This window comes from Salminus brasiliensis, chromosome 5 (assembly GCF_030463535.1).
Source record: "Salminus brasiliensis chromosome 5, fSalBra1.hap2, whole genome shotgun sequence".
Classification (NCBI taxonomy): domain Eukaryota; kingdom Metazoa; phylum Chordata; class Actinopteri; order Characiformes; family Bryconidae; genus Salminus; species Salminus brasiliensis.
Genome location: NC_132882.1, coordinates 15,977,798 through 16,097,358, shown reverse-complemented (window position 1 = coordinate 16,097,358; position 119,561 = coordinate 15,977,798). Strand labels below are relative to the sequence as shown.

The window sequence follows — 119,561 nt, the reverse complement described above, 5'->3', positions numbered from 1 at the left end:
TCCTATTTTTTACATAGTGGTTTGAGGCCAGGCTCCTCATTATGCTTTAATAACTTTATAAAGTTGTGTTTCATTCTGGTTTTGGTGACGTCAGGTCTAAGCTGTTTTGTTTCTATAAGTGGTAAATATCCGTCTTTTTCATCACTGGATCTTCTGAAATACAGGCTCGTAAATGTGTAGCGTTGCTTAAACACACATAAGGTTCGTCCCAATTGCGTATTATTTACTAATACTAACTAGTTTTTGAGTGATATACGTAAAAGTGTCAAACTTCAATATCCTGAAACGCATCAGCAGCGCACACTCAGAGTCAGACGGGTTTTGAGGGCGGTTACTGTGGACACTATTATCCCACTATTATTCAATGCAAAGCGAAACGTAAAGGGAAGAACTCCTCACATCTCAACCTGCATAATGAAACAGCAGGTGGTGAACGTGCAGTGGTGTGTGTTGCAACACATACTCACTTCTTGTTAGTTCTTAACAGATTAGTGTGTTAATATTTTGTGCACTAACCTACAGGTCTAACCTGTATACTACACTGTACCTTATAGTGGTAGTGTGTAGTGCGCAATTGGGATGCAGCCACGATCTTCATGGAAGAATCACAACTCAGTGTGTGAAGTATGTTATTAAACATCTAGAGAAGCCAAATGATTTTAGTAAACACGTGCTGTGGACTAAGGAAGTCTACAATTAGCAAAATTGGAACCCTTTCAGGAACATCTAGCTAACTGTGAAGAATGGGGAGGGGCCCATTCTTTGGGATTGTGTTACTGGCAGTGGTATTGTGTCTGTCATTCTCTCTCTCTCTCTCTCTCTCTCTCTCTTTCTCTCTCTCTTTCTCTCTCTCTCTCTCTCTCTCTTTCTCTCTCTCTCTCTCTCTTTCTCTCTCTCTCTCTCTTTCTCTCTCTCTCTCTCTCTCTCTCTCTTTCTCTCTCTCTCTCTCTTTCTCTCTCTCTCTCTCTTTCTCTCTCTCTCTCTCTCTCTCTCTCTCTCTCTCTTTCTCTCTCTCTTTCTCTCTCTCTCTCTCTCTCTCTTTCTCTCTCTCTCTCTCTCTTTCTCTCTCTCTCTCTCTTTCTCTCTCTCTCTCTCTCTCTCTCTCTCTCTCTCTCTCTCTCTCTCTCTGTGTGTTACGTGAATGTGTTGAGTTAAACCGTTTGAAACATTATTTTTTTCTTATCCTTTATGTGACATTTTCAAGTAAATTGTAATATTTTGAAAAAAAAAGGGTCTTGGTCACGTTGTTGTTATATTTAGGATTTTTTGTCATTATGATTAAATTATGATTAGGCGTTTTTACCATAGTTTTAAATGTCTGATGTCTACGGTAAAATGATATGACATTTCAGCACTTTAAACCAATCACAGGACGTCTCGAGGCGTTTTCTCCACCCTGAGCGCAGCTGTTGGTCATGAATGAGTTAACGCGTGGTGCGCTGAACCGTCGGGAGCTGGAAAGGCCGTCGCTGCAGACTAGAGCGACCGCAAAATGGCGCTCTCCGTCCACAGGCTAGAAACAGCGGAACAGCTGATTACCAGAGCTACCGGCGTCCTCCGTGCACTAGACGTTTAAGATAAATATAGTGTTGGTAAGGGATTTTTTCCGGAGCTTTTGTCCTGTGCGCTCTCGGCGCAGCGGTGGTGACGCCTTCCTGTCATTGAGTGTAACTGCAGTTCGGCGCTGCTCTGCTGCTCGGATCAATGATGCTCAGCTCCAAATGGATGATCTTCACCTCTGCAGAGAGGATGAGCTGAGGATGATAGGGATCCAGTGATGTTCCACGGTTAGATTTCAGCGTCTGTTTAATTTTTCCTAAGACAAAATGTTTCCCTCCTGCTATTCTAAGCAGAAGAATGGCTCCCAGTTTAAGATGTCTTACACGAAAGTGATTTTTGGGGTGTTGGTCGTCTATGTGCTCCATACGTGTTGGGCCATCTATGGCTTTGTGCACACAAAACCGTGCGATCCTGCAAGGGGAGATGACTGCGTTACATCTTATCTCAGTGGCAAACCTCGACTCCAGGTAATGGCATAGATCAACACACCCACATCATGTCCTGGTAAGCGATGACATGTGCTGTAATGTGATTCGCCTTGTTCCGAATCTCAAAGCTCAGCATGTATTCGAGCCTGGACCCCAATGACGAGGCTGGACATAAGCTCCTGCTCAGAGTGGACAAATTTGAAATTCATGCCAAGCTTGAAAGGCAAGTTGCTTCTTGTAAGTAAATGCATGAACACTCAAGTGTTTTAGGTTTCCATAGGCTGGACATTCAAGTCATTAATTTATAGCAATTCATGCTAATATTCGACAATTCTATATGTTTATTAATATGACTATAAAGATTATTATTATTATGATTTTATTGTTATTGTTGTAATATTGATAATGTGTAGAGTACAATTACGCAACAGTAAAACTACAATTTGATGCTGAATAAGATCAGAGATGGCATGATTCCAGTTTTTCTTTTCTTTACAAAATAAACTTTAAACCAATATCATTTTTATGTTTATATAATATACTCAAACACCTCACATGTCCGCTCTACCCCTACTGTCATCATGTGACATTATCATGTGACCTACTTTACAGTGACATGCTTTACACTAATGCAACAGTCCATTCTGTGCTATTTCAGGCTAAGTTCAGACAGAATCAGATCAGATCCATTATTTTTCTTTTTGAATGTCCGATTCAGCATTTGTTCAGGATTGTCCAGATATCCACTGTCATGCAATGTATTTATTATGTATTCTAAGTTGCTTTTTTATGTATAAATAGTAATTATGTGAGTTTGGTCAGATGCGGTTTTACAAGCGTATTTACAACCCTGTTATGTTGCCTCGTGCTTTTCACATCACATTTCAGTGGCATTTAGAAATGACTTGAGGGAATTCACTACTGCATACACTGAATGGTCCTCCTCTCTATATACCTTCTCTTGGAAACAGGAAGGTGAGCATTTTGCTGCCTGAACTGACCCATAAGAATAGCACCCTCCACGCAGTGGTGTTTGTACACAAGAGTGGAGTATCACCTTGGAAGGACAGCAAACATGTGCGTCTGGTGGCTCGCCTCACCGCTCAAATGCTTCCTCCTCCTCCTGCGGGCAGCCCTGGCTCCACCAGAGACCCTCAGAAGGTAATACTGCAGACTCTTCTGTAGTGTAGTTCTGATGTTATTTAAAACGTCCATCATGTTTGACCTAGATTTGAAACAAGAGGCCTACAAATGTATAATTTGTTTATCTTTATCGCTGGTAATTCTAATACTAATGAATGAAGGTCTCTGTATGCAAATGAGCCCACTAACAAACATCTTTGTGTGTGCTGTAGATTATGATATGCATATTAATATTCATTTTCTCCTAACTTTTATTATGGGGGTCGCAAAGAAAATCTGGGCTGTTAATGCGATTCAGATTATGCTATAAAAATATATGCCAAGAAATGGAATGGTCTGCCATCTTGTTTTAGCGGTTAAATCTTGACCAAAAAGAAATAAACTTCAAATATGTAATATGGTATCACTTTACTTGGATGGTCCATTGTAGATACCCCATGGATGCTCAACTAACATTCAACTGAATTTCTATTAAATGCAACAAAACTGGAAATTACTTTCTATGGGATCTAACCCTACACCTAACCTTAACCTTAATTCAACCCTAAAACCTAAGCCTAGCCCTTACCTTAACCTAACCCTAAACTGGTCATTTACATTCAACTTGGAGTTCAGTTGTCTTTAATAGACATTCAGTTGATTGTTAGTTGAACATTAGGTGACCATCTAAATAAAGTCTTACCTGTTCTATATTTGGGGATAAACTGATATTGAAATTCTGATATATTACGTTACAGCAAAGACTTGTGGCGTACTGGAAATCCCGTCTTGCTCTAAACATGATGACAGAGGACTTCACTTTTAATAATGCAGCAGTGCCCAGTGACCTGCGCAGATACATGAAAATGTGAGTTCCATAATTTAACCAGTAAAACGGACTGTAAACCGTGGTAAAGTTTCTGATACAATACAATTATTTTTATCATTTCCATTGTTTTTACTCAGAGTTGAAGATGGAAAGAAGGAAAAAAGGAAACTGTATCTGCCCCTTTTACTTGTTGATGAAATGAGAAGCAGGATAAAGGACTTAATCGTATGTAAACTGGGTTTCTTCTATTGAAAATGGTCACAGAATTGTTTTAAGACTTTATTCTAATGTCATGTTTTTACTATGATTCTTACTAAGGAGATAAATAGCACTACAAAGGCAGTCCCATTCACCATATCATACGATACAATTACTCTGCGGAAATTCAGAATATGGATTCACGTCCAAGCTGTCATATATTCACTTAAACATTTTGGTAAGTCCCTTACAATGTGCTTAAGTTATTTTGCAGCTGGAGTTTATTTCACAATCAATTTGAATTAAGTTAACGTTTTAGCACATAGTGATGCTTTGGTTTAGTGACTCGTTTATTGCAAATACACTACATGTTGTTGAAGCATGTGTCTCTACTGTCCATGGAAGGCCTACTAGATTTTGGATTTTCCATGAGGATTTGACTGCATTCAGCAACGAGAGCATTAGTGAAGTCTGGATGTTGAATAATGTCCACCCCACCTCATCCCAAAAGTATTGGATGGAGCCCACTAGCCCACTGCTCCAGAATCTTATTCTATTGTCAGTACTTATCTACACGGACTAGACAAGCTGTGTGGGCACAATTTAAAAGCAGCTGTATGCATTCATTAGAAGGGGTGTCCACAAACATTTGGACATATAGTTTATGTATGGAGATTGATTATTTGTTTCTTTTTTCTCAGGATTTTCTGATCAGAACCTTGATGAAATTAAAGCCATGTTTGTTGAGACTGGTCTTCATGTATTGGCTTTGTACATCCTGGTGCCTGCATTCCATGTGAGATTGTCTCTATTAGTCTCTGACAGTGTAGATGTAAATATTATAAATGTGATCATATTATATTTACCTTTAAAAGTATTTGGACTTTATTAACAAGGAAGGGTGTATTAACCATGTCTTGCAATATTTTGCAGCTCTCATTTGAAGTGTTTGCTTTTAAAAATGATGTGAGCTTCTGGCGAGGGAAGAAAAATTTAGCTGGTATTTCCAGGCGATCAGGTGAGATGGATTTGCATTAAATACTGTAGCTGGAGCGAGTGAGGAGTTCTAGTAGTGGTAGAAACTAGCCGTTGTTCTTAAGACTGCTAATTTGGGTATAGCAAAACTACACCCAACTACACTGTTGTTAACTGACGTTTCTTATTCTCAACCAAAAGTAGTCCAGCTGAAACTAATATACAATTCTGATCAAAGGTTTGTGAACAAAACATGTCCTTAACAGAACTTGATATTGACAAGAAAATGACTGAAGATTGATTTGAATAAATAAATACATACATACATGTCACACTTTTGACAGGCAGTCTTGATGGCTTGCAAATATGTGAAATAGCAAACCTGCTCCATTTTACTAATGCAGGTTTGTTTCTACAGTAATCTGGAGGTGTTTCAGCACTGTTGTGATATTCCTCCATCTGCTAGAAGAGCAAACCAGCTTGCTCACCCTCATTCCCATGGGCATTGCAGCTTTTATCGAGGTATCAAAACAGATTTGTCTTTTAAATGCAAAACACCTTGATTAAATAACCTTTTATGCTAAGCCTGTCTCTCTCTCTCTCAAGATTTGGAAAGTCAGCAGAGTCTTTGCAGTCCAGCCCAATTTTAAAGTAAGTTCTATTCACCAGTGTGCTTGTAAACTTTTAATACAGCTACAGGTCATTTGAATAATTATCATCCTTATAGACTAGCGGATGGTAAATGCTCTTGTTAAAAGTTCTGATTTCTTAGGGGGAGGGATGTTTTTGCTGCTTACTGTAGTGTGTTGTCTTTAGGAAGACAGGTTAGATGACATCGAGCATGCAACAGAAGAACATGATGCTAAGGTACTGAAATTGTTTTACAGTAAACATGGGGGGGGGGGGGGTATGTTTACAACTTTGCAAAGTAACATTTCTGTTTCCTCTCTCAGGCTATGACGTTTTTGTCATATTTACTGTATCCACTGTGTATCAGTGGGGCCATGTACTCCTTCTTATATCTGAAGAATAAAAGGTAAGGATTTTGCTGTTGTAAAGGCATGTCTAGATTTCTGTTGTTTTTATTTTGTATTAACATTGTGTTTATAATGCTTTGACTAGTTGGTACTTTTGGATCATCAACAGTCTTGTCAGTGGTAAGTTTAAAAAACTCATGAAACAGCTTTATCTACTTTGTTTTCCCAGTTATTTTTACATTACATATATGACTCCTTTTTTCTTTGTAATTTAGGAGTTTATGCATTTGGATTTCTATCTATGGTTCCTCAGTTATATGTTAACTACAAGGTTTGTTCTGTGAGCACTTCAATATCAATTTCATAGAGCCCATGAGCTACACTGACTGTTTGTCAAGGACCTGTTTTGCATTTCTTTGCAGCTGAAATCAGTCGCCCACCTTCCAATGTCAGTACTACTCTACAAAGTGAGTATAACTTTTGACGGACTCTGCTTTGTAAAGGTAATACCTCAAAACAGTAGAGGTTTATGCAGTATTAAACACTGTTAATATGTTGGCGTTACCCATATGCTCAGGGGCTGAACACGTTCATAAGTGATGTATTCAGTGGAATTATAACTACTCCCGGCCCCCACCAGTTGGCCTGTTTCCGAGATGATGTGGTCTTCCTCATCTACCTCTACCAGCGCAGGTGTGGACTTTTTTTTTTTTTTTTTAATTAGAACAGAGCAGAACATGGAAACAAGTACAGAGAATCTACAGCAGTATTTATACTTTTATTTGGAAGATTCTGATGATAATCACTGATTGTGCAAAGTGACCATATTACTAAATTATTAAACATCAGCTGATAATTGAATCCACAGCAACCATGTCAGTCTTATTTAACTTTAAATAGAAACATTTTTATATTACTTTTATCTTTTCCAGGATTTACCCAGTAAACAAATCAAGATGTCGAGAGTACGGCGCATCTCACAGAAAGAGATGTAAAGGAAAACCACATGAGGACTGACAGTGAATCACAAGAAGTACAACGAGCTGAAGCTGCATGCATGCTATACTAAGGAGCTGGTCACACGCACGCCCACACCCCGAGTGTGAACATGGAAGATGACTAAACATCTGTCCCAACTGCTCCTGCGTCTCAAAGACTGCTGAGCCTGAACCTTTCTACAGTCCGTTAAGAGTATGTCCTGCATTCGAAAGCTTGGATGACCACAGCTGCTCAAATCTTACTGCAGCTCTACTGCATGAAAGTCGTCTTCTCAGCTGAACAAAACTGGAGTTCAGCCTTACTTTACACCTCCTTCAGCCTGCAGGACATTCTACAAGTAAACAGGAAGTAAACCTCATCTGTTAATAATATCTACATTAAATCACATTATGATCAACTTCTCTAAAGATGAAAGTATAAGGCCTCGCCTGCTACTGTATGCAACGACTGAAAGATTTCCTACACTACAACGATGAACATGACCTACAGAATTAACATAACAGTGCAAAACTGTGAACCTGGCCACACTCCGCTCAAACACCTTCAGCTCAGTGCTTTTTAGTCAATTTACCGTCTACAGCAGCACTATAATGCGGAGTCTTCTGGTCTATACAGTAGCATGGGAACTGAACTGCAAGAGGCTCTTAGTTTACAGCTCAATGGACAGATGCTGCCTTTGTCTGCAGTTCCCCCCCCTGTGACTTACATACTGCTGCAGTGTCCAACAGGAGACAGCTTTGTCACTGAGGTTCATGACAATATATGTTCTGTACAGTACTGGGCTTAACAAAATAAAAAAAAATAAAAAGAAAGATGTGTTTTAGCTTTATCTATAAGACAAAGCATACTTCAGTATTATACTTGAACAAGGTTTTAAAAGGTTTTTATATTTTTCAGCATTACAAATCATCACTGATCTGTATGACTGATTGCATCTCTGCAACTGTTTCCCAATACAGGACAATGAAACTTGTGCTAACTGACTTTACATGAATGTTATGTTTTGTTGCCAGATATCCTAAATTAAACAGAAAAAGGTGGTTAATTTAACACCAAGATTAAGCACACTTAACTCCCACTGCACAGCAGTAGAACAGAATTCAGTGTTTGTTGGCAATCACCACACACATGGGCAGCGCACAAGGAGCAATCTGGGCTTAGATGCCTTAGTCCTGGGGAATGAACCAGCAACCTTCTGGTCCCAAAGCCCACATCTTAGGGATGTGGGAAGATGTCGAACAGTGAAAAACCAGTGAAAGCAACATACCATATTCCAGCTCTGCTGACCGACACTATTTAATCTATAGCGGATCAAACTCTTCTATCCGGTCCAGTTCTTTCCAGTCAGTGTTTATCAATTAAAACGACTGCCTGCAAGTAAATACAAATGTTAAATCAGCCCTGGTGATTGTTCTTACTGAATAGCTTAGTCATAGAGAAGGGAGTCCACAAGTCTGCACTGATGTCTGTACGCACAATGAACTGCGTGTGTGCCATGACGGTCAGCGACAGTTGCCCTGAGAGAATGCAATTGTCTTCTTGTGATAACAGGCCAAAAGCATGAGGGAATGGCAGCTGGGCTGGGTTATACCATTCAGGAAATGTGAAGGAACGTCTACTGGGTGGTTATCCAAAGAGATCGTCCGTTTCTGTACAACAGCCACACAAACACAGGTTACTAGGAAAGCATGGACACCGTTACAGGACTGCTGTTTTTCCTAATTACTGTGCACTCAGGTAATGGATTTTCATTTGCCTACAGACTTCTATCCTTTAATCAGATCAGTTTTCTGCTCAGTGTTTGATGTTTATCAATTAAAATAGAAAATGACAGTTGAAAAATACCTTTTTTGTATTAGTAGCAAAATCTCAAACCTGGCCGATTTAGATAGGATAGGGATAGGTTTTGATAGAAAATGAGAAATCTACCACTTAGATTCAAATTAAGCTAGATAGCTAATCAGTTTACTGCAAGTCAGCATTATATACAGAACACAGTTCATCTGTATTTTACTGGCATATTTCAGTAATTAATTGCACCAAGTACAATAATAGTAAGTAAAACCAAGTATGAACTGAAAAAGATTCCAAGGAGACACAAAACATAAGATTCCACTAACATCAAATCTATTTGTGCCTACTGCAGCAAATTCTCTTAAGTGTTACGTATGCAGTTCCACTGCTTCTAATGAGTACTGCAACAGCAACAATGAGGACTGCCAGGCTCCTCTGGATACCTGCATGACCACTATAAGCATATCAGGTAAGAGTGGCTTTCCAAAAAAAATATTTTGTGCAAAGTAATAGCTAGAAACAACTAGAGCATCTCGAGAACAGCTTCTCACTCTTGTTTACTGAAGAGAAACTGAAAGAATTATATCAGTCATTCCCACAGTTGTATAAGATCTTTGGTTTGTAAGGACTAGATTGTATAAAGGCATTTCCCACTTGTTTCTACATAAAAGTATCACATTAACTATTCTGTCGTACATTCGAACATAACTGGCTGCATGTTGCCTGTTTTAATGGCTCATGAAGATAAGCAAATCTAGGTCAAAATTCCTCAGGAAATGAGTGTGAGGAAGAAAAACAAAAAAACAACCATGTTCTGTAGGTGCGGAGATGGATTGCAAAAAGGAAGCTACATTATATGCGTGTGATAAAGCTTCTGAACACATTGGATATTATAAAAAGAGAAATGCTAACTACAAATTTAATAAAAAATAAAAAATATCAAATCAAGTACTTTTTGCTCTCTTCAGGGGATGAGAAAGCCATTGTGAAGCAGTGCTCCGATTCTAGAGTGTGCGCTGCAGCTGCAAGCAGCACCTCGCTGGATGAAAATGGAGACGGTACTGCGGTCGCATGCTGTAGTGGTCGCCTCTGCAACTTCAGTGCGGCAACGGCCATTCAGCTGTGTACTTGGCTACTGAGTCTACCTGTATGCCTCTTGGCCATGTTCATAAAACAAGGTGCCTAGAAGTTACACACTCCATGTATTATACTAAAGATTAAGGGCCAAAAGATGCACAGGGCAAGGGATACAGGAATTCTTGTCAAGTCTCAGTCAAACATTTGTCTGGACACCGGTATAGTCTGTGGCTTCTCCATTCAACATCATTTTAAAAATCACCAAAGGATCACAGGGGAGGCACAGCAGTAAACTGTACCATTTTCTCTGTTCAACACACCTGATTCAACTTGAGATGAAACTATTCAATTGATCAAGGACTGCTGCTTGAGAACCCTGCATAAGACAGCTCAAATGAGTTAAGAGATTAAACATCCACTGTAGAAAGAGGAAAAAGTAAATACATTACCTCATGTGGTAGCAAGCAATTAAACTGGGTTTGTTCAACTCTCAATACTCTGAATTAAACAACATTTAATTTTAAGTATTTGAGTTGAATAAACGCAGTTAAATTGCTAGGAACCACATGGATTTTTGATGTTTTTCTTTTTGAATGGACAAACTACTTTGTATGAACACTAGCAAACCTGTTCTCAGTTAAAAGGTGCTTTAGACTCAAAGGAATGTGATTTATTCCTCTTATTAATGCATGTACAGGTATTGTGTGGTATGGTCTGCTTTTCCTGACAGACATTTATGTTAACACTAAAGCTGTTCAGCTGATTATTTTGTTGCAGACTGAATACATTATAATAATGAACTAATGTGTTTTTGTGTTGCCATACATTACAAAAAAAAAATAATAATAAAAGATTTATTTATTAACATGTTACTCACCCAAGGAAATGAACATAGAGTTCTGTCTCATAACGGTCAGCTAGCCTCTCTATTCTTTCCCATGTTAAAATGTCTACTGTGAAATTCAAGTTCTTTTAAAATAAAATACAACTAAATGTGTGTACTTGACTGGTGTCAAATTTATTTTTTGAACTTTACTAAAAAGAACACTTTAAAATGGGATAGCTGTTTAGGTCGCATACCAAATAGGTATAATTGTCCTATGAAAAAGGAAACAAAATATAATAAAAATAAAACAAACGATTCTTATGAATGAATCTTAATTTTATTAAGAAGTGACTTTAAAATAAATAACACAAAAAAAAAAACAAAAAAAAAAAAACACACTTACAGTGTTGTACAAAATGCGCAATCTTCAACAGATGAAGTTCGGAGTCTCAAATTAAAGACAAATGCTCTGCATAAGTGTTTAAGGTTCTTCAAAATCCATACAAAAGTGGCCAAACTATTTAGATTTACGAATGACTGTCCTAAATATAAAATAGCTTTACTGTTTGGTGTTTCTTAACAAGGTCACTTGTGGGTTTACATCAGAGAATGGACAGATCAAAGGGACCTACTTAATGCTATTGTTAGAAGAGGGGCTTTCCCATCAGGCACAGTGGGTGATACGAGTCAATGGCATATGAAAGCTTATGATATACTTAGCGTCTATCCTGAACTCTGCTTGAAAAAACAAAGCAAGTACAGCATTACCATACATTAATTTACCGCATCTCCTTCATATCACGCTATGCCTCACACTAACCTCCCATAAAAATGAACTGTATGTAGCACTGAAAGTCAGCCTCAAAGGAAAATGCCTCAAGGTAAAGCTTCTCCCGTGAGCTCAACGGAGAGTTTAACGTCGGTGTCTGTCTGAACCAGAAGCATACCGGAGAACTGGCCTACAGCAGTTGGCTTGAACTGCACAGGCAGGTTGATGTAATGCTGTGTCCTAGAAGAGAGATGAGTAGATATTCAGGGGCACTGTTATGACAGTGAAACACACATTTTTTAACCTTTTTCATACATGTGCTTTTTCTTCTGAGATAACACACAGATGAAGAAAAGCATGAAATGGGAGGAAAAAAAAAAAAAAAAAAAGTTTAGAAAATTATACTACACATCCACATATCACAGCAAATAATTACACTGTAATATGTTTGATTTGACCAATTCCATGTCCCCAATAGCATTTAACAACACCGAAACTAGAAGTCAACATAGAAGAGCCAGGCTAAAAAGACAGTTCCCACCAAGAAATAAATTAATCATGAGTTTTAAAAGTAGGCATGCATGAAAAGTCCCATGCAACCAAAAGCACTAATGCACAAACAACCTGCACTAAATACCTGCAGTTGACCTGAAGGTCCACTTAAGTGTTACGAGCCCTCACACCAGACATTGGCAGCAGGAGGTGACAGGACACATCAAATCACAACTGCTTAAATAAACACTGTACTAATAAACTAACCAACCTACCAACATCAAAATGTAACAAAAAGCAACAGTGTAGAAGCATACGCAAGAATAAAAATAGAAAAACAAAACCCTGCAAATACAAGAGAAAATAGTAAACAAAGCACATGAGACTAAACTAACTCACCTTAGGGAATATTTGGAATGCTTGATGTAGAAAGGCTCTGTAGGACTTAAGAATCTCAGCTGCAAGTCAATTAGAGAAGCTTAACATCAGTGACATGCAGCACTCAGTAGCACATACAATTTTCACTCAGATCACAATAAATAAATTATTCAGCTTTGGGTTTAAATGAATGATGGGGCAAATTATTTTGAAATTGAGGTCAACATCTAAACCTAGCCAAATAACACCTCAGTAAAAAAAAAAAAAAAGGTGATCTGCACATTCAATGTTAGAAAGGGACTCAAGATGCAGGATTACTCATTTCCAAAGTTTAAGATCTGCTGCATTTCTTCATGCGTTTACCACTGTTTACAAAAAAAACAAAACAAAGCCTGCTACACACCTCATGCGTATTGGAAGAGTTGTTGCGGAAGTTGACCTTCAGTGTGCTGACCTCGCCCACACGTGTAGCAGGGAATGTGTAAAGGCTCTGAGGGGCATACACTCCTCTCCTGGAGGGCTCCGCACTTAGGTGGATAAGTTGAGAATTAAACAGGTGTGGCTTCAAACCTTGCTTAAGCTCATTACCTTGGTATCATACTACACCCTATACAGCACTATTAAGCCAAAGGGAAATTACATGCACATCTCTCACCCAGTCTTAGAGCCAGCAGACTCCACTCTCTTCTTGCTCTTCATGTTGGTTTCTGTGCGCACTAATGTACGGTCTTCTTCATGGCTGAGCCCTGCACCTGCTCTTATACCCTGTGCAAAAAACCCCACACCATTTCCTTTCAGTATGAAACACATACTGCAACATGGTCACAACTGCATCTTACTCAAAACAAACCATAAAACCCCACACACTATTACTATTAAACTTTTTTTTACTTATTCAGTGTGGTTCTGGCCTCAGTACTTATTACACTTCTGTTGTAGATTTTTATACAAGAACAGTTTAACCTTAAATGGTGTATGGAGAGGTCCCTAAATAACATCTCAAACCTCACCGTTCCGCACAGCTGGAACCGGATGCAGCTCTTGTGCTGTGGTCTGGACACTGGGTGACACTCCAGATCCCAAAACTGAGCATAGTCCCCTCCATCTCGTGGGAGGAATGTGAATGGCACCTGAAGGGAAGGAAAAACAAACAAACAAAGTTGTAAAATGGTTGGCATTGACACAAAAGACAAATGCGGTAACTAGACTCATATGGTTTACTAAACATATGTGGAAGTAGTGTAAAAGAATGAGCAATAAGTCTCAGTATGCAGATCAGGTAAAATGCTACATAAGCACAAATTGTTGAATAGAATATACAGTGCCATATGCATTACAACCCCCCCCTTACCTGCATCTTTTCTTTGACCCCCAGCATCCCAGACACTTTCTCACATCTGAATGCTGAATATGTGGCTCGATAAACATCTCCACTGCCATCTACACCCTAAAGCAGGTAAATAAAAGAGGCCAATCTCAAACAAATAACACCACAATAGAAGGGACAAAATATTCACATGCTGAAAGGGCATGGGGGTGTTTACCTTGACATATGGAGGAGCAAAAGATGAAAGGTACCACCTTACTTCCTCCCCACTGTTCTCCATTTCTAGAAAACATTCTGGGGAAAAAAACAAATATTTTTTTTACATTTTTAACAGCCTGTGTGATTCAGGGAAACCCTGAACTGGTGATTAATCAAATTACTTTTAGGGTACCCACGTTTATACAAACATCCAATATACTAGGTTTGTTAGTGCAGATACTGGTTACCTGAAGATTCTCCAGAAAGGGTGGAGGGAAAGACAAGAGTGCGGTTCTTTATGGACACTTGGTGTTGAGGACTACTGATCTGGGCTTTGAGTCCAGGACCTGTGGGGGTCTCAGCCTGGGGAGGCAGGGGGCACAGCGACTGTTCTGAAGATGGGCCAGCAGCGGAGACATCCAAAGCCAGATCCTGACGTATCTGCACTCTGATGAACTGCAGCGATAAAAAGAGTGGAAAATAAAGGTCAAGAAAATTGTTGTTTTTGTTTTTCATTTAAATTCATGACCGTACATTTAATAGGTTACTAGTAATGCTACACAATCAGGTCATAAACATCAGTTACCATGCAAATGCTGTCAATGTTCTGTTGCAATAAAAAAAAAGATGGATAAACAGATAAGTAAATAAAGTGTACTGGAACCTTTTGCTGATTGTCACACTGGACATAGATCTGGCCAGTCCAAGGAAGCATGGAGGTTTTGGTAGCCAAAGAGGGATTTGGACTGATGAGAATTTGGATGTGACTCCTGTAGCCATGGATGAAAATTAATATTTATACATTATCAATTGATTCTGAGCATATTCAAGCGTGAATAGATTTGTGAGCGAATACCACATACTGGGGCTCGATGACTCCATGTTGAGGCGTAATGGTCAAGCAATGGGCAGGCCATGATAACTCAAAGCTCAGCTCACGATTTGAACGGTTCATGATCTGCACATGTCTGGTATCAGCTGTGCCGCCTGCAGTTATTCAAACAAAGACCACAAGTTCCTTGAGTGGGAATTATACCAAAAACAGTAACTGCACACTGTGCATCACGAGGAAATGTAAAATGCAATAATAATAATAATAATAAAAAAAAAGTAATTCTAAGTGCAATCTTTGTAATATGCAACACTCACTAATGGTGGGTGCAGTGAGGACTAGTTGTTCAGGCTGGATACTCCAAGTGTTGCCCACAGGTGGCTCATGCCGCTTGAGCACAGGTTCGGAGATGCACAGGGGCGGTCCTTTCACAGGTAGCACATCCAGGGAGACGTTACTGAATTGACGTTCTGATGTTCCCAAACCACTATTTAAAGCAAAGCAATCAATTACTTGTCAAACAAAATGAGAATCACCTCCCGATAATAAGAATATTTATATTTTCACACTAGAGCCTTTTACCAGACCCTCAGAAACAAACAAGAAAAGAAGCTTAAAGGTGACTTGTCACATTCACAAATAACCTCAATCTGAGAAATGGAAATAGAGCTGGTACCTGTCAGAGTCCGGACCATGGTGCTGGGAGGGTCTGACAGCCTCAACATGGTCACTCTCTCCAGAATCAGACATTTCCATCGTTCCAAACAGTGACAGGATAACCTTACTCATGTTACCATAGAAAATCTGACCTTCATTTGGCCTCTGGGGAAGGTCATAGGCTAAACAAAGACCAAAGAATATTTAACATGTATATTAACATTAACTTTGTGAATTACACATTTTCTTAATTAGCACGTTAACAACGCAGCTCTGAACATTATTTCATTAGACAATAAAAACAAAGATGCAGGACGACTTACATTCCTGAACCAGCTCCTCTCCAAGGAAAGGCTCATCAAAAGATATGTTCTTGAGCAAGCTGTTTTCAGATAACACCTTTTTTGCTGCCTCAGGTTTGATACTCAACAATCTAGAAAGGACAAAAACAGGACAAGAACAAAATATCATCCTGTATTACCATCATGGCAGACCAAAAAAAAAAAAAAAAAAAAAGGAACAGAACTGTTACGGACTTCCTAAACTGCTGTCGAGAGACCTCGTCCCCACAGAAGAGACAGACAGTGGCAAGAAGAGCAGTGTTTGACTGGCAGAGAGCCTGCTCTCTACGGGAGGCCTTCATCACCACCGTAATCACCTGCAATCACAATAGAACAAATACTGCAAATCCGCATCTGCATAAATGCTGATCAAACCAAGACAACAGTAGTGTGGAAGAAAAAAAAACCTGACACTGCAATATTTTGTCGTTCTGCAATATATATTGTGATATTAAAAGATATGAAAAGAGATTTCACCAGCACTATGTGGTCCAATGTCATAATGCCCTCAGTTTATCAAAGATGGTAGTGAAATGTTAAGACATAATCTGCATCATGTCAAATGTCATGGAAAATGAGAACAATTTTCCTGTTGTATCAAGCAAGTTGAGGCATGACGTATGATTTATCCTAATATGACCTTGCATATCCTGCAATGTGACTACTGAACATGTGCACATTGCGATGAGGATGCTGAAACAATGCATTATGCAGCCCTAGACAGAAGCATCATACACACCAAAACACCATATTTTCAACACAGTTTACAGCACTTAAGTTAGGGTGAGTGGATCTGGGTAGGCAATCTCAATATAATGGTTCAGCATTGTTACTCACTATTCTGATTTTCCATGACACATATACCACAGGCATATTACGTAAACTCACCTCTTGAGTCCTCTCCTTTAGTACAAATTGTGACGGTGATAGGCTGATGACCGTAGGCTCCATGACTGCACGCTTCTCTAGGTCACTGTAGGATACTGCTCTGACAAACGCAGCCCGAGAGCCAGTGTTCCGCACACAAATGCACAGCTTACTGACATGGCCGGCCTGAATACCACTTAGCGTTGCCACATAGCCATCAGACCTCTTCCTTAAATCCTCCAGAATCACATTACTCGTCCCTCCGTAGCCAGACAAAGGGATCTCAAAAGGGGAGGACATTTTCACATAAGAATGTATATTTGACATCTCTGTTGCACTGAATCAAAATGTGGAACACTTGACTGGGTATTAAGTCATTTAGCAAGACAAAAAAATTCTTACTCTGTAAAGAATCCTTACTTAATTTTCTAAAAATCACTTAATGGTCTTCAATCATTTATCAATTCACTTATTTTGAGATCTAAAACACATGATTTGAGTATTACTAGAATTCCAAACATCCAGTTCTCTCAATTACAAAAATATTGCAACGTTAAACAAATCTTTCACAAGGTGTACCTACAGTGAATTTGACACCAGGCTGAGAGGGTCGCAAGGCAGACTGTTTGATCTCAAGCTTGGCCAGCATAGAGGCAACACGAGTAGGTGCAAAGAGGAGATGAACGGTCACATCCTCTTTGGGTTTGATCAACAGCTCTCTATTCCGAGTTAACCGCTCATCAGGGCCAAAAGAACTCTGCAGCTGAGAGAGGAGGTAGGTAAAAGCAAAATTTCAGAAATCTATAACACCTTACTGCACTAATTGAATACATACACTCCACTAACTTAAATCACACTTAACATTAACATAGATTTTCAATTCAACTGACCTGGAAGCAATCCTGGTCCTGACCCCGGATGAGAAGTCGCAGCTGCTGTGATGAACTGGGAGAGTTGTTCCTCAACACCAACTTCTGTTGCCTGTAACAAACATTTTAAACCGTTTCCGACATTTCTGTGTAGATCCATGGGAAATTTAAACAAACCTTTATGGGTGTAAATGTATGTTTATGTTAAGCTGGTATACTTACACAGCCCTGCCCAAAGTAACCCCTCCCCAGGCCATGAACTGCTTGTTGGAGAGGATGGGCGGCACCTCAGAGTGGGGCACTGAGCCCAGAGAAGATGACACATTCCCAGACTTTCCGTGGATCACCTCTCCCTTCAGAACAACCTCATACTGCGGCCCAGCAGGCAGTACTAGGATTGTTAGCACACTGAAGGAAAGAAAATATTTAAAAACGCAGAACAAAAACTGCAGAACATCCAGAAAAAAAAAAGACAATCAGAGGCAGAAAATCAAAACACTGACTAACCTTTCCATATACTTGTGGCCAGATTGTGCTGTGAAAGTGACGGCAACACTCTTTTCCTCTCCAGTTTGTAAAAAGAGCTCCTCTGGCTTCACTATGAAGCAGTTGTCCCCATCATTACACTATAAAAAGAGAATTTGACAGGACTCACTGACTACTGCTGACATACACCTTTCCTCATCAAAACGTATCTTCAGATGTAAACTTAAATGAATTAGATCTGTGTCATAACACTAGTAAAGAAACAGTACCTTGAGTCGGAGTTGAACATCAATGTTGCCTGCGTTCTTCAGAGGCAAAGTCTGCCTTGCTGACTGACCCATAGGAGACTGAAGACAAACTGTCTGTAAACAAGCAGTTAAAAAGAAAGTAATAAAAAAATCAAAAGTTATGATGTTTAAGTAGAGTCCTTACTGTAGCTTAATGTACGGACGCTACTTAAAAGGTGCCAGAACAGTCTGCAATACATTCCATCATTACCTACTGCACCATTAGCCATGGACCAATGACCACATAATCAAGTCTATTATATAATTTCTAATGTATCCTAATGTTTCAAGGTAGCTGAAACTGGCACTTCCACTTAAGCCAATCTTTCCTCTAAAATCAATGGCATTTTCAAAAGAGCACACCAGACTAAATGCAAGTAGGTGCATCCCATGTAAGCAGTAATTTCTTACCTGCAAGTCCTTGGGCGCATGTACTCTGGCTATTCCTGACCTTGCCTTGAGGGCAACACTTTGGATGACATGACTGGGTCCAGGGCTGTCCACCTCAATATCAACACGAGCACTGTACTCATCTGGTAGACCCAATTCACCTGCATCACATGATATAGCTGTATAAAGCAATGTCAACATAAATATTTAAATCACGCAATGAAACCTATTACTAGATTAATGCAATGCTGGTTGGGGGAAACATTAGGAGATATGGTTTTCACCCAAAGAAATTATAGCAGTACCAGAGTTGGTGCTGAACCTCTGAGGTGCATTAAAATGAACCCACACCATGAAGCTGTCTGGATTCTGTTAACAGAAACAAAAAGCTTTAATACAACTCCATGTTTATGACAGGTGCTTATACAAATCATACCACAAACGCGTGCAGCTTTTGTACACACTTGGTTGATTGCTGTATACACACACACACTTACATCTCCATAACTGGAATGCATCACATGGTTTATGACTGATTGGGCAGAAACAGGCGTTAAGTTGCCACCCGATAGGTGAGTGCCATCTGGAGTCATAGCAACAGGACTCTTGGAGAAGCTGAAGCAATGCCAGGCTGAAGCGTTCTGTAATAAACAAAGTGTTTCAGGATTCTGAACAAATATCAGTTCATGTTGATACTGTTACTACAAGGAGTAGAATTAAAGACAGCTCATTTACCGCACTGATGACAAGACGAATGGGTACAGTGGCACGAGTTCTGTTCACCAGTTTAAGCGGCAGGGCCTTGACACTGCCTCCTGCTAGGTCTCCAAACTCCAGACAGCCTGTCTTGCCAACATCCACCTTTTAACAAAAGAGGTGATTTCTTCAATAACAAGACTTGTATTAATCAAATGCTAATTTCGGTCACATGTTAAAACTTCAGTGCTGGTAAAATATCCTGGTAAACAACACACAACAATGCAGAGCCTATTGTGGATATTGTCAGTGCTTTAAAAACACAAAATAATTGTTGCATTACATTCAGAACATTTGATGTGCACTCATTAAAATCTGTTAATACTACTGCATTTTGTCTATGCATAACAATATTTTGATATTCTCATACATTTTCACAGGACCTTATTTTCAGTATTGCCCACCACTACTTCAGTATACTTTTAGGCTAGTCTACACATTTAGCAGTTTTATCCAGAGTAATTTCCAGTAGTTTTTGTTGTCTTCTTGAAACGGATACCATGCATTAGCATAACTCTAAAGATATACCAGAGCTAGAAGCATCCTTACTTCTATTGCAGGGTTCTCAGCCACTGCGATGAGCACCACTTTCTTTGCAAACACTTCAGCCTGTGCCACAGTCTCACTCTCAGCAGAGGCAGGCCAGGACGACACACTGAGGGTGCACTGGTACAGGCCAGCTCTGGGAGCTATCAGCAACACTTTCTGCTCCTCTGTGCTCTTGGGTCCAATAATCGTCTTATTCTTAACAATCAGCCACTGGTATGGGAGAGAGTCAACCTGGACAGCATACAAGTTAATGACATTAGGATTACTTTACTTACACTTGCAAGCTGAAATCAAAGTGAAGGCATTTATTTTTTCTCAATACATTCTTAGCATAACTTTGTGTGTGAAATGAATGAACACAATCTTGACATAAAAATGCTCCTGGACCAGTGTGTTTATATCAATGCTGTAGAACTGCTTAAAAACAGATATTTTAGTGATGTAGACCAGAAAATGGTCACATCAAACATTAGTCTGAAAAAGCGATCAAATCTGAGCACCTCTCCACGGTCAATATTTTTGCAAATACAAAAAAAAAAGAACAAAAATCACAATTACAAATAATTCAAAAGCCGTGCAAGAGCTTCAATTTAAGAGAACAGCGAGTTCTAACCTTCTGTCCATCGATGGACAGGTTTACTATGGATATGGCCACCTGCTGCCAGCGCTCTGAAGGGTTAAATATGCTGAGGGATGTCTGGCAAGCAATGCCCACACAACAGGCATGGGGGAACTTCAGTTCATCTGGCACAATCACTTGGGCTGAAAAAAAGGACGGAAATACTTTTTTTATATTACAGTTTACTAAATACAAGAGTGCAAATACACAAAGAACAAATTCACTCAAATAACAAAGCCAGCACTTACTTCTGAGATCATTTAAGTCCCTGGCAGCCCATGTGCCTAAACTAGGTTGTCCATAAGGTTTACCAAGGGGGTACTGATGAGGATGCTGGCCAGCTTTCATATAGCCAGATGACATGCTTGTTTGTCCAGGCACATACGCAGGTCCGATCTGTGGATTTGCACCAGCCATCAAAGCTGGCACACTGTACGGTCCCGCCAGAGTTCCCAAATGGTACGATGAAGCCTGCAAAGACCCCTCCGAGTTCAGATACTGTTGTGCCATCTGGGTGCTGAAGAGTGATCGTCCAGTTAGAAGTGTTGGCACACCAGTGGTTATGTCCGGCAAAGTACCTTGGGAGTTGTAACCAGGGCCCAAGCCATATCTCAAGTCTTCCGATTTGTAATGGGAAGAGGAAGGAATTCCATACCGTGACCCAAGGAAGGCCTCACTTCCTGTTCCGGAGAGGTTTGGTACCTGCTGGGTGTTCTGTTCCATTCCCACCCCAGGTTGGTGCTGGATGTTGACATGGCTGGAATAGCCAGAGTCACCATGTGTATACAGTTTAGGCTCACACTCACTTTGGACATGATCTGAGGTTTTTTCAGTAAAGTCAGGAGCTCCAGCATGATGAGGGAGTTGTGGACTCTTCGAGAAACCAACCATATCTCCACTATAGTTTGCCTGAACAGAGTCATTTACATCAAAAGGTTCCATTGGCGGAGTTGGACTTGCTCGGATGATGGTGGTGCTCAGAGACATAGACTTATTTTTCTGAAATATAGAAATATCTTTTTGAGGATATAAATTTTTGCATAATGAAAAACAGTTATGTTTTTGACAGTATGTATTTCCAAAACAAGAAAAGAGTAATATTGTAATATTTGATTAACTTAATTTTGTTCAAAATGTGTGAAGTTAAAATAATTATGATTACACAAAACAAGTACACATCCCTCTCTCTTAGTAACATGTGAGACACTACTGCAATCACGTTTGTAGTTTGCCCACAAATGCTTATTAACTTTCCAGTTTGTGACCTTACTGATTTCACACCCACCTTATGGTGATCAGGAGTTGGCAGGGCAGTGTTTTCATTGATCGAGAGGTAGGTAAGCCTGCTGAGAGATGGACTACAACACTGTGACTGAGGGGAGAGGGGATCAGCCCCAGGACTCCTCTCCCCAACACCACCACAGGAAGACGGAGAAGACATCTCCCTACGGAAATATAAGAAATATAAATGCAATAACTTGCAGCTACATGTGTGAAATAAAGCTTAAAACAGAGTAACTCAGTAGTTTACCCATATCCACTGGGCAGTGAGGTCTGGCTTGGGCTTGAATGGGTGAGTGGAGAGGTGGATGGTCTAAAGGAGCACTGGCTAGGGTCCACAACACGACCGGCACTGCGCTCAGGTGAGGCTTTAAAAATAACAAAACACAAGTCTCCTTTATTTATAGGTAATTTGTAAATGTGTAACTTGTTTCAAATAATAACGATCTAATGAAATGCCTAAAAATAAAGACAAAAAAGTAAACCAAAAAGTTATTGGTCCTCATTCTCCGACGCATTACTAAGGGCATTTTCACACCTGCACTTTTTAAGTCTGATTAAACCGGACTCTGGTTCGCTTGATGCAATTTGTTTGAATATGTATGAATACAGTAATTCAACAGTAACCAAAACAAACTGCAGATGTGGTGGTCTCGTTCAAGCCAGGTGTGACTTTCACTGAACCAATTATATTGCCCAGATAATTACTACAGCTATGAACAAACGCGTTCTGAGATTTCTCTCCATGTTTAATTGTACAGAAATATGCACTGTCCAGAACACAAGAGATCCAGACAGATCTGAGCAATAAGTAGACAAAAATGTCCTCACATGTTTTAGGACTATGCATTTTGGTGTGCTTGAATGTTTTCCTGAGAAAAAACGAATGAAAGGGGAAAAAAAAAACCCTCCACCCTCCACGTTTACAAACTCGTTAACAGAGTTGGACTAAAATGAGCTACAGGTGCGAAACATCCCAAGTTATGGGTCCTGCATCCTGCCTTATGTTGTTACTTAATATTAAAATCAATTCAAGCATACAAAAGAGGGACTTGCCAAATTTGTCCTGAGTTTTTTCAGCTCGTTTCTCTTTCCCAACAGGCTGAGGTGCTTGTGGACTCTTCTGTGCTAGCACTTCCTCTGTGTCTGTTTGCCTGAGACAGCTTTGTCTTCGGGGTGCGTGGGAGGAGCTCTTTATTGAAGGCAATTCTGAATTACCACAACTTCGAAAGCTGGGAGAGGTTTTTGTGGCAGCAGAAGTGTGTGATGAGGAATCATTACTTTTCAGAGAATGGCGTGTACCACACACTTGTGGTTGAGCTGTGCCCATTTTGACCTTGGGCTCCGGGCAACGTCTATTTCCTGCTGTTGCCGCTGTGTGGCATTCACTTTTGCTTCTTCCAGCACCAGAACTGCTCTGCAAAGACTTTGGTTTGAAAGATGAAGATGTCAACAACTGCCCAGCACCTGTCGATCTCCTGGCTGGGTGAGCTGTGGCAGTTGGTATACTGCTAGTCCTGGGTCGTGGAATGGCACTTCTTTTCACATCTGACCTTTTAACTTCCGTCATGTTGTTGGTGCCATTAGATTGTTTGGGTGACATTTCTGAAAGAACTTGATCTTGTGATTGTTCAGAAATTGAATATTGTTCAGTATGAACACTAATTCCAGTTTGCAAACTGGGAGACTGCTTATGTGTCAGCTTGTGAGAACCTGCCAAACTCTCAGCCAAGCTAAGAATGTCAAGACAGGACTGGGAGCTGGAAGCATCACTATCGCTGCTAGATAACTCAGCTTTTTTCAGATATTTCTCCATATCAAGACTTAGGTCAACCAAGGATGAGGTTTTCTGCAGGGCATCCTGAAAGTTACTCTGCCCAGGAACTGTTTTAGGACCAGAGGAATGAACGGGTTGCCCAAGTTGTTGGCGGCTTTTAGAACGACTCTTTTTGGACAACTCCATGATCATGGCTGCAAGCTGGGCTGGGTCAGAGCTGATTGAGGCATCTGCAATGGCTGAGGCAATTGTGCTAATGCTCAATGAGAGACTGCTACCAGAGTTGGATGATGATTCAGAACTGCAGGCTGAATTCTCTTTATTATCCAGTGGCAATACATGTAGAACCTAATGAAAAAATAGACAAGACACTTTTATAAATATATTTTGTATGAACATAATGGTAAAATATACAAACTACCAATTGCATTATAGACCCTTACTTTGACATCATTCCCACTTGTCTTAGGGTATGCTTGACTGTCTGGTGGGAGCCCAGCTGTTAAAGGTTCAAGGGTCTTCTCCAAATCTTCTACAATTGTTTAAACAGGGAGGGGGAAAGGAGGAAAAAAACAAAACAAAAGGTCAGTATACGTCTTCCATGATACCCTGTTTTTACAAACTTCCATGACTGGATTCATTGTGTATACCTGGATTCATTGTGTCATCTGCATCACTGAGCTGAACTGTCTCACTATGAACAGAACTTCCCCTGGAAGAGAAATCAGAGGGCCGAATGAGAGCAAAAGGCTCTCTCTTCTCTGGAGAATTGATGACATAACCAAATGAGGGCTAAAAGAAAAGAAAAATATGGAAGGAAATGAAGGCTCAAAATTGAGACTATATGACAATCCTGTGCTACAGAAAAAGTGTAGCACTTCACAGTAAATGGCTCAATTATTTATAATCACGCTGTTATAATGGAAATGTTTACCCTTACCCTTTTAACAAAATCCTCTTCACTGCTCCCTAAACAGCCCAAAGCCTCAGATCGCTGCTGAAAAAACTCTCCTAGCGAAATGCGCAAATAACTTTGGTTTGCTTTCTCAAACTCATTTGAGACTTGGGAGGCCCTCATTAGAATGTGGCTACTAGTAGGAACTTTCCAAGAAGTGTCTTTAAGGGCCATACTGGCATTAGCTGCTTCAATCTTCTCCTCCTATAATACAAATAGAAAATAGAAAGATTATGTCTTACTACTCAATCTCACCATACTTGATAATTTATATTTAAAAAAATAAATAAATAAATAAAAGGGAACAGAAAAGGCAAATTTCTTACCTGCATGAATTGATGCTCTTCCTCAAACTGCTTTTGATCTTCAATAATTTTTTCCATGGCCTGATCTAAAGGATGTTTTTTTTATTATAATTATTATTATATTTAGTAGCAAAAACAACCAAAAAAAAACTGACACAAACACCTTGTACTTACTGCCACCAACAAAGTCCTCGGTTTGGATGGAGATATTTTCTTGCACATTTGTCCCCATTTCCTTTTGAAAAGACGAGTAGTAGGCAAGATCAGTCACCCACTTTCCCTCCTCATTCTGATAGACAACACTATTTGCACCTACAACAAAAGCAAAAATTCAAATGAGAGCCTCCGACAGTCTTTTAGGATTGCCATAAAGGCAGTCCAGTTAGCATCTCAAGTTAAAATAATAATCTTACTTTGAAACTCTATCCCCATGTCACTTGGTCGGTGATTCCAAATGTCACTATACTCATCCGGTTTCTGATTGTTTTGAGAGAGATACTTCGCCTCCAGAAATTCTACAGGAGGCTCCCCGCTGCTGGTGGGTTGTTTGGCAGAACTGAGCAAGTCCCCACAAAGGCTTCCATGAAGCCCAGATGTCTGCCCTGTTTCAAATGCCTCCTCACATTCTCCATGAGGGTCTTTTACAAAGGAAAATTGGAAACTGTTTGTGCCTTGAAGGACAGAGGCAGAATCCTGGGAGTGGCAGCCAGCACCAGCCCTGAGATATATGGAGTTGAAATGATCTTCTGGAGATACTGCACCAGTGTGTGAACTATCCATGGCATCCTGTTAAATAAAGAGTGGTAGTATGTGAAGTGAAACCATAGTAGGTCTCTCTGCTATCACACAACAGCATGACAACTTTCTACACACCAATAACCAATCAGCAACTCAACAGCTATACAAAAATAAAAACTGTCAATCTATCGATTTTCAAACAGGCACAATACATCCTCCACCCAAATGTGCAAAACTGGCTAGATTAAAACACTTTAAAATACAAACATGAATTGTCCAGGACTCACCAAAGCCCCTTGTCTGTCCTGATTCATACTCCAGTTGCCTAGGCAAAGTTTTGCAGGTCCAGAACTCTGAGCAGAAGGCTCAGTTTCACCTGTACCAACTGGGCCCAAACGGTCTCCCATCTGCAAAGAGAGCACATACCTGCTAATTGTTGAACTGTACCATGCCATGAAGTTTATAAAAAGTGGTAAATATTCTCTTGTTCTTTTCCAACAAATTCTTTATAAAAATGAATCACACACAAATTACTATTTAATAAGAACATGATGGACTCACCAAACAACAAACAAAACCACAACAAAACACAAACAGCATCATATCAGTAACCCCCACAGAAACAATTTTGTTGGGTCACTCAGAATGTGGTCTACCTGGCTAAGCCCTGTGATGCCAGGTCTTCCTATTCCAGGTAATTGAGAAAGCAGCTGATCGACATCCTCGCCCGTTCCACTTCCTCCAACAATACCCAATCCCCGTAGGACGTCATAGGTAGTCTGGATACCAGCAGTTGGTAGGATTGTTGACACACCACCGTCATTTCCATCCTCCTCACTACCACTACTCCCATCACCCCCTCCACCATCCCCTGAAACAATTATTAGTAACTTGTTTAACAATTTACAGTATACTACTGACATAAATAGTGTAGCACTAGTACTCTGCCATACCTCTAAACACGAGTTTACTACTGCAGAATAAATATCAAAATCACATTTATTGTGCAGACAAGGTGCATTCTAGTCACCTGTGATCGGTGTGTCGATAACTTGTCCCTCTGCGGAGCGCCGATGCTCAATGCCCGTTCTGGAGTCCGGAAACTGTGTACCTACCTGAGGCTCATCATCAGAGCTGCCACCTTCAAGGCCTGGCCTGAAATGAGGCCGATGGCTTTCCCCAACCTATACATACATTAGCACAACAAGTAATGAAGTACTACATTTCACCATTCTACTTCAAGCCTGTCTCAAATAAGTAGTGTCACAACATGGAAGGAGTGATGATAAAATAAGGATTCTTGTGAAAAAGCAGAACATCACAGCAGGATCAAGGGTGGAACATTTAGTAACAAAGCTACTAATTTTAGACCAACAAAACTAATTTTAGACCAAACTTTACTGTGTATTTACTGCTATTTAAGTTTCAGGAATCATGCTTTCTTGTAGAGGATGTGTTTTTCTTATTTTCACTTTTCAGAAAATCAACAAAATGTGTAATATATTAGCCTAGGGGCGTTCAAGCATTTGCATAAGAATATGCATAATGTGTATTTTTGTTAGGCTGCTACACAAGTAAAATCAAACTTAACATTGATGAGAACAAAACAGACAAGATCCACAACTTACCAATTGTCTGGAAGTGCTGGGCAACAGAAATCTGGCTCTACTGCGGGTCTGCGAGGCTTCCAGTTCATCCTCTGTGTCCTCCTCATCACTGGCAGGACATGAGTCCATACCAGTAGCTGCCAATCGTACATCTGGCATGCAAAAGTCCCCCTGAGAAGAAGGGCGGGTGATTTAACAGAAGATTGATTATGAATCAATTTAGGAAGCTTGCAAAGCCGCTAACGTACAAAAAAAAAACACAACTTTGCAATATATGGTCCTTTAATTCTCCAACTGAGAAGCATTTTTCCTTACAAAAAGAGAAGTTAAAGACCTTGGGGTAAAGCCAAGGCTCTCACCTGATCATAGTTGTCAAGGAAGTAGTTTCTGTTTTTGGAAGATGTATCTGGTTCAGTAAAACAGGGCTGTGATGGACCAGTCTGAGCACCAGGAAGCTCCTAAATGAAGGGATTTTTTCACATTTGCATTTTAAATACATACACAGAGCTCCAAAGGCTATATATTTACAGTCAGTGCCTGTGCACTCCAGCACAAACATTACAACTTATGGCATGACTGGAGGGCACAACAATCGACTTTTCATAAATATACTATAACTTACAGCAGCAGGAATTTCTTGGCCCTCAACCTGACCTCTCTGCATGGAAGGGGGCACCAGCTTGTTGAAGTACAGCTTTAGCTCCTCATCAGGCAGGTGGCTGATGTCAATGTCATCATCTGAAATTTGGATGCATCCAGACAGTATAGTACTACTAGATAACATACGATACGATACGTTTATTGTCATTGCACAATGTACAACGAAATTGAGCAGCAATCCTTAAGGTGCTTAAACATACAATAAATAACACCTAAAAAAACAAAAATATACACACAAATATACACAGTGGATGACATACCAAAAGCTATTACACTGCAATCCAAGTTAGCACTGATAAGACATCGGTGGGTAGATTTTTAAAGTCAGTGAACCACTTTTAAATTATATTTTAAGTTACCCGTGACATCACTGCTTATGCCGTCAAGCGACATGAGCTTCTCATTTGCCAGGAAGCTGGCAACACTGCCACTCAAGCCATCGCTGTCCGCAGTCTCACTCCCTGGATTCTCTTCCTCTATTGTTACGGGGAGCAACGTAGCCTACAATGAACGAGTTTTTTTTTTTTTTTAAACAAAAAAACTATGGATTAAAATAAAAAAATAAAAATTACTGTGGCAATACATGTAGAAAATGACAATCGTACCTGAGCAGCCACAGCTTCTTTAGTTCCAATGTGAGAAAATGTCAAGAGGCCAGTAGAAATATCTGAAAAATATATATGTTTTGAGTTCAGGCTGGTTCAATTAAACCATTGCAGATCTTCTTGTGAAGCATGGGGTGAACCTTTCGTTTGCAGTTATGTTGCCATCAGTGGCATTAGCAATACTGGAAAAAAGCTGAACTGAAAAGAGGACAAGAAAATGAAACAAAACATCTCAAATTCCACCATGGACTACCTGAAGAAACACAAACAAAAGGTTCTGGAATGGCTGACCTAATCTTAGACAAACTAGTGGACAACCCTTAAACAAGCTGCTCATGTAAGACAACCCAAGTATATTTTAGAAAGAAAGAGGCCTTCTGCAAAGAAAAAAAATTACTACAAAGATCTAAGTGTTTTAGATGGCATAAAAATGCATGAAAGACAATGTGGCTGCACATTAGGATTCAAAAGAACATTGATTTACTAGAGAGGCCTTCAATAAACATTTTACCAAAAACTTTTTTTTTTTTTTTTTACTCAACATTGTTTCTTTCCTGCAATCCTCATAGTTGTGGATAACCACTGCACTCTTACAATATGGTGCTCTTAACATCACTGAATACTCCAAAATCTCAATTTACATGCAGACTCTACACTGCACAGCTGAATGCAACCATCTGGCATGGCTGAGTAGCAACAGCTGAATTAGTCACAAGTCACAGTCACCCTTATATCACATACTATATGTATTTATGCTACAGTGTAAATCTCTCATATATAGGATAAATTAATGCATTTAAAGTAATGTTCGCATTTCATTTTAAGTAAGGTTGCGAAAAAAAAATGCCATTGCAATATTTTGTTGTTCTGCTATACATATTGCGATATTAAAAAGTACAGAAAGTGTCCCGACATGACATTAACAATGCACTCAGTGTATCGAAGACTGAAAAAAAAATCTATAGATCTATACTGTAGTAAGAAGAGTACCATCAGGGTAGTCAGAAGGCCGTGCAGAAGGAGGTGTGACTCCCACTTTTGCTGCAGAAGCTTTAGACCTGGACACACATTCCGACTCGTCCAAATTAACATTCACCAACAGTTCTGAGAAACGATTAGCAGCGATGAAGTCACCTGCGTCGTCCCTGAAATCATGCACATTTCAGCACTGATTAATGCCTTTGATTAAACATTATTTAATGGCTATGCTTTATGAGTTATCACACTTATTTTCTTCATAACAGCAGGTTCATTGTTTAAAGACAAAAGAAATACATTCTTGCAAACAACAAATACTGCTACTATTATGGAAAGACTGATGCAGTGTTCAAACTCACAGGTCATCTTTGAAGCTGAGTGCAAACTTTCCCCTTTCACAGTTCGAGCCTTGAGAACCCAGAGAAAGAGGCCCGTCATCCAAATAAGATGCTTGAACATCAGTTAACCTAAAAGAGTGAAATGTGTAATGTGTAAAACAAAAAAGGGTAAGACACTACAAAGGAACACTGGTTACATTCACGGCTAACAAGAACTGATAACTAACTCTTGCTCTGCTTGAAGATTGGTTGAAATCAAGACTTATACAATGTTAAATAAAGGGTTCACAAAAATATTCTTTCCAAATTTCAAAAGTAGATAATCCCAACATGGCACACTTTATGTAAACGTATGCAACAATTCCTTTACAGCAAAGCATGATTAACTAAAACATTGAAGAGTACAAGACCATGAACATTCAGCTATGTGAACATGCCAGTTACACTGGGTTATAATGCAGTTAACCCACAAATGGGAGTCTCCCACCTGTTGTCTGCAGTAGCTCTAATTTTAGCTACAGTGGAAGCAGCCACGGGCACCCCAAGAGTGGACCCCAGGGTTACATTAGCCAGAGCAGCACAGCCACTACTGCCCATCGACGTGTTGTAAAGGAAGCTGGGAAATGTCTCATCTTCCAGGTTTCGGAAGCTATCCATGTCTGCGTGACTCACTGACACAAGGGCTCAGCACATGAGCTGCAAAAAATAAATAATCCACAGACATGAGAAGAGACAACAATGCGTAGACAAGAACCCATTATGGTTTAAAGCAACTAGATAGCTAAATGCTCTTTTGTAGCTACAGACTCCCTAAGAAAATAAGGATAACGTTAGGAAAGCATCGAGACATAAACCGTTAAACCCCTTAATTTAATAAACTGTTCCCTCAATATAATAACTCGCATTAATGTAGCTAGCTGAGTGAACGAGGTTTTCAATCGAGGATATATTTTAATAAACTGAGGGACTGTTGTAGACATTGATAGCTAGCTAGGCTACCTACTTTAGGGGCTTTTAAGAGAGTCAAAACACCATAGCAGTAACGTTACGTTAGACATTGGGTCAAACAGCGCTTTTGTGAACGTGAAAATGCAATTTACTGACATTTTTTCCCAGACAGATAGCCAACTCATTGTACAATAACAGCAGCAAACAGGCTAGTGTCAGCTTGGCAAGCTAAAGCCATTATTCCACACTTTTTATTAATGGTAATCGTTCAGTTTGTTGACAAGCGGTTTACGCTAGCTATAGCTAACTAGCGCTAGCTAACACGCTGAGAAAACGGCTGAAGTAGTCCAAAATATAGCTAGCTAACTAGCAAGACTATAAAAAAGTATATTACCTAATCTAAAATTAATCAGCTGAATATTGTCAAAGCTGGAAAGATTTCACTTAGCAGTTAACGGTAACTAACGCTAGCCAACAGCTAGCACTATCTATCTACATAGCGTAAGTTAGCCTAAAAAAAACTCGGTCAAAAAAGCAAGTCACGGACTGCGCTTTCATAGTAGCCGCCGATAACTAGAGAGACAGCTCAGCTTGTTTCACCACTACATTTATTAATTAAAAACTCACCTTATTCACAACTACCCTCAATAACTTCCCATTTCCCACAGTGAGTGAGCAGCAGCAGCAGCAGGACGCCAACGACCATGAAACCACTGCTAGCTACGAAAAACGTCTACAAATGATCTCCTTCTCGTCTTCGCCACTTCAGCAGAGCAGCTCTCAGAAAGAACCGGTTGCAAATGCAAGCTGCACCGATTTGTTTCTTATCGCTGACCTAAATGAAACGTCTCAGTTTCTGCTGCGGTGCTCCGACCACCAAACATTTAACTTTACGAATAGGAGGAAACCCCCAAAACAAAGTTGATCCATAACCGAAGGAGCCCGCCTCTACGTTTCTGCTAGTGGGTGGGGCTTACGGAGAAATCTCCGCTCTCATTGGACGACCGCGCTTAATTCATTTCAAACAATAAACCAATCGCGTTTACTGTCCGCTTTTTTGAAACGCATTCGGGGCAATAATCCAAAATCTGACTGTAATTAAACAGAGTAAATCAGTGTACCTGTCTAACCTCCAAATCTGACTATAACTGTAGTAATGTAATACACAATCTGACTGTAATTAGACAGAGTAAATCAGTGTACCTGTCTAACCTCCAAATCTGACTATAACTGTAGTAATGTAATACACAATCTGACTGTAATTAGACAGAGTAAATCAGTGTACCTGTCTAACCTCCAAATCTGACTATAACTGTAGTAATGTAATACACAATCTGACTGTAATTAGACAGAGTAAATCAGTGTACCTGTCTAACCTCCAAATCTGACTATAACTGTAGTAATGTAATACACAATCTGACTGTAATTAGACAGAGTAAATCAGTGTACCTGTCTAACCTCCAAATCTGACTATAACTGTAGTAATGTAATACACAATCTGACTGTAATTAGACAGAGTAAATCAGTGTACCTGTCTAACCTCCAAATCTGACTATAACTGTAGTAATGTAATACACAATCTGACTGTAATTAGACAGAGTAAATCAGTGTACCTGTCTAACCTCCAAATCTGACTATAATTATAGTAATGTAATACACAATCTGACTGTAATTAGACAGAGTAAATCAGTGTACCTGTCTAACCTCCAAATCTGACTATAACTGTAGTAATGTAATACACAATCTGACTGTAATTAGACAGAGTAAATCAGTCAACCTGTCTAACCTCCAAATCTGACTATAATTGTAGTAATGTAATACACAATCTGACTGTAATTAGACAGTTAAGCAGTCTACCTGTCTAACCTCCAAATCTGACTATAATTGTAGTAATGTAATACACAATCTGACTGTAATTAGACAGAGTAAATCATTCTACCTGTCTAACCTCCAAATCTGACTATAATTATAGTAATGTAATACACAATCTGACTGTAATTAGACAGAGTAAATCAGTGTACCTGTCTAACCTCCAAATCTGACTATAATTATAGTAATGTAATACACAATCTGACTGTAATTAGACAGAGTAAATCAGTCTACCTGTCTAACCTCCAAATCTGACTATAACTGTAGTAATGTAATACACAATCTGACTTTGGCTATTCAGAGTAAAATGTAACTGAACCGGAAACCTAATCTGAATCTGAAACATTGCTGCAGTTAGACAGTCCAAAATAAATTACTCTGAATCCTGACTATGGTCTGACAATGTTATGTAATTTAATCCTAACTCTGACAATTAATGACTCTATTATGGATCAGACAATGTTGTTATGTAATCTGAATCCTCACTACAGGTGGACAATGTTATGAATTGTAATCTTAATTCTGACTATAGTCAGACAAAGGCATATAATTAAATCTGAATCCTCACAACAGTTGTACAATATTATGTAATTTAATCTGAATTCTAAATATAGTCAGACAAAAATATGTAATTTAATCTAAATCTTGACTATAGTCAGAAAATGTAATGTAATTTATCTCTGGACCTCAAACTTAATGTTTTGATAATGGTATTGTTTACACACACAGTGCACACAGTATATTTAATGGCAAATGTCAAGCCAAAGCAAATTAGCCTCTTATTCTAAAGGTTTTGTAGTGGTGGCTCCCAGGTAGCACAACAGTCCTATCGCTGGGAGATTACAACTTCAACCCCCAGTGACGCCATGGCCTTGAAAAAACATAATAAAGCTAATGGCTAAATTGTGGCTCTATTGATAAAAAAAGAAAGATGACATCCAACAGAATGCAAATAAACTTTTGCTGCATGTCTGAAGGCACTTCATATTAAAAGGCTGCTCTAATTTTAAAAATGAATATTGCTGTGGTAAATTACCCAGCAATCAAATAACATCAAACTTTAGTCAAGCTTTAGAGATCACTGGATGTAATTATGCATGCACTATGTTGTTTCTGTGCTGCTTTAAATGCTTCAACTTACTTGAAAGAAAGTGTAGTAGTCATGATTCAGAATGAAGGGGGTGGAGTGAGACAAATGTTCACTGACAACAAACACCCCAGCTGCCACACACAGCTCAGGCTCCTCATAACAGCGCCCCTCAAATTCTCACACTATATAGAGCCCTAACAGCTGTTATAGTACTGCATACGACAGCAAAGATACATAGATTTCACTTGAAAATCCATCAGTCATGGTGTAAATGGTTAAATCTTAGAATTATTAGGAATGCACTTAAATAAATCCCTTCTAATGTGATGAGTAAAATTCCAATTTGAATTCTGGCTAGTAAAAATGTAATCGTAGATGACAGGTGTGATAGTTTGCTTAGTGTGCAGAGTGGCATAGAAAGTAATTTCTATATATCTTTATCTTGAGCTATCTTTCTCTCTCAAATGTGGGCTCATAATTTGTTTCTGAAAGCAATGCTTTAAAAGATACTCATGTATCAATCTGGGATCGGACCAATCCTGGGTTAATTTAGTGGATCAGGAATTGACTACTTTAAATCTTACTTTAAATGGCTGTTTTTTAGCATAGTGTCCTCTGGGTTCCTCTAGGTACCAACAATGACATTATTCACAGCCTGCAGAAGTGAGATCTCAGGAGGTAACAAAGCAGCTTAGAGTCTGCAATGTGGAACTATTTTACAGTAAAATATGGAAACTTAACAGAATAACAACATAATATCCAAGGTTCTAGTGTTCTTACTGAATTTGAGCCACTTTGTCTCAAGGCATGGGTGGGCAAAATGTGTGTGTGTACAATGAGAAACCGAGAAAGGGCAATTAATTGAAATTTAAAAACAAAAGACATTTCAGGACAGCAAGCTAATAGTAGTGCCGTTCTTATTAATGTGGGCAAATATGAACTTGATATTATTAAATTATATTTTGATATAGTGCTGCATACTCGAGTAGAGCCACAACCAGTATATCAGAACCTGTTGAATTATTTCTTAACTGATTTATCAACCAACTGCTAGACCAAAGGTTTAGAAGACAAAAAAAGAATTCTGCTTAGTACTAATTAGACAGATGTTCAGTCCCACATAATCCTACAGAATCAGAGAGGATTTCACTAAAGAAGTGGAGGAGGACAATGATGATGATGCTAGAATGTAGGTGATAATTACATCTTGCACAAAAAGATAAAGATCTATATCTATATAGTAGATAGACTTAAAAACATCAAGTCTGCACTAAATCTTTTCCTACCCACCCAGAGAGACTAAGGCCAATTATGCTGGTATGGACTCCACCAACGAGGCCAGTGCTTAGATCTTTGCACCACTCCAGGTTCCCATAATGTCAAAAGTAAATGATGAGGTGAAGCAAACAATTACATTTAGCATTTCTGTTACAGTTGTGTCAACAAACACTGGTTTTCTGTCTCAGTTTACCTAAAATAAAAATACAAGAGAAATGTCTTTCTTTTACACGTTGCCTTGATCTTTTGTTTAGTTCAAGTGGTGATGGTACTCAGGCCAAGACGGTTACTTCATGAGTTTGTACAGCAACCTACCAAACACACACAAGTACAACCATGAAGAGTTCAAGATTGTAAGCTTTTGTGTGATGTTTATAGGATATTCATAAAATGTTTAGCATCAACATACAGTTCATCCTAGTCTAGAGAGAGAAAGAGAGACAGGGTGGGGGAACTCCTTTTTCCTTTACTTGTGAAAAAGAGCCATAGATTCTTCACTCCTATTGGGGTAGGTTCTCACCCATTACATGGAGGGAGAAGGACATCCTAAGAGGATGGTCTCAGACACAGAGACTGATTCTCATACCAACCACTTCACACTCAGATGCAAACCACTCAAGTGTGCACTGGAGGTCTCCGAACATAGAAGCCTTGAGCAGAACAAGTAATCAAGCTGTGAGCGTGCATGCTGCCGTTCTTCCTTTCACTCCACTGCTGCAGTGAGAGCACTAACGCTAGAGCTTTGTTAGTTTACTTCCAGATGGAAGAAACACCATCTTCACCACCTTCAAATACTATGTGGCCTAAAGGGCCCAATATCTTTTAGCTGTAGTTTTGTTTACAGAGAGTTATGCTCAGTGTTCTAAACTGCTCTCCTCACTTGTTTTTACATGTGAAACACTTGTATGTAGGAGGTTGCTGTCAGTTCTGTTCTGGTTGAGTTTGTTTAGAGAGTTAATTGAAGACTGTACAAAGTCGAAGGCAGCGGCCCCAGTGCCTCTCACTTCTCCTTCATGTCCTGTTAAAATTATCGTTCTCCCTGATTAGGAAAATCACAAGTTAGCAAATCCTGTGTCGACCAATTTACAGTCATGGCTTCTGTCCAAGTCTGCACCCACTTGTAAATTGGCATTGTCCAAGAGCAAGCAAGAGCAAAGTAGTAATATATCTATCCATCTCCCCCCCGCACCCTTTGGTCATACTGATCATGCTTAGTCATACTGGTGGTTGATACAGGTTGATCATGCTTGTAAACCAACAAACTTAAAAAATAAATTTAAAATGAACACACACCCTATACCAGCTTAACTTGGCCTTTTTTGCTCCTTCATGAGAACAGTACTGATGTGTTTAGTGCAGTTCCGGCTCCAGAAAACATTAATATATTAAAAATGTTTTATTTATTAAAATATATCAGTGAGTACCTCTAATCCATGCAGCCATGTTAATGAATTTAAACATTAATTCATTACCAACATTGCTAATCTATATAGCCAAATAATTTCATTTAAACTCCCATCTAAAGAAAAATATATTTCTCAAAGAAAGTTTTAATAATAATTTTCATTTTTTGAAAAATATCTGGCTCTACTCAGACAAAAACATTTTTTCCCCCCCATGATGCGTTTAGGCATTTTTATGGTGGGAACCAGTTTGAACAGCGATTGCATGTAGAAGCAGGTAGATATAGAGCAGTTGTGGCGGTAAGAAGGTGGGACTTCAAGACTTGTTTAAAAGCTTTGAACATTGGTGCACAGAAAGTGTAGAAACTGTTGGCCTGCAAGATCTCACTTGCAGGCAAACATTTATCACCAGTTCCACATACAAGTCTTTTCAGACTTCCCCTGCTTACCACAGACCATGGATCCCCACATCTACATGATTTAGTTTAATGCAGTTCAATCACAGCTATATTAGAGACAGTGCTGAATAAAGGCACTTGCGGATTTACAGCATATCCATCATGTCTTTTTGCAGGCTTCCAAAAGAAACAGAGGGAAGTCGTCAGTATCCTGCCACCTACTGGTAGCTTTGAGTATTAGTTCTATACATCCATGAGTGACACATTTTCTCATCTGAGGGCCCTTCACATGTGCATTTTCTACACTGCCATTTTAAGTCCCTCTAGCCCCTAGAATGAAATCAGCCGTTTTAATGACTGACCTTTGTCTTTGGTGGCACCCCTGTATTGCACTGTAGAATAAAGTTAGGCCACACATTGTGGAAGTGTCAGAGGGATCAGATTGGCAGCTATGAAAGTTTTGGGCCATCCAAAAACAGGTATAGGATATATGCACCTGAAACATGGGATAATGGGAATATTCAATACACCAATTTATTCAACATAAATAAGAATGTTCTGCAATGTTAAAGTCACAACTTTTCACAAACACTTAAAACATTTTCTACATACTCACAAATGTCCCCCACAGAGCTAGTTTTCAAAATGGAACCATGTTGCCCTTCACCGTAAATCCTAAATCTCAATTTAAGGGCCCATATGAAAGTGGCAAAACATCCCAAATTACCACCCAAGTGTGTAAGACAGACTTAATCAACATATTAATCCTAAAGATTTAACCAACCCCCCCTACTCTTAAACAGTCAACATGCACCTGTCTGAGCAACAGTATGGGCAGCAGTAAGCACAATCAGTGTGAAGGATGCCATAAGTGCACCAGGGCACTTCCATTACAGTAGCTTTCATCACAGCAGTTCTTGGTCATGGTGTAGAGAGTTTTATTGGAAGGGAACTCCAAAGCGGTCGTCTTGTTGCAGTCCCTTACAGGAAGGCAGCCCATCACCTTTATGTCCAGGACAGAGGCTACAATGCAATACAGACCATTCAGCACCAACATCTGGACACCACATCTAACAATGGTCTATACAGTCCATCAGTTAGAGCTGACATTACTCACCTGCCTTGCCAATTCCAACAAAACACTGCTCCTCATCACTGCAGTTGGTTTTGGTAGTGTAGCACACATCCCAGAACCCAAGATCACATCGAAAGCACTCAAGAGTCTGTCCTATTAAACAGAACAGTTAGAGATAGGACTGTTAACTCGGGGTAGGTTACTGGTCTTTATGCTAAAAAGATTTCACTGCAATGTTCCAGAAACACACACACACACACACACACACACACACACACACACACACACGTTCTGCTGTTACTTCTGCACACAGGTCAATCACTGCTCGGCAGACTTGGCTCAGCTACACTTACAACCAAGAGCACTTCATTCTTGTACAGTTATAAATAAAAGTGCTACAAGAGAAAAGCAGCATTTGTTAATGGATGTAAACTTGTCAAGTTCACCAGTTTAAAAAAAAAAAAAAAAAAAAAAACCTTTACAAAGATAAGTTGGGGGCAGTGGGTCCCAGACCTGGTCCTGGAAGACCTCCTGCCCTGCTCACTTTACCGTTTACCCTGATCAACACCTGATCCAGCTTTTCAAACCCTTCCTGAGTTGGTGGTTTAGGCCAGGACCCCCCCCAAAATGTGTAGAAATTAGGGTCTTCCAGGACCAGGGTGGGGAACCACTATTCTAGGTAGGGAAAAATGAGTCACAGAACTCTTTATATCACCTTTATTTAAGGAGTGTAAGCAACCCCAAAGAAAGCAAGCTATACCGTTGCACGAGTTTAGAGGATTATGGAAAGCAAAACGTGCTTCGTCCATTCCCCTGTCCAGCTACACAAGCTGACCTCTTGGTTTATTTCTATTCATCTTAAAAACAATACAACCATCTTACGTCCATACTGAAAAGGTAGCATGGGCGAATTTGTTATAAATAAATAAATAAATAAAGTAAAATAAAGGCCTACTCTAACGTTTACAAGTAAACAGCTTACCTGAGCACGACACCGCAACCAGCAACCCCAGAACCAGAGCCGCTGTGATCCCGCTCATATTTAACGAGGACTTGCTGTTATAACGAGGGTGGTGAAGCGCTGCTCGAGGAGCACTGCTGCTTTCCCTTATGTGGATTTCCTACACATGGTGCACCCAATCGTGCGTGTCGCGGCTCGAGGGATTGACAGGCATAATTGCACAGTAGGCCAAACAGATAACCGTATTATCTTATTAGGCTTTCATCACGGGCAGCTGTGAAAGAGGGACGTCTGAGACTTCCGCGCGGACTTCCGAGTGAAAAATTTTGCTTGACATATGTTTGTATTACTTTGAGATTTTACCCACTGGTGTTATGTTGCACACTTTTGTCATGTTGTCATATATTCTTGACTTATTGTAGTAAATGAGATATTTGTAGGTTGCGGTATTATTAATTTATAGTGAATATTTTACAACTTATATTTTATTTTATTTTTAAACTTCTAGTTAATAGTTGATTCATGCGTCATTGTAATAAGGGGGTATATATTGATGGTATCATCTATAGTTAGCATGTTTTGTTGTGCCTGGATGGCTTCTTTTTTTATACTGTACCACCCTTATTAGTATATTGTATTACTGTGCTGTATTGTGCAACTGCTATCATCCTTCCATCTTTCCATCTATCTATCTATCTATCTATCTATCTATCATCCTTACATCTATCTATCTATCTATCTATCTATCTATCTATCTATCTATCTATCTATCATCCTTACATCTATCTATCTATCTATCTATCTATCTATCATCCTTACATCTATCTATCTATCTATCTATCTATCTATCTATCTATCTATCTATCTATCATCCTTACATCTATCTATCATCCTTACATCTATCTATCTATCTATCTATCTATCTATCTATCTATCTATCATCCTTACATCTATCTATCTATCTATCTATCTATCTATCTATCATCCTTACATCTATCTATCATCCTTACATCTATCTATCTATCTATCTATCTATCTATCTATCTATCTATCTATCTATCTATCATCCTTACATCTATCTATCATCCTTACATCTATCTATCTATCTATCTATCTATCATCCTTACATCTATCTATCTATCTATCTATCTATCTATCTATCATCCTTACATCTATCTATCTATCTATCTATCTATCTATCTATCTATCATCCTTACATCTATCTATCTATCTATCTATCTATCATCTATCTATCTATCTATCATCCTTACATCTATCTATCTATCTATCTATCTATCTATCTATCTATCTATCTATCTATCATCTATCTATCTATCTATCATCCTTACATCTATCTATCTATCTATCTATCTATCTATCTATCTTTTCTTTTCTTTTCAAGTTAATTACTATGTCATCTCCAACAGAATAATTTTCTAGTCTATAATCTTAAGAAAATGAAACTTTCAAAATAATAATAATAATAAAAAAAAGTTTTCTCTTTACAACTATTGCGTTCAGAAAATTGGTTGGGAAGTTAAATAACACAATCTTAATATCTCAAAAGACCAGAGGAAATATGTGTGTACTAGAACGCCATACTTGATTACTGTGCCTGATTTATCCCAAGAAGATTAGCAATAAGCACAGCTGGGGAGGCTGTACTACCCTAAGAAAGAGACAGCAGAAGAGCTTGCTGCTGTCAGAGTCTGCTGCTCACATTACGTCACATGGTGGTACACTGGTGGTACACTGGTGGTATTACAGCCAACACCACTAACCCAAAATCTTGGTAAAGGTATATCAGCCTCCAAAAAAGACTCAACTCAGCTTTATCACATGCAGGATGTTTTAGTGTGTACTAATAGCGCCCCTTTGGGAAAAAGAAAGATCACTTCTCCTACTGACTTTTCACTGAAACAGAAATCTGATTTGAGACAGGTCAAGTGAAAAACATTATTCTTTTCCAAGACAACAGGATCAGAGCATCTCTAAAACATCAGGCAGCTTTGTGGAGTTTTTTTTTGGCATGCAGTGGTCAGTACCTACCAAATGTGGGACAACCGGTGAACTGGCGACAGGGTCATGGGCATTTTACCCAAATCAATTGTCTCTCAAGTTCAGAAACCTCAGTGTAAAACCCTGAATAATCAAATCACTTCATGCCACATCACATTAACACAGGCATGTAGTCCCTATGTTAACAATATTTAATGAAAGTTGGCTCTCATTTAGGGCATCATGGTAAGACCACAAGTTGTGCATGTGTTGCACAACATTAGGGGCCTGGTGTTGTGGGTTCTTCATGGGGGTTTTCTCCAGGTACCCACCTGCCAAAAATATAATTGGTAGATGAGTTGGCCATGCTAAATAGCCCCTAGGTGTGAGTGAATGGTTATGTGTGGTACTGTGGTGGACTGGGGCACTGTCTATGGAGGTATTTCTGCCTTGCACCCCTTGCTCCGACCAGTAAGATGTGCATAAGAAGGTGAATGAACGAATGATCATTTTATGTGTTGGTTTATTTAATTAGAATTTATAGGCTTTTTTTTCTTATATCATTTAATACGTAAGTTTACTGTTGGTCACTGTGATCAAATCCAATCAAATCAGACCAAAACAATTCACACACATAGTCATACACGGTACATCTAGCAGTGAAATGCTTTGACAACTGCTTATTCACATGAAACAACACATATGGAAGAAAGATTTCTATTGGCAGCGCAATACTTCCTTTAATATTACTGTATTGGTAACGCAAAGATAATCAGTGTCATCGCTCAGCCCTCAGACCCCTTTTTGCTGAACGCTTTGTAAACCGTGCCGGACGTTTGGTGCGCTGAAGGGTCCCCGCTGAAAGGGGGCGGGGCTTCGAGCTGAAGCTACGGAAGCAGCTCCGGTGGACAGGAGCTCAGGCGCGTTTTATCCCTTTTGACCAGGACGAGTTAAACGCAGCAATGCGCGGTCTCTACGGCCACTTTAACATTACACATAGCTCCAAAGACATGATCAAACCGAGCTTCTGTGTGCTGAGTGGAATTTGATACCGGCTGTTCTTTGTAAATTACTGATTAATCTGACTAAAAATGGATCAGGATGAGTTCGAGGGCATAGATTCACCTGGGCAGTGGCAAAATCTCTACAACGTAAGTTAATCGAGAGTTCCTTTTTAAGTTGTGGGTTTGTGGGTTGTGTTATGTTTGATTAGTTTCACCTACGTAAAGGATTGTAAGGAAGAATCGGCTCTAAACGGAGCTAGCTGTTAGCCTGCTTGTTAGTTCCAGAGATTAGGTGTGCGCATGCGCGGGGTACCTAGAAACGGTGATGAGCTCGACAAGCTTAGATATGTTACTAAATGTAGGTTTATTCCTTTTCACACCGCGTTACTTTCACAAATCATTTGTGGGGAAGTGATGTCTAATTTTGTTCTCCACAGGCACCACGTGTGTCCATTCCCCACCCCTAGATATATCAAATAAACCGAATTAGAGTCGTCTTTTTTCACCGCTTCACGTTAAAAGCTGTGTGTGTGTGAGTGTGTGTGTGAGTGAGTGTGTGTGTGAGTGTGTGTAAGCGAGAGAGATCTTGGCACATGTTGTCTACTAACGTTACATGTTTACTTTGAGGAATTGCAGCGGCGTGAACAGCAAGTAGGGTTTAATTTCAAGAGCACGTTGGTGCACTGGCCACCAAACAGGGCTGAGCTGCACTCACACTTCCTGTGAAACGTACATTGATATGTTTTCTAAGAACTGAGGGGGGATTTCTTCAGAATTCTGTGTGTGTGTGTGTGTGTGTGTGTGTGTGTGTGTGTGTGTGTGTTTCTAGAATTAACCTCACATCAGCACTGCGCTCACTGCCACAAGGACGGCCCTTTCACCTTTAATTATTATGCCTATATCAAGTTGCAGTTTTTTATGATTTAAAAATTAAAAGAAGGTAATTCAGTTTGTAGTTCTTAAAAATAACTCCGTTAGGGTCTGTCTCACAGACAGGGATCAAACCCAGTGCTGGACCACACAACTTTCTGTGTGGAGATTTTTCTTTGAGAGGAAAAAGTAGTGCAGACCTAACATACATAATATTTATGAATATGGAGTCAAGTCTAGGTTTAATTTCATGCCCAGAAACATAAAAACATACACATACTGCTTATTTTAGGCCCCTCAGAAAAGCATTGAGTTTAGTTACGACATAGTTTTAGTTTGCATTAACTACAATTTATATTTGGTTAGCTAACTGAAAGTTGTGTGTGTGTGTGTGTCTGTGTTTTAGGAGATCCGTAATCAGTCTCAAGAGTGTTCCTTCAAAGTGGCAAAGTTTCCAGAAAATCGAAACAGGAACAGATACAGAGATGTCAGCCCATGTAAGTGACCATAATATATAGAATGAGTTTCTGAATTTTAAGTAGGTCCTGATTTTTTTTCTCCATATTTTTGCTTGTAAATAAGTTCATGAGCTAAACTTAGTGTGTAGATTTCCTCAGTGACACCTTGTCTCTTTTAGACGATCACAGCCGGGTGAGATTAGAAAATACAGAAAACGACTACATAAATGCAAGCCTAATAAATGTGGAGGATGCCCAAAGAAGCTACATATTAACACAGGTATGAGTGAGCTGTATAACTTCCTATTTTAAACAAGTTTAGAGCAGTGGTTCCCAGACCTGTTCCTGGGCCCTTCCCAGAAGGTTTGCATTTTTGCTCAGTCCCAATGACCAGAGCAAAATAGATTGAGCAAAAATGTGAACCGTCTTTGGGGGAGGGGAATTCTTCATGAATTCTTCCCTTGAAATAATGTTCTCTGAACAAGCCTAAGACTATAATGTGTTTATTATGAATTGTGTGTGTGTGTTTCCCCGTACTGCTGAATTGCTAATCAGCTTTCCAGGGCTGTGTAATATTCATTAACATGTAAAAGGCAGATACGGTAATGGTTACATGCTGCTAAACTGTTACTTTATCCCCCAGTAATAACTAATAACATGTTTGCAGTAATAGTTATATTGAACATAGTGTTGTGTGAAAAGAAACAGTGGTTAAGTGAATTTTATTTATTCACAGATTTTGTGATTTGTATTTATTTATTTATTTATTATTTTTTATGTAAGGGGGTGTCTGTAGTAATTCTCATGTGCATAGGCCAGATCGTTTTTCCCCCACATAATACCGTGCACACTGAAACATGGAACCACTCTCTTGATTATTCACTGCAGTGATATTTTTGTGACTAACTTTCATTATTACAGTTACAGTAATAAGTGCATTTCCAGTGGAACATAGAGCTGCTCCTAAGCACCTGCTTAGCAGGACAATTCATTTCTGAATGGGGTGTTGGTGGTGGTGGGGGAGGGGGTGGGGGGGGCTGGATTGTGGTTCTCTACAACCGGTAGTGAATATCCCTGTCCCATAGGCCTCCACAGGAAATGAAACTGTTTTGGACACAAACAAGCATAAAACAGTATATTCGTATTGTATGTTTCAGTGTCTACAACTTCTTCTCTGTATTTTTCTTTTTCTGGGCTTTATCCTACTGTGGAGGCTTGTGTTTCAAATCATGCAAAGAAACACCAAAATCAAACTAAAATATGCTCTTAAAGCAACACTATGGAGAATTGGCCCCCCCTGGCCCATCGGTAGGGGGATTTCTTGCGAGTATTGTCATGCCCGCTTCTCTAAAGTTATGTTGTGCAGTTAGCAGTGTGAGCCTAGAGTAGTAATGACAGTTGCTTCTCTCCCTATTACAAGTCAGCAGAGCATCAACATGATTTTGAAGCTGTTATTTTAAGGTAATATGCTACATAGTGTTGCTTTAAAATTAGAAGTGGAAGAAAAAATAGTTGCACTATCAAATTAAGTAATTCTAATTTTAAGTTATATCAAATGTAGTAAGATATGTAATACTATTTCATTGCATGTTCCCGACCATTTGATCCCATCTCTTATATCTATGGGGTAAGCTTACCTGCTGTTAGATACAATTACATAAACTCCCATACGTGCTTGTCCTATTTTCATACATTTCATTACTGCTTACAGTTCCATGCACTTGGCCATCTGTAAAGTGGCTATACTAGATATACTATGTAGTCAATTACTTTACTTGTTTCTGACACTCAGGGTCCTTTGAGGAATACTTGTGGTCACTTCTGGTTAATGATCTGGGAGCAGCGGACCAAAGCTGTCATTATGCTCAACAGAATTGTAGAAAAAGGAGCTGTAAGTGAATGTTTGTTCCATTATTCTCCCACTTATGTAAATTTTTTTTTCAAGGTTTAGCACATGCCAGATCTGCTTTTTTATGTCTTTCATAGGAGAAATGTGCACAGTACTGGCCATCAAAAGAAGAGAGACAAATGGACTTCAGTGACACAGGATTTGTGGTGACTCTAGTGTCTGAAGATGACAAATCTTATTATACGATAAGAGTGCTGGAGCTTCAAAATACCAACGTAAGATGATTGACCATAAATCTTCTATTCTGTTTTCGATGTTTGATCATTTAAATTGATTTTTTTTCTTTTCTTTTTTTTTTTTTTTTTTTAAATTAATTTGCCAGCTACACTGTATAGACAAGTATTGGGACACCAACACATTACACTTACAGGGGCTTTCATGACATTCCATTTCAAATCCATAAACATTAAAATGGAGTTGGTCTCCCTTGCAGCTCTACCAGCAGGTTAGGAGCTAATTGAGAACAATAGCAACTTTTACACACAGTGTGTCTCAGCACCTGGCGTGTAATTGTGTGCACCTGTGGCTGAATGGAAAACCTGAATTCAATAATTAACAACTTTTATATAGTGTAGGTTTCCACCTATAACACTGCTTCCATTGGCTAGAAAAGGCTTCTTTTGACTAACAGGCCTGCCAATGCATCTTTTTGATCTGCTACACCGTACCTTTCCAGAGAATGTGAAGCCAATTATTCTTTCTTCACTTTATTTATTTACACAGTGCTACATGTAGGGCAATAACATGGTGTCAACCATCAGTGCATTAAACTACAGCATGCGGTATTTGCTCCAAAAGAACCTCAGATATATCCACTTACAAGCAAAACAATAACCTATGATAGAAAATCATAAGGATGTATTTTTGACTGTGTAAATTATGGATGTCCCAATACGATCCAGGCAGTTTTGATTGATCGGGTATCGTCTTTTAAGGTTCCAATCCACTTTTGATCCTTAGGTTCCTCTGGCATCCTCTAGGCACCATTAATATACATGATCCTTAGTTGCAGCAGGTGAACTTCTAATTTTTTTGGAAAGCTTCGTCAGACAAAGGTAATCTGGTGAGGAAAACTAAACAGCTTTATTTGAACTGAAGTGTGACAATGTTAACAGTTAGCAACCAAAACAAAAGCTAAAGTTAGCTTCTTAGACAAACTCTGCATTCCACCTTAAATAGCAGCAGCGTTGGTCTATTTTTTTTGCCGTTTTGTCTGTGCTGCCAAAAACCACCCAGTTTGTTGTAGTTCTGCTTTATTTATATATTATCCCATTAGATCCATTTGGAAAGATCTAGCGTTCCTCCCATCCCACCTTCCTGAATTCTGTCTATTTAGAAATCAAACTATGGTGGAAATGCTCTGTTACCAGTGAGAGAACCACGCTCCTTTCTTTGCTTCTAGACCAGCTCTGAACAGTGCATTCAGCACCGAGGAGGAGGATAATGCTAATGCACACACGCGTGCGCACACACACACACACACACACACACACACTCCGTGATCTGACTGCAGTTGTAAGGGAGCTGGGAGCTGAATGGTTAAGTGGGTCAGTCAGACTGGACAGTAAGATATTAAAGACTATACATAAGAGTTACTCCAAACAAAGTAGATCAGATTAGAATTTAGTCTGATTACAGAAACTCGTACTAAAAATAGTAATTTTATTGCTGTTTACTAGCGTTGATTAGCACAGTTTTCCTTCATTGTCGGGCTGTATTAATTACAGAAACACAAAAATCGGATCAGATCGGTATCTGTCGATAGTTGGCATCAAGAGGCTCGGCTCGGCGGTAAAAACCCTTGATCGGGACGTGTTAATGGTGTTGGTTAGCATTGCTATTTTTTAACAGGCTCTATTCTATGTAACTTGCATTTTCTGTAACAGGAGATATAACAGGCTCTGTAGATAACTTGGCTAACAGGCTTGTACAGTAATATTTCAAAGCCTATTTTTGCAGAACCTCTTAAATATTGTTCTAAGCTTATAATATTAATGTTGTTGTTTTTGTTCTCTGTTTAGACAGGAGAGAGCAGACACATCTATCACTTTCATTACACTACGTGGCCTGATTTTGGTGTGCCCGAGTCCCCTGCATCTTTCCTCAACTTTTTATTTAAGGTCAGAGAGTCAAATTCATTGGAGCCTGAGAATGGGCCGGCTGTGGTTCACTGCAGTGCAGGGATTGGCAGATCTGGAACATTCTCATTGGTTGATACCTGCCTTGTCTTGGTAAGATCCTTAAACATTCAATTAATAAACAAGTTAAACATTCAATTTAAGTGGACAATAAGATCATTTGTAATTACTTATTTATTTATTTTTTTAATTTTTAAAAAACTTTATTTCAGGGTATTAAACCGTTTTCAATTCCATGTCTTAATTCATAAGCCTTGTCTTAATTTTTCTCATTAACCACAAGCCAGCCCATAGTGTTTCATAAAAATTGTGGTTGGTCTTATACAGACCTTTACACCACTAATTCTGTTTTGCTCTTGTGCAGATGGAAAAGAAGAAGGACCCATCGTCTGTGGATATACAGAAAGTGTTGCTGGACATGAGGGAGTATCGTATGGGCCTCATTCAAACACCAGACCAGCTTCGCTTTTCATACATGGCCATTAATGAAGGAGCCAAGTGTATCTTGGGAGACTCCACTCTACAGGTGATGCTGGATCAGACTACAAGTATTCTGGACATTTTTTCTATTTTGAATTTTGAATAGTCAGGCCCGAATATGAGCGTCATGAACAACGAATGGGCCTTGTAGTGTAACTTATTTAAAGAACAGTGCCTTGAGAAATGGAATGTCCCACGACACCCCGATGAAAGTCTAGCGCGTCAGAATATACATTTATATACGTCACATATTTCCTGTTATTATCTATGTTAACATGGTAAAGAGAAAGATGCCTGATTTATCTCTCAGATGGAACAGCAAAGCTGAGGAAAGGTTCGTTGAGCTGTGGAAACAATACTCCTGCTTTTTTGACCTTTCCTTAGAGAGTACCATGAGTACAAAAAGTAGCTTTTTTCTATCATAAGACCTCCTGTTTACTTACAGTAAATCTGGTAGCTACATTTATGTTATGTTATTGATGTTACCTCAAGTTCACTTTGAAGCATAGAGCCTATAATGTCCTCCTTGTGACAACGTTTTTATTATTTTTCATTTTTTGAACACAAAATTGTCTGCATCACACACAGCATTTCTGTAGCCATGATTGACAGTTTCTTAACTCTCTTTCCCAAGGACTGATCGGCGTCAAATATGGAGTGTTGCTATCTCCCAATCAAAGAGTGGCACAGATTTATGACATGATGAGTGCCTAATCTAGGACAAAAATGTGCAGTCTGAGCTTGGCATGAAATTTTTTTTTTTTTTCTTTTTTCTTTTTTCTTTCTTTGTACTACAGGAGCAGTGGCAGAGGCTGTCTAAAGAGGACAAGGAGCCAGAGGCCTACTTGTGGTCACCCCCTGTAGACAACGCAAGGCCTGCAGACAAACTAGACAAACTCAATGGACAGATGGGAGAGTCAGGCGGGGAAGGAGATTGGATAGAGCTGCCAAAAGAAGAGCAGCAAGTGGAGCTAAAAACAGATAGGTATACTCCCGTTTCATTGGAATGCAAATGTCTGTTTAGAAACATTTCATCTAGAAGCATAGTGCAACATTTAAAGATCTGTCTCATTGGTCAAAACGTTTGTAAGCAACAATTCTTTGTATGGTCACTACAGTTACTTGCCTTTCAAGAATTCGCCATCTCACGTATATACTTTGAAAAACACCCCCTCTTTTCTCTGTAGTCTGCGTAAGAGGCATCGTGAGGAACGGATAGCCAGCACAGCCCAGAGGGTTCAGCAGATGAAGCAGAAGCTGAGTGAATCCGAGAAGAAGAAAGAGAACTGGATGTACTGGAGACCCATTCTCTTAAATGTTGGCGCTGGAGCAGCTCTTGCCCTGGGACTGGTCCTGTGCTGGGCTTTTCTCTCACAATGACACCACATCACCATACAGACTCTTTCCATTGATTTTTTTTTTTTTTTTTTTTTTTTTTTTTTTCCCTCCCCCCCTTCTCTTTTCTTTCATTTCATAGTGGGACCCAGGTCAAAGTACTCTGTGATGATGAGATGCTTGGATTTTTGCAAGCAAATGATGTTCATCAAGCTCTGTTCAAGTTTTTGTGCTGTTTTGCAGGAAACATTCATCGCAGGACATTCCACCTGATTTCCTGAATGTTATACTTACTTTAGTAATTCCATTTCTGTTCAATCAGCTTTGGGCCTTAACACTTGTAATGTGTTAGGATACTTGACCCATTAGAACCAGGATAGAACACTGTTGCCAGTCAGGAACCGTTTTATAGGAACATTTTCGTTAATCACTCCCTGAACTTTGGATAAGTGATGCATTTAGGTACTCACCAGGTGGAGATGTCCCTTTCATTTGTTGGAAGACAGAAATTGTCATATATGGTCTTTATGTTCACATCTCAGGAGTTTTTAGTAATGGACTGATGATAGACTATGTCACTGAACATAACAAGTGGGTCATGCTCAATTTTGAAATAATGTATATAGTAAAAACAAAACAAACTTCTGCTAAACAAAGAAATTTGTTCTTTGTCTGTTTATCTCAATGGTGAGATTTGTTGCTCATGTTGGAGGTCCTATAGTGTAGCTTTTGTAAGTCTAGATGTTTAGGTCCAATATAGTCAACACTAAGATGATAGGAAGGTCCCGACTGCATGCTTAGAATTAGGATTATAGCTATATATAAATAGGATTTAGCTAATTGCTTTCTATATTCATCAGGTGCAGTAAAGCTTGCAGCCATTTTTGTAATCAATTAATTGATTACAAAAATACTGTTTAAAAATCTACATTTTATGTAGGGCTGTCGCCTGAACTTGAATGATTGGTTGAGTTAGTGAAATCAATGTGGACCAAATGAGAGGCCTTACACAGCTTCTGTTCCTGGAGTTCCTGTTTTGCAGAAGTGGCTAGTGCTGGCATGGTAAAATCTATTTAAGTTTCCAAACGGGAAAGGCAGTGAACCACATATGGGAAAATGCCTAATTTGATTATGGAACTAATTACGGTTCTCACTGGATCCAGATTTGTTACTGATAGTTTTCATTATTATTATTATTGTTATGAAAATGGAGGACAAATGTATTTGTACTTATCCCAGTAAACTAAGCTAAAATAATGGCTAAGCAAGCAACTGTGGGCATATATATATATATATATTACACATACACTAGTTAAAATACTGAACCTATAAAAGAGCAATAAGACTGTCTGACCTATAAACTGCATCACCTAGGCTTCACTTCATAGACTTAATTTGTCTGAGCAATAACAAATCTTCAGACAACTTCAGAAAAGGCCATTTAAGGTAAACCAGTTTAAAAGTGATCCTTCCCCAAAGGGTAACTAAGAGATAAACAATTTGATTTGTTAAAATGCATAATAGCATGTTTTGGAGAAAGGAAAAAAATCAATCAAGCAATCAATATGTATACTACTTGGTGATATTTACTTAATTAGACCTAAATTAAATCATTTGCTTACTATATTTCATATGTATTTATGGTCATTGATCACACGTCCTGTTATTTCTCATCTGTCGTTCCAATAAGCCAGATTTCTGCCTCCACAAAATGACATAACATAAAGATTTACTTATTAATTTTAATTCATTTTAAATTTAATTTAAAATTAATGTTATCGACATAAAATTGTCATTTAAGCATGACATCTAGCAGCATATAATAAACATACGGTTTCTTTCCCTCGTCCCTGAAATCTTTGCCTCACCTTATCTTTTGTGATTTCGTTTAGTTCTTATATTACACAAACGGGGGTAAGCATATATTATATAATTATTACATTATTTGCTGAATCACTGGAAATCAACAACAAAATCACAATGAACTACCAGACACCTTTAAAATAGTCCGAATGAGAGCGGAGCATTCAACAGTTTAGTATACCCCTTTAAACCACACCTGCCACCTGGCACGGTGCCAACAGGTTCATATTCATCTGCTCCAGGTAGTCCTATTCTATTGGCATTACTGCCCCCCGGGGACTAGACAAGCTACCTGTGCAATCTAAAGAGGCTGAATGCTTTCAATAGAAGAAGTGTCCACAAACGTGTGGACATACCGTGCGTTAGCTGAACGTAATAGTATTAAACAAAAATTGGAAAATATAACTAGCTTAGTAGCTACTTTTATTTTATTTAATTTTTATTATTATTTACTGTTATTTTTTTTGTCTGTATCACTCTGACAAGCTGAATCTACGAATGGCACAAGACTATAATTAAAAATGAATTTTAGACTGCAGAGTTGCAGCTGCTAAATGACTAAAATACAACCCATTTAAAATGTGGCGTATTGACACGCCCCTAACTGGACAGTCGTGCCTAACAGAAAATCCGAGTTTCCCCGCAAGTAAACACGAGTTTAAGTAATTAAGTAAATACGTAATTACTTATCTAGCAAATACGACATTTCTGAGACGGAAATAATCAATAAAAATATCTAGCTAACACTGCTGAAAACACAACACAGAGCAAAATCGCCTTTGAGCAGCACTGGAGACCAGAAAACTACAAAAAGGTCTTTCGAATCATAACAACGTTTTATGGCTGTCAAAGGATCGCCTGACTCAACTTCACCACATACAACCTACTCTTAAACAACACTTACGGTTCAGTTAAAATATTACGGTTATAATGCAATATTGTGTTGTATATTTTTTTTTAACGGTTTGTCTAAAATGTTCCAAAACGTGGTAAAACCATGCGGCTGTTGACGAAGCCACTCTCCCGCTGGCCTTTCCGCCAGGATTTAAACTGGCGATGAGGAGGAGGAGGAGCTGCTGATGTTGACAACTGACTTTACTGAAATAATCAACGATAAAGAATAATGCAGCTAGCTAGCTGTGATTAACTGTTAAACACGGACGTGTGTGTCAGTTTTGGGCACTAGGTTTTATTTACGCGGTTTGCTGTAGTTTTGGGATATTTTCGACCAGTTCAAACATGTCCCTTTCACCGGAGAAAGCGTCGGAACTGAAGCAGATCATCCAGGATCATTTAATTAAGGTATACTGTGGGTATATGGCTGCTAGCTAGCTACTTTCTTTGTGTTTGGTTTGGGTTAGGCACAGAACTGTGCAGCAAGCAGAAGCACCGGTCGTCGGATCGCTAGCAGTAGCTACAATTTTATAACTTAAACACGTAGGATCCACTATTGACCATTTTCATTCTTAATCAGATATAGTAATAGATATGGCCACCACTGAATCTTTTCTAAATGAGGGTTAGGCTGCTGTTGCTGCTGCGATGGCTTACTATTCAATAATCGAGCCATCATTTTGGTACGAGACCAGCTTTTGATGGTCAAGGTGTTTGAAAGCTGGTAATCCAGGTATAAACATACTCTGCTGGTAAGCAAGTTGGATAAATTGGTTAACCAGCTTAGTTCTGGTCTTGCATAGTGTATGTTTTAATCTGAGTTTGAGCAGTCATTCAGTTTGATGGTTCAGTTATATAAGAATAACCAACGTGACCAAACTGGTCATCAAACTGGTCAAACTAGTTAACTAGTGTGGTCAGACTGATCATGCAAGGTAGACCATCAAAAGTAAGTGAAAACATACCATATGCTGATTAGTAGCTAAGCTGGCAAATTAAGGTATTTTTTGGACTTTGGAATTTATTAAGTACTTTTATTTTCAAAGATCAGACTACTTCGCAACATTGTCACTATTATGGATAATCTGTCCAGATTCTGCAAAGATTTGGCTTTTATGTTCATCAAGAGAGACAAAAGTAAAATAACAGACTTAAGCGTGAGGTTACAGAATGTACTTCACACTAGAAAAGTGTGTGCTGTAAAAAAATGTATGAAACTTTAGGGTTTACATTTTAGACTGGTATTTTTTTGCTCATCCTGAAATGAATGTCAATGTTCATGTGGTTAGACACACATCTCTGTTGACCATGTGGTTAATATGAATGTTTATGTGGTTTAGATGGACATCCATGGGAAAATTCGAGGTGTCCTTGCTGAGACGCTGAGGGCTGAAGGGGACCGTGGAGATCGGCCACTCTCTGAGGAAGACTTGCTCACTGCTCTCCAGCGCAGAGGCATTGTAGAGGAGGCCATGAAGGAACTGAGTTTTGCTAATGTGGTAAACTCATTTATTACAGGCTTCAGTAGTTCTCTTTGCAGGGACCTATTGGTTGGTTCGCATTAATCTTTAATCTTACCTACAATGTTTCAGCGACAACATTTTAAAATCATGTAATTTTCTTTAATGACACAGGAAGCCAGTTCAACTCCACAGCTCTGCACAGTGCAGTGTTTTCCTTGCTCTTTTGCACCCGATTCAACTTGCAACCTGCTTTTCACAATGACTGTCTTCCTGTAGTGTTTAGGACAAGACCTATGAGTCAGTGTCGCAGGCCCAAGTTATATCTAAGCCTGGACTAAACCAAATTTCATTGTCAGTGGTGATTTATCATTGGTATTGCAATTTAGTCCAGAGTTAGGCTTAATCCATGTCTGGGAAAGTGGTCTTTAGTGCTCTAGCAGCATTACCGAAAGTATGTCATCATTCTGTAGTTGATTGTATGTTAGGAATGGAACTGAATGATAAGATAAGATAAGATAATCCTTTATTAGTCCCACAGTGGGGTGAGTTTCAGTGTTCCAGCAGAAAGGGATAGCAAGACACTCCGATACAAAATATATGTAGATAAATCATTTACACTATATACAATTTAAATAAGAATTTAAAAAGCAATAACAATATTATTTACAGGTTATTGCAAATGACTCTTAATTGCATGTGTGTGTGTGTGTGGGGGTATTGCACATAGTATTTTTACATTGAGGGTCCTCTGTTCCCTGAACATGTGTGTGTGTGTAGTTAAGTGTGTGTGTATGAGGTCCGCTGGGAGCAGTGCTGGTTGTGCAGTCTGATGGCGGCAGGAAGGAAGGACCTGCAATAGCGCTCCTTAATACACTTGGGATGAAGCAGCCTGTCACTAAAGGAGCTGCCCTGTGCTGCCAGAGTCTCATACATGGGGTGGGAGCTGTTCTCCAGCATGGATGTCAGCTTGGCTGTCATCCTCCTGTCTCCCACCATCTGCACTGGGTCTAAGAAGCACCCCAGGACAGAACCGGCCCTCTTTATGAGTTTGTTCAGTCTCTTCTTATCTGCTGTCGAGATGCTACTGCCCCAGCAGACCACTCCATAAAAGATGGCAGATGCCACCACTATGTCAAAGAAAGTCCTCAAGAGTGCTCCCTGCACCCCAAAGGACCTCAGTCTCCTCAGTAGGTAGAGTCTGCTCTGGCCTTTCTTGAAGAGTGCAGCAGTGTTGACTGACCAGTCCAGTTTGTTGTTCAGATGAACACCCAGGTATTTATAAGAGTCCACATTCTCGATGTTCATACCCTGGATGTTCACTGATGGAGGGGGTTGTCTGCACCTGCGGAAATCCACCACCAGATCTTTGGTCTTTCATTGGCACAAATCTTACTTTTTCATCTAAATATGATGTTTCCTGAGCTGTGTGAACACACACATCTGGCCTTTTCTAATTACATTTGCTAAAAAGGTAAAGGTGCAAGTATTTGTCACTGTGCTGTGTACAATGAAAGGTGTCCTCCGCGTTTGACCCATCTGTGGTAGTGAACACGCACACACACACTAGTGAACAAGAGGCAGTGAGTACACACACACACACACAGAGTGGTGGTCAGCCAACTCTAGCGGCCGGGGAGCAGAGAGGGTGAAGGGGCCAACAATGGCAGCTTGCCAAGCTGGGGTATCGAACCCACAACCCTGTCATTAATAGCTCTAACCGCTCAGCCTTACTTTCATATGTGATGTGTTAGTCCTTTCAGGTTTTTGTATGGATTCAAATACTTTCTGCCGTATTTGCCATATTCAAAGTAATTGTTGTTATTACCAAATAAGTTTCAACAATAACTTTTTTTCTTTTCTTTTCTTTAGACAGATCCACAAACAGAGGCAGGCACTCTGAACAAGTCACCAACTCGCTTTTCTGAGAAGAACATTACACAGCTTAAAACAGGTGAGTCCTGAGTAGTGTCCGAAAAGTGCAGGTATTTTATCTAATGTAATAAAAACAGTCATGGCTTCCATTCTTTAGTAAAACCACTGTTTCAGATTGTGTGTATTTTCTGCTTTCTTTCACTAGTTAATATCAGTCCACTGAGGAGATACCTGTACCTGCAGGTTCTGGGGGGCAAAGCCTTCCTTGAGCACCTGCAAGAGCCAGAGCCTCTACCTGGTCAGGTGTGCTCTACCTTAACGCTCCACCTACACTTCCGCAACCAGCGCTTTTGCTCCAAACCTGTGCCATGTGCTTGTGAGCCAGACTTGCAGGAGGGCTTTCTTCTTGAAGTACACAGAGATGGCCCAGGTATCTCACAGCACTCCCATACTTCAGTGACGTTGCATGCTAGCTGATAACAGTTCTGAGTAGATGCCAAAAAGGTTTCACAGTTTTTGTAGCAACAGGATCCTTCAGAAGTTGTGTATTCAGAATGAAATGCATTCAATTTATTCAATTTCACCAGATACTCGCCTGATTTACTTTAGGAAAGGATGGAATAAATGAAGAATTGTATGGTTAAGAGTCTTGCCACACAGTGTGGTGTTTTCACTTCCATGTATTGATTCTTATTTTATCAACACTTCCTACCCAGATAAACAACATACGTTTTTACAGACACGTAAGATACTTAAGACCGACTCAGTAATTTTCCCCGTACAACCATAACATAACACCACCTCCTTCACAGACTGTAGTCTATTATTTTATAATAATCTATAATTACAGACTTGTACCAGCACAACACACACTAACACCACCCCCACATTGTTAGTGTCACTGCAGTGCTGAAAATGACCCACGACTAAAAAAAAAACTACCTGCTCTGTGGTGTTTTTTTGGGGTCCTGACCATGCAAGAACAGGGTGAAAGGAGACTAATAAAGGATGCAGAGAAACAAATGGACTACATGTTGTAATTATAGAACCACAAAGTGCTCCTAAATGGTAAGTGGAGCTGATATATGTAGTGGTTGGTGTGGCGCAACAGACAACACCACTACCTGCCACTGAGTTACAACACCATGTGGGAGACCAGGGTTTGATTCCCGGTCTGGGTGACTATGCTGCGCTACACCAATAAGAGTCCTTGGGCAAGACTACTAACACTACATTGGCCCACCTCTGTAATACGAGTAACCTTGTAAGTTGCTCTGGATAAGAGCGTCAGCTAAATGCCATAAATGTAAATGATATAATGGACAAGGAGTTTGTGTTAATGTTATGGCTGATAAATAAAATGGTGGTGTCTCTTATTTAATAGTACTGGGCAAAAATAACAACTTCCCTTCTAATTGCACTGAAAAATCAATCAAGTTGTTGTGGAAATGTGTATGTTTCCATTTCTGGACCAGGTGATGCCAGTAAAATGGCTGATGCCACCACCATGTTGTCCATCTGTGACCCAGTGCACATGGTGCTGATTAAAGCTGACACCTCTGGGGACACTACGCTTGTCTCCTCTTATTTCCTGGATTGGCGGTCTGTCCTCAGTGCCCCCAATGGAAAGACAGCAGTGTCTGTGGAGCTGCTTGGTGTAGGTGAGTGTCCGCTTTTAGACCTTGACAGCCATTTGCTTACAGAGCCCAATAATTGATTTCCTTTTGCTATGGCCAGAGTGTTTAAGACACTTTCCCTGACATTCTCATTTTTATTCTCATTCCATAACCACACACATCCTGGTTTTGTGTGGGTGTGGGCTCTTTAGGTAGTGAGTGTAAGGTTCCAACTGGGGTTCTTAACCTTAAATTGGAGATGTATCCTCCCCTCAGTGAAACTCTGAGCCCTGAAGTGATCAGCACACAGGTGAAATATTCTTCATGATTTCCCACCTGCATTGCACAAGTGTGTCCACAACTCTGTTTAATTGTGTCTTTGTACTAGTATAGCACTTCTGATGTTATGACATGATCGTTTGCTTATGGCTTTACTTTTTACAGCAATCACTGGAGCGGCAGAAAACTGCAGAGAAGGAGCGTTTATTTCTGGTCTATGCTAAACAGTGGTGGAGAGAGTTCTTGGAGATAAGACCTTCTCATCAGTCCAAACTAGTCAAGATCTTTGCTCAGGTAAGTAGCCCAAGAGTTGTAGTAAGGCTGGAATGATAAACAGATTTTGGAAAAAGAAAACAATAAATTGACACACACTACAGTTATGTATTCAGTATACTGTTGCTGTCACACAAAAACCTTGTATTTTTATTTTTGCAGTTTTTAGCTTTTTGACATGATCTGGATCACTAGAATTGTTCCAGAATTACCTCTTTAAAAATGATTTTCTGTTTCTGCTAAAGGGAGGAATGAGCCATTAGGCCTTTTCACACCAGATCGGAGTTGCACAGTCCAAAACCAAAACTAAATGTTTGTGTTTTGAATTTGTACACATTAACACAGTAATGATGTCATTTACCTCAGAGCTAATGGTTGATTCTATAGTCTGCTTAAAATGTTCTTATGCATTGGACTCCAATGAGCACATTGTGCAGACACACAGCACAATTGTAGAGCTTTTGGAGCGCAAATGGAGTTGTTCAAGCTCCCATGTCCAATGCTGTATTTTTCCAAGGAGTCTGCTCAGTTGTCATTGCCGTTTTCTACTTGATGAATCCATTTCTTTTTCCTTTGTGACTTCTTTGTGTGTAAATTGAGTTTTTGATAACGGGTTGGTGCGCACAGTGTATGTGCATGTAAAATTAAAATGAAAAAAATTCTCTATCAGTTTGATGGCTATTATTGAAATTACAAGTAGTTCAAGTCATCAGTGATTTGAATTTGAAGTAGTTTGATTAAAAAAAAAAAAATGAATTGTTTTTCCTATTGATCCACATATACCTGTGAAGCTGTTTGGATAAACAGTATGCCATCTTTGTGTGTTTTAGGATGAGAATGGTGTAAACCGGCCAGTGTGTTCATATGTACGTGTGTTGCGTGCTGGTCGGTTGTTGGAAAGCCCACGTCAGGCTGCTCGCTTCGTCAGTCTGCTAGCCCAGGAACGAGCACCAGTGGTGGGGGGAGGAGCACGGCAAGAGCAGTGGTGTACCATGATGGCCTTCCTCTGTAGGAACAAGGTAACTTCATACATAAACCTGCTAATGCCGGGTTTTTTACACCGTGATCTTGCATTTACAGGTGGTATTCACAGTATTCTGTGCTTGCTAGGGTAGCTTGCGCTCACCAGTTAATCATTGATTGATTTCGAACACATTTTTCAATGTGTGCTTTTTTAGTTTAGGATGGAAGATGGTAGGCTGTTGTTGCTAATAGTTTCTGGACATAGACCAATCACCAATCAGATCAGTAGTTGCCGACTCATCCGTAATGATGCGTTGAGAGACTGAGAGATGTTTTCTTGCTTGGTACAGCGAGAAAACATAGACAGCTTGGTAACTGTCCATGTCCAGTGTTTGTTAGCTTCCTTATCCTGCCATCTCCTGTTCTAAACCTAAGAAGCAAACTTCAGATGCTAAACATGTCTTGGTTGATCGACAGCATCTGAAGTAAGTTATAAAACATTTACTTTTTTTGACAATAACAGTTATTTTGATTTGTTTAACTGAATTATTCCTTTAATACCAATTTTCTGTTTTTCACAGGGTGATTGTGAAGACCATGCCACGCTGCTGTGTAGTCTGCTACTAGGCTTTGGGCTGGATGCTTATGTTTGTGTAGGCACCAAAGCCAAAAATACCCCTTATACCTGGGTTATGACCTGTGGTACTGATGGCACCGTCACCTTCTGGGAGAGCCTGACTGCACATAGGTAACAGCCTTCAACTGTGCTGTCTGTCTCAACATAGATATCAATCTTCTGTGTCAGACAGGCATGCTCTCTATTTTAACACAAAAACTCAGGACTCCATCAAGGTACTTTTACTGGTAAATGCTCGGGCTTTGTGTCATTCACATACACAGATCTTAAATGGTATTTACCAGAATGCACATGTTCATACTTGCCATGAAATCCCCAGTAAACAAAGAAGTTACCTCCTCTGTATGAAAGGCAAACAGCTCCTTCAGTATTAGACTTATCACAGATTATTTGTCTTCTTTTAATAACGTCTGGCCTGCTCTCCTCCTCAGGTACCTGCACCAGCCAATAGACCCTGAAGCCCCTCCAATGGTTCCTCAGCCCAAACCCACATACCCCTACCGCACCCTTGGCTGTGTTTTTAACCACAAGACTTTTCTGGCTAACTGCCAGCCTTCAGACTCTGTGGAGTTATGTGTGTTTGATTTCACGGATGGTTCACGCTGGAAGCCTATGAGTGAGGACGCAGTACGATCAGTTTGTGCCCCTGGCGCCACCTCCTCTCTCCCCCCAATGCCCCCTCTTTGCTCCCCCTCTGTCCAGCCCAGCGAGGCAAGCAATCAGCTGGAGCTGGAGATGCGCTACCTACTGGCTGAGCACAGAAAGGTACGATACACAGGTAGATTTAGTAAAAAGGTTAAAATATTCAGATGTGTTAAGTTTATTAGTTGTTGTTGTGACTGGAATAATAGTTGAAAGCCAATGAGTAAATAATACATTATTAAGGTGAAGCAACATTATGTGAGAATTGATATATCTTGCTCCTGGGCTCCCTCTACAGTCAGGAAGTGTGACTGCTACATATTGCTGCTTTAAAACTCTCCCACTCTTTCACTCTCTCTCTCTTTCTCCGGTCAACTCTCACTCATTCTCTTACTCTGTCAAGTCACCTCGCACTCAGTTTCTCTTTCTCTCTCTCAAGTCACCTCTCACTATCTTCTCCCTCTAGTTAAGCCAGCTCAAGCCAAGTCAACTCATTCATTCTCTGTGTGTCTCAGGTCTCTCTCATTCTGTCTCACCCATTCTGTCAAGTGAACTCTCGCTTATTCTTTCAAGTCAACTTGCTCATTCTCTCCCGCATTCTTTCACTCTTGTCAAATTTCTCAAGTCCACTCTCTTATTATCTGTCTCTCTCGGCCAACTCACCCATTCTCTCACTTACTCACTCTTTCTCGTTTTCTTTCTCTCATTTTTCTTCATCAGGATCTGGGTTTGGCTACAGTCTGGGATGATCACCTTTCTTACCTGCTGTCCTCTGCTCTGGCTGCCTATGAGCTGGAGCGCTGTACAGGGGTGTCGTGTGGAAACGAGGAGTTTCAGGATGCTGTGAGGAGAGCCGTACCTGATGGGCACACCTTTAAAGGCTTTCCCATACACTTCCTACACCGCAGTGCCCGCAGAGCCTTCGCTACCTGCCTCAGGTATACAGCTTCTATCACTCCTGTTCTATAACCAAGCACACAGGCCTTCTCCACAAGGGCTTTCATTACACACGTTGTCCAGAAGCATTTACACAGAGACCTTGCCCCGCAAGCATATCAAAAAGCATATTAATGATAAATGCATGTTTGAGGTACTGACACGTCATTTCCAATTGTCTGAACAGGTCACCTTTCTGTGAGGAGATAGTGTGTTGTCGTGGAGACCATGTCCGGCTGGCAGTACGGGTCCGTGTGTTTGCCTATCCTGAGTCGGCATGTGCTGTCTGGATCATGTTCGCCTGCAAGTACAGATCAGTACTGTGAGCTTTCATACAAGACTGTGTCTTCAGAGTTTACGCACTGTCAGCACCAGCATTGTGTGTGTGTGTGTGTGTGTGTGCTATTTTATTACAGCCTGGGGCTGCTTTCTTTCAGTCTTTTTACATAACTGCACTATTTGTATATATTTTGTAAATAAATGAAAATGTCAAAAACTTTTCTTTGGCCTCAGCCCATCCATCCACATGTTTGTTTTTGGGGACATAATCAGATTTTGTAAAACCGTGTTAGTTTTTTTCATTTCACAAGATCTCATTTGGGACCAGTAGATGACAGTGTTGAGCTTCATATACCTACCCGTGTTGAAGCTGTGCGTGAACTATCATTCATCTACCATTAACATCTGCACAAAGTCACAACATTCACATATTAATAATATAACCTTTGTTTGCCCAGCTGCTTATTTTGGATGAGGGAAAAAAACAAAAAGGTAATGAAACTGGAGGTCATCAAAACATAATTAAATTAGGCTGCAGCCTTTCAATAAACTAAAATATTATTTTAAACTGCATTTTTACCTTGAAAAATAAATTGTCAGATATTAAACCCTTAGCCCTTTTTTTTAGGCCAAGCGTGATTCTTTAAAGATGCCATAGAATGCATTTATTCAGTGTTGATTTTTTTCTGATGTATAAATAGTAAGGAGGCAGGTGACTGGGGTTGAACACAGATGTGGTCTATTTAGGGTGGGCTATTTGTAATTATTCCAGTCTTACTGTATACCAGATAGTGTTGCTTACCTCTCAGTGCAGTGTGCAGTTAGCTAGCTAGCTGAGGTTAGCTTTTAACCTGGCGTTAGCATTGGCTCTCTTTCCTGATGCTGGTTTCCTTGTGTGAGTCTTGAGTTCCCCTTCTGATATGTAGTTAGTTCACTCTAGTCTAAGGTGCTGTGATTTTGTTTTTGAGGGAATGAACAATGGAGAGGAAAAATGGTAACCACTTGCTGCCCTGGCTTTAGCTTGTCAACCTTATTAATAGGACAAACAATGCCATATTTTCCCAAAGTGGCTGTTTCTTTTCTTTTTTGTACTGTGTGACCGTTTTAGGTGCCAAAAGTCTCTCGCTAGTGGGCTGGGAGTGTTTACATTTTTTTTTTTAATTGGCCTGTTTTAGTCATGCCAGATTGAGTTTCAGGTTAGAGACAACAATGTTTGATGTTCAGGGTATGTCACTTCTATGAATTAAACTCTCTTTATTCAGCTTTTCCATAAAAACACAAATTTTAAAGTGATAGGTCACAAGTTTTCCTGACTTGAAATGTGATTAACTTTAATTAGATTTGATTAGTTATTATTATTATTATTATTATTATTATTATTAATAATAATAATAATAATACAATGACAAGTAATAGTGCCTTATTATTTAGTGTACATTTTAACTTCTGTATTTATTAAACTAATTATTTTAAGGTTAAAAAGCTGCTTATGGTAACTACTGAACATAAATACCCACAACTGTTAAAAAAACGATCTAGATCTAGATTATTCTTCTGGAAAGCTAACCCTCCATGTTGGTGTTAATTTAAAAATTTGAGTTCCTTAAAATAATCAGCTGTAAGTGTATGTCTTTGGTCTGTCTTTTTTTTCTGAACACAAGGGGGAGACAAAGTATGCACACAATTGTTATGTTTCAGAGGATCCTAGATCCTTTAGTCTGTTGCCCCTGAAAGAGTATAGCTCCTGTTTTCTGTTCCTATAATGACCAATAACTGAACGCAACATACATTATTCTAATTCTAGTTCAGCTTTGTTTTGAACTGTAACAGATTAGCTGCTTGTTTGAGTTCAGTTCACAAATATGGCTTTTTATACATTTATTGTGTGTGTGTGTGGGGGGGGGGGGTCATTCAGGCATGTTACAAATAACTTAAATCATGGGCTGATTTAGAAATTTAATCTGAACTTAAATTTAGATTGGATTAAACAATGACCCCTGATTTTAATTGGTAAGTTTAATTTTTCATTTCATTTTTGCTCCCTGTTTTGTGCTCATCACCCAGAGAAACTGTGCAGTCTTGAACATAGTGAAGTACTTGGGAGGAAAAAACAATTGCCTCATTGATACAGTTCAGTTTAAACAAAGGCTTAAATTTTCATGATTTATATGAGGATGTCTTCTGCTGCCTCTTTTAGCGTCACCAGAATTGAATGGCTATGGGCTCAGGTCTGCGTCTGATAATTCTGTGCAGCCACTATTTTGTTACCTCCTTTTGGATTTTAATGGGAGTGGCAAGTTCCAGAAGGCACACACCTAATGTAAAACAGGTTTGTGTGTTTCAAGCGTGAATAACTGTGAACTGCACACAAACACGTCTGACTGAATACTGAAAGGCCTGTGTTCCGCTCTCACTAACCATCTTGTTATCTTTCTGCAATTTATTCTGATCGCACATCACCATCAACCCGAGACGCGTGTGCAAGGACGTCCAATTATTTCTGTTTTACCCATCGCTCATTAGCAATTCCTCATTCAGCCCAGAGCTGCAGAAGAAGGAGCGTGCGTGTGTGTGTGTGTGTGTGATGGGGAAAGGAGGAGGGGTGGGGGGTGGATAGTTTGGGCTAATGAATAATTCCTCTTTGACTGGAGTGCACCTTCACTTCTCATCACATTTCCTGTCTGGGAGAGGAAGTGTTTGATGCGATAGGCAGGTATTGTCTTCACCTCATATTAATGCTCTTTGTCTGCAGGTGTAACTGGCTAATAAGTCTTCAGGGAAGGACGCCGGCGGCACAGGAATGTCATCCAAAGTTGACAAAAACACTGGTGCTTCTCATACTGTGTTGATAAAGACATAGAATGATAATTTGAGAAGTTAGACTCCGGCATTTGCAGGAACTTTTTTCTGACTTCTTTTTAGCTGCTGTGGAGGGAAAGACTCTATGTAGGTGAACTATGTATGAGCAGCTGACTTTCATCTGAGCTTGGATGAGCCTTGTGAAATACTTGCCTTCTTTTATGCATTTTTTTTTATGTTTCTATGCACAGAAATGGAGGGAGTTTGGCCTCATCATGATTTTCTCTGTTTCTGGAACATGGAGCTGCAAGAAACTAAACTAAACGGAAAAGGTGAAATATCGGGAAAGGTGGGATATCTGTGTTGTGTCTTAGTAAAGAAAATCCAGCATAACTGAAAGTATAACCAAACTGGAAAATGGGCCAATTCCAAAAACCCCAAAACATAACTGTTTCATAAGAGTCTTGACTCATTCATTGCTGCTCCCAAAGTTTACATAGACCCAGCCCCGTAATGGAAAAACTACAGTATGGGTTTTAACGATGTAAAACTATGCTTATCATTTTAATTTTTGTCCACAAGCCCCCCATAAAAGGAAAATCTGCGTGTTTCATTCTGAGGCAAAATAACAGGGTTTTAAATAGGCTTGTACCCTCGCAGCATTTTTCACCCCAGCCAGTCACATACTATTTCATCATCAAATAATGAAATACTTGTATAAAGGCTGGAATACTAAATGCTTTCTTTGGCACCTTTAAACTCTATCCTTAAGCACAATTATTAAAATGATAAAAGTACTAAAGTTGCAATTTGTGCAGACTTCTCGAGGTAGCATGCCATGCTGCTATGATATTTACAGTGTGTTTATCTAATTGCACGTATGTTCAAAAGACATTAGCTATCTCGAAATACAAAAATAAAAATGGTAAAATGACTTTAATTATCACATGCGTGAAAAACATAACACGTCTCTGACAAGACGACAAATACACACGCCACTTTTTCATCATTAACCAAAGGAGTGCAATTATAGAATGTATATGTGAAAACGGTGTTTGGAAATAATGAATGCTTTCCTAAATCAAAATGTTCGCGAAACACCTGTTCTACAGTTTCGCTTAAAACAATTAACCTCCTGTCACACAGATCTTTCACTGTCTCGTTAATGTTTTCCAGTGCCAGTCGCAAATTGCAGAGATGACTGAACTGAAGTGTACTATCAGTATTTTTAATGGATGGAATTGAAGAGGGATATTCTGCCTTGTGGCGCAGATCTGGCCCTCCTGGAATGAAATATTTTTAGTATTAGCTAAAAACCGTTTTGGAGTGGGAAATGCTTCGGTAGACCTCTTCAAAAGTGCCTAAAATGTGTGACAACACCATGTGCATTTAAAAGCAGAATAGGGATGAAGGAAGGGGAGCTGTGGGGCCGTGTGGCTGTGGGATGGTATAGAAATAATGCAAGAAAAAGCCATGAGGGAAGACGGAGAGCAGCATGCTGCTTATGTGTCTCTGAGAGAATAGACTGCATGGCCTGGGGTAGTATGGGTAATAAAGTCATTAATTCAGCTGATTAAGTTGGCCTTTGGGTTAAAGAAAAATCATATCCGTCTCCCTCTCAGATGTAACTGGGGATGCGCAGAAGAGGAGGGGAAAAAGACTCCTAATTAGCAGCTGAAAAAGAGGGGGAATGCGCAGAGGGAGGGAGGGGATGGGGGGTGCTGGAGGTGCTTCCACTGAACTCTTAATGAGACATGTTTGGGGTGAGGGAGTGACACGCTCATCAAACCATGCTCGCACACATGCGTGTGCGCATACGCATGCAGGGCCTGAGCTACCTCAGAGTCGCCCCACGTCCGCTAATGATGAGAGAGGGAGGAGGTCTAATGTCAGTTAATGCAGACTTCTAATGAGCTTGTTGTGTAATTTAAGTCTAAAGAACAGAGCCAAAGCTAGGCACTTCTGACCCGCTCCGCTTTGATTCCAGGCAAGATGCTCCTTTGTGCTGGATGCCTTTAAAACGCCAACGGCTCTTCTTTCATTTCCTCCATTTAAAAGAAGAAAATGCCATTTCCTTAGGGATTTGTGCTGGAGACAGCCTTTTTTTTGCAGGGATGGGGGTAGGGGTTAGGCCAAAGAGAATTCCACTGAAGTCGGAAGAGTAGATGGTGAAGAGATGCGCACTGGTCACTTTCACTCTGTTCTCTGATGTCCACTATCAGCTAGTCCTGTCCTTCACCCAGGCCTTCGTTTGTGCTTCATCTCTGGGTGTCTCGGTTTGATAGACAGCTATGCACACATTTGACAGGCCTGTCATATTGATGGACAGGGTGCATCTACTCAGGCCTGTCCATCATGGGAGTATTACAGAGGCTGCCAGGTTCCAATACATGTTGAATGTCATCAATCACTGCTTGTAGTAACACTGCAGAAATTTGATGCTGTGCAGGGTAATATTTTACGTCCAGTTGGGGGTAAGATCAAGCTCGGCTGCATGTAGATGTGCATGTTACATGTAAATAAGCCTTCTGAATGAATAAAGCATGAGTGCTCTAAAAGAGGAACTCTGGGTAAGTGAAATGCGGTTTTCTTTGTCGGAACCTCCATGTCAATTTCTATGCCATATGGATGATGAGCTCAATTTGGAAAAGTGCTTTAGGTCAGGCCACATTGGTCCAATTATGAAAGTCAGTGTAAGTCTATGACTTACATAGACTTACACTGACTTTCATAATTGCACTGGCTTATTGGGAAGACAACACTAATATGATAATTGAGAACATTCCATAAAACTGACTATACCTTTATGTGTTAGCATTAAATACTATACATCTGACATACTATACAGAGAGTATATAGCACACGGCACACATAAAAAACAGATTTTTATGAATTTTATGGATATATTTTACTGCCTTCCACATGGTTCCCACCAGAGGATGTGACAGACTACAGATTTAATATTTTTGTTTTAAACCAGAGGTAACAGAGCTGATCAGAACATTGGGAGAGACATAAAACTGAATTATGAATGTGAATCAGAAAGCGAAGGCAGTCAATAATGTTTGTCCGGGAATCATTTAATTAATATTTTGTGTATGAATTGTGCCTAAAACATACAATGTGAAACAGTACAACAGTGAAATAGTTTTAATAGTGAACATTTAATGTAATTAGTAATATTGTTCAAAACTGATTCAATAAAGATGTTTTTTTTTGGGGGACAATAACAAAATGTTTATACTATATATATGTAGTATGACTGTCTGTAGTTTCTTTCATTCATACACATTTAGTTAGTTGTTTCAGCATGAAGAGAACAGCATGAAATAACCTTTCATTAAATTCTTCTTTTAATTGGGACCTCAATCCAAAAGAAAAACTGTGTCCAAAATGACCTTTTAAAATAAAAAGTGAGCCATGACATTGGACAGTATTATTAGAGTCAGAGAAGTCATTTGAAATATGTGGTAGAGTTGAATGCATCTCCGCCTGAGTAAAACACATTATTTCATCTTTCGCTCATTTATTGCACATTTACCTGCTTCAGCCGATTCAGAATAATGGCTGTGTTATGCCCTGAGTGGCCATTCTAGGTGTTCCCCACTCCTTTCTTCTTTCTCTCCCTCTCTAAACAGCGGTAGTATTGAAATGCCACACACAAGGGAGTCCATGACCTCAGCATGACTTCAATTCCGCCTGCATTGTGTTCCATTGTGTGCTCTTTACAAGAGGAGCAGGAGTGCCGTGTTCGCTCGTGGCAAAAGTCAAGCTCTAATTTTTACATTCACAGCACATGCAGTACCACAGAGACCTATCCACAATTGTGCTGAAAAAGTGAGAAAGAGAAATAGAGAGTTTGTTTGAATCTGATATCAAACAGTTTAAGTGATGTCATTTTGTCAGAACTTAACTGAACCAAACTGAATCAAAAGAAAAGAAATTAATGAATGAACAGAGTATTAGTCATTTATTAGCTATGGAGTGATAATCGTGTTTAATGTGGAACAGTTGGGATGTGGATCACACTTGGGAAACAGGAATCATTTCGAAAGTATGAAAAAGTCTATTAAAAGTGTGCTATCAACGGTGAATTGGCAATGAAGTGAATCCCAAGGTCTCTTCGTGGATTACATTTGTGAGGTCATTTTAATAATGCTTTTTTAACCACGTCAACTCCTGCACTTCTGGAAGGAAATAACAGCGCTTTCTATTTTGAGGCTGAACGTTGTAGAGCTACTCAGATTTTACATGACATCACAGCCAAACAAATTTAAGACAAATATGACAAACTTTACATTTAATTTTTTTTTTTTACACAGAAATGATTCAGCCTAATCTATATGGTGCAGCATGTGTAGTATAGGGTCGATTCCCACAGACAATCATTCTGACACGTTTCTTTGAAACTAAAGGACAGAAAACTCACTTATAGAGGCAAATGCTGAAACATCTGCCCCATAGCTTCTCTCTGTACTTGGGTTTTCTGTTCACTTATGAATGAAAAAACTGTGAGTAGTAATCATCCGCATGATACAGATGAAGCAGATGGAGGCTAGTTTTAAAAATGCTGGAATACTCCTTTAATACTGCTTATAATTCTAATTAGAGCAGGCTAAATTGTTCAGGATAATAGCATGAGCAGCTATGTCAGATGGTATGTTGCATGTATGCCCAGTTGATTGAATATGTGAATAACTACATTTCCATTGACTTTGTGTGCAAATTGAATTGAAAATGTGTGATAAAAATGCCTTAGCTAAAAAAGTCACTTCTTGCTAAAGTTATTCAAAGTTTATTTAAATATTTAATTGCATTTAATTAATTCCTAAATTATTATTATCATTATTATTATTTATCAGAACCATTACACGAGACATCATGATTCTCTACCACATGCCCCACATCCCAATCTAATGTAATTAATAAATTCCATCTGGTTCATGTGTCCCTTCTCTGCCCTCCACCCCATCACCTCCTATTAACTCCTAAGTCATAAGTCTCATTCCTGTCTCCTCGTATCAGAGAGGGGACTGGCTTCCTACCACAAATCCGAAGCCATTCCAAAGTTCTCTGAGTTCTTCTACCTCTCTTTCACTCCCATATCATCATATGTTAATTGCATGGTCACAAAAGAGCTCCTTGAGCCTTTAGAAAGACTGTGGCCTTTCCTGGACATCTCTCTCAGTAAAAACACTTGTCACCTCCTCCTCAGGACAGATACTCATCTCTGCCATACCTGTTATTGTTAGTTTGTATTTATTTACAAATCTTTGGAATTAACTAATTTTAATGTGAATTTGTCTTGTCTAATGCTTTTCACTTAGAGGAAGTTCTTTGTATAGCTGTGTCCTGTCTGAGAACCACTGAGGCCACTCCTGGCAAATCCTCACCCACCACCGACTGTGGGACCCAAACAAATGTGTGTTTGGTGCCTGCTGCCAGAAAACCAGCTCCTCTCCTGCTGTCCCACTGCAGGGTCAGTGCAGAGAAAGCAGCGGAGCCTGAGAGCACTCGAAACACGAAGAGCTCACCAGCGGCAGTCCTGGTATCAGGCCAGAGACCGCTGTAGTCCAACATAATGTCTGACTCTCTGCTTAAATGGAAGTCTCATAAAAGATTAAGGTTAGCGTTGGTATTAGCCTTAGACATCGCCAATCAATCACCCAACAAAACGCAGTAAAGCAGCAACATGCCATTTCCCTCAGCTTTCAGACCTAAAAAAGGAGTCTCTTAATGGAGGACTCTGAATGATAAAGAACGGTTGGCTCTCCGCAGATTCATTTGGACACACTTCGGATCCAGCGGGTGAAAGGTTGTCATGCTTTTGACAGCACGAGCGTGCTGTAGAACTGGAACAGAGGCAGAGATTGTGCAGAGGGAAGGAGGCTATTCCCGTCCACTGAACAGAAAGAAAATGAGAAGCTTATTAGGAATCAGTGGGAGGACAATGCTTTGGCAAGTGTCTGTGAGGTTGACATTTATTTGATCAAAACAGCCCGAACAGTTCAAGAGCTGAACTTTTCTGAACCAGAGCTCAGAAACTGAGTAAAACATCAGCCTGGTCTGAGCTCTTGCATAACGTTACTAAACTAGTAAAAAAAAAAGTAATTTGAATAGGCTGTACAAAGCAATAATTGAATGAAAGACTAGGTTATGGAACCTGGTTGGTTTAGACGTTGTGTGTTTGTTGATAAGATCCGGAATTTGACTGTTTTCTGAAAAGTGGTACATTACTTTAGCATATAGCTTTAAAACATGGAAAACTATGGAAGTTGTTGTCGTGAAAATGGCTCCAAAGTAAACACTGTCAATAGTGTAAGCAAATTCCCTATTTTCAAACATGGTTTCTCTCATTACAACACATGGTACAGATACGGTTATGTTAGAGTATATGAAAAAGCTCAGAGGACACAGTTTGGTTTAGCAGGATTAGCAGTTTTCCGCCTTTTCCTTTAGAACTGCACCTGTTTGTCTATATAGAGCATAAAGTGATGCTTATCCATAAACACTTGGGAGTTTAAAGGTAAGACAGAAGTTATAATAATAAAGCTGGCAGGCTACACATCATTAACCAGCAAGAGAGATTTCATGTTTCTGATTACAAAATATGTAAGAAACAGCATAAAAGGAGATACAGACAGGCTTTTTCAAGACAACAATGATATGTGGATTTATTATTTTATTATTATAACATATTATTATATGTGTAAAAATACAAAAACCTCCTCTTTTACATTTTCTGAATCTAGCAGTTGTTCTTTACATTGTGTCAAAATGTCATGATGAACTGACCAATAAAAATGCTCCAAAATGCAAAACATTTTTGTTTTTTTGGAGATACGACATTTTGATCCGACAACGATCATATCTTATATACATCCATGTTTCATATGTTGGACACATATGAATCATTCATATACATTAAATTTGGACAATACATAGAATCAATTTATTTGTTTTGAGCATTTGAGAAACTATTCCTATATAAAAACTATTCCTATATAACTTGAAGGTAGCATATATGAGTAATATATGCCATCCATATATGAGTTGATACATGAATACTGTCTATCCTATGTTGTTAAATATGTTTTTATATATTGATGTACAGGTTCCATATTTTAAAATGGCAAATTTCAAGTAAGTTATCATATGTCTTTCCATATGTGACACACATAAGTTGTATATATATATATATATATATATATATATATATATATATACACATACATATATGTATATTTTTTAGAACATACAGTATGCAATATATTTGAAATCTATTTATTACTGTATATCAAATATCCGTATGTGTTTTGTTAAGCATCTGTACTTCATGACTTTCAAGGCAACCACTAACCGTGTCATGCCAACTATTATTATAAATACAGAACACATGAACTAACCAATGTACTTCTTTATTTCTAGGCATCATTTCTACAGTGGTTGCACATTCAGTCTCAGTAAGTGTGAAACATATTGAGGTAAAGTAAAATGGCTTTACTGCACGCTTGTTTGTGAGTCTTGTTCTGCTGTTTTAGAGTCTGGAGAAAACGTAATGTTAAGTACAACTGTGGCCTGGACCTCTCGAGTGAATTCAATTACTGAGCACGGAGGAGATGGAGGCGAGATTCCGCTGTATCTAACAAAAACAATCAGTGCCTATCTGATTGTAGGCTTTAGCAGAGGGAGTCAATTTTCTAATGCAAGCACAGCTGAAGAAGCACTTCTCTCATTTGCTCTCCTTGCTGCAGTTCCTGTTCTCCACCCTATTCTTTCTATCCAGTCTCCTTTATTTGTGTCCTTTTTTCTCTCCATCTCTCCCCTTTTCCTGTCCTCTCTCTCTCTCTCTCTCTCTCTCTCTCTCTCTCTCTCTCTGCTCTTCCTCTTGTGCACTGATTGTAGAGTGTTTACTGTGCTCCACACCCTTTACTGTGCGGTGAGTGGTGCGGCAGCCTCTTCCCCCTCAATAATGAAAATATCACAGTGGACCCGGAGGGGGGCAGCTGACCTTTATCAGCCCGGCACATTTTCGCCACGCTTGCTCGCTCTTTTGTAAAATGCCTGGCCACACTCCTCTCCCACGGGCAATCTGGCTGAGCGACTGCAGCGGATTGAGTGTTTGTAGATCTATACCCTGTGTAAATAATTTACCGTGTTCAGACGCCGCTCCAGAGGGGGAGAGGGGGGATATGCAGCACAGCTCCTGAGGAGCGCAGAGGTGCTCTATTTTGGTGTGGTGCAATGCACTCAATTACTGGTCGCTTTAGAAATGCAGAGGAAAAATGAAGAAAAAAAAACAGGCCAAGCCAGAGCCACATTCTCTGTACTGATTGGATTTGTAGTTGTGACAGGGCAACACAGGGTGTTTTATTGTTGGCATATTGGGTTGATCCCTAAAGAGGAAAGAATGCATTTAATAAAAAAAAAAAGGAATAATCCATAATTTTTCAAACCGCATCTGTGTCATACTATTACTTAACAAAAACAATCATTTCTGTGTATTATGAAATAAAATACATATTGATTTAAAAACACACATATGACAGAAGTCAGATGCTAAATCATCTGCCCATTAATTTCTATTCATTTCTATTACACTAACAAAATATGCTTTGTTAAGGGTTCATATCCCACATTTACCCTTACACCTGAGGTCCAAGTATAACATTTGTGTAGTTTTGTGTAGTTCAATTTATTGTTTAACCTCTATCCCTTTACATTTACACAGGATGTTTTGTTTACTGTGCCTTTAAGAATGGTACATATAAGCAATCTCTGTTCTGATTGGCTGCTTTACCTCATATTGTTTGTGCTTAACACTGATTATAGCTTCAACATGAATGGGTGCAGCCAGCCTGCTTTAGACTGAATAAGTGTATATATTTATACTGTTGATGCTAAAACCATGTATTTCCATGTTTGCTATGTTTTTTTTATACCTTTTGATATAAAATGGTCCTGGCAGTTGTACTATAGAGTGTGTTCAAAATGAATGATGAATTTACCAACAGCAATGCTACAAAACAACCTGAAATAAAATATTTGTAGTCTATAATTTAAATTTTACATATAAAATAACTGAAACCAATGAAACAATGTAAAAATACTATGATTTATTTTATTTCTTAAAACATGTAGGAAATTCGTTTTTTCTGTGGAATAGCACATTCACTTTAATTACCAGCTGTTCGTGTTCAGTTATGCAGGCAATAATAAATTGTGACCACATCTCCCAAAGTTTGATTCTAAAAATTGTGAACAGATTCAGACAATGCCAGGGCAACCCGTGTGTTTGAAGAAATGCCCACCCTGGTGTATGTTGATGTTGGTTAATCTCTCGCTAAAGATGCTTGCGGGCTGCACCCTCACAGCAGGGTCCTCCATGATAGACTCCCTGCCATCTGCTGCTGGTGAGCCTTAATCCAGCAGCGTTCTGCCGAACGCAGAAACACACCCAGCACCGAATGTGCATAGCCTCTAACCCTGGAAGTGTTCCGGTACCCCGCTGTGTTCTATACCAGTCTCTGAGGTACACCTGGGCACTGTGCCAGCACAGGGGACAGGGCAGCAGTTAGCTTAATACAACTGTTTGATATTAACTTATAATCCATGCAAGGGGATTACAGCACACTACCAGTGGACCTTGTTTGAGGCATTTTGTTCAGATGCTGTTCAGGAGGGGAATTAATGGATCAGTGTTTGATGGATTATATCTGTTGCTCAGGGTCTATATAAAGATCAGTACACATTTAAATCTGCATTTAACCACTGTGTTTTGCAGCCTTAGTTTCATTTGAACTTTAAAGACCTAGTCATGGCCTGCTGAAGCAGTGCCATGTGAGTAGGCTGTTGATTGGAAGCCGCTGTTTTATTTTCTTATGCAGTGAACCATTATGTTGTTTAGGAGGTGCACCAGTTTCTGCCTTGACTTTTAAAAGGGCTTTTAAAAGTGCCTTGAGCATTCTTCCTCTTAAAGCAACATTTTAACCTTAAAATAAGGGCTGCAGAATCATTGTGATGGTGACTTGTAATAGCTAGAATGGCGTCTCTGCTATTGCCATTCTTGGCCTGGAATGTTGCTGCTGCGCTAGGTACCTTTGCTGGAGTGTGCACGAGTCATATCTGTGCATAATCCTGTAATATTACTCTTCCTTGTCAGTTGATAAGGTTCTTTCACTTAAGATGTTGTTCTGTATCTGTCAGTTTGTCCAGAAATGCATGTGTACAGCTGTCCATGAGGAGAGTTCATAGCATGATTTGTATGTACTCCAGTGCTGTAAATGCAAGTTATACTACTTAACAGTGGAGGGAGCTCAGGAGACAAAAACACCAAGCCTCACATAATGCTGCTTTAAATACTCAAAAAAAAAAAATTAGCTACAAACCACCTTTGTGCTGCAGTTTCCACTGCACTGCACTGTTTGCGGCAGTAATTTGTAATTTGAAATACAAGATGTTTGTATGTTTTCCATATTAGAAACTGGTCTTGTTATAGTTATATTATTATCTAAATGCCCTAGATATTATTTTCCAGACTAGAAACTGAAATTGTTGCAGCTATATTTATAAACTCTGTGTTAGTGGTTTCATGTATCCCTTTGTGCATCCATTTTTTTGCAATCTCAAAACTCAGTGATTTTAATCACAATTAATGTTGTATTTAGGTAATATAAGACGCATAGGTAACATGAGACACATGGTGATCTCAGCCGTAAAATGTTTAGGGCAGTTTTTTTTGCAGTCACTGCAGTGTGGCATGATGCTAATGGCACTATAGAGCGTTCCTTTTTAATTTGCTCTGCTGCCGACAGAATGTGATTCAGCTTTCCATCATTTACGTTGCAGTATTCTCTAAACTAAAGGGAAGCTGAAATTAAACAGCTTTATCAAGGCTGCAGATGAGCTGAAACAGGTGCCCCCCAAAAAGAAAAAGGTTTACTCAATATTAACAAAGGCTTCCCAGCTCTAAAATGTGTGTAAAAGAAGAGGCGTGCGACTCTTCTCTTTAAGCCACAGCCTGTAGGAGGCCCTAATTAAGTGTGATTGGTGGTCGAGGAGGAAAGGGGGACGTAAATAGATTGAGCCAGGGGACAGCGCGAGACAGCACTGTGATTAATGTGCTGCCTGTGATGCATGGTGATGGAGAAGACGGGGCTGAGTCACACCAGGCTGGAGACTGTAGCACCCTTACACACCTGAACTAACAGAATAAGAATGTCCCAAGAAAATCTGCACTTTAAGCAAGAAGAGTTCTGTGACTGTAAGAACAGCAGAACCATTTTAAATGTTCTGTAAAGAAGTGTCTATTTGAGGCACTCAAATGGTTATTTATGTATATATATCATCTACAGTGGCATCGGTGAAAGGGTTGGGATATATTAGGCAGTAAGTGAACAGTCAGTTCTTGACAGTGATGTGATAAAAGCAGGAAAAATAGGCAAGCGTAAGAATCTGAGTCACTCTGACAAGGACCAAATTGTGATGGCTAGACAACTGGGTCAGAACATCTCCAAAACATCAAGCAGCTCTGTGGGGGTTTTCTGGAAAGCAGTGGTTAGTACCTGCCGAAAGTGACTAGAAAGGACACACAGTGAATTGGTGACATTGGAGTCATGGGCACCTAAAGCTCACTGATGTGATCTGTGGAGGTCCCACCTCACAACTTACAGGACTTGCTTACATCTTGATGCCAGATACCACAGGAAGTCTCCAGAGAGCTTGTGGAGTCCATGCCTCGATGGGTCAGATGTTGTGTTGTAACGGCAGAAAGGGGTCCTACTTAAACTCAGGCAGGAGGGGCTAATGTTATGACTAATATAGTTTGTTACCCTTTGTCAATTTACATGTTGATTTTCTAAGTGTAAATAAGTTCACATCCTCAATGGAGAAACACCTCGCTGAATTCAGGTAATGCAGAAGAGCTTCACAGTTTAGTTTATTTCCAAAATCAGATTTGTTCAGAAAATCTGCAGAATGTCATTTGAACAGGGGTGCCAACACTTTTGCACAGGACTATATTTAGAAACATTCTTTATGCAACGACCAACAGAAATGGTACAAAAATGATTTATAAATATTTAATAAGAGAAAAATATTTTACATGCACTTTGTAAACTGTTATTTTTATCCTTAGGATGGTTGTTTAGTAATTATATGGAATATAATGCACATTGAAGTATTCCTGTTGTTTAGTAACTAAAGTCTGAAATGAGATGCATGAGATGTTAAAGTAACACTATATAGCCTATTTACCTTTCAATTAAAAAATCATGTTGATGCTCTAATGTCTTGCAATAGAAAGAATAACTGCTGAATAACTGTGGTTACTACTCCGCGCTCGGCACACTGCTAACTGCATTATGTAACTTTGGTGAAGTGGGCAGGATAATGCTTACGGAAACTGCGAAATGCTGTGTAACGTGTAAAAACCTGAAATGCTGAAGTATGACTTTACCACATCAGCCCACATGCTTCTCTTTCAGGGACAGTCTGTTTCTCAGCTTGCCCAGAAAAACGTCCTTTAGTTGTGGCTCAAATCATGAATGACATTTTCCGGTTGTAGGGAGAGCCTAGGAGTAAGAAATGCTACTTTTTGACTGCACATGATAACAAATGTAAATATAGACTAGTGGCTAGAGATACTTAAGCTTAACTTATCGCAACGATAACTAGCAATGCAGCTGCAGCAATATACCTTAGGATTTTGTCCAAAAGACGAAATAACTGACATCTTTCATATGGAGACTTTCTTACAGAATGAGAACTGTTCAGGCCCAGTGGCACTTCTGCAACACATTTGAGTGTGTAGAAATGCAGCCCTGAGGCTCTGGGCCTGGCTCTGAATCCACTGGTGAAATCTTCTTGTCCTGTCTGCTTAGCTGCAGTGCTGCGCTGTGGCTGTCATGGTGATGGGTCGGGATGTAGACTATCCCAGAGAGGAATGCTCACTGGGCTAATTAAAATGCAGGAGGGTGTTATGGGGCTCACACGCCCTCCTTGCGCATACACACACACACACACACACACACCATTCCCAATCAGCCACCCACCCGAGAAGGAACAGGGCTGGGAAACAGACTGGGTTTAAGTTAGTGAAAATTGTTTTCACAAGGTTTACTTGTGAAGTGTGTTTTGTAGTGTGAACATTGGTGGTGTTTTACGCGGCTGTAGATGATTAGTTGTTTTCTGACTCTTCTTTCCCAAGCCTTGTTTACTTTTTTCTGTCCTTGTCCTCCAGTAATAGTTAAATGAAGGACCTTTAAAAGTCAGTAGTCCCTCTCTTTCTCTGCTGTTTTCAGCTTTCTTTCTCTTTCCCTCTCATTCTCTTGTTCTTTCAGCTCTAATGGACTGCATGCAGCCTCGCTCCTCACTCCAGCCTGCCTCTGCTCATTAAAGCTGTGTTGAGACGGAGCGAGGCCAGAGGAGGACACACAAATGCACACACACACTCCTCTACTGCCTGATTAGCCACTGAATCACAAGCCAAACTTGAAATGTTGTGGCTTCACAACTCTCTGTCAAAATATAGCAATACACACTGTACTTCTTCCAGCCTATGTAAAGTGGGCTGTTGTAAAAAGGACACCTGAATACTCCATCCCGCTGTTCCTCAGACCCTCGCTGCCAGATGTTTTTTGGAGACAGGTCGAAGCCGGTGGGTTACTGTATGCAGAAAAAGCACACTTGAAGCCATCCATTAAGCAGACAAAACTCTTCGTCCTCAGCATTCATCAGTGAACTCCTTCACCTTTCAGCAGACTCCCAGGATAGAGAGCATGCCTCTGCTTCTGACTGCCTCATCAGAAAGAGAGAAGGGAGAGAGAAAGAGAGAAAGAGAGAGGGTGGTGGCTGGCACTCGCCCCAGGGAGTGATCAGCAGGCTGTTTCTAGGTCAGTACTGATGGGGTGCAGGGAGCAGTGGAGGCCTCTCTCTCTCTCTCTCTCTCTCTCTCCCTTTCTTTCTTTATTCTCTGTCCTTCCTGAGTGCAAAAAAAAGGCAAAAAACAAAAATATCCCCAAAGACACAGGACAGACATAGGACACAGAGACAAGATAAAGATTTTCAGGATGAGTGGAGAGGAGAAGAAAGGTAGTGAAATATTTAACGCTGGTGAAGTCTCATTGGAGAGAAGTGGCACGCTTCGCTTTTGTGTGTTTCTGGGATGTCTGAAGTATGCATGAAGAATTGATGGCGTGAGCTCTGGACTAATCTCTCAAGCATAAGGTTTTATGGAAGAAAGTGGAGGTTTTAGTGCATCTCCTCTAAAACAATAAAGAGCCGGAGATAAGGGGGAGTTTCCTCAATGCAGCCTAACTTACACTCCCACTTCACACTCAGAACCCGGGACATCATTGAGATACTTACCGGTAAGGTTTAGGCTTTGCATCATTTACACATGCGTCCCTCAGGTGGTATTTTACCAGGCTTCATGCATTCATACTTGACTTGAAATTCTCAGCAAACAGGACAGGACAAAAAATCTATTGTTAAACTACATTTTTGTGACTGACTTGTCTAGCTGTCACTGTACCAGCTTCTACTGTACTAGATATTGTGCTGGTAAACTGCTATATAGAATTTACTGTATAAGCACATGTGTGAAAGGGTTTTGATTATCTATAACAATTAAACTGTGACATCTTACTTTTTGAGAAAATCACACCAATTTACTACAACCTTACAACAAAAATGTACCCTATTTAGACGAAGGATTTTCAGAGACCTGCTCATTCATTGTTTTGTAGAATATCAAGGGCATTAAAAAGAGTATATCCCGCTTCTGTTGGAGTAACTGTCTCTACTGTCAAAGGAAGCTTTCTACTACATTTTGGAGAATTGCTGTGAGGATTTGATTGCATTCAATGACAAGAGCATTAGTGAGATCTGGACAGTAGATGATCACCGCCCTACCTCATTCCCAACTCCCCAACTCATCCCAAAAGTATTGGATGGAGCACCGTCATTCCAGAGAACACAGTTCCACTGCTCCACAGCTCAGTGCTGGGGGGCTTTATATCCCCCTAGCCCACACCTGGCATTAGGCATGGTGCCAACAGGTTCATGTTGATCTGCTCCAGAGTCTTATTCTATTGGCAAAACTAGACAAGCTTTGTGTGTGTGCAGTTGCACATCTGTGTCAGCAATATATGCAACGTAAAGTAGCTGAAGGGGTCATTAGAAATGTCCACAAACATTTGGACATTTAGTGTACCTGTATAGTCTCTATGTAAAACTCTTGGGGATCTGAGTAAAAAGATTACAATAAATATACAAACAAATAAATGATAGATTGTAATTTTATTTGTGTGCTTGTGTGTGTGTGTGTGTGTGTGTGTGTGTTTGCATAACCATTTCTAAACCACTTATTAATTGAATACGTCTAGTATCTGCAGTTACTATCCAATACCAAGTACCAGTCCTTCATTAAAGTAAATGAGGTGAGCTGCTGGTGAAACTGAACAAACTCATGCAGTGTCTGGAGTTCAGGGAGAAGCCAGTAAGTGTATTCTTCTGACCAACATTTCATAAACATATTTTAGACTGCTGATTACAATGTCTATGATTATTTGTACTGTATGGCTTGCATTTAGTTACACTAGCTCTACCTAGAGCCCAACATCCGTCTATTTCATTAATAATAAAAAAATGAAAGTGTATATGCATTGCTTTTGTCGAGTTCTTGAGTAAATACAATGATTAGAAATTAGAGCCATGACAATGCTTGAGAGGTTCTTTGGTCAAATGATCCTTCTTTGTGTTTTTTCTTTTGAAGAACACCAACATGACAAAGAACCCTTGTTACTAATTGTACAGGCCAGGCAGCCAGTAGTATATTTTTTTAAAGTCTTATATTATAAGTGTGTTTCATTTGATTACGGATATTAAATTTTATTGGGCTTCTTTGTAGTAAAGAAAAAAGTTTGGTAGCAGTTGACCCAACATCAGTATAAAAAGGGTGTTACCCAGTGTGTCTAAGAACAAAATCAGGACTGTAGAAAGAATGGAACCTATTAGGCCTATCAGGAACAGCTCAGGAACTTTGCTACTGTGCTGAATATCCCATAAAAATAAAAGAATACATGTTGATTTCACATTTACAATTCTCTTCATAATAGCTTTTTGCACTTGTCAACAAAATGTGGCATTTATTCCCGTTAAATGGACAGGAGCTGTTGGCAGGTCTAGATTTTCATTCCTCACTCTTGTACTTTAAATATCCTCTGGCTTTTATCTCCTCGGGCTTATGTACCGACACCGAATGTGACACGTTCACTCTCCACAAACACACTAATCTTCATTTTCATAGCACCGATAAGACTTTCTTTAGAAGCCAATGCCACACCTTTTTCTCCCCTCTTACTTTACAGCAGAAGCCACTGCGAGTGCTGTTAAGGAGGATTGGAGTCTTTCAGGCCTCTTATTAGCACTCCTCGACAGCCGGAGCCCAGCTGAGATGAAGCAGCAGCGAGAGACGTGCAGTCTCTGGGTGTGCGAGACTTGAGACAGGAGCAGCTACTTTATCAACAGACCACAAGGCAAGCATGGGGCTTTTCATTTAAATATTAATGCCACCACTGAAACAAGAGGAATTGACTGGGATCTAATTAAATCCAAGGCACTCCTTTAAAGTCCTGCTCCAAAGTGGGGCCTGTGTTAGTAAATAAAAAATTTTGGGGGGAGTTGAGGTGTGTGTTTGGGGGAGAGCCGAGGGATGAAAGGAATCGGTGATTAAGCACTTCAAGAAAATAATCATATTACTGTGGCTGCTGTGTATTCATATCAGGTTTGGCAAAGGCAGAGAGAGGAAAGGGACACGTTTTTCAAAACGTTTTTCTTTAGCCCATTTTCCAAAGCCATTCATTATGATAATACTGTGCTTCTGAGTGCCCGTGCCATGTGTGTATTTAGGGGCCCGCGTGTGTGGATGTGTGTGTGTGTGTGTGTGTGTTTGTGCTGACATGGACATGTGTTTGTTGGTGGCAGGCCCAGTTGTCTCTGGCTTGTTTCGCTCAGCCGATAATTTCCTCATTTGCTAGCGGGAAAATAGCTAATTAAAACCCTCTTCAGCTAACAGGCTGTCTGGGAGAATGCTAATGCAGTCGTGGGCATGCTGCTATTTCCGCTCCTGCTTCTCATCCTCCCGGCTCTTTCTCTCCCCTCAGACCTGCGGCCCAGGACGCTGATGCACAGCGCCCATTTTCACTGTGGTTGCGTGCCAAAAAGCCTGTTTTCACCATTAACACAATAACTGGCTACACACATATACAAACTTTAGTGTAATCAGTTGTGTTATTACTACAATTAATTGTAATAAACAGACCGATTGTAATTACTGGACCCTGGAATAACAACTAAGAACATTCATATGCAATGTATGCTGGCCTATTCCTGTTTTAATGCTTTATTATCTCACGCAGCTACTGTTAGAACACCTCATCCACTTTTACACAACGCAGCTGCCTACACACACAAGTTTTCAGCAGGTGAAGTTCATTTCTTTTTCGAAATGTTGTTGTTGTTTCATGCCTTTGGTCAAGCGCACCGACAGTTTTGACAGGCTTCCCTAATTAGTTGTCACCCGTCAGTGACTTTCCCATTGATGTTTTGTTTTTCTCGTGCGGATCTCTTTTATAGCCCTGTTATGAAAGCAGTGATCAAAGAGGAGAGACCCAATTGAATAAAACATCTGATAGCTTTCATGTCTTAAATTCACTTTAATCAAAACTTAGTTGGTTTAGGTTGACATGCTTTTGGTTTCTTCTTTTCCTCAGGCAAAATTCAGAAAGCACCCACTCAGTTAAACACATCTGAAATATTTGATTTGATGAACTAACAAGAAAGCTTGTTGTCAGCAATCAAATCAATTGTGCATTTTACTTGAACTTGCACTCATTCACGGCTATTGTAGATGTTGCCATTTCTGAGGACTGTTAATACAAACAAACTGCCATTTCCTAAACCTGTAGCCCACTGATTATTATTAAAGCCTACATTAAAAAAACTTACTGCACTTTTTAATAAAATTATTAAGTGAACATAACTTGAATCCTTCAGAAATTTGGGATTTCAAAATGACTCAAAGAAGAATTGTTGGATGCACACAGTTAATTTGTATAATATCAAGTTTTTGGAGTGAATTCATTCAGTTGTGTTGTATTGCGTTGTTACAGTTAAATATTATTACCTGTAGTAGTGTATCTTTGGTTTGGGTGGTGACCTAAACCTTGGTGAGTAAAACTCACTCCTTCCCACTGGTTCCTGGCACCATTCGTTTGCAAATTGGGTGTGTACTCCCCCTCACTCGCTGTCAGTGTGTAGTTGTTCCCCCTGGACCACCTTCACTTACATACACATTAATAGGTTATATACTGGTTAATAGCCTGGCTGGGTGTGATTGTATGCTGGCTCAGAGCTCACTCTACCACAAGATTATACTGTCAGTTATTTCATCAATAAGAAATGAAAAACAAAGATAAAAAAAAAATGCCATTTTAGATTTTAGGTCAAGCTCAACAAAGCAAATTATTATTAGTTATTTTGATCTGATTTTTTGAAGTTGTTCTAACACACAATGTTTAGTATCTCACATACATTCAACATTCAATCTATTTAAGTGTTTAAAATAGATTAATTTATTTAAGCCAACGAGTTGCGGCAAGGTTTTAAAATTAGGGTGAACTTTACAGGCTTACAGTGTAAGATTGTTAAGCAGTAATTACCAAGAAACACAGTCATATAAAATGTGTAAGCTGACCTCAGATTAGTATTCTACTCTGAGCAGTTTGACATGTAGAATAATCATATGAACAAAGTAAACAAAGCTTCTTATGGTTTTCTTCAGGTTTTTTATGTCTAGAGTTGCATTTAGATGGGGGTGACGTGAACTACATGCTTGCTCTGTTGGCAAATTAGATCACACTTTGCTGTTGGAAACATCACACAATGACAGCTTAAATGACAGGTTAAATGTGATAGGTTGGAAGTTGTGGATGTGATTAGCACAGTTTTTTGACAATTTAAATAATACTATTTATTCCCCATTCATTGATTTTTGGATAAAGACAAGTGAAATTGGAAAAAGAAAAGTCCAACAAGGACCAGGGCTTTGAAAATGCATTGTAGAGCTTAGATAACAAATGTGGATTGATTGGTCTATTTTAAAGAACCCTAATATCATGTCGCCTTTGGTGTAATTGCAACCTGACCTGTTAAATGGAGCAATAGTTTTTGCAGATAGCCCATATTATATCCAGTTAGTGCTACATTATTTACTGCCCTAAGCCACGTTTCTATTAGGCTTTCTATTTAAAAGCATTTAAAAACTATTAATCTATATTAAAACTAAGAACATCTTAAAAGCATCTTTAACACTATTTAGGCAAGTATTTCACCCGGACAACTAGTCTTGGCATAATACTTTTATTACCTTTAGTACTTTCTACTTTTTTTAATTTATCCCCTACCCTATTTATTGTTTAGTGTCATTTTCCTTTAGTTTAAGACTGTGTTCTGTGTTTCTTTGTTACTTGTCATGCGTGTTGCTCTCACCAAGACAAATTCCTTGTATGGGTAACATACTTGGTGAAATAAAGAGATTCTGATTCTGATTCTGATTCTGATACCAATGCATAGATTTGAGCAAGAAAACACTCCCCCAGACCTGCACTCTAGTTATGCTGGTAGCTCCAGGGTCAGCTGAACAAAGCACAGGGAAAGAGCCGACAGTGCAGATATTGATTAGATATGAACCAGGCCCAGATTCGAATAATCACATATCCATGCAGTTAAAAAGCGATTGTGCCGCTCGTTCCATGATAAGCCTTTTTGAAAAATCTCAAGACGCGGAAAAGAAAAGGCTGAATTGCACACTCAGGTTTCTGTGTGAGTAGGGCATTTGATTGTTCACAGAGACGCAGTGAGTGGCTGTCAGAGCCTCTTTGAAAAGCTGCCAATTATCACATCGGCCAATGTTTCTCAACAATGCTGCCGCGGCACATCATTTTGTCTAAAAGTCGCGCGCTTTCAGAAGTTAATTGGATTTTAAAAAGCAATATAAAATGTGGTGGAAATAATCTGAACTCATAGATTTTTCTTTCATCAGCGCCAGCTGCTAATTGTGGCAGTCTGAATGGCAGTAGGTGGGTGAAATTACCTTGAGCTTGTGCTACAAAAATGCACACTGGCCCAAGGAAGGAAGAAAATGCCTGCTGTGTATCAATTATTATTCTTTTCTTCCCTGCAAAGAAAGAGAATATCGGCCTGAGAAATGCAAATATATTCCGTTCTTGATTTTATTTGTTTTCCTAGAAAGACCTGGGTTGCACAAAGGTTTCCTGTGTCCTTGTAAAAATCACTTACTTAAAGCTTATCATCAAAGATGGAAGTGCGAATGTTTCGAGGGTCCAATGTTTTCAGCATTTTAACCCCTCACAGTGGGAGGCTTATTTATTATATATATTTTTGTAACTATATACTAAAGCTGCATGACAAATGCTAATAATTATAAACATAATAATGTAACAGTCAGAAATATTCATGACGGTTAATTGACGTAAATAAGTATTCAGGACTAGAGCACTTTAACAGCAAATTGCAACCTTGTCTTGTTATTGAAACAGCCAGATTCACATCATGCATTTCAATCATTCTGAACAATCTGGGAACTAATACACAGCACTCACTTCATATGCTTTTTCTCCCGCCCCTCGTCCTTCACCAAGAACAATGCAATTACGTCTCTGCCTGGAACAGGGGGCTGACACACTACACAAGAGGCCAGTAATCAGAGGCAAAGAGCCTCCTCTGCTGATAACAAATTACAAGCCAAAGCTGGATTGGATGCTTGAATCCAGGCTTACTCTACTGTACCAAAAACAGCACCATGCAAGCACAGCTTTCTAGTAGAATGTGTGTGACCACTGCAGACTGAAGTCATTAGGAAACATGGAGACATGATCTAAAGTACTGTTTGGTCCAGATGAATGCTTAATTCAATATATGATTCAATAGAAAGCCTCTATTACTCCTCATAAATAAAATCCAATTTTAATTGGTCGACTTTCAGTTATATTAAACCTATTTGTTGAAGGTACATGTATTAAATGCTAATGTTATGATGTTATAGTGATGCTATCTGATCTATCTATCTATCTATCTATCTATCTATCTATCTATCTATCTATCTATCTATCTATCTTTTCAATGCTAATTTGAAACCTTATACATCATCTATCAGTCCATACTTTTCTTTTTCATCTCTACCGTTGCTTATTTTGTGCCACATCTGTAGGCAGCCCTGAAAAGTTGCAAATTGATATTCAATTACTTCATGTGTTATCTGGGATAAGAGGTTTTCCAATTCTGCACAGAGAGGATGGAACAAAAGAAAGGCAGCTCAGGGTCAGTCCTGCCTCTAGCAGTGGGGATCCACCTCCTCCGCCTGTCACTCAGAAGCCTCTCCGTCCAAAGCCCAATTAAATCACTCCTCTCCATGTGAGCTGACCCCGCCGCTATGAATATGTATGAGAGCAAATGCAAATAAAATTCTGCGCCACGCGCGTTAGGGCTTTGGGGGAGAAAAGGAAAAAGGCGGGTCCCTATTGGGCCGCAAGTGCACAGATGCCATCACTTTGCTTGTGCCATCACAGGGTGGATGGGGAGCGAAAGCTTGCAGGGCATATGGAAACAACCGCGCTGGAGAACACTCACACTTAAGCACGGATTCGGTCCAACAACCTGCACTGTAAGTGCACTACACTTAATTGAGCAGAAAGTGAGGCATATTTCTCAGCAAATGACTGCTAGGTGAAGAAGATCTAAAGAGGTAATGATTTCATTACCGGTAACATTTTATCACATGCCACTCACCTTGATTTACATACTGGACATGCTTCAGACATCTTGACAATGTATTTGAATTAATAATGAGCCATTGTGTCGTTGATCTGTCAGTTTATTTGGTACATCATGACACAGCTGGTGAAACAGAGGTCTGGGTGATGAAATTAAACTATAAATTCTATATGGTTTTAAAAAGGTGGAAAGAAAACTCAAAGAAACTCTCAACATGAACCTCTTTAGATGAATTTGGGCCTGGCTCCCTTTAAATAATCACAAAAGGACTATCTATTCACAGCACTCCACACAGAAGAGCAATATGATGCTGCCAGAGCAGAATATTCATCATCCTTTTTCAGTGGTATTGCGCAAAAGGATCACGGGTCACAATCAAGACCCATATGAAATAAGTAGTAAAGGCAGTGGCTTCATAGATAGTGACATTTAATGCAGGAAAAGTGCCAAGTCGTCACGGCATACAGGGGTGTGCTTGTAAATAATTAATCTTTGCTCTTCATGTCTGCTTGTCAGTACAGACTGGGGGCTTGTATCCTGGCAACGCGCCATGGTTTCCACATGCTGCAGGGAGCGAGAGGCCCTCAGGGGGGAGCCAATCATTTCCCTGCCTGGAGCTGAAACAGTACTAAGATGCACACACACACACACACACACACACACACAGACACATAAATACAAATGCATATACATACAGGGCATATACATAAAGGCCACAATTAAAGCCAAATCTGTTTTAAAATCTCTCTCTAAAATCTGCCACATGTTTCTCCTATTCTGATGGAATTCTGTCAATGTTTTATTAAATATACTTTATGTTTTTTTTTTATGTATCTGATTTTTACAGCTGACATGTCGCAAAAAGGAGAGATTCTGCACAAATATGGATCTGAAATCATGTGGTTTGAAGCAAGCAAATAAAGCAAATCCTTTTGTTTCCTGTCTGCTATCGGAAATATATAAAAAATGATTGTGTGTCATCATGTGCAAGATTGGAGTCCAGGAACATCCCTGGGCGTAGTTGTATGCTGCAAATAAAGTATGTGCTTACAATTCTATCTGAAGCAAGCCTTTCACCTGGAGCCTTTAATCCTATATCCTGTCTAATTTTTACCTTGTACGGAAATCCTACATTTAGTCTCGTAGTCTTCTATCTTTTTAAACATGCCGCTTAACTCAACTCTGGGCAGAATGGCTTTCTTTTTGGGAGAAACTGGAGTCTGATTATTGCCTTTTTTTCGGTTACTGTAATCAATTAGTAACAGTGCTATTTTTGGGTTTTAAATACATAATCCCGTTACATCTATTCCTTTAATCCCCTAGCCTGAGTATGCACTCATGAATGCACTCATGTATGTATGAGCATATGCTCTTATGAAAACACAAAACACTCACACACACACACACTCACACAAACACACAGACACAGACTTAAATGTTAGCTGTACTCACTTTCCCTCCAGCTTTATGCCTGAGGTATCTTCATGTCATGGCCTGATGTATCGCTCTGTCATGTCATTCATATTTTACTACAGTTAGTCTGTGTATGTTTGTTGCTACTGTGAGCACATTTTAAATTTTATTTTCAAGCAATTCAGATGCATAATCCCTGGCATGGCAACTCTCTTTAATTAGTCAGGTATATACATTTAATATATTATTCACACACATCAACATTTTAAGTTAGATCACTTGTATCTTTTTTTTGCTTGTAAAAACTCCTTAAGGCCAGATGCAAGTAACATTAGACCAAGTAAGCAAGCAAGCATAAATACAATGAACAGTAGCAAGAATTTCTCATTTTGAGGAAAGTAGTTGAGAGCTTAGTTAGCTAAGCTTACTTATCTAGTTTGGTTCCAGATAGCTCCTGGATGCCCCCAAGCAGTGTGTGGATTTGTTCAATTCCATCACCAGCTCAGCTGATTTAACATCGTTAGGCACTTATTTATCAAACCAGGTGGTAAAGGATGACTATAAATGATAAATGAGTTTTAATAAGCACAGGGAATTAGTATTAATTCTAATATTAGTGTTTTATTAGTGTTTTACTGAGTAAATAAACACTTACTGCCCAGATAAGAAGGTGTTGAGTTCTAAATTTCCTCTTATATATGTTTTATTTCATATTTGCTCATATATGACAACTGTCTAAAATTGGGGGTAATTAAAGATTTGATCCTTTTTTTAACCTTACTCTCCAAGTAACTTTACTCTAGTAAGTAACCTTCTCTACTGTCCAGGGAAGACTTTCTACTAGATTCTGGAACATTTCTGCAAGGATTTGATTGCAATTAGCAACAAGAGTGTTAGCGAGGGCAGGATGTTGGATGGTCACGAGCACTTCTCATCCCCAACTCCCACACTGTTCCACTGCTCCACAGCTCAATGTTGGGGGCTTTATAGCCCTCTTACCCTCACCTGTCATTAGGCATGGTGCAAGTAGGTTCCTGTTTATCTGCTCCAGAGAGTCCTATTCTATTGGAAATACTTATCAACAGGGACTAGACAAGCCATGTGTGTGTGTGTGTCATTAGGTCATGTCAGTGAGCTCAGTCCTGTTAAGCAGAGTAAATGTCACATTTTTTTAGGAGGTCACACATCCTCTGTCTAGCTGACATAACCATGTGACCTGTTTCTGAAACACATCCATCACTAAGCAGCTGTCATACAGCACAACAGATTCTGCAACGCGACTCCTCTCTGAGCTAGGTAAGAGTGTGTCATCCTCTCCTGCGGTTCAGACGCTACCAAATCCGAACCCGGTGCTCCAGAAGCCAATTAAATATGATTATTTTAGCCTTCGCAAATGAGTAATTACGGTATAAAAGAGAGGGTTGAGATTAATGCCATAATGAGGCAGGAAATTGTGCACATTAGAGCGGCTCCACCAGACGACAGTGATATTCATTTTTCTTCTCATTCTCCAAATGTGCGTTATGAGGAGGCATTCAGATTAAACAGTATCACTGAATCTGAGGCAATAAAAATAATGATTTTGAAAAGCATCTACTGGACTTGTGTGCGTGTGTGTGTGTGTGTGTGTGCTGTATTTTATTGTCTTTAGAAATGATAACAGAAGGAGTACTTGTAGCATTCAGAGCACAGGAAAACAACAGTCAAAAAATGAAGTTACTGTGCAATAGCCTACATAGCAGGGAAGGGGGGAGAGAGAGAGAGAGAGAGAGAGAGAGAGAGAGAGAGAGAGAGAGGGAATGCTAAAAGTGCTCTTGCCTCAGGGCTGTGTGTGTGTTGTTTAGGGCTTGCTGAAGTCCTGCCTCCAGGGTCAGCTTCATTAAAATTCTAATGGCTTCTCAGCCACATGCAAATGACGCTAATGGCAAAGCTGGAGAAGGGCAGAGAGAGAGAGAGAGAGAGAGAGAGAGAGAGAAAGAGAGAGAAAGGGGATGGTAAATTAGAGGTATTTTTAAACAAAAAACAAAATACATAAGGATAATGTTTGTGTGTGTGTGTGTGTGTGTGTGTGTGTCTGTGTGTGCCACTGCTCTAAGAGGGGCTCAGAAGCATGTTGTTGCTGTCAGAACAAAATCAATATAATAAATAAAAAATAATAAAAAAAATGTCATCACTCTTTCAGAACTGCCTTCTTTCCTTCATCAATATTACTGTATACGTGGATTTAGAAACCATTCAACATGAGGGAGTGTCCCACCTTTCAAAATTGTAGAGTTCGTCCCTCTCACTCTTAAAAATAAAGGTGCTTAAAAATCTAGTTGGTAAAGAACCTCTACAACTTTTTTAACCTTTTAAAATAACATTATGTAGAAACTTTACCTTGAAATAACAGCTCATTTTGATGGTAAACTGAATGTAGTAGAGAGAACAGCATCTCTGAGATGCACACCATGTAACTTGAGACAAATCATGTCCTATTTGTGTAAAATTCTGTAATCTAATTCTACCGCATCTGTCCACATTCTTCTGTCATTCTCAGTGCTGGGTTTGTATCTCTCTGCTTGTAAAACGTGTGCTGTGAAGACACCTGCAATAAAGACAAATCAAAGCAGGAGGTGATCTGAGACGTATTTGAGCCATGTTAAATCAGTGTTAAAGCAGTGTAAACGCATCCGTCTCTCCACGACACATTCAGCAACCAAAACCTTTCCCAGTACACCCGAAACACCTCCTCATGCCGTATTTTGCTTGCCACATGCTCAGTGGAGGACAACGGCATAGAAGAACATGCACAAAGGCATGTAAAATTTTAAATTCCCAGACAGCCATAATCTTTAGCACAGAACAGAAAGAGGCCAAACGGAAAAACAACTGACTTGCATACTCAGTCCCACACAACAACTGGAGTTCAGTTTAACTACCTGTGAACACATTTGACTAACCAGTGTAAATGCATGTAGCTAAAATCTTATCAGGATACAGATACGAATCACAAAAATTCACCAGGTGTAAACAGGGTCTTTGATCTTCATTGGCCAGTATACTAAGTGCATGAAATCCATCACTCTGATTGGTTTGAAGGATCACATGCAGCTTCTCAGAGGAAGACTGATGTTCAGACTGTTTATGCAACCAGTGTTGCCAGATCGGGTGGTTTCCTATCAAATTGAGGGGATTTTGCAACAGTGTCATCATGGCCCTTTATCAGGAAAGGTCACTGTGCCGCAAGCATACACAAGTCTCACTGCTTAAGTATCAAGACTGATGTGCCGGGGAGACTGAAGTTGCTGGGGAGATTCGCCTCCTCCATGTACTAGTTAACCTGACAGACAGCACCCAGTATATACCTGTACACAGTTCTGCTGTTGGAAGGATGATGCTGCATTGCTTATAAAGATAAGCTAGTTATTATATGTATGCGTAATTATACTTATTTAATTACTTGTAAGTTTACTCTTTGATCTTTCTGATTATAGAATTTCTAATCTTTCTATAATCTTTCTGATTGCATGTCACGTGTCCTGTCATAATAAATGCATATTCAAAAAAACGCAAGTTGAAAACTGTGTGGTCACAAGTTTATTAGTTTATTATTAGGCCAGGTTTACTGGTATTGAAATGCTGGACATGCTGTTTTTGATGTTCATGTTTGGGTGTTTTTTCATGCATGGTGGTGGATTATGAAACACATTTTGGGTGGAAACCACTGTAGCAATCTGGCAACCCTATATGTGTGTACTCTGCTGTCGCACAGCAATGAGTTCACACATAACAACGTGTCCAAAATCGAAATTCTGTTCTCTATAATAGTGCTCTATATAGTGATCTGGGTTTTCACATGTAGGGGATAGTAGATAGGGCACGTGTTTAAACACAGCTATGGTGTTGGCTGAATATTTTGAGTAAAAGGATTTATGCAGTAAACTTTAAAACCATGTTCACGTTCCCATGCCCTGGTGTAAGGAGGGATTCCTACAATTGTGACTTGGGATAATAACTGGGATAACATGGATATCAAATGATTTGAACAGAGAATGTTACAAAGCAACCAGTATATTACCAGTATTTCGTTACCTGAACCTACTACACCCAATCCTAATTCTAACCTTAACCTACCCTGAAGTCAACCAGACCCATAACCTTATACTAAACATAACTATAGTAGAATGTGACATTCTTACCATTTCCTCTGGAGTGTCCATCCATTACCTTCTTTTGTTTAAGCTCCATAATGGAGAAAAGCAGCATGCTGTGGTGCTTCTTCTTGAAGAACATGACAGGTTGGGTTGTGCGTTTTTGGATGAATATGTCTGTGTAAATGTAACAGATATCTTAGGTGCACTTTAGTGGTATATGTATGCATTTTATGGCATCTTGCTGTCACAGAAAATTGCTCCATAATGCTCATTCAGATAAGGTAAGTGGTTTGTCACTGGTGACTTTTCAATGCATGCAGTAGTTCATTTTTCATTTTAAAGCACACCAGACCACCCTAGTATTAAAAGGCCCCTCCCAGATTACCAAACACTCCTAACAGTCCTGTATGCCAAGCAATGACTTCCTTTCTCTTTTTCTTTAAAAGTTTGTCATACAAATGTGCTTTACCTAAAATGATTTTACAGTAAGAAACCAGTTGCCCACATGTTTGTTTAAGCAGAAAAGCCTGAAAAGAGTTTCTGTTTAAGGACAAAGAAAACCCTGCCTGTGCTCTCAGCTCAGCATGGCTGGAATTCTCTGCAACCATGGTGGTGAAAATGCCTGGAGATGGCATTTCATTCAGAGAACTGTGAGAGGGGCTGCTAGTCACAAAGAAGGGGGTTGTTTATTCAAGTTTATTCTCAGAGAAAAAAAGGAAAGAGTGAGAAACAGATAGAGAGAGAGAGAGACTAAGAGAGAGAGAGAGACAGAGAAAGAGAGAGAGAGAGTTTTGAATGCATCCTCTCTCAGCTTGTGATCCCTAAGTGAAAGCATATCTCTTGCTGCCAGCTCTCCACTATTGAACTTTTTGTCAGAGAGCTGGAGTCCCCTCATGCTCGCAGCTGTGGGTTTGAAGTGTCGTTTCCCAGCAAGCGAGCCAAACAGTGTAACACTGTCCCTCTGCTTAAAGCAACACACACACACACACACACGTATGCTCGCATACTTACACACAGATGCTCATACCAACCACAATGGCATCAGGAGGTGCTCTTGTCTGAAGAGCTGTGCCTTGTGTCTTTGAGGGTCGGTTGGATCTGCTTTTCCCAGGCTGGATGGCTGGATTCCTGTACTCATTATTCAGTTACAGACCTGAAGGAACCTGGCCGTTGGTTTTGATCTATGTGTCACTCACAGTTGCAAGGTGTTCTTTTGCAAATGAGCATGTGTTACAGCAGGAGGAGAAAGGAAACTGTCAGATTTAGTGCCTTACATCCTGCTGCCTGGGTCAAAGTGAAAATATTGTTGCTGTTGTAACAAAACCTTGAATTATTGAAGAAAATACACTCCTACCTTTAATATAAGCCATACTTCTGTAACAAGAATTTATTTAGTTTCATGCAAAAACAAACAAACAATATATCTATATTTATTTAGTTTCAAAATAATAATAATAATAATAATAATAATAATAATAACAATAATAATAATAATAATAATATTTTTTTTAGCAGAGATAACAAAATTAGCATTTTATATCACGTAAAAAAATGTTGGATATACCAAAAACCTTCTACTGTTCTTTACAGTGTGTCAGAATCTGTTAAGGAATGAACCAGAAGAAATGTTTTTACACTGACTTCCATTGAAAGTTAAGAAGATTTGTCTATCCCTGTAAAGCCACCATTTTAAATATTTGAAGAGGTTTTTGCATGTCAGTGATAATATACTGTTTCACATTTTACAGTGCTGTTTTGGATCATTTCTATTGTCATAATATTTTTTAAATGTTTACACAATGTAAAGGGCAGAGGGTATTTTTCATTTTTTAATCATTTGTCTAATTAAATTTATTATAGTGTTTATAATAGCTAACTTAATAAAACAAACATTAAAATGGTTAAAAATATTAGCATAAATGCTAAATGCTTTGATGCAAAAATAATGTCTACTTTTAGTGTTGTGGTTTATGTAATTTTGCTTTCTAAAATTAAAATTCATTCCATTTGCCCACACATTTCTCTCTCCCAGCTTTCAGAGTCACCAAACAAAAGAACCTGTTTTGTCTCTTGAAATGTAACAATTTTTCCTTTGTTCAGAATTCCCTTCACATACCAATCCATATCTATAACAGTGGCTTACAAGGGCCATTAGGAAGCACAGGGCAGAACAGCCAATTTGATTAGCTTTAATTTAAAATGGCCTCCAGCGATGTGCTGCAATGTTGGCTAAATCAGCTCGGCTGCCGAGTGACAAATGTCTGCATTTTGAAAATTTTGCTGGTGTTTTGACTTCAATAGCTGCAAATGTTTTTGACTAGGGTTGGCTTCTGATAGACTGACTAGTATTGAACTGAATGATATTTCAAATGCTTCTCGTTCACTGTTCAGAAACTATACTTGAGAAAAGTCATATTCTAATTATCTGTACCACTGCCCTACACAAGTTGTCCTTCATTTCCATGTGTTGTTTAGTAGGCAGTATGTCTCCTGCCTTTCCATTCAGTGAAGTTCTAGGATGCTAGCTCGTCTCTTCAGTGTCCTCTGATGCATCTGTGCCGGTCAGTGGGTGGTCAGCCCATCTCTTCCAGCTTTGAGTAGACCTTTAGCCAGGCCAGCAGGCTTCAGCTGCTCCTGACATGCTCATAAATCCAGGGGTGGACGGCATGTGAATGAGGACATGAGGCAGACATCTCACCTGCTGTCCACCCACTGCTCATGCCCTACAAAGAACAACTCCTCCTCCCGTACACAAGGATAGTACAAGGAAAGACATTGGTGGAAGGTGTTAGAAGAATAGCACTGTTGCTGAGATTCTCGTTTAGGCCTTTGTGTTTGGGTATATTACTGTCAAATTTAAGCTCAGTTTGACATCTCTGTGTCAAAAAGGGTTCTTTGGAGCAAAGCTGTGGAGCAGCAGTTCTCAGTCCTAATCATGGAGTTTCTCCTGAACCCAGCATACCTGGTGCAACTAATGGACCAAAGAACAAGCTCTTCTTGAGGTGAACTGGGAATGTCAGGGAAAACACTTCTTTGAAGGTCAGTGTCACTCCAGGACCAGGACTGTAGAACCCTAAATAATATTTTAATGGATGATTCTTATACCTTAATGAAGTGTTTTTGTAAGTGAGATGTGCAAGTGTGAAGAACATTTCTAAAACTGTACCAAATGTTTCCTTAAAAACTGTACATCCAGGACAAGACCCATAAAGGAACCTTTACTGTTAAAGGAGCCATGCTTGTCAGTCCATCTCTGCAGTCAGAACATGTGGGGATCTTTGGTTGAGTACTGTGGTTGTTTGCCTCAGCTCATTTGTGATCACACTCACACATTGGTCACGGTCAGAGCTGGACCTGAGGTCAGTTGATCTGCTCTCCTACCAGGAGAGAATGACTGATGCGTATGCCATCAGCACACATGAGGCCTCACACCTGTGTCTGCTGCCACGCCGACCTAGCAACCACCAGGAGAGCATGTGGTTGTCAACACCGGATGCCTCTCCATCTGTTGGCCCAGCGGAGGGCTTTGGTTGGCCCAGCAGATTGCTTTGGTTGCCCAGTGAGGGCTGAGGGAGTGTGAACCTGCTGAATTTGACCGTGTTTCTCAGCATGATGCCATAGGTGGGCTGTCAGACCAATGTCTAACACAGACCTGACTTCTGTTGCCTTTGAACAAGTCTGACCCATTTAGCATGTTAGAGGAGTTCAGCACCTGTCAAAGTCAGAAAAGGACCAATAGGGAAGGTTGCTTTGGACCCTGCCGACCTTGCTTCAATGCCTAGAGAGTGTACAGAATCATGACACCCTTTGCTGCTGGTTTAACTCATTCTGGGACAGAGGCTGTGTGTAGACAAAACCAATCTCGTCTGCATCGTGTGTTAAATTATTTGCTCTTAAAAAAACTGACTTCCATCCATTGTTCATGGATTTATTCATAGAATTTTTCTCCTGTGCTGTAGTGTGTTGTCTGTGCTGTGAATTTCTTTATACATGAGATTTGAATGGAATAGATAAGACCAATGCGATGGACTGATTGGGACAAATGTTTTGAGCCTTTTGGCAACATGCTACCCCTCCTCCCTACAGTGGCTCATTATCATTTCAAAAGGGATTGATTGAGCTGTCATATAGATTAAAGTTCATGACCCAAGGTCAAGCACGTCTCTAATAAAAGGTCTTAGAAGACTGAATTGCTATTGATTTAGGTATTAAGCTGGTGTCTTTGATAAAGATGAGAATGACAGCAGAAATGTCAGGAATGGAATAGGGTAATAGAGATGTCAATACATAAAAGCACTGTCAAAGTCATGGGAAAGGGCATTTAATTCAATATATATATATATATATATATATATATATATATATATATATATATATACACACACACACACACACACTAGAATAAGTGTTCTGAAAGAGTTCTTGGTGGGGTATTGAGGTCATGACTAAAGTAAATAGAGCATATGATAAACCTTTAGGGTTTTGTATTGGAATATTTATTCTGATTCAACAGTGCTGACAAATAGTGCTTTGGAATGTAAAGTGTCTCAGATGTTAATACAATAGTTGCAAATGTCTTGTAGATGTCCATAGATTTTATACATGTGCACTACATTAGTCATGTAGTTCAAGTGCAGCAAGAGATAACTGAACAGTTAACATAGACATAAATGTATGCCTTAATATCAAATACAGACTAATTAGAATTTATTGGAAATTGTGTATATTATTCCAATAAATATATGTATAAAATGTGATATTATTGGAAAACAGACACTGAAGGTATTTGCTTACATGATCAGCCATAACATTCACACCACATGCCAAATATTGGGTAGGTCCCCCTTGTGCCGCCACAACAGATAATTCGCGGAGACCATTCGAGGCATGGACTCCACAAGACCTCTGGAAGGTGTCCTGTGATCTCTGGCACAACAGTTCTAGCAACAGATTCTTTAGTTGTGAGGTAGGATCTCCATGGATCTTATCTAGATATCTGGTTCACTGTTTGTCCTTTCTTGGAACATTTTTTGTTTGCCCTGACCACTGTATACCAAGAACATCCCACAAAAGATTGATGATGTTCTGACCCAGACATCTTGCCATCACAATGTGGCCCTTGTTAAAGTGGCTCAGCTAATTATGCTTGACCATGTTTCCTGCTTTAAACATATCATCTTCAACAACTGACTGTTCACTTGCCACCTATTATATTCTGCTCCTGACAGATGCTGTAGGTGAAGATAATCAATGTTTTTCACTTCTCCTGGTACTAATGTTATGGCTTATCAGTGTACATTCTACTTGTAATCCAGATACTCTGCTTCTTTCAAATAGTAGTCCCTTTAGGCATAATAATAAATAATTTGTCATTCAAACACTCAGCTCACTCTTTTTGTAGCAGTAGGTTTTAAGGATATTAAGTCTTTGCTCTGAAGATGGTGATGAGTTTCACCTTCTCTACCATTTTCTTCTCTTCATTAACTTTGGAGCAGATGGCTGGTCCTCAAGCTCTTTGGTGTGTGTGTGTGTATGTAAGAGAGAGAGAGTGAGAGAGAGAGAGAGAAAGAGAGAGAGAGAGAAAGAGAGAGAGAGAGAGAGAGAGAGAGAGAAAGAGGGAGAGAGATGTGTACTATATTTAATCCAGTAAAAAGGTGCCCATGAGCTTCATACAAAGGTTAGAGTTGTGAGTTTGAAATAACACCAAAGGATGATGAATGAACCAATTTTAAGGCTCTTGGCTTTTCAAAATTTTGAAACAACTTGCTGACCAGGTCAGAGAAATTGACAAGGAAAAGTTCCATGATAATACCTAATACTTTAAGACCAACTAACTTGGTTCACATGTAGAAATCTAACTGGAAGTTTCAATATTCTCAATTATGCGAGAATTGGTATTAATCAAAAACCAAAAAAAGTGTAATTTGCAATTTGATCCACCACTAAAGGATATGATTACACAGCATTTCTGGACAAGCTGAGAGATACAGAGCCAGCATGTAAAGTAAAGGAGGCTTGTGGACTGACATTGTAGAGTAATTGTAGAGATATTTCTGGACCTGGGTTACGCAGTGGATGCTTTCCTGCCTGCTTCACCAGAGTTAGAAAGCATAGTTAGCAGCACTCCAAGCCTGGCTGTTCTCTCTTTTATAGGTCAGCAGAGTAGCAACCTGATTTTGAAGCTATATGCTACGTAATGTTGCTGTAAAGAACTGTTAACCTGTAAGTTTTAGAGTTCCCCCTGCTCCCAACACCCTTTCACTGATTAACAAGCCAGTCTTGAGGTGAGCTGGGTTGGTTTGGAGCAAGGGTTTGCTAAAATAGGCAGGGTAGAACTACTCTAGTAAAGGAGTTGTCCTTTTAATGCAGAAGAAGGTCTTAAACCAAATGACACAGCAGTCTAATAATCTATATGACAGTTTTCTTATCCTTTCCTTTAAAGACTGATCACTCAGACGCTGATGTCACAGAAGTTGCCTTTCATCCTTCCACGGACACTGTGCCAGCTTGTTAATTAAGATGTACCTCGCAGACGAAATGACTATCCATTCTCAATGCTCCACCAAGCAACATCTGGCACAGGTCAAAGTAAAAGGCAAGCCTCCCTCTCTTTCTCTCTCTCTCTCTCTCTCTCTCTCTCTCTCCAGCTTCTGCTTTAGGCTCACACACTCACTACAATAGACACTCAATACTTTATTGTAACCTCTTCAATCCTAGTGCGTTCCTCTTGTGCACTGTACAGATGGAAGGCCATGATGAGTCAGCTAAAAAAGCAGGAGCCTGAACGCTAACTGTGCACTAACACCTGGGCGTGGATCCAGGGGTGCGCATAAAAATGACCTCTACAATGTCTCCCATTCTGCAGCTGTCAAAGTCTCAGCTTGCTTTCTTCTTCTTCTACTACTTCTTTCTTTCTCTCTCTCCCTTTCTCTCTTCCTCCGTATCTTTCTCCTTGATCTGCTCCCAGAAGCCTGATATAGTTCTTTCTGCATGTGTCTCATTTTAACCTGCAACCTGTTCCCTCTGACCAACAACCTGTGTCTTTTAACAGACTGCTGAGTGAATGAAATTTGACAGAACAGTTCACAGAGCTGAGGGTGGGTGAGCTCAAACTCATGTTCATTTCTGATATATGGATATTTCTTGAATACACATGAAATGTAGTGCTATCATGATGGACTATGTTTGTCATAGCTAACCAAAAGTGGCACATTTGCCACCATGCTAATGTTAGTGTGACCAAAAAAACTACATTTGATCTGTTTTAATAGTTTGACCTTTTACACGCACAGAAAATAAGTAGAAATAATAAAGATTGGTATTTTGACAAAAATTAAGATGAGATATATATATATATATATATATATATATATATATATATATATATATATATAGTGGGGAAAAAAACATTTAGTCAGTCACCAATTGTGCAAGTTCTCTCACTTAAAAAGATACCTGAGAGAACATACCAGCAACGGTGTGTGCCAACCTTGTGAAGACTTACAGAAAACGTTTGACCTCTCTCATTGCCAACAAAGGATATATAACAAAGTATTGAGATGAACTTTTGTTATTGACCAAATACTTATTTTCCACCATTATTTACAAATAAATTCTTTAAAAATCAGACAATGTGATTTTCTAAAAATTTTTTCTCATTTTGTCTCTCATAGTTGAGGTCTACCTATGATGTCAATTACAGGCCTCTCTCATTTTATTTAAATGGGAGAACTTGCACAATTGGTGACTGACTAAATACCTTTTTCCCCCACTGCATGATTGGAGAAATAAACATTCTTCTGTACTTCTATACATGTCACATTTTAATTTTTTTCACAAATATATTTGTGTTATTAAAATTATATGTACTTGAATAATGTGCAATTTAACTAGGAGTGACAAGATGCAGATATTAATATTACATACATACATATTGTTGCTCCATACATTCATTGTACACTAAGTAATGGCTGGAAACAGCTCTGTGTACTGCAAGGGTTTCATTGTGGAAAGCTTGTGGAAATATGAGTGCGTCACTTACCATGCAATTTGCATCTAGTTATTTGGTGGAGCTTATTCTTCTCGTTTGGTCGTGTTAAATTTGTGTTTCCAGTGTAACACTAAAGAATCAAAGTATTACATTAGTTAAAACCCATCTGCAGATCCAGTGTTTGTCACAAACACACATTTTCATACATATGAGCACAATAGCACTTCTCGCCTTTTGTTTTTTTTATCAGGTACATTATTTAATGGCGTAAACTGTGAGTGAAAATTTGCCATTAGCACTTGGGAAAATGCATGAATATTATAAGCGAGCAGCATGGTTTGAAAGGCATCTTACCCTTTAGTTTCAAGGTTTACTTCCTTGGACCCGTGGGCAGATGCGGCCCATTGTCCCAGATGAAAGCCGTTGCTTTGAATTAGCACATGATGGACATCAATAGAAAATGACACATGCTCCCCTGCAAAATGCACTGTTCACAACACTGATGGAGAACATGAGCAGTGAATGTCTGTTCTGCACAAATATTTGATCCACCAAACTTTTTCTCTGTCCTTCGCTTTCCTTCCACTCAGAGTGTTTCAACAACACGTAAAACGCCTCTTGATTAATTTGATCTGCTTCTTTGCTGAGGATCTGTCTGGTCTTTAGGGGTTAGTGCAAAAACTAGTGCTGCAAATAACATTTTAAATGAAAAAATGCAAATGACGGCTAAGACTCCACACTCCGTCCCCAGGGGCACTCCTCCCCTCCATCCCTCTCCCTCTCGTTCTCTCTTCCCTCTCAGTAGCTGGATGAATATCAGTGGGGGTTAAATCAACCCATCTTGAAAATAACACAAACAGCATCGTTTGTGCACTGAGAAAGTCTCTCCGCCCCCCTCCCCCCAATCCAACCCCCTCCCGCCCCATTTCACTCACTCTCCCTTTCTCTTGTTTGCACACACACAATCTCAGACATGGGGAAAAAATGAAGAAGAAGAAAAAAAAATCCCCCAATCAATCAGCCAGCTACTTATCTCACCCACATAAACTGGAACTTTAGAAATTAGCTCATTTATTTTGGACAATTAGGTTTATTGGAGTGTGACAGGGAAAATTTGGAGTGTGCTGAAGCGTGAAGCTGGTAACAATGGAGTGAGCGGGCGATTGAAGGAGTGAGCTGGTCTCCTTTAGCTCTGTGGTATTTACTTATCTACATAGCCACCAAACTGAGGTGATCTCCCTCACCCGGCTTCACTGCTAGTAGAAGTCATCGTCGCAGGGGAATGTGATGCAGTTGATAAAAAAGAGAAAAACTTCAAATAAGAAAAGTTAATTTAGCTAATTTGTCCAGTTACTTTTGATGCTGTAAAAATCCCGGTGACTATTTAAAAATGGCTGTAATTCCTATTCGATTAATGCGGTATTTTAGTGAAATCCCTTCATTTAAAGACAACAATATGTGCCATAATCTTATTTTGATAGCTTTATTATAAATCCCATGAAGTCATTTACAGAGACAAAATGACACAAAAATGTGTCATTGTCTAAATACATACTATACCTGACTGTATATGATTGCTGTAATGCAAAAAACCCTGTATCATTTTGCTATGAATCTAGCAGACTTTACATTGTGTCAGAATCTGATGAGGAACGGACCAATAATAATGCTCCAGAAAGACCTGGTTTCAAATCTTTTTACACTGACTGAAGACGGAAGCTATGACGGTTATCTTCCTTCTGTAAAATCTGTCTGTCTGTCTGTGTGTGTATATATATATCATTTTGTAAGCACAAAACATTTCTATAGAGTAATGGCAAAGTCAGCTGGAAGCATTAAACAAGCCAATATAATACACATACTAAATATTATCCCCAGAAAAGGACAAAATCACACATTTACTTACCTGCAGAACAATAACAATACCTCTGTTTTTTATTCCATGTCATTTCATTTAAATGGGTAACTATTAGCTGGGTTGCTATTAGTAACATAAATAAATGAGAAATAAAAAAACTGTCACTAGGGAAACACAAAAGGACAGAAAATAAAGTATAAAAGAAAGAAGGGTCTCTTTGTGTAGTATTTACAGCATTTCCTTGTGCCTTTCCAGCTAGTCAGAATATTAAACAGCAGCGTAGTTTACATTGCTGGGAGGGATTTATCCAGGTAATGGGGAAGGCTTACCTGTACCTGAACACTGTAAACACTTTGTTTGACTGCAGTTAATTTCTGTTGGCATAACACACCTGTCTTATTGTAGGCAGCACAACAATACTCAAGAGTGGGAGGATATTTAATTCAAGAACAGTTCTTCTTTGCGCTTTAACATTTACCTAAGCGCTCAGATTAAAATTTAAAACCATCCTCTCCGCATTTCATTTCCTCACCACTACCTACATAATTCATCAGACTACGCCGGCTGATTTTAATCTGTCTCTCAAAAGGAAGAGAATGATTTGCTCTGAGATTTCATGCGCACCCACCTCTCTTTCTCGCTCTTCCGACGGAATCTGTGGGGAGCAAAACCGGAAAACAAAGGCGGCCATTTATCTGCCGATTAATATTTAAGATGCAATTTTAATAAGTAATACTATTCTACATAAAAGAGATGTTTGTTATGGCCCCCTGTCTCATTAGTGATGCGAGTGCACAGCGCCTCGTGCTATCAGCATCTTCTCAATATTAACACGCTCACAGATGGAGAACTGATTGTCTTACTAAATGTGTGTATCCCTCACTTCTAAATGATCATTGCTTTTATCATTATTAATGGGCTTTCAATGTGCGGTTGATACACAGTCAGCTTTATAAGAGAGGCCTGCAAATTTTAGACTAATTGCACAGAATTATTGTATAAAATGTAGCTGGATCAAATTTACAAACCTTCACCTTGCCAGGGACTGATAAATATGCTGCCTTTGTGAAGAATCTGTGTAACCGTGGAGCTTATCACAATGGTGTGCTGGTGGACAGTGGTGCAAGTTCAGAGCTTTTTCAGTATGCACTTTTTGAATAGGGTATTTCAAGGGTTTTTCATTTGGATGCTTGAATGGTTCTTAGTTAGTTCAGAACATGTCATCAGCATAGATCATGTGAGAGAAAAACATAAGAAGGAGGAAACTCAGAACTTTGAGCTGGAGTTGGAGCTGAAGAGAGTTAAGGAGAGGAGATGAGGTGTTGGTGGAGTGTGACAACTTTGTCATGAACATGGAAGGTGGAGATGGGAGTTTATAGGATGTTAGATTGGGAGGAGGAGGAGAGTCTTCAGGCATGTTCATGCTTCCAAAATGCAGTTCATAATTTCACTTTGTATGATAAAAGGGTTCCTCGGATTGGTGGAAAATGGTTCTGTATAATGTAGCACAAAACAAGTTCCACTATCATCAAAGTTTTAGTACTGTAACCTTTTTAGTAAATAACTGGTTTTGCTTAGAGTACTATATCAGTCCATGAAATGACTTGGTCTTTTCAATGAAATGCTTTAGACCTTTTTTGTCATTTTACTCCCTATTTTCTTTAATGGCCTCAGGAAAATTGAATTTCTGCAATAACTCTAAAAAAAAACACAACCTTTACTCAAGTGTAGCCCTGGAATATAAACAAAAGGCATTCACAAATGAATCACTTTACAACATAGAAACACAAAAACAGACAATTGGGAAAGATTCATTTGAGCTGTTGAGGAGGTTTGAATAGGCAAAAGAAAAATAAGACCAACTGACAAGTGATAAATTCACAAACCAAGAATTCAGCATATCTTACTTTGCATGAATCAGTTATACCTCAGTGTTCAACTTGATAAAGCCCTAATATTTTCCTCAGCCAGGGGACATTATATGACAGATCACAGCTGATGAGTTCTTTAACATCTAATACAAAATCTGTTTAAAGAAAAAAGACAGATGTGGCATGGACGAGCTCAGGTTTAGGCATTGTTTAGGTTTAGACAAACGGTATTGTGTTCTCCTACTATTAATCTTCCCTTCAAAACATTGGCTATTTAAGTTATTTACCATTTTATATTGATAGGAATGACACTGAATAATCACAGTGCACACTAGGAGTCCTATTTCATGTGGTTAGTACTAATGACCCTATCATCAATGCCCCTATTATCAACACATACATACAATTATTAACAAACAATAGGGTCAAAGTTAGTTGATTCTCAGTAGTGTTAGGGTTAAGGTTGGAAGTAGGAACAGACTTAAGGATATGGGATATGTTGATTAGGGGTTGAATGATTATTGCCACTTTGCCATACTATTTACATTATTTGTTATGAATGAATGCATTTCATTCTGCTGATGCCCTTTGTTTGTTGTAATGAGCTAAAGGTTTGAAATGACTGATATAAAATATGAAGAAGGGGTCTCATACCATCAGTGCAATAGACCTAGACGAGCTGTGGCAATACACTGAACAGACAGTGTGCACACTATCTGCTCCTGAGCGAGTACCTGCACATGCAGTAAATAGAGTTCAGTATTCAGCCTATGTAGCATGTTATTGTAGAACCTCATATAGCTGCCTTTTAATACAGGTTATAGTTTGTAATGTGTGAACTTGGTGTTAATACTTTGACTAGCAAGTGTGTATGTGTGTCGGTGGGAGGGAGAACAACAGTGGAGAGTGGAGCAGGGAAGGGCTGCCAGCCAAAAGACTTGGCACCACTCCTAATGATGCCAGGCATGTGCGGGTTCCCAATGCCACCTAGACACACAACCTGCCAGCTCCTAGTTAGGTAAAAATGTCTTTATTAGTATCTCTCTCTGTGTCTTTACTATCTCTCTCTCTCTCTCTCTCTTTCTGTCTATTTCTCTCTCTCTGTTTCTAATAGTATTGCTTACGAGTCAAAGAATCAATACAAAATAAATAATTTATTTTACATAAACAAGGATGGTGTGATCCTCTCTCTTTCTCTCTCTCTCTCTCTCTCTGTCTCTCTCTCTCTCTCTCTGTCTCTCTCATTCTTGCTTATGATTCATATGAAAACTTTAGAACTTTAGACATGTTGTAGAACAGGCCATGAAGTTCTGGACATTGATCACAAAACAGAATTAATCCAAATGAGTGTATACTACCTTCCTGACAAACAATTGACTTTGTGTATGTGTCTATGATTTTGTGTATGAGGGCTCTGAAGTATAACTGTGTTTGTGTGTGTGTGTGTGTGTGTGTGTGTGTGTGTGTGTGTGTGTGTTTTAACAAAGATAGGTTTAAGGAAGTGAAATTGTAAGAGTTTCCTATTGTAACAGCTGTGTTTGGGCAAGCTTTTGCTCTGCTTATATATGCAGAACTAACTTCCACTACTACTGGCTGATAGTGAGTGTCAGAACTGGTCTAGGCCTTACTGACTTACACACACATTACTGACACACATTGTTATAAAGGGGAAGTAAGTATATCATATCATTAACAAATAACATGGGAAAGAAAACAGACACAAACAAATTATGTGAGAAAAGAAATCATTTCTGTACATATTTTGTGAAATGCAACTGTTGTAATCTTATCTTTACTATGTATGTTTTGTATTTTGAGTTTTATGTGTGGTCTCACTTTGTTTGGACAATACACTTCCCACGCCCTCATCAATAATCTACAGATGCTTATATAAGCAGCTGATTATATAACAAGATCTTATCTTAAGTCATATACAACTAGTGTACCCCAAGAAACTTGTAACATTTGCACATAATAATGAGGATTAGGATTCACAAGAAGCTCTCCTACATATTTTACGATTGAAAAGGAGCTCTGGTCCACTGGTGGCACTGGGTTGCTGAATGCACACACCACAGCCTGCTATGTACTTGAAGAAGAATTGAGAAAGCATCTGTGCTACTTTTCTCCATAATGGAGCTGCAAAAAAGGAGCTATTTGATGGAAACCCCTGCAGAAACAGTAAGATGTTCACATTGTACTGTTTGTAAAGTTAGGATTAGGGTAAGGGTTCGGTTTAGGTAACATTTAGGGTATGGTTAAGGTTAGGGTAAGGATAGGCTAAGGATATGGTTAGTGTAAGGGTATTGTTAAGGTTAGGGTAAGGATAAGGTTAGGGTAAAGGTATGGTTAAGGTTAGGGTAAGGGTATGGTTAAGGTTAGGGTAAGGGTTTGGTTTACATTTGGGTTTAGGTTAGGGTAAGTGTTCAGTTTAGATTAAGTTTAGGGCATGGTTAAGGTTATGGTTTGGTTGGGTTAAAGTCAGGGTATGGTTATGTTTAGGGTAATGGTTTGGTTTAGGGTAAGTTTAGGGTAAGGGTAAGGTTAGAGTTTGGTTTGGGTAAAGGTCAGGGTATGGTTAAGTTTAGGGTAATGGTTTGGTTTAGGGTAAGTCTGTGGCATAGTTAAAGTTAGTGTAAGGGTTTGGGTTAGCATAAGTTTAGGGCATGGTTAAAGTTAGGGTAAGAGTTTAGTTTAGGTTAAGTTTAGGGTATGGTTAAAGTTAGGGTAAGGGTTTGGTTTAGCATAAGTTTAGGGCATGGTTAAAGTTAGGGTAAGAGTTTAGTTTAGGTTAAGTTTAGGGTATGGTTAAAGTTAGGGTAAGAGTTTAGTTTAGGTTAAGTTTAGGGTATGGTTAAAGTTAGGGTAAGGGTTTGGTTTAGGTTTGGGTTTAGGTTAAGGTTAGGGTGAGTGGTTGATTAAGTTTAGGTTTAGGTTTAGGTTTAGGTGTACAGTAGGTTCAGGTAATACTATTTCACTGGTTGCTTTGCAACATTCTTTGTTGAAATGGTTGGATTTCTTTGTTACTGGGTTGTTCAGCAATTTGTGCATAAGTAAAGGGTAGATCTATATTTACTATACATTGTACAAATCCTTAAATCCTCTCTTAGTCACATATGTACGTATCCCCCTAGGGTTAGGCTTAATAGAGTCCTATTCTATTGGCAGTACTTTTGCACACACAAACTTTGTGTGCACATTTGCCCATCTGTGTCAACTTAAAGTAGCTGAATACATTCATTAGTACGGGTGTCCACAAACATGCGGACATATTGTGTATGTAGTTCAGAGTTAGTAAAATAAGTAGGTACATTAGGTAAGCGCGCTTTCCAAATAAAGAGTTATGTGCTTGTTTGTTTTCAAGGTGGTTCACAAGGTTATATTGATGTAGTTGGATACACACTATGACACCCTTTTTAGCCAACACCTGTATTTGTGTTACGGTGAGGAAGGTGTGTATGCACATCTGATCAGACTGTCACTGGGTTAGTTTGACTTGAGTTTGAGTTTTTTCTGTATACTGCATAGATGTGCTGTGCCTTTACTGTAGTCTGAATGGACCACTGTAACTGGATGACAGAAGGTGGATGTTAATGTAGGAGGAGGGTTGCTCTGCTACAACACAGTTAAAAAGACTTTGCTTCATCTCAGCATAGAACTGAACTGGTGTCCTGATCACACTCCTCTCTTCTGAAAACACTAGTGCTTACTTTTAGGATAAATACCTGTATCAGGGACTAGTAATGAGACTGGGCTGTAATGCTTGACCACTAAAATACACTAAATGCCCAAATGTTTATGGACACCCCTTCTAATAATTACATTCAACTACTTTAAGTTACACTCACTGCTGATATAGATGTGCAAATGCAAACAAACAGCTTTTTTAGTCAGAAGTCTGTAGAGAAGTATTGCCAGTAGAATAGAACGCTGTAGAGCAGATAAACATTAAGCTGTTGGGATCATGCCTAATGCCATGTATAGTGTGTTTTTGATGAATTTGGACAGTACTTTTGAATTCACACCATCAGCCATAAGATTAGCACACTTACAGGTGAAGCTAAAAACATTGATAACATATCTTCATCTACAGTGGTTTCTGTCAAAGGGTGAGATGTATTAGACAGCAAGTCAGTTTTTGAAGGCGGTGTGTTAAAAGCAGGAAAAATGGTATGAGGTATAAGGATCAGAGCCACTTTAACAAGAACCTGATTGTGATGGCTAGACACTTGGGTCAGAACATCTCCAAGCCATCAGGCAGGTCTTGAGAGGGTGGTCAGTACTTACCGACAACAGGGTTATGGGTAACTAAGTCTCATTGATGTGGTGATCTTGTGGTGTCTGTGCCTCAAATGGTCAGATCTGTTTTGGCAGTGCAGGGGGGACCTACTCAATTTTAGGCCAAATCAGGTGGTGTAAATGTTTTGGCTCATTGGTTTATATAGGCGAGTGAATTCTAGGACTTCAAGGTGAATCTTAGGAAATATTAGTCCATTTACTGTCAATTTACTGTAATGTGCAGATGTTGCTGTTATAGGAATATGAGAAGCTTTTCAAAACCTTTATACTGTTTAACTACATTACAAAATCTGTATTGAATTTTGTCCAAAAGTACTTTATGCCCTGCGTTCCCCATGTGCTTGACTCTACTAAAGAAAATAGTGTTACCCCTGTGATGTACAATGTACAGTGTGCACAAACACCAGCCATACAGGTGTGTCGGATGCCCCCTTATCAGCACAACATGCACTAACCTGCCACAGCCTTGTCCATGTCACTGCTATGCTGCGAATGATCTACCATCCAAACAAATCAGATCAGTCGTGATCTTATGGCTGTCTCTTTCCAGTAATGGAAAAGAATGTCAGTTAAAAATGTGGTGAGTTTCCAACTTCATAAATCTGTCCACTGTCAATCAATCAATCACCCAACAGCTTGATTAGATACACTTTGGTGTTCAGATGTATGTATCTGCCTTATTGTGTCTATTGGATAATTCAGCCACAGATTAGATAACTAGACAACTGAATGAATACAGACATGGATACTTTTGTTTTTGCATGTGACAGAGGCAGTAAATGGTCCGCAAAGAATCTGAGGTCTGCTGAACACACAACAAATAATTCAGCTTTTAGGGCTTTTTCTGCTGGACTGGTCTGGAGTCCATTCCTGCAAAACTGCAGTGGAAAACATTTGCTCGTATAAATTGTGAAGTTTTAGCAGAGATGGTCATGATGAATCATTTAGTGCGGCCAAGCCTCTCTGATCCTGCCGATTCAGCAGAGCTCAGCTCCACTTTATATGACCATCAATTATTAATGCTCTATTAGCACATCAGCACATTTGCATATTAGCAGTTTCACAAACCCAAATGGGTCACTAGATGAGGGAACGTGTGTGGGTGTGTATGCACAAGAGGGAGATTGTGTGTGTGTGTGTGTGTTTGGCTGCCTGTTTGCTCTGTGCAGGCCATCGTTATTATACGGGGCTCTGGATGTGTTCTGACAGGTGGATTATGAGGTGATTATTTACGGAGCTTTTTTAATTAAAAGAAAAACTGCCTATTACTATTCCTCCACTCGCTCATTAATATCTGCCATCCGATTTGGGTGTTGACGATGATCTCTAATTAAAAAGAAAAGAGGCTGCGTTATTGCACCAGTCTGGGAAACATCCTGGAAAGGTTTAGGGAAGAAGCTTGCAGTCAGAGCTTTGGTGAGAAGAGCAGATGGACATGTTCTGACCATGCTTAAGCTGCTGTACTTTCTCCAGCAGTTACCTTTCCTGTAAATTATGAAAAATATAACACTCTTTCCTGTTGTTCTTTTATTTCAATGATAATATTGTAGGTCAATAATGTAAGTGTTAAATGAATGTTTTTTTTCTGTTATTTATTAGTAAATCTCAATAGAGCAATACACAAAAAAAAACAACCAGAGGGATTATTTGACTAACAGATTAAAAGGAAATTCAGCACAAGAATTCAATCAACAGTAACAGTGTTGTCACTTTTATGTTACATATGTTAAAGTAACAATGTCCATACAGTCGTATGCAAATTCTCTGTTGATATTATGTGAACTTTTGATTTTCAAAGTGAAAGTTAACAAACTTAAATATGACTTTTAAATTTAAAATAAAACATGACATATTAAATGTGATAATCATTTTTGCTCTTTAATCTGTCTTATAATGTATGCGTTATATTAAATCAAGTAGATATAACAGTAATTATGCATTAAAATGTGCAAAGTGTATTTTTTACTTGTTTAATTTAATATAAAAATATAAGTAATTTGTCCAGGGTTCACAGATCACACAAATGTGCATTCTAACGTTTTAATTATGATATACAATTGTCATGAAATTCAGATGTGTATCACTTTATTGAGTTCTATCAAATCATATGGTGATTTTGTCTAAATAAATAAAAAGATTTCAGGATATTATACTTAATTTACAATGTCACATACATTTTGCCTGTAAAACTTAAATAATAAAATTAGAGTGAACACAAATAAACATGAATACAGTAAAAAAAACAAAACAACAAAAAAAAAACAATGTTTCCTATTGTTTTGTGTTGCTTAGACGTTCCACCAGTAGCTCATTTGATTTACTTTAATGAAGGAATGGATGATAACTGTCCAGACTGTAGTTGGTTTGCTTTCAGGCTTACTCCCACTCGCTTCCCTGGGTTTGACTTTCTTAAGTCTCACTAGTAAAAAATAAACAGATGCTTTCCCCTCAGGTGTGTTTTTAGCTCCAGTTTGGTAGTTAGGCTTCCTCTTCATTGGGTCTCTTCATTGAGTGGTGTGGTCCACTGGTTCACGTAGCTGCCCGTATTTCCACAACTAGCAGAGTGGAGCTGTAACCATTACAGGTCTAGACTATTACAAAACAGTTCTGAGGGTTGAAATTGGCCGATTTCCCAGCTTAATTTGGCAGTTTTTTCCTTTTGAAAGAGGACTCATGGTTCAAGATTCATGGTATGTCACTCAGTCTGGTCTCAGGAGGAATTCATACATATGTGACTCAGAGGGAATTTTTTAGGAGTTGTCCAATGTGTACTAAATATCGATAGGCCCTTGAACATATGTATGAATTACTGATGACAATTACTGACAGACAAGCAGAAATCATAGGTTTGAACAGACAGTGTGACTAGTGAAATTGTATTACCTTACCTGAATGTAGCTTTTCTCAATCACTCCTCCAGTATGTGGCATACAGGTTGAGTGTATTTGGCAAAACAGCACCACCAGTGGACGGGAGCTGTAGTGCAATTCGTAAAATATGGACAAAATATCTTCGTCAAAATGTTATGCATTTTGTGGATGCATGTTTAGTCGTATATATATATGAATTTTATGAGATCATGTTGCATCGCTGCCAGGTGCCAAACGCTAATTATTCAACAATGTCAAGGAAAATACAGTTTAAAAGGGCAGCTTTAAAGTTCAGTATTTGTCCCTGTAAAACTATGTTTTTGGAGATGTGAGGTTTTGTTTAGATAGTTAAAGATAGAGCTCTTTCTTCAGAGGAAATCTTGGAGTTAACGGAAGACATTATATATATGTACATATGTGGATTAGATGGATTAGATATGTGGGAGAAAGCATGTACTATATATAATTACAGGCATTTAGTGAACAGAAGCAACAGTCGATCCGGTAAACAAGCTGATAAGAGCTGCATTTTCAGATCATTTAAATGTCAGCTCTTTGAAGTGATTGAAAGCGTACTCAGATGAGCTTCCATTTCATATCAATCATGGATTCAAAGGCCTTCTTGCATGCACCATTCTCAAACACTAGATATAGATTAAGCTTTGAGCAGTCACACTTGTGCTTTACTTGCCCTTTCTTTCTACTGCAAAGCAAAAGTGAACACAATTTATCATACCATTACTGCAGAGGCAATTTATGCTACACTGCTCGCAGCCACTCTTTCATATCTGCTGCTAAGTATGTATCAGCACTGCTCTCTTATTTCATCCCTGTCAAGTGGACAGTCCTGCAGCCTGACACTGAAGTGTATGTCACCATAACAGTTGTTTAAAATGTACGTTGGCTGTAGAATGTGTGACAGAGCAGACTATAGAGGCTATTTGAACAACATACAAAGATCAGGGTCTTATTCCTTTTTGTTCCTCAAAACATTTTACTGTAACCAGCCCTATTTTAGCTATTTAAGGCATGCCGTCAACTGCACACTGCGCAGCTTTGCTATCGTAAGGACGGGAAAAGTATGCCTCAAAAGGCATGTACTAAGTCTCTTAATATTAATCATGGGTGTGTTTCGGGCGAAACATGCAATAAACCAATCTGAGTGTCACCTGCAATTGCCTTTAAGAGCCAGGTGAGGTGGTGGATTGCTATTTCAATGGCGCGAAGCTGGAGCTGTTGACAATCCACTGCCAAGATAACAATGAACGCCTGACTGTTGATGTCTGCCTAGGTTGTTTTCAGTCAGTGGCGCACCTGTGTTTTCCGTTGCCAAGATAGCAATACGGCAGAAATTTACCTGAACACACCTCATTTCGAGACCACAACGCCCACTGGTGTGAATATATTCGCAAGCACCTTTGCTTTTTAAACAACGCAGGTGGAAGGCATGAAAATAGACTGTTGGCGGGGTGTAAGATAGCAATGGGCATCCTGATGAGCCTTGCGGAGGGTGTACAATAGAGCCCTTAGTCTTAAAGGATTCATGAAATTAACATGATTTATCATTGACCACAGATGCAGTCGATCAGCCAAGACATGTTTAATATCTGAAGTTTGTATCTTTCTTTAGAATGGGTTGATGCCAGGCTAACATTTGCAAACAAAAACAGGATTTAACCTCATTGTGTTAAATAAATGCCTTTATGTCTTTGTGCTTTAAAAATCAAATAATATAACTACATAATAATAACTACATAACCAAATGATAATAAAAACTGATAATAAAAACTAATTAAAAATTGACAAGGATAGACTGAGGATAGAGGATTTTCTAATGAAACTAAGTCATACTATGTTCAAAACAACATCGATAAAATATCTGGATGCATTTTAAGCAGGGTGAAAGGTGGTTTTGGTCATGTATTGGTGACAGTTTAAGTCCCTTGTTTGTTAGCAATGCTAGCCTAGCATCTAGTCTGAACATAAAAAGAAAACCTCAGACATTAAACATCTTGCATCTTACATCTGGGATAAGTGATCAATCATGTTTAATTGCATTTTTGCTATTTCTTTAGCTCTTATATTTCTATGGTTATTATTGTATTTTTTTATACAATTAAAATGAAATTATATAATTAATTAATCATTTACCTACATAGTTGCATAAGACATTACATTTGATTTCTACTCTGTATTAAAAGGCTTGCAGTTTTGACATTTTCCATTTCCATTTCATGCTTTGATGTCAAAATCACAACACAATAACACATCTGGCACGGGAAACGCTATAGTCACAAGGCCTGGTTCACATAGGAACCTGTATTCCCATAACTAGCAGAGTCTGGTGGTGATGTGCTGCTCCCCAGTATCAACAACTCCATATTCTCTTTCTGCCGTTGCATTTTACTGCTTCACCAGCTTTCGCTAGTGGGCTGGGCGTATATAAACTTTAGGGACCTAAATATAAAGAGTTCTGTTACAACTTTGGTGTTTTGGAAATGGTCCATTTTCCAATTCCTGATTTGGTTATGCAGGAATTTCTTTAGAAAAAAGAATCAACAGCATTGAGGTTCATGAGATATCAGTTTCATGTACCAAAATCACATTATTTATTATTCATACAGTCTCACAAAATCCAGTTTGAAAGGGCACCATTAAAGTTAAATACCTTTCCCTGTATAGTTACAGTTTTGGAGAGGTTATTTTTTGACAGTAAGAGGGCTGAGCTCTCACTTCAGAGGAGAAGTTTGCCGTTAACAATCACCTCACATCAGTTTGTGCAAAACTTCCAGAGAAGTGAGGCTATCAACAAATGCTTTGTTGTTTCAAAAAAGCGAACTTGCACACATGTGCATGCACACACACACACACACACACACACACATTCACTAAAAGCACCTGCACAGACTTCTTCCTTACACTTTAATAATAACTCATTATTCAGTGCCATCTGCCTCCAGTGGCTTTTCTTCACATGTCTAAAGAATGGTCCTATTGTTTACATAAACCCATATAGTCAGTCAGTTAATGTTTCACACACACATACAAACACTCATTCACACACACACGCACACACCTGTGTCTTTGAATGACAGCTGGTTCTGAGGTTGCATTAACCCATAGCCTCAAACCTGGATTTACTCAGCTTTAGCAGCTCTTGGCCTCTGATAGGCCAACTGTCTGTCACACCTATTTGAGTCTATGTGTGTGTGCACATGTGTGTGCATCAGAAGAAATGACTTTGACCTCAGGGCTCCGTTTTCAAGATTGAAGCTGGTCAGAGGAATAGATCACACTTCTGGCCAGAGCACACTGTGTGTGGTGTGTTTATGTGTGTGGTTTTGTGTGTGTGTATGTACATAAATGTACTTACCCTTTGTGTGTAAGTGGGACAGAGGGTATACAGTTTGAGTGTATGTGAAATTGTGTATTTTAGTTGTGATGAAACAATACCCTCTCAGTGATCAGGCCAGCGGTGGGAGTGTTGCTTGTTTAAGCTTTGTAATCCCTGCATTAGGTCTGTAAACATGCTGTATAATCCTGCTTTCTTTCACACACCTCCATTCTGAATAGCTCTTTACACACACTTTAGCTACTGTAGTAATGCGCAAGTTGGACCTGCTAATCCGCTCCACAGCTGACCTCAACCTGCCTCTGCTGCATCAGGAAGCGAGCCAGGCAAGCGCTCTCGCTCGTACAACAATGGTATAACTGTTCTCACACGTACGCGCCATGTTAATAATTTTCATATTCATTGTCTGTACAAACAATGCGGGGAAGATCTGTCAAGTGCTGCTCGTTTGATGTCGTGTGAGTGTAATGTGGGACTTCAGTTGCAAAGCTGATTAGTTTTTGAAAGCAGAATTTATTCATCAACTTCCTGGAATGAAAACTTTATTCACTTGCTTCAGATTCATTGTAGTGTCTGGCCGCTCATTTGGTTCCTTTTACCCCTTCTTAAAGGATCATTAGTTAAGATTCAAGAAACATCACCTCAAGTGGTAAAAGTTTTAATACTACAAGACCATCCACCTTCTATTCACACCCTGCTGTGAGAATAGTCAAATGCCTTCTCTGTCCAAAATTTCTTTTTAACATGCTTCCACGAGTTTATCAGTCACCACCTGTGTTAGATATTTAGTAGTAATATCACTAGTTCAGGATTTCAGGAATTCCAATATTGACTCTCGTTTTACCACATTTCTTGACAGGTTTATTGGCAGCACAGCATGTCTGGTGATGCCAGATTCTGCCATGTTTTTCTAGCCAAACAGATGAAGATGTGGGTGGAGTAAATGGGTGTTAAAGAAATGGGGCTGGAGTAATGGGCATTAAAGAGCTAGAGGTGGAGTGATGGGGCATTGAGGAGTTGGGGTTAATGTAATAGGCATTGAGGACATGGAGGTGGAGTAATGGGGCATTAAAGAGATGGAATGGAGTAAAGGGGCATTGGGGTGATTGGGTGAATAATGGGGCAATGAGAAACGGGGTGGAGTCATGGGCATTGAGGGACATTGAGGAGTGTCTCATAAAGTGAGGGTCGTTAATGATAATGCTAATTCCCACTAGCACCCCTATATGCTTTGTGTAATATGCTAGCGCTAAGCTAATGCAGATGCAGATGAATATTTTTGGCTGTTCTAGATCAAACACTTCTGTCCAGGCCTAACAGAATTAATTAATTAATTCTGACATGTTCATTTTAGCTAAATAGATTGCATTTCTAGTGTCAAAATATTCTAGTTTTACGCCCAGTTTAACTATTAAAGCCCCAACCAAGTTCCCAGAAGACACTTAGAACTGTGAGCAGACCAAATGAGAACCAGTAAATTTTGTGTTTCTGTTTGTGATGCTTGATGTGTTTTCTGAAATAGTGTTGGTGGAAACTTGGTGCGTCTGTGATACAACCTGAGAGGTTGTTCTGAGGCTGCTGGAGTGCTCACAGTCCACATGGAGCTGAGGAGGCCACAGAGCAGCCTGTTTGAAAGTGCCAGGTGTTTCTGTGTCATCCTCTCTGCGCTCATAAATCTCTCTGTGCTTGGCTTCTCTGCAGGTGTAGAAGAGATTACGCTGCTCCAAACGGCATCAGGCCCTCCGCAAAACAGCCCATTTAACCGGGAACCTGGTGTGTGTGTATGCAAGAGAGTGAGTGTAAAATGAGATGGTATATATATGCATAATGGTATTAACCTTTCATAAAGCAGGGCAGATGCAGTTACTGTGCGTGCACAGGTGAATTTGTAGCCTGGCATGATCCAGGGCTGACATGACCAAAACATTATTGGGGCAGATTTACTAACATTATGTGGTGTCATAAAAGCCTATTTTAGCCTATGTGTCTGATTGATGTGATTTGCTGTATTATTAGGAGGTGGTCTCTGCTATGTGCATGTTTGGCATTTTGCATATTTAGTACATAGGAGTTTTTGTATCCAAAGCACATCTACACTAAAGCTACTAATTGACAGAACCTAACAGGCACTGGACATTAGTTTGATGCTACAAAGGTGCTGGACTCAACAAAGGTTGCTACAAAGGTTGCTGGTAACAACGCTGTGACTGTCGCCCAGCACTGCTCTCCACTGGTGGAGTTCATCATAGTCAAGTGCAGACCTTTTTATTTAGTACGGGAATTCTCCGCCGTGCTGATAGCCGCCGTGTACATACCGCCTAGTGCTAGCGTTAATGCTAATGCTAAGGAGGCACTGTGGGAACTGCACGGGGGCATCAGCGATCTGCAGACCAAACATCCAGACGGACTGTTCATTGTCGCCGGAGATTTCAACCATGCAAATCTCCAGTCAGTCCTCCCTAAATTCCATCAGCATATGGACTTTGCCACGAGAGGAGCGAACGCGCTGGACCTTGTTTACACAAACATCCCCAGCGCGTACCGGGCCGAGCCCGCCCCCACCTCGCGTTCTCGGACCACATGTCTGTGTATCTGACTCCAGCTTACACACCCCTCATCAGACGCTCCAAACCAGTTCAGAAGCAGGTGAAAACCTGGCCGGCAGGAGCCATCTCTGCCCTTCAGGACTGTTTTGAGTGCACTACATGTTTAGGGAGGCTGCGACTGAAGGCGACTCTGTTAACTTGGAGGAGTACACAGCATCAGTGACTGGCTACATCAGCAAGTGTATTGATGATGTCACTGTCTCCAAGACCATCACCACACGCCCAAACCAGAAGCCGTGGATGACTCCTGAGGTGCGTGCACTACTGAGGACCCGCGACTCGGCCTTCAGAGTGGGTGACAAGGCGGCCCTAAGGAAAGCAAGAGCCAAATTTTCACGAGCCATCCGAGAAGCAAAGCGCGCACACGCCCAAAGAATCCACAACCACTTCAAGGACACGGGTGACACGTGGCGCATGTGGCAGGGCATCCAGGAAATCACAAACTACAGGACAATGCCACCGTCCTGTGACAGTGATGCCTTCCTCCCCGATGCCCTGAACGACTTTTATGCACGGTTTGAGGCACAGAACAACACGTTGGTGAGAAAGATCACACCCAAGCCGGACGAGCAGGTGTTGTGCCTGACTGCAGTGGACGTGAGGAAAACTCTGCGCAGAGTCAACCCACGGAAAGCTGCAGGACCAGACAACATCCCCGGCAGAGTGCTCAGAGAGTGTGCAGACCAGTTGACAGATGTTCTCACGGACATCTTCAACGTCTCCCTGCGCAGCTCCATTGTCCCAACGTGCCTCAAGACCACCACCATCGTCCCCGTGCCGAAGAAGTCCACGGTGTCCTGCCTCAATGACTACCGTCCCGTAGCTCTCACGCCCATCATCATGAAGTGCTTCGAGAGGTTAGTCATGAGGATAATCAAGAACCAACTGCCCTCTTCATTGGACCCCCTGCAATTTGCATATCGTCCCAACCGCTCCACGGACGATGCCATCACCACCACCCTTCATCTCTCCCTTACCCACCTGGAGAAGAAGGACACCTACGTCAGAATGCTGTTCATAGACTTCAGTTCAGCATTCAACACCATCATCCCACAGAACCTCACCAGGAAGTTAAGCCTGCTGGGCCTCAACACCCCCCTCTGCAACTGGATCCTGGACTTCCTGACAGGGAGGCCCCAGTTAGTCCGGTTCGGGGACAGCAGCTCCAGCACCATCACCATGAACACTGGGGCACCCCAGGGCAGTGTACTGAGTCCTCTGTTGTTCACCCTGCTGACTCATGACTGTGTTGCGAAACACAGTTCTAACAGCATCATAAAGTTCGCCGATGATACAACTGTGCTGGGTCTCATCAGCAAAGGCGACGAGTCAGCATACAGAGAGGAGGTGCAGCAGCTGACAGACTGGTGTACAGTCAACAACCTTCACTGGAATGTAGAGAAGACCAAGGAAATGGTTGTTGACTTCAGGAAATCAAGACCGGACCACTCTCCGCTTAACATCAACGGCTCCTCTGTGGAGATCGTTAAGAGCACCAAGTTCCTTGGTGTCCACCTAGCGGAGAACCTCACCTGGTCCCTGAACACCAGCTCTACAGCCAAGAAAGCCCAGCAGCGTCTCTACTTCCTCCGGAAGCTGAGAAAGGCCCGTCTCCCTCCACCCATCCTCACCCTCTTCTATAGGGGAACCATAGAGAGCATCCTAAGCAGCTGCATCACTGCCTGGTTTGGGACCTGCACAGCCTCTGACCGCAAGTCCCTCCAACGCATTATGAGGACAGCTGAGAGGATCATCGGAATCTCTCTCCCCTCCGTCATGGACATTTACACCACCCGCTGCATCCACAAAGCAACCAGCATTGTGGATGACTCCACCCACCCTTCACACAGACTGTTCTCCCTCCTGCCATCAGGAAGAAGGTACCGCAGCATCCGGTCCAACACGACCAGACTCTGCAACAGCTTCTTCCCCCAAGCCATCAGACTCCTCAACACAACTCAACTTCTGAACTGATATCTTTCTGGTACATGTACACTCTCTCTCTCTCTCTCTCTCTCTCTCTCTCTCTCTCTCTCTCCAACCATTTACCCCAGGAAAAAAGGGGAAGCATTTTTGCACAAAGCATTGCACTAATAACTTACTTTACTACCTCACTGGACTCTATTTATTACACATTGCACAATTTGCACACTACCGGCAATTATTTTTATTCTCTGGTCTGTACTGTGTTGTGTTGTCTGTCCGCACTTGTTTGTTTGTGTTGCACTTGTGTCTTGTATGCACTGTCTATGTTGCACCATGGTCCTGGAGGAACGTTGTTTCGTTTCACTGTGTACTCTGTATGTAGTTGAAATGACAATAAAACCCACTTGACTTGACTTGACTTGACTTGAAATATGTTTTCTAACACAGACAAACAACTGGTCAAAGGCAGAAATGACTAAACCAAAACAGACCAGAAAACCAAAGCTAGATACAGGGCTCAGAACTGAGGTGACAAAAAGAGACCTAACAACAATTAACTGAGAGGCATACAAATGCATCAGGTGAGGCAAAGCAGGGGGTGGAACCGGTGAGAAGTAGATAAGTTATGCAGAGCCTGGGAAGTGGCACAAGGACTAACAAATACTAACTTACATCACATTAGAAACTCTATATATACTTATACATATACCATACTTACTTTTTATATCCTGACATTATAGAAAACCCTCAGATAATGGGTTAAATGCAATATGAAGAGCATTGGTGCTTACTGATTTTATAACTTTTTCCAACAGAAAAAGATCAAGCAGAGGTTTATGTTGTACTACTTATATGTCAATCGCAAAATTGCAATTGCATGGGAATTCTTGGTAAACTGGCTACCCCCTCTGTTTGCTGCTCTGTTGTGACTACTGTACTCCAATTCACAGAGCTTTAAATAGTCCTTGTAGTTCTTTTTTGGACACTGGCCATAGGTGGCACCCAGTGTTCATATGAACCTAGCAGTGAGTTTGCTATGGACTATCTCAAGTGTCACTTTTGTTATCTTGTCCTTCCTTGCTCCCTGTCAGCGAAGCAAAACACACTTTACGTCTTTAAGTAAATATTGTGCTATCAAACAGGTTATGTCACATGTGTCTGCTATCGTCAGCTGTCGCTGAAGGTCTTTCCCAGTACAGTAAAATCTCTGTATAAATATACACTCAACCAGCATGTTATTAGTACTGGGCATTGAGTTACTAGGCAGGTCCTGTTTTGCTCTCAAAACAGAGTCAATACTTCATGGTGTGGATTCTACAAGATGTTGGAAACATTACTGGTCCATGTTGACATGCTTGTGCTGCAAATTTCTCAGGAGCACTTTAATGCGGTGGATCTCCCGTTCTACCACGTTCTATGGCCGTTCCAGTCACCTGAACTGAATCCAATAGAAGTAATCAGATCTAGTGACTAGGAAGGCCACTGAGGAACTCTAAACTCATTGTCATGTTCATGCAACCAGTTCGAGACAAAGTTTGCTTGAAGATGGGTAAATTGTGGCCATAAAGGACATGGACAATGGACATTTTTGTCAACAATCCTCAAATAGGCATTTAAGTGATGATTGGTTGGTATTAATGAGCCCAAAGTGGCAAAATCTCATTCCCACCTCCACCAAAAAATACACCACCTCCACAGAAAGGGCACCATGCAAGTCCCTCAGATGGTCTGTTCCAGCCAAGTGTGTCAATCCCTTAATTCCTAAGGTGTAACTCTGCCTTCTTACAATATAGCAGAATAAGGATTTAA

At 39.7% G+C, this 119,561-nt stretch overlaps 5 protein-coding genes and 1 long non-coding RNA gene across 8 annotated transcripts; 3 read left to right on the top strand and 3 right to left on the bottom strand.

Moving 5' to 3' along the window:
• The first annotated feature begins 1,401 nt into the window (after positions 1-1,401).
• Positions 1,402-7,865, top strand: LOC140555522 (lipid scramblase CLPTM1L-like). The gene is made up of 17 exons (XM_072678782.1): positions 1,402-2,027; positions 2,117-2,211; positions 2,960-3,149; positions 3,869-3,978; positions 4,077-4,164; positions 4,258-4,375; positions 4,839-4,933; positions 5,071-5,155; positions 5,531-5,634; positions 5,719-5,763; positions 5,929-5,979; positions 6,066-6,148; positions 6,235-6,269; positions 6,365-6,420; positions 6,512-6,556; positions 6,667-6,782; positions 7,022-7,865. The coding sequence occupies exons 1-17, from the start codon at positions 1,827-1,829 to the stop codon at positions 7,104-7,106; spliced, it is 1,602 nt and encodes a 533-aa protein (XP_072534883.1). The 5' UTR covers positions 1,402-1,826; the 3' UTR covers positions 7,107-7,865.
• A 3,235-nt stretch (positions 7,866-11,100) lies between these two features.
• Positions 11,101-31,684, bottom strand: cep192 (centrosomal protein 192). 2 transcript variants are annotated; one of them, XM_072679608.1, is made up of 48 exons: positions 31,422-31,684; positions 30,334-30,542; positions 29,868-29,975; positions 29,521-29,675; positions 28,531-28,592; positions 28,285-28,426; positions 27,888-28,003; positions 27,625-27,723; positions 27,287-27,436; positions 26,689-26,842; positions 26,315-26,529; positions 25,946-26,065; positions 25,334-25,706; positions 25,095-25,232; positions 24,942-25,006; positions 24,601-24,819; positions 24,311-24,452; positions 24,104-24,192; positions 22,940-24,008; positions 22,134-22,251; positions 21,888-22,047; positions 20,851-21,601; positions 20,597-20,745; positions 19,984-20,214; positions 19,414-19,539; positions 19,176-19,319; positions 18,984-19,047; positions 18,700-18,857; positions 18,271-18,363; positions 18,023-18,141; positions 17,738-17,923; positions 17,537-17,627; positions 17,230-17,409; positions 16,668-16,928; positions 15,975-16,096; positions 15,762-15,871; positions 15,458-15,620; positions 15,099-15,268; positions 14,813-14,936; positions 14,614-14,719; positions 14,198-14,405; positions 13,969-14,045; positions 13,776-13,871; positions 13,435-13,554; positions 13,080-13,189; positions 12,828-12,951; positions 12,446-12,504; positions 11,101-11,794 (listed from the first exon to the last, which is right to left on the bottom strand). In XM_072679608.1, exons 2-48 carry the CDS (start codon positions 30,501-30,503, stop codon positions 11,662-11,664), a joined length of 8,139 nt encoding a protein of 2,712 aa, XP_072535709.1. In that variant the 5' UTR covers positions 30,504-30,542; positions 31,422-31,684; the 3' UTR covers positions 11,101-11,661. The 2 variants fall into 2 exon arrangements, with proteins under 2 accessions (XP_072535709.1, XP_072535710.1); XM_072679609.1 differs by having other exon boundaries at positions 18,700-18,839.
• Positions 31,685-37,446: 5,762 nt separating this feature from the next.
• Positions 37,447-38,960, bottom strand: LOC140555521 (sperm acrosome membrane-associated protein 4-like). The gene is given in 4 exon segments (XM_072678781.1): positions 37,447-37,713; positions 37,716-37,855; positions 37,950-38,060; positions 38,890-38,960. Coding segments are annotated over 4 exon segments (387 nt in total). The 5' UTR covers positions 38,948-38,960; the 3' UTR covers positions 37,447-37,635.
• Positions 38,961-41,757: 2,797 nt separating this feature from the next.
• ptpn2a (protein tyrosine phosphatase non-receptor type 2a) lies at positions 41,758-49,720 on the top strand. Of its 2 annotated transcripts, XM_072679603.1 has the most exons (9): positions 41,758-42,017; positions 43,147-43,237; positions 43,378-43,478; positions 44,991-45,089; positions 45,185-45,322; positions 47,129-47,338; positions 47,610-47,771; positions 48,523-48,710; positions 48,913-49,720. In XM_072679603.1, the coding sequence occupies exons 1-9, from the start codon at positions 41,958-41,960 to the stop codon at positions 49,103-49,105; spliced, it is 1,242 nt and encodes a 413-aa protein (XP_072535704.1). In that variant the 5' UTR covers positions 41,758-41,957; the 3' UTR covers positions 49,106-49,720. The 2 variants fall into 2 exon arrangements, with proteins under 2 accessions (XP_072535704.1, XP_072535705.1); XM_072679604.1 differs by lacking the exons at positions 41,758-42,017; positions 43,378-43,478 and having other exon boundaries at positions 43,153-43,237.
• Positions 49,721-51,986: 2,266 nt separating this feature from the next.
• On the top strand, positions 51,987-60,994 carry cep76 (centrosomal protein 76). Its single transcript, XM_072678780.1, has 12 exons — positions 51,987-52,225; positions 53,158-53,316; positions 55,150-55,231; positions 55,358-55,582; positions 56,628-56,813; positions 56,981-57,078; positions 57,213-57,341; positions 58,151-58,339; positions 58,865-59,031; positions 59,352-59,685; positions 60,283-60,500; positions 60,686-60,994. The coding sequence occupies exons 1-12, from the start codon at positions 52,163-52,165 to the stop codon at positions 60,822-60,824; spliced, it is 1,989 nt and encodes a 662-aa protein (XP_072534881.1). The 5' UTR covers positions 51,987-52,162; the 3' UTR covers positions 60,825-60,994.
• Positions 60,995-85,843: 24,849 nt separating this feature from the next.
• LOC140555519 (uncharacterized) lies at positions 85,844-99,737 on the bottom strand. The gene is made up of 3 exons (XR_011979664.1): positions 99,325-99,737; positions 99,022-99,100; positions 85,844-86,059 (listed from the first exon to the last, which is right to left on the bottom strand). It is a non-coding gene; the product is annotated as an uncharacterized lncRNA (long non-coding RNA).
• Between the last annotated feature and the right edge of the window lie 19,824 nt (positions 99,738-119,561).

Bases quoted from the DNA above. Each gene is read 5' to 3' on its own strand.
- ptpn2a (XM_072679603.1), top strand. From the start codon at position 41,958: ATGGATCAGGATGAGTTCGAGGGCATAGATTCACCTGGGCAGTGGCAA. The intron at 45,090-45,184 runs GTAAGTGAATGT...TGTCTTTCATAG, and splicing joins GAATTGTAGAAAAAGGAGCT to GAGAAATGTGCACAGTACTG. The intron at 47,772-48,522 runs GTGATGCTGGAT...TTTGTACTACAG, and splicing joins TGGGAGACTCCACTCTACAG to GAGCAGTGGCAGAGGCTGTC.
- cep76 (XM_072678780.1), top strand. From the start codon at position 52,163: ATGTCCCTTTCACCGGAGAAAGCGTCGGAACTGAAGCAGATCATCCAG. The intron at 55,583-56,627 runs GTATCTCACAGC...TTTCTGGACCAG, and splicing joins AGTACACAGAGATGGCCCAG to GTGATGCCAGTAAAATGGCT. The intron at 57,079-57,212 runs GTGAAATATTCT...TACTTTTTACAG, and splicing joins CTGAAGTGATCAGCACACAG to CAATCACTGGAGCGGCAGAA.
- LOC140555522 (XM_072678782.1), top strand. From the start codon at position 1,827: ATGTTTCCCTCCTGCTATTCTAAGCAGAAGAATGGCTCCCAGTTTAAG. The intron at 6,270-6,364 runs GTAAGTTTAAAA...TTTGTAATTTAG, and splicing joins CATCAACAGTCTTGTCAGTG to GAGTTTATGCATTTGGATTT. The intron at 6,421-6,511 runs GTTTGTTCTGTG...ATTTCTTTGCAG, and splicing joins AGTTATATGTTAACTACAAG to CTGAAATCAGTCGCCCACCT.
- cep192 (XM_072679608.1), bottom strand. From the start codon at position 30,503: ATGGATAGCTTCCGAAACCTGGAAGATGAGACATTTCCCAGCTTCCTT. The intron at 26,066-26,314 runs GTAGACCACATT...CTCTCTTTGCAG, and splicing joins GCATCACAGGGCTTAGCCAG to ATGGGAGACCGTTTGGGCCC. The intron at 14,937-15,098 runs GTGAGTGTTGCA...GAATAACTGCAG, and splicing joins CCTCACTGCACCCACCATTA to GCGGCACAGCTGATACCAGA.